This window comes from Ambystoma mexicanum, chromosome 11 (genome assembly GCF_040938575.1).
Source record: "Ambystoma mexicanum isolate Mex_15411 chromosome 11, UKY_AmexF1_1, whole genome shotgun sequence".
In the NCBI taxonomy this organism is placed as follows: Eukaryota; Metazoa; Chordata; class Amphibia; order Caudata; family Ambystomatidae; genus Ambystoma; species Ambystoma mexicanum.
The window spans coordinates 629,553,200-629,697,378 of NC_090934.1; positions in this window are offsets into that span (position 1 = coordinate 629,553,200).

Here is a 144,179-nt window from a genome sequence, read left to right on the forward strand (position 1 = left end):
TGCATAGCAGTTATAAGGTCAGCCAAGAGCCGTACATACAAATTAAAAAGGAGAGGAGAAAGAGTCGACCCTAGGGGGACTCCACAAAATAACACTGTCTGAGAAGGGCGACAAGACTGAAAAGGGATCCTTTGAGAATGGCCCGTCAAGAAAGCACGAAACCAAGCAAGAGTGGATCACGAAATGCTTGCCTGTTCGAGTCTGGTCAGTAAGCCCACATATTCTACAGTATCAAAGACCTCTAAGAGATCAAGGAGAATAATAACTCCAGTCTCTCCGCAGTCCTGAAGCAGCGCAAGGTCATCAAGCAGGGATATCGTCACGGATTCCGTCCCCTCTTTTTGCGTTGGAATCCAGATTGTGATGGATGTAGAAAATTATTTTTTCCAGAAACAGAGAGACCTGGGGGGTAATTATAGCCTCCATCAGCTTCATCATAACTGGAAGCAGGGATATAGGTCTGTAATTTACTGGTGCTTTAGGATCCAAATTGGCTTTCTTCTATAAGGGGAGGACCTTATTTTTCAATTCAGGAGGAACCACCCCCGTAGAAAAAGAATACTGAACCGCTTCAGTTAGCATGCCTATAACTCGATCAGGCAGAGCTTTTAAAACATGTAAAATAACAGCATCGAGTGGAGAGGCAGATTTCAGGCTCGAAAGAGCCTTCCTGATGTCCTCATCTGTCATGGGAAGCAGTTCAAAGTAATTTATTGGGTGAGGGGCCAAAAGGCCAATGGGGTCCTGAAATCGAAGCAGCTGTCTCCACCGATTGCGTGAAGCTGCATCATAGGTCAGGCGCCATTCCCTTTCCCGGGACCCGGACCTGGTACATCCCCATTCCCATTTGATCCCCCATAGGGCTCAATGGGAATGGGGAGGATGCTAACAATGGGCCGTTAATGATGGGCCGGTTGTTAGCATCCTGGTCTGCTAGCGGGTCCCGCTAAGGATGCCTGGTTTTACCAGACGTCCTTAGTGGGACCCGCAAGCAGAGCTTGTAATGAGGCAGTAGAGGGATAAAGGCGTCGGCAGCTCTACCGGCACCATTAATCCTCTACCGCCTGGGTCGTAATGAGGCCCATAGTCTCGAAATCCAGTTTGTGCCATTTTCTGCAAAACTGTGGGCCATGTGAGGGCTTAGAGAGGTGTGGAGTAACACGGATCAGAAAAGGGACCACAAAATGGTCAGACCCAATTACTGGCACCGGTGGAACAGCTAGAAACCCTCCAGTTTTGGTAAAAATAATATCAAGTAAGTTTCCGCTTTCATGAGTAGGTAGAAAATTACATAATTCTAACAAAAGATCTGACAGAGAGGTCACTAGGTCCTTAGCCCATGGGGTAATTGGGGTGAAAATTAAAATCCCCCAATACCACGAGATTGGAATAAATTAAACTAAAATTAGCCACCAGTTGTGCAAAAACAATTGCAAAATCTGTGCGTTTTGCAGATGGTGGACGGAAACACAGTAAAAGATGGATGACCATAGTAGCATGAATCTACGCTCTCAAACGCAACAATTAGTAGGGTAACATGTTTTACTGTAATAAGGCGACATTGAAATATGTCCTGAAAAAATTATTGCAAGGCTGCCACCTCTGTTAGGAGGGGGCCGATTAATACAGACAACAGAGTGTGAAGTAGGCAAAATCTGACATAGGTCTGGGCTACAACTAGCAGAGAACCACATCTCTGTAATGCACATGAAATCCGGCATGGTGTCCTGAAGAACTATATATAGATCATCCCTGTGGGCAAAAGCAGACCTGCGTTAATCCGAAACAGGTAAGCGAGTTTAAGGTATCATAAGATTTCCAGACATTTGTGATATCATTTTGAAAGCCTTGGGTGTTGGTCTTAGCAGTGCACATTGGTGGCGCAATTTATGGTTGCTTAGCTTACCATAACTGGCACATTTCTGGGGGTTTTCAGTTGTACTTGTAACCATAATATGGATAGGTTGTTATTAGTGCAAAGTTTCTATAATGTCCTTTGCAAATAGTTGTACTGAATTTGAGAGGTTTTTCTTACAGCAACCTAACCATATCATCCCTTTAACAACGTTTTTTGTCAGTGAATTTCATAGGTTTTTAGTAGGGCACTTTAACCGCAATGTTCCTTTAGCATGGTTTTTTCAGTAAAAGGGATAGGGTTATAGTAGCACAATAGCACAACTTAACCATAACGTCTCTGTAACAATGTTTTTTCAGAGAATTCCATAGGTTTTTAACAGGATGCTCTTAGTTTGTATAGATGTACTGTACAGCATACTGAAGCCGGTGGCTCTATACTAATAGCCACAGTAGTTGCAAACAGTGCGTCTGTTCGCAGACATCGGGTATAGTCCAAGCTGGCAACAAAGGGAGGGGTGGTCGTACAAAGTTATACCTTGCAGCAAAGACAAGAAACATATACAAACAGTATGGGAAGGAAAAATGCAGTAGCTGCACAAAGTCTGTACTGATGAAACAAACAGCGCAAAGGCATAGGTCATGCAGCATAATGGAATGCACCAACAAGAGAAGTAACGTTTGCCTTCAACAATCTTTCTGCACACCTGCTTCACAATGCAACAAAGGATGAAGAGGCAACGTTAGGGATGCGAAATACTGAGAGCAGAACACCACTGCAACGTGGTCAGTATTCTAAAGTTTATGTTATAATTGCACAGGTGCTTTAGTGTACAATAGTAGGAAAGCATGATGTTTTCTGTTTGTGCGCAGCAATGCCAAGCACCTTAGAGGGACTGGAAGAGAAATTTCCACATGAAGAAATGAGTGAGGACGATAGCCTTATTGCTAACCTCCACAGTGTGAAAAGGGAAATAGTTACTGCAAGGGCAAGCACCCTAGAATGGCTGGAGGAGAATTTCCCGCATGACAAAATGAGTGACCATAGTATCCCCATAGGTAGGGAACGCAGTGTGAAAAGTAACACAATTACAATATATTGCTTCATGTATACTAAACACATTTGTTTGTCTTTAACAGAACATGCAGGAATACAAAGGAGTACACCAGAACCGGCACCAGCAACATACGGCCACAGAAACTGATCAAAATGCTTTCAATGTAAAAAGTAGACTGCCTGGTCACCAAAATGGATGAATTACTGAACAATTTTGCCGCCTTGAAATTTTTTGTAGAAGAATATATTATGGAGAAAATAAGATACCACTGTCCCACCTGCACATGCCCCCCTTCTCCATTTCCCAGCCCCCATGCCTGCAAATTGCATGTCATGAGAATCGCTTCGATGAGACCTCAATCACTTCTTGCCCTCACTACTAACTTGGAGAAATGCAGAAATCCCCAGTATATGTATCTGTTTCTGGTCCCCCTTCCCTTTGTGAATAGTGGCAATGAATGAGTGCTAATAAAGGTTGATGTGTAAATTTCCATGTGCCTTTTCCTTTGTTTTAAGAAGTGCATTGTAACTGTGAAGGGCACAGTACTGGTGGGGCTGATCGCAAGTGAGGGAATTAGAGAGTGCAATCACAATTGAGGTTTTCGTAGGATGCCACTACAGGCTGCATGTTTGCATGCACAGAACCACCTGTAAGTAGTTGTAGGACCATAAATTTGTCGGTCATGTAACTTCTAACATGCGTATCTCTTGCTGTGACCCCTGGTAACACTGCCCCATGCCAAGATATGCAAAGAAGCGTGTGATGTAGGTTTAGTAGGTGGAAGCGTATTGACCAATCCCAACTCCTGCACAGTCCCATTTCCATTGCAGCCACTCTGAAAAGACCCGGATGTAGCATGTGCGTACCTCCAAATGCCGCGGCTTTCATGCACATATTGTCAAGGGTTGGGGGGTGTGCAAACACAATAGAAGCATGATAGAGAATGGGTGCTTTGTTAGTAGTTGTGAAATGTATTCTTTTTTTGTAAAGCTACATGTAAAGAAACACCTTTTTGTGGGTTAGTTGTTGGGGATTGCTGTCTGCTTTTCCTCCTTACATTATTACACGAGTCTGCAACGTAAATCATACATTGTAGAGTAGAAGAATAATTTTAATAAGTGGGAAAAAATATGAGCTCCTCTGACAAACATCACACTAGAAGCACTAAGGTTCTCATGGGCACAGAAGAACATCCTACCATGGAACTACCATGGAACTGAAAAGCAGACATACACCTGATCCGATAATCCCTAGTCCCATTTCCATGGTTAACATATGAGGAAGGACAACATGTAGCACGTGCGCTTCCCAAACTACCGCGAGAGCCACGCACAGTACAGCAGAGCCAGTTCTTCTTCCCTTTCCAGAAGTCTTTTCCCAGCACTCCCTCATTGGCTACTGTTAAACGGTCACATACCCATCCACCAATTACATCCACGAATTCTGCATCCAATGCTATCACCTCTGTTGAACAGTTCATACCAACCGATAAACATGCAGAGTTCAACTGTCCTGTAAATCAAAAGCACATGCACAGGAAAATACTGTAAAACGATCTACGAGTTCTGCATCCACATACATCGACATCCCTACCCGTCACCACGCCTTGTAGTATTACAACTTTTTGTACAGTACATTTGTAACTGTGTTATACGTTCGTAGCAACAGGGTAACTGGCACAGAATCTCCATAACGTACTCAACATTCATACAATTATTTCTCCCATCACCTACCATTAAATGGCTGCTACAGTGTTAGGTGGTTGCAAAGTTTCCATTTGCCCATAGCAGCCATTGTTATATGGAAACGGTTACTTTGTTCTTTTGTTCCGTCAATTTTATGATGATTTCCCCCATTAACGCACCTCCTATCAAATATGTAAAAATCGCACACAAAAGGATCAGTCAGCGTATCCCACCAAAGTAAGCCAAGTGCATACATTGCATACATAACAACAGTTTCCCGCCACTTACCTTTCACACTTCATAGATAACAACATTACTTAAAATAGAAAAAAAAGTATGTGTGCATTGACATGAGTAACATTCATAAATGTGCCTAAGAAAATTAAAGACTGGAAACAATTGCTCAACTCATGTAGCAAGCATATATGTGCAGACAAGTACATGCAAATGCACACACAAAAACATTCTGCTTTGCACTCTGTACATCTTTTCACACCTTTTTGTCATCCTTCCACAATGCAAAGTACTCCATTTTGAAAGTAAATAGTCCTACACTAATACATACATGTGTTCAATAAGATGTCATACAATACACTCTCAAATAACCCACCTAACGCCTTCACAAACATACTTATGGTCCCAAGTCCCCAGTCATATCATAAGCCATCCATTTATACACACGCACTTGCTCTTCCTGCCAAGCCATCCCCCTAGAGTTTTAAAGAATGTATTGTACACATGTAAGCACTATGCCATTAGCCAACATATGTTCTTACCATCTTCTTATACAGGTGCACACACCTCTCTCTGGAAAGCCACTGGTATGGGAACTTCAAAATACAACCTGCAATAATCCTATTCTCACCAACTAATAAAGTAAGTACAATGCCATCATAGTGTTGTATGTCTTAGTAGAAGAGTGCATTATTGTTGTGTTGTAGCATATACATCTGTGGCAATCCACCAGTATGTACTTCATTGTTACTCATGACACCTCTAGAGGTGCTCAGTGTTTGTTATGTCACCACCATTAGACTAATCCCCACATAGTAAGATACTGTCCCCAACCGAAAGTTAGAGGCCATTACACAGTGACACACTTCCATGCATATGCCTACCCTCCTATTGACCCACTCATGCACATTGCACTCATATACATTTGAACATGTGCCCACCCACACTTCCCTTTATTCGGCAACAGCTACTATACAATGCCTACCAAACTGCAACTCTACAGAAAGCAACACAGAAATAGAGCCACGCAACCTAAAAACATAGAAAGTAGCCATCCACTGCAACAGAACTTCTACAGAAAGTTTAAAGAGAAGAGCTAATCCAGTCATTAAGCAAAATAGATGCATACACCAGTAAAGACAGTGTAGTTCATCTGTCAAAATGTGAGAATGAAAAGAAAATCGGTAAAAGCTGTGCAACGCGCACTACTGCCAACAGAGCACATACAAATGGTAATGTAACCACAAGCAAGCATTCCATAAGTCCATTAGAACCTTATAAATAGAGGGCAGAAATCACACTCAACCCTCAAAACATACTGCAGAAAAGTCATCCTGGAAGCTCTTGTAGACAGTGCAATGATCATGAAATGGAAATTGTTAATAGTAATTTTGAACAGAATGAAACCACTAACAACATTAATTGGTAAATTGCAAGCACTACTTTGAAACAAATGCAATATCAGCATACATATCTTTGGCCACGTCTGTACAGGTGAGTGGAGTCACACCACCAACACAGAGTCATACTTCAATGAAGAATCATAAAAACAAGAACAAACAAATAAAATTGCCTTACATCTGAGTGGATGAGGGTATGAAAAGATACACAATACCATAATGGAAGAAGAAACACTGCTTTCAGAAATATCCCCATCAAACTTAGATGTCACTCTCCATTCCACCAAACCAACACACCTCGCCTACAAATGGACTTGCACATCAATGTGTAACGTTCGCCAATGCTTAATCAAATCTTTGCAGCAATTCCTCAATCAATATGTCAAAGGCAATGAGAAAAGAAAAAGAAAAATACTACAAACTATGGACTCCTGTCCAGAGCGCAACTATACAGGAATACAAGGACATTCCTTAGCCTGTATTTCTGGACCTGCGTGAAAAAGCACCTTCCACCGTATCAAAATGTTAGCAACCCACCATTCAACAGTCAGAAATCTAGTTTACAAACTGTACTATGCAAAATGTCCAGCTTTAGCACTGCTACATTTAAATGATATTCTCCTACACGGTACAGCCAAAGAAGTGCTCAAAGAAATAGACCACATCCAAAGGAAATATTGTGGAACTGAAGAGCACTTTCACACTCAAGCATTTTCAGACAACAGTACTGACAAAATTGGAGCTATCAACTTTTTATATCACACATACAGAAAAGAAATACAAAAGTTCAAAAGCACATCTGCTGAAATGCCAAACCAAGTATGTGTGTGTTGTCATAGAACTTTCTATAGAAAGAGCACCACAACTGTAGATATAATGTAGAAATTAGAAGGCAATGAGGAATCCCAATGCTTTCAATTAGCTCTGTACCTTATAGCTGAAAAGAAATACAAAATTACAAACACCTCCATACTGTACACATACTGCACTGCAAAACTTGACAATAACGAAAGGCCTTCACGGGCAATCAGCAATTATTTGGAAGTATTTCTACTGCCAAATGCACAGTGGCAGCTTAATTTGTATGAGAGCATTATAATCCAAACAGTGCACCCATTTCAAGCAATGATACGACTTCAACAGAAAACTGCTAAATTGCCTCCCACCGAATTATTGAGAGGGATTTGTGGGAAAGTAGTTTATTTACCATTAGATCTCAAAGAAAATGTAGACACTCTACGAGTGCAAAGGCCAATAGACGAATATTTGATTATCCTGGTAAATGGTGTACCTACATAAGACAAAAAAAATTGGCAGCAACTAGTGGACTTAAGCAAAGCTAAGGAAGCAATGCAATACCCTAAACAAAGCAATGAATACTACAAGTAAATACATGTTGAAGAAAACCTGAGAGAAACAACCAAAATAATTCTGGATTCCTCAACAACTGGCTAATTTGAACATCTAGTTCCTAGTGCTGCTTCCAATATTTGACACCACAAAAAAATTCACCCACTACACCCCGAAAATTACCGCTGGCGGTATTTGCCCTACCGCCAACCCCCCCGGCGCTATTAGCGCTGGATCACGGGTTTGGCGGCAATGGAATTCCCCACTGAGCCCATTCAGGAATGCCCCATTCCCCATTGGGCTCAATGGGGAATTTTCACGCTCTTACCGCCGGTGGTTTTCCCGCCGGCGGTAATAGCGCACATTTTCAGCTCAGAGCTGGGGAGAAATTCGCTGAAGCCCTGATTTGGCGGACCCTTAAATCAGGCGGTAGTAGCGCGACCGCCAGATTTAAAGGTTACCGCCAAACTCATGATGAGGCCCTTAGCCAGAACGTGAGTACATATTCCACCTAACTCTTTGAAAGTGAACTGGCAACATTATGCTATGGAGTTGCCCACACATTGAAAACAGGTTCCCATTTTCAAAACATGCCTGCTATACAGCTACTTCAAAAGGTGTAAGAGAAGGACAAAATTTCACAGTCAAGGATTACAAATCTCGACGGCATGCAGATGTACGGTGTATGATATGCAACCTTGGGCCACCCACATGGTTTGTCACTTTAAGTTGTGCAGCATATGCATGGGAAGACGTGTACCCTTTCCTACGCATAACAAACAAAAACAAAACAGGTGTAGACATGAAAACACCAGGAGAACTTTGCTCCCTTGAAGATATACATGTTTCACGGTACTTATATCATCGCTTCCTTGCCATGCTGCACTTCATTTGCAATAAAGCACTTCGTCCCCTCAGAAAAAAGTGGAACACTTCTTTTGTAGAAAAGAATATCAAGCCAGAGAGGCACCACATATCCAATTTGGTGAGGAGAGTGATGAAACTGTCTTGCAGTTCATTCACAAATATGTCACTTGCGAAATCCCTTTGGAAAGTACAAATAGTGACCTATGAGCACACATTTTGCAACTCCAAAGACACAAGTGTGGCAAGTATTGTCGACACAAATATAAGAACAGAGGCAAATACTACACCAAATGCCGCTTTGGTTTCCCTAGAACAGTTTCAACAACAGGGCAAGTAAACAGATTCATGTCTTTGGTTTGACATAGTGTGAACGGGAAATCTCCTAAGAACACATACTGCATAAAAAGGAGCAAAGCATCAAAGTACATCAATGATTACAATGCAATAATTGCCCTCCTATGGAATGCTAATGTTGATGTACTGTTCATTGCAGACATTTCCACTGCAGGTACACGATATGTCACATCCTACTTAACCAAAGCAGAGAAAACAGAGCTCAAAGACCGCTGAGATGACATATCATCTGACAAAACACTGGCACAAAAATTGTACAGCTTTGGCATTACAATGCTTTCCCACAGTGAGTGTGGCTGCTACGAAGTCGCATACCGTTTAACCGGCTCCGTCTTATATGGGAAATCTGAAAACATAGTGTGGCTAAGAGATCCGGTCATTTCATCGACAACCAAAGCATCGACAGCCATACCATCTAAAAAAGCATCTAATGCATTTTTTTAGATGTTAAAGGGTTTAGTTTAATAAAAATGGGTTTTAAAGGTTAGAAAAGGGGGTAAGGAGGACCCCCATAAAAGAAATGAAAGGAAATGTATTAGATGTTTTTTTGTAGATGCTTTTTTTTAGATGGTATGGCATTAGATGCTTTGGCTGTTGATGGAATGACTATAAACCTGTGGCTAAGCCTTGGTCGTGCTGCATCCAGAAAAAGAGTACTTAAATCGTAAGAAGACATACAAACAATAGCCAAAAAATCAATCCCAACAGCCAAGACATTTTGAAGAACAACTTATTGCACACATACTACCCAAACACGTGTATTACTTTAAAAGCCTTGTACCTGTACTCGATAGCGCAAAACTTTGCATACAAAAATAACATTAAGCCAGATGAGAAAAAGGGTAGACACAGAGCGGAAAGTTGTGAAGGCAGCCTGATGAAACTTCCCAAACACAGCCTAATTAATCATATGAAATTGTCATTAACAATTCATCAACACAAAGAACTGTACTACATGGCTCTACTGCAGCTTTTTAAACCATGGAGAAAAGAAGAAGATTTAATAGGCAGCCACGCCGCCACGCCTACTATGACGATGATTTCAATGCAAGTGAAAGTACAATTACAAAACCATATTGGACAATGAACGCCAACAAGAAGAAGAACTTCAGCACAACTAAATGTAGACACTTCTCAGAGCAGTGAACCTTCTGTGACAGGGAGATAAGGACTACTTCGACAGCCACGAATAGCAAATGAGGTAGAACTAGCCATGACAGAAGTAAACACTACCATGTTTCAGTATGAGCAATCTGCAGAAGAGTTGGCTGTACTGAAATCCCAACTAAACAATGAGCAGCACAGCATTTTTCTAGAAGTAAGTGAAAAAATGTAACATGGTATACAGCATGAAAGTAAAACTTGCACCTGTGCCAACTACACACCTGTACTGCTGTATGTGTGTGGTGAAGCTGGGTCAGGGTAAACATTCTTAATAAAAATGATCAGTAAATACCTTCAACAATTAACAAAGAGCAACCTTTATGCTGTTGTAACTACCCCTACAGGTTTGGCTGCCTACAACATAGGTGGATTCACTCTACAACGATTGCTACTCCTTCCAGTAGAAGACCAAAACAAATTAGAGTACTATAAACTTTCAGCAGAATCTGCTATGGAGCTACGCAGAGTTTTGAAACAAATGAAAATGCTCCTAATATATGAAGTGAGCATGGTCTCCAACCTAATGTGGCTTTGATTCACCTCAGATTGCAAGAGGTCCTCAAAACAGACTATGAAGAACTCTTTTGAGGAAAACAACTCATTGTTTTTCGGAGATCTCCTTCAATTAACATCAGTGAAAGGTGCACCTATCTTCAAAACCTTAGGGCACAAAGTGTGCCATAAAAGTCTTGGAAACATTGGGAATGTAAATATCTGGCAACATTTCCAATACAGAGAACTAACTCAAAACATGCATCAGTCTGCAGACCTCACCTACGCCAACATTTAAAAAAAACAAATGGATTGTTGTGCTATCAAAGGAGGTGCAGTCTACCCTCCATACTAGATGCATCCATGAGCTGTACGGGCGTAACACATGTGCTACTGATGTCATGGAACAATTAGCTCACTAAAATGTCACCTGTATGTCCTTAATGCCAACTCTAGCAAGCTGTGCACAATTCAATTCAACAATGCTGAAAAAAGAAAAACAACTAGTGGAAACTGGACATACACAATATGACAATACATATGTGTCAACAAGGCACAGCATGACTACATACTTCAGACAATTATATCTCCAACACAGCTGGTTTGGAGAAAACATTAACTTTATGTGTGAACTGTAGAGTAATGCTGAAGCATAACCTTAACGTTAGCTACTGGAGCACTTGGTACAGTTGTTGGCTTCCAGACATGCCCACGGGACAACAGCATTCAGTTTGTGACCATCCAGTTTGACAAACTTTCAGAAGTTAAAAAGATAAGATGCAAAATAGCACAATTCCTTTTTTTCAAATGCATGTATGTACGCAGAGAACAGTTTTCTCTGTCGGTAGCTTATGCAGTAACTATTCATAAATTGCAAGGTCTAACCTTAGATCAAGCATTGATTGATTTTGACAGCACAGTCTTCAAAGAAGACATGAGTTACGTATCACTGTCACGGCTACGTACACTGGAAGGATTGTATCTAATGAATTGTGATGCAACTGCTGTCAGCACAGACATTCCTTGCATCATATAGTACAATAGACTTCATGCTCTGTACATACCTCATCTGAACATGTACCCTGTTCCTCAGAAACCCAAAGGATTGAAAAGAAGGCTCATTCAATCAGAAGTTGTAAATGATCTGGCAACACTATCACCAAAGAAATTGAAATCAGCTCATACTACATCAACTACCAAAACAACATACAAAAGGAGTAAACAAGACAAGACATACAAAAAGTGCCTCTTCAAAGAAACCACGTACCCTTCCATCAAAGTACTGAGACACAGAAGTACCTGGTCCATTCAAATTTTCCAATACAACAGGTGTTAATTGCAATTCAATGAATGTTCTATTCCAAATGCCAGCAATTGTTGAACACATTTATTTAAATGGCACAGACCAGATGTGTTTGCAAATGCTCGTCCTTCACAGATATGCAGTAAATGATCCTGACAAGATTTACAGTGTCTCAAGAATAAGGCAAGACATGGACTACTGTGCTGGAATGGTGGAATTCACTTTAAACCGACATGAAGATCCACAGTCATTTCTAATGTACTCACTATAAATACTGGAAAGGAAAAACATACACATACATTAAATCTTTCACATTTCCTACATGCAGTCTCTGCAACCATGTCATTCAGGAACAAGTCCCTAATGAATGCTTTGTACTTTTCTAGCAATATCTAACTATGACTCCTTTCCATTTCATTTCAGCAACTGGTGCAAAATGCAAACCATAGCATATTGTGTGCATTGTGCAATTCTGATAATCGTTTCATGCTACATATACACTCACATAGTCAATATGTAATATTAATGCTCTTAAAATACAATGCCAATGGAATCAAAACAACTGCAAACTTACTGCCTTCACACATGGACAGATCTCATTTGGCAAGAAAACATTCACAACAGTAGCCACACAGGCGGCACAACCACGGGAGGCCACTTTGCTGCATTCATTAGAAAGCAATGGTCATGGTGGGAATGCAAGGACACTTCCATCATTCCAAAGCAGTGATTACCTGCAAATCTTGCAAATGCCTAACTAATATTCTTGAAGCCAAAATGTAGACAGTGATGTACAAACCTACCATACCTTACTCCTCAGCACCAACCAGTACCTTTGTAATTGCACTAAAAATAAATGTCCTTCCACACTGTTGACCTAAAGCAACTTAGTATACAACAAGCATTGAAGAAATGCATTACAGTGTGTGTTGGACAATTTTATCCCCAATTAACCCAATGAGTACACTCACACCAACTGCACATGTGCACAAATCACTGTCGCAGTATTTTTCACAGGATACATGAAAGGGAAAGTACTAAATATGAGGGTTCAAAACTATCCTCAGTAACCTCTGAAACCTCCAAGTACGCACATGAGTCACCTGATCTCTAATAATACTCATACAACTGCAAGACATAAGCAACTATCTCTATGTAAACCCATAATTGGAGACTACCACTTCAGATGTGAAAGCAGCAAAAGGAATGCACAAGCTTGTGAACGTACCCTTTACGAATGGGACACTGTAAACAGTTAGAATACGCCTCCTGGTATCTAACTGCAACCAGAATACAACAATATTATTTGCAGCATCAAAACAACCCAACGCAACCTTCAACAGCGACTGTGCTACAATGAAATCCTCAAACTCTGACAAATTATGAGCAGTTACAGTGTTCCAACAGGTACGTAAGTACCGTCACAATTCTGCAGTAGCACAGTACAATAGCACAATACGTGCAAAACACCAGCAGCAACCAAAAACATAAAGAAACAGTGCTACCAAAATGGACCAGGTAAACATTTACAAAACTCCAACTGCTCTACAATGCCACCCACCCTACCAATATGTATGGGTCACAAAGCGTAAACCATTACATGTCCTCCTATAACCTCTGCTATAACCACTCCAAATATTACTGTATTTCATTGTGCACAATAGCAGCAAAGACATTTGGAAGGGTTTATTTTAATCCAGCATGGAATTCTTTTCCCCACAGACCCAATGATTATGCAAAGAAACACAGGAACAGCACACAAAGCACAGTACTTATAAAGTACTATAACATGTCACATTCCATACAGAAAAAAACAGCACAGACCCTCCCCAATCCAAACAGTAAGTATGCAATTATTGGTTTTATACTTCTCTACAATGTCCACAGTGCAATGTGTGCACTTATTTCTGCAATGCACATAGCAATGCCACAATTTGCAATACATACCTATATTACACTACACATCTTGTGCCTACACCCTTCACTACACCCAGTACAGTTTAGGGGCTCCAGTCATGCATTTAATATTACAGACCCTGCCCACAACTGCCGCTGCACTGTACAACTATGCATACAGGGTTAAATAGAAGGTTACCTGTATATACCATCGGTCCTCAGGGTAGGTTACATATGAAAGACAACACAATGGACCTAGGTAAATGAAGCTAGAGAAACACTTTCATGACTAAACATTTATATTTATATCAAATAGATTGTGGTACATTGAAAAAACAATTTCAGTGTTGTCTGTTCATAACATCTCATATATCATGATTTTAGACATCAATATATTCTATCTCACCATTCATGCTCTCATTGTCACATACACTCAATATCTCCTCAATTAAAGCACACTGTGAAATACTGATTTTCACATCTAAAAACACAACAATCCCCCCAATCTATAATATTGTTCCACTGTGTACAATTGTACATATGTTCTTCACAGAATAGCTACAATTGTGTTTCTATAAGATCTACATATGTTTCAGTCGTGCTTAGGCCAGATTGGCCCGCTGTTCTCCGACCTCCCTCAGGATCAGGATACCCCTGCTGTCGGTTTAGCCCAATATAACAAGGTGAGTGATGTCCTCTGGGATATGTCTCAAAACAAAACGTGTCTGCAATGATTCCATACGCCGTACACTGCAATTTGTCACCCACCCAATACAAGCATGGAATTTGCCAAAGTTATGTAAGTACAACTGTACATCTCATGTTTGACTAAAATGTATTAAGCTGCAGTTCTATATACATAATTATACATTTACGGTACCGCACACTTTCTCTGTGTGCATTGTAAAGAGGTTTGTGACAGCAGTAATCACACGCCGTTAAAGTGGCATGTCTCCACCATCCTCATAAATTGCAACTGTGGTTGTACTTTGTTTTGTTGCCATTCCTCCCCAACCCCTGCTAATCCAGACATAAAGGACAACACGAAAAGGGAACACAACTTGTGCAGTGAAACAGCACACCTTATGCTGACTTGTGCAGTGCTAGAACCCCTGTTTTGCTATGGACTTTCAAACAATTACCAGTTCTACACACTTTTGTTGCATTAAAAGTAATAACGGCTATAGGTTCATGCAGCAGTCAACCAGCACACAAACATTGACAGCTCACATTTCAATGTTGCATTTTTAGGCAAACCAGCTCCTGCATTCTCCTGCAATCCGAGGGGACCTATTTTTTTTTTCTTTTGACACACACAGAGACATTATGCTGTGGGTCTAACAACACTTGCCAGCGCTGTCATATTTTGTAAAAAGGACACACATGAAAGGAGCATCTGGTGGTAACATTTCAAACACATTTTGTTTGTGTGGAGCCATACAACAACAGTATTACCTACAAAACAGAGAGCAAAGCAGTAGGTTAACATATGACGCTACTCAGTAACTCACACTACATGGTCCATGAGGTAGCCACCCATTATGACATCCTTCCCGCAAACTCTTGTCCTGTACGCACCCACTAATAACAACTACTTACATCTATTCTTTTTCCTCTTTCTTCGGAGATACCTGGCACCTTACTGTGCGTGCCAAACCTTCCCCATTTCAACAGATGGGTGGTGAACCAAGCATTGCAAGCTTACCATAAGCGATGTCTTTTCCGTTGCTGTTATCTGGACTGACCGATATAGGCATGTATGTCCATTTGCAGTTACGGCAATACAAACCAACCTGCAAACGTTTATTATGTAAAGCATCACAGAGGCAACAGCTGCTACCTTGTCTACCTTGCAAAGAAAATGTGTTGTTTCACACGGCCCACCAAGGACCACAAAGTTATCCTTTGTCCACTTTGCCAGAAGACAAAAGAAGTACAGAAGTGCACAGACGGCATTGCACACTAGATTTTGTTTGCACAATAAAAGAGTGGTGATGGCAGCCACCTTACACGTTTGTGTGAACATTCTGTAGCAAAATAAAGCACAGTGTTGTTTGTAAAGTATGGGAATTTTCTGGAACTGTATGCTGTGTGTGCGCATATCTGCTTTTGCTTTTGTTTATGTTGTTCTTTTCTGCAACTAGGTGCTCACATGTCAGAGTGTGCTGCGCTTGGCGCGCATGTAAAAAAAAATACCTGGAGTGCACGCCGTGAGCAACGACTCTCCACAACTAAAGTGAGCTATGCCAGTGACTGTTGCAATGGTGTATGCCACACACACGTACAGGTAATGGAAGCGATACACACATTAGAATTGTACACAATAGGAATGCTAACAGCGTTTGTTGGCCCTCTCAACAAGTACGCAAAACAAAGCTAATAGTCAGATGGGCTGCTGTCCTGTATATGGTGGGACTTAACGGCGTTGAGGATTTTCTCCGGTGCAAATGTATTTGGGTCGGTCTGTACATTATCCATACTTTAAATGTGTACTGCTTAGTAACTTGTGTCATGTCGCAATATCTTCCTTCGCTCTCAAAGCACAGGGTATTATCAGGGGCACACCATACCAAACACAAATGGTGGCATGCCAGTCAGTGAACGTCAACAAGTCCAATGATGTACGCCATATGCAAGTACAGGCACTTCACACCACCTATGGTGCTGTGCCAGCTGCAAAATGCCCTCCACAACCATTCTGTAATGCTGAGCACCCACAGGAGACATGCATGTTTCCAAGAGTGTACGCTGGAGTTGCATATCAGTCTAGGAACAGACCCAATGATGGCAACATTCTGAAACCTACTTCCAACCAGTGTCCAGATTGTTAGTGCAAAGGGCCCTAGCCATGCACACAAGGCAGTTGGGGCTTGCCACTCCTAATACAACATAGTACACTGATTGGAAATATCCCGATATCATCTGCAATCCTCTCCCCATCCCCAATCCGCTTGGAAGGTAGTCACCTGTACAGCTATCCGCCAATGAAGGATATTGAGTAGCTGCGCAAATGGTGGCATATCTCACCTATGCTGCTGCAGCAAGTCTAACATGTCCTCCACAATGATTCTACAAAGGCGCATACCTTAGGACGTTCACATATTGCAAAGTGGTTGGAATGGAACAAAACATGGTTATAATAACTTTCCAAAGTTAGCGAAGGCAAAAGAGATCCACTCTGTTTACATATGTGTGCACTTGCAATACCATTATGGCAGTGCTCCCATGCATGTTCCAATCTCTTCCTGCACTCCCTGAAGCAAGGCTCTGTTCACGGCCACAACATTACAAAGGCAAATGGTGGCATGTCTCAGCACTGCTGCTGTAAGACCTCTAACATGTCCTCCACAATTAATCTACAAACGTGAGTATGTTAGGACACTTACATATTTAAAAGTCTGTGGGATGTCAGAAGGTATGGTTATAATAACTTACTCAAATGAGCTAAGGCAAAGAGAATACACTTATACATATGTGTGCAATCCACGTACCAATATCACATAAATTGCAAACATAGCTGCATTGCATTGTGAGGATTGTGCTCGAGGCCTAGGCTCTTGCACCCAAGCCATGCATGGGAACATGTGGCCACGTAGCTTTCCTGACTACAGGTAGGGGCTTTGCAGGCACAAGACAACATAATACACCAACTGCAAATATCCTCATATTGTCTCCAATTTTCTCCCCATCCCCAATGGAGTCTGTCTGCACTCATCAGAAAAGTATAGTTGCCTGTGCAGCTACCCACCAAGAAGTATATGTGAGTAGCTGCGTAAAAGGTTCATATCGCAAAACAGTGATGGTAAAAAAATCCATCCATGTAGCAATGTCTTACTGCCCTCCCTGAAGCAAGGCTGCGGACAAGGCATAGCCTCTTGGTTACATGCGGAGGCCTACGGCTTCCACCCTCAGCCCATGCAAGGCAATGGAGGAATGCAGGGGAACATGGCACCACATACCATACTTGACAAACTTACCACTGCCTCCAACACCCCTACCCACCGTCCCAACACAATGGGAACCCAAACCATCCTATGGCCTCCACCCATGCACCCAAGAATGCATGGTAACATGTGGCCACATAGGTTTCCTGCCTACAGGTACGTATGGGTATAGTAACAGACCCAAACAAGGTACCATTCTCAAACCTACTTCCCATATTGTTTCCAATTCACTTCCCATCCCCAATGTAGACTGACTGCCCTCACCACACCAAAGAATGACAGTCACCTGTGCAATGAAGCATATGTAAGTTGCTGCGTGAATGGTCCATATTGCCTAACAGTGATTGTAGAAAACACTTCCATGTGGCAATGCCATGCATTCTCACTTTCTTAACATCATCTGCAATGCAGTCACCATTCCCTAAGGAGAGTCCAAGCACTCACCACAGAAGGTATTCCCCTGTTGAGCCACTCGCAAAATGCCTCACTGCTGTCCTATGCATGGATTCATTGCATTGCGGGGTGGTGGCCAGGCCCTAAGCTTTTGGGTACAAGAAGAGGCCTACCGCCTCTGCCCATGCATCCAATAGCCTAGGCCTTGCACACAACCACTACAAGGCAATGCAGGCATGCATTGCAACATTTGACCACGTACCATACTTCACAAACGTACGTGTGCCACTGACAGCCCAACCCACCGCCATACCGCAAAGGAAACGCACAAAGACGACATAAGCACCGGAACCCCTAGGCAGCAGCACAACCTATTGTCACTTTCTGCGCATCATCTGCAAGGCAGTCCGGGTTCCCAATGAGCATCCATGCAGTCACCACAGAAGGTTCTCCCCTGAGGAGCTACCCGCAAATTGTTGCATGGCTCGCGTACATCACCATCTTCTTCGACCTGAACAAATGTATCAGATCTTACCCTTTTCACTCCCCCAAACTTTTCAACCCCTCCTTCACCCACCCGATCCTGCAAAAAATGTTTTGCAACCCCTTCCTGTGAGGCCAAATTGGCACAGTGCTCACGTACACCGCTCGCGCACCACTGTCTTCTTCGACCTGTACAATTATATCATATGTTCTGCTTCTTTCTCTTCCACCATTTCCATCCCCTCTTGCCACCACCACATGCCGTACATTCTGTTTGTCAGTCCCTTTTGCTGCCGCACTGTCCTCCGATACACCATGGCAGCGTTTCTCAAAAACTTTGATGCACTGCACGCTTCCCTCCAGCCAATCACTGGCTGCTTCCAAAGTTTGCCAACAGCACGGCGTACTGCAAGCCAATGAGACTTCTGTCCGCAGAGCGAACAGGGAAATGGGTCCACAGAGCTGAGCCAGATATCACACATTTTTTGAGACATACATTTCAGTTCTTTGCAACAAAAGTACTGGTCAGATTTCCTCCAAACTCACAAAAGAACGCTTTCTGACCCAAGCCCCCGCTCCTGCCACAAATTTGGTTCAAATCTGTCCAGCCGTCCGGGCTCTAGTCGTGCGCAAAATTTGTGCCCATTCAGTCTATGGAAAAAAAATGTGGCCCCCCCCATAACTTTTTCCCCATGTACGAAACCTCACCAAACTTGCTGAAAAAATACAGAGCGGGCCATATACTTTTTTTCCAAAGTTTGGTGAGAAAAGCGGTCTTCCTATGGGTTTAGCAACTTAACCATAACTACACACCCGCTACTGCGGGCCGTGTCATATGTATACATATATATGTATATATTCAGTGAAAAAGGGACTTCATGGTTAAGTTGCACTAATAAAAACCTATAAAATTCAGGAAAAACATTGTTAAAGGGACGTTATGTTTACAAGTACAATAAAAAAATAATGTTGCCAGTTATGGTAAGCTATGCACACATAACTGACACCAGCGCCATGCACTGCTAACACTAACACCCAGGATGTCACAAATTATATCATCAATGACATCGCTGATAACATCACATATCTGGGGTGGTTGTTTTTGTTCTGTGACAGTTATTATTTTATGCTGAGTACTTCATATGGTTATATTACATTAAAACCATGATGCATATACTATACAGGTACTCTGCATGTAGAGCTAGACTGTGTGCTATATTCTGAAGTTCTTTTCCCTAGGGTTTGCCCTGAGGTCATAATGCACATACATAGAACAAGAAGCAGTTCCCATGCTGTGGGGTACATTTACCAGCCCTAAAGAAATCCCCTGCATCACAAAACAGCATTTTAGCCGTTATAAAAATAATGGTTGTGCTGTGTCTGCTGAACACATATGGGGCGAGATGGAACATAGACACACCGAGAATGGCTGCAATTATTTTCTTCATGTGAATCCAAAGAGAAGAATTCAAAGGCAGAATGGCTCAGCGCTGCTGTGCTGTCATCTCAAAAACTTAACACTGCTCAAGAAAATATCCTTTGTTTAAAACGACCTTGCAGTGGTGCTACTTTCATCTTTAAACATCACAAAGTTTGGTTCTAGTAAAACACATCCATATCCATCTATTTCAGGTAGAACATCATGACATGAGGGCCACCCCTCCCTGAACAATATTGTTTTTTCAAATAAAGTCTGTGAAAAGCAGGAATTTCATTTCAGTCTGCACGGCTACCATTCACTTTGGAAACAAATTAACACATGCAAAGCACTTCAAAAGAAGCTTGCCCTCGCCTTTGCCTGGTGTCAGTTTCAAAGAACCCAATTGCCAAGCATATCCCTGTGTATAGAAATTGACCAGAACTATGAAATCCTTCAGAGCATAAAATGTGAGGAAAACCACATTTTGTAAAATGTACATGAGTTAAGAAGCACACTTATAAATCCACTTTTGCAAAGCAGTGAAATGACACGTTGAAAGCTAAATGTGAAATCATCCCACATACCCGCACCGAAACAGTATATATGTGTGGGACTGGGGTGGTTTAAATGTATATTATATTTATTTACAAAAAGACTTGGGTTCTGGGGAAGAGAGAAAAAGAAAGAAAAATGTGTTTGAAGACTCCAGAACGAGTTTGGCAAGGCAGGCACTTTGAAGGTACCAAGCCCCTTTGGGAACGGAAGCCCCTTTACAAATGTGAAAGGACCAAGATGTGGAAATTCGCAACCTCATCAGACTGACCAGCATTTCTGCTGCAAGGAACAATGGACCAGGTGGAAACTAGCCCTGTCACAGAAGTGTGAATTCCATTGACATCTCTCCTCAGCATCAACTGCCCAGGATCAAAGGGTGCTCTGGTAGCCCTGTTGTTTGGAACTGACACAGAGGGGTCAGGCTGGCTGTGGAGATTTGAAGGACCACCTTTGGGGACAAATCCAGCCCATTTGATTAAAAAAAAAAACTTTTTACATTAAGACATTTATTTCAATACTCTGAATAAGCAGTAATTTGAAATTATAACAGATTTTATGGGATTTTTAGATACACAGAATGAGCCTGGCTGTGTCTTTGTAGCCCGTGGAGAACTGGAATGGCAGAAAAACAGATGTCACTTCCTTCAGTCCAATCAGCTCGGAGAGAGGTGGTGACAGGAATAGCCTGACCTATCCCATCGAAGAGGTATATCCAGCTTGCTTCTGCCCACATAGTAAAAATTCTCTGATGCCATCCTGCTTATATAAGAGGTAGGCATATGGAGCTCCAGACATTCAATATTAAACATTCACCCTGCAAGACTCCAGAAACCAGATGCAGGCAGAACCACCTATCCAGAACTAAACCCTACAAAATATCCCAATAATTTAGGGAGAAAGGAGGAAAGGCTGCTGATCACTTTGGGAGAACCCAGTGACCAGACCTGTCTTTGGCCATCTGATGCATCCTGCTGTGCATAGTGACCAGACCCCAGTTGCCCCACTGTTCCCTTAAAGGAGAGCCCAGCCACTGCCCAGGTGACCAGATCCTTGTCCCGCTGTCCAGAGATCTGGTTAGCCATCCCAATTACCCAACTCAAGTGCATTTTGTAAGTATCACCCTCCCCAGTGACAAAGAAACTGCATACCCCACTCTGTTGCCTTGAATTCTGTCTGAACCCTATAAAAATCCTATAAGTACCCTAGTTGCTTCCCAAATTGATAGCATCCTTTGTATATCCTGTTCTTAGAAGAATATGTGTTAGTCTCCTTGTGTTAGGGTAATTCTTGAAAAATATTTTCACTCCTTTGTGGAAATCAGTAGTACCATTTTTGAATAAATTAATACATTTCCCATAAGGATGAACGGAGCACAAATAGGTTAACATTGCAAATTAACCTCCTTCCATGCAGTGCCTTTTTTTAATAATCTAGCCACTAAAATATAGTCTCAGTAAAACAAGTAATTTTGGTAAGAAAAACGAGTTTGCCTGTGAAATTGTTTCCATTCTAAAACCCGATTTTCCTATCCTATAAAGAAACTCATACTGTCATCCCATGAGAGTAACCCATACACTTCAGTATCATACCTGTTATGTGCCTGTGTACCTCATCAGAAAAAAAGATTTTCGATTTGGACTGTTTAGCTCATTTCCTTGGCTGTGTGCTTGTTTTAATCCTGTGAAAAAAAAGTAATTGCAATTCAGCCATGTGTGATTTTTGCTGCACTGCTTTCCTTCCCAAAGTCGATTTCCTCACTTGTATTTGTGTTCTTTAGTACCTTGCCTTGTAGCTTGTACGTTTTCTTGCCTCTTTAGCCAAGCCACACAAATTCTTGTCTGATTCATTCTACCACACATGTAAACTGATCTCTAACTATCCAGTGTATTCTGAGTGCCATTTTGATCATGTTTCAAGGGTTTCTCATTTTGTTTTGGCCTCCCTTTCTGGGGTGGTGGGTCGGAATTCAAATCTGATTGTTGCTTCTTATTTCGGACTCCTTGCTACTCCTTTCCTCCCACACAAAACTTGGTCAGCAGGTGTTTGGGGAGTGTTGCAGGGGGAGTGCAAAACCTCAGTGCAATCTAAAACTATAACAAAGAGTGATCTTGCTTCCACCTCCACTTCTTTAATTGGTGTTAGAAAGTGAAAGTAATTGTATTATAATATTTCACACTGGTGATTGCTGCCCTAAAATTGATTTGTTGGATTTTTCATTCGAATTTTAAAAATACATAAATATTTCATTATTACACACCGGCCTGGTTCATGGTCCATTGCGACACAGGGTGTTTGTCAAGGGGGGTGTGAGACCGGATGGCTGCCTTCTCAAAGCAGAATCCGAAATTAATGAATTTAAAATTGTTTTTATTGTGCACCACATCCCCTACCAGCGGAAAGACTCCTGATCTGGAATATGCTGTGTCTTTAACTCCGTTACACAGTGGGGGCTCGTTGCCATGATTGAGATAAGTGTTTCCACCTGGACAGCTTAACACAACAGGCTAACCCAGAAAGGTCAGTGATACTTTTTGCGGCTAGAAAACTGTGTTACACTGTAAAACCTCCATCCCAAAACTTAGACCCTAAGTATCAGGCCTGTGTGTAAAAATTAAGGAAAATTAACCCAGAACTAGCCAAAAGCAGAGTACAGATTAGTCCTTATAAAAATAATGGAATAATGGAAAAACACTCTTCATAATGAGCACCGTTGAGATTAATATGGCTAGGCAGCACCTTCTGCACAAACTATTCATTAAAGGGGAATGGGCAGAGCAAGATCAGGAAGTCTGGCTAGCCAACATGATGCAACAGGTCACTTCCATGAGCATGGATGTGTGGCAGGACAGCAGCCTCTTACATCAAACCTTGCCTGAGTTGTATATAGATACAAATATTATAGAGGAGCAAATTAAAATGGTCCGAATCACAGCCTACATATATCTCCACATGGGGGTTATGGAGGAAAAATATGAAGAAAATAGAACCCTTGCGCAAACCCAGTCGGAGCTCTTAATCCAAATCCAGACTGAATTAAAACTAGCAGAAGAAAAACTGCAAAAGAGCCAAAATTCTGAGGTAGAATTTGAAAAACACATCAAGCAGCTTAAAGAAGAGTTGGCTGTACAACAGAAAAGTAGATGCATTAAAGTGTCAGGAAAAGGTTGATTCCCTGAAAGAGAGTCAACTAAAATGAAAACAAGAAGTGACATATAACAGCGCCTGCTCAGAGCAAATAACCACTTTATTAAATCAGATCAAGAGACTGGAAGAGGAAAGTAATGCATTAATTAATAAATAACTCCACTCTCAAAAAGAATTTGATCAAGAACGCCCAAAATGAAGTGCTATTAAGCAACAAAGGAATGACCTGACTGAACAGGTTGGCACCCTGTATCAGGAAAAGGAAGCCCTATACCAGGAACGGTGCTAATTAAAAACAGACCTACAGAAAAGAGAGTTAGACATCCAGGAACTGAACAAACTAAAAGTAGAATATGAAAAATTATTGGGGCACACAAGACAAGTAGAAGGTGCTCTAGAAGAGACCACGCAAGCCAAAAATGTGCAGAGTCAGGAGATGTATCTCCTGCTACAAAAATGGTCTCAGGGTTTCCAGGCAATACAGGTAGCACTGTACCTCTGTGATGAGAACAGGGGACTCCAGAGCCATGTGGCAGCTCAAGAAAAGGTAATAGAGGTAAGTGAAGCCATGATAGCAGAGCAAAAGGCTCAGGCCCCTGCCTACCGTCAGCAGATCAGGGCTGAGAGGGAGAAACTTAAGCTGTTAGAAAAAGAGTATGCTACACTGAAACAAAACTTGAGGGACTCCGAACAAGTAGAGAGGGACAGGGCCACCCCTGATTACACTGCGATACCCTCTGTACCAAGGGCCTCAAGCCCATCTACCACTTTGTGTGCTCAAGGCACTGCTGACTTCATGTCCACCGGTTCATAAGAACTGGGAATCATGAGGCAGCCAGACTCTAGTAGGTTCAGCATGATTGAACAGGCAGGCCACCACCAATCAGAGATTGATGGAAGGGTGTCCCTTTACAGATTCCAAAATATTATGGCTGATATATCTGATCTTGAAGACTTCTATGATGAGAAGGGACCATTTGGTTCGCTTTGCAGAAAAAAAGAGCAGGAATTGAGACCTCAAAAGGGTATTCTGAAAACCTCCACCCAATCAGGGCAGTCGGGGGGGGGGATTCTCCACCAACCCTGGAAGCAGGGAGGAGTCAGAAGACCACTCACCTGTGCGAAAGAGGGAGTCCAATGGGAGAGACCCAGATAGCCCAAAGTACAACAGGGGAGAAGGAACTTGGCCCCACCATTCTGAGAGAAACTCACAAGCTCAAAGAATCAGGGAGTGCCTAGAAGATAAAGAGGGGACCTCCAGTAGCAGCAGCTGTGAGTCTGATGGCGAATGGACTTATATAAAGCAGCCAAAGAAGGCTAATAAACAGAAGAGAACTCTGGAGAAAGACCTCATCAAAAAGATTAAAGCTATTAGAAATGTCATGACCCTATATTACAACAATGTCAAATATTCTGTCTGAGAGCATCTGGAGCTATATGAACAAATTAACTCTTTTCACATTAAAATAGCCAGAATTGCATAGACTATGCCAAATGGATGTTCTCTCCAGAGTCCTCCAGCTTCTTTGCTGGACTGGAAGACCAGAATCATTCAATGTGGTCCACCTATAAGGTGGCCATCCTGAAGCACTTTTCCACACACAGAAACCCCCAGGAGGCCCACAAGGCAGCCTACAATCTGCAGTGTGGAGAGGATCAGGCCCCAAGAGAATTTGTGCAGGAGCTAAAACAGGCATTTGTGCAAACCATTAGCAGGTGCACACGAATAGCAGGGAATTCATAAACACCTACTTTCATGCTCTCCCAAAATATATTATGACACAGCTGGTAAGATATTTTCATGATAACAGGACCCTGGACTGGGAAATAGAGCAGGCTACTAGGATATACGAGGTCCAAAAACCTGTAGAAAGCAAAACCCATACCAAAAACCAGAAACCAACCAACACCCCCGCTGCTGCTAAGGTGGCAGAGGTGAAGGTTGCCCCCATATTGGACCTAGAAATGGGGGGTCAAAAAACACACCTTCCCAAAACCAGCCAAATCAGCAGCAGGTGGTAGTCAGGTAGGAAACCCCACCAATGTGACCTCTAACTCTGCTAATTATATCAGTCCCAGGTATAAGGACAATATGCTTATCTTGGGGTACCTGTGGACTCCCACGGTCCAAGGCGGGCATCCAATCAGATGAGTACTGCCCCAGGAAACTTCCCTCCTAACTTCCCTAAGGAGGGCAGTAATCCTCCAAATCCTGGGTTAAGTTTCTTCCCCGGGTACCTTCCAAATCCAACATGCAGGACAACCTTCCTTTCTCTCTCTGCGTTCAGGTGTCCAGACCACCCAATTCGGCAGAGGGGAGGCCAAGGGTGGAGGATTAAAAGGGGAATCCCCAGTACCCAGGGTACTAAGGGAGAAGTGAGAGTTACCCTTCCCGAGAACAACCTAGATTGATCAAAGACCCCTGTACCAGCCAGAGTGGGTGTCCCAACTGGAATGCCAGGTCCATAACCCTCAGATGAACATTGCGGCTCAGAACACCTCAAACCAAGGGTCTGGCACCCTGGAACAATGATGGACAGAGAACCCCAAGAACCCACTGGTTCCATAGAAGGAGGCCCAGGAGGAAAGGGGGTGCAAAGCCCTAGAGGAAGATTCCTTCCTTACCTGTGAAAATCCCCTGGACAACCCGGAACTGGAACTAAAATCTCTTGCCCCCGAAAATCTGCAAGCCAGGGAACAGAGGGTGAGTAGGAGAAACAAAGAAACCAAAAAGGCCCATTTTGTGGAGGAAGTCAGTGTCCTTCAGTTTGAAGGGGAAAAATCCTTGCAGGCTTCTGGGAAGAAAGTGTTCTCCTTCAGGGACAGGAGAATTCCTCCCAAAGAAAAAAGGTCACAAGAGACAGGAACTCAGACTAGGTTGGTGTTGGGACTGATTCAGAATCGCCCATCCCTGAACCCCAGAATTGTTATCCAGAGAATGTAATGATCACAGAGGTATCCTCCCCACAAACTGGTTCTAGTGACTGCCACCAGGTAAAGGGGAGCAGCAGACAGGTAAGGGAAAAAGGGGACTTCGAAATCCCACATATATCAGGATGCCACATTTTTGTTACAGATTCCCAGACTCCTACACAGAAAACAGTACAACAACCCACTGTGTCGGAGTCCAAAATAAAGAAATTGCCCATTACCTTTGGCCTCTGAAGAAGAAAGAAGGTAGGTTCTATGCACCCGTCGGGGTGCAAGGGCAATGTGCATTTTTAGCACTGGTAGACACTGGCTCCCAAGCCACAATTCTGTCCAAAAGGGCCTTTGAGCAGCTAAATTCAGGAAGGGGTAGAGACACCAGATCCTCCTCACCCCTCTTCCTGGACAAATCCAGAAGTTCGACAGGAACAAAATTCCCATCGAGGGGACTGCAGATCTAGATATCAAAATTGGGCGACACAAGGTGAAGCACCCGGTTATAGTCGTGACTCCAGAGGGGGCCCCATGTCTCTTAGGTAATGACCTCCCACGGAGGTTGTCTCTCCTGATAGACCGTGTAAATAAGGTCCTCTGGACTCAGACTTACAGGCCAATAAAATTAAAACAAAGTGTCAACCATGTTAGTTTAAATGGAACATACCACATGTTTGAACAAACATCTGATCAAATTGAGTTTCATTTCCAAAATAATCAAATACCTGACATTATAGTAATTGCTATAGGACAACAATCTGATGATGGGAACTCCTCTCCATTCCTGAAAATCAACCTGCCAGTTTCAAGTGGCATTCCACACTGGAAGGACATATTTTGAAAGTGTATACCAATCCCCAATCTGAAAATCCAAGTCATGCAGTCAAAAGTGATGAAAAACCAGCTCAAAGACTGGCTGATATTTGAAAAATTTGTGAACAGCTGTTCTTCCCTATTCAGTTCAATGAGGGGATGAAGCCTGGTCTCGCCAGAGTGTGCCTGAACAATGTAAAAAGCTTCATCAGTGAAGCACTGTTCAGGAAACTGCCAAAGGATCCAACCATTCCTATTATAAATTGATTGATAAATGGGAAGTGGGCTTGGAAACTCCCAAATTGTAAACATCTCCTGCCTAGCAGGTGTATGCTCAAAATTTCTATAGGTAAGAAAACATAGAGAACAATTGTTGGGTTGTGTGAGATGCCCCTGTTGCATTCTATTTAGGCAGTGACATTCTCAATCTGTTTGCAATTAATTTGGACGTTATAAATTACAAGGCCTGGTCCCAACTGGGGGGCAAAACGATGGGCTTTGATGATTCTGAAAAAGCATTTTGGTCAGCTCAATTGCTGCCGTATGTGGTTGAAGTTCAAATTGAAGAGGAGGTCACCATCCCAGGACGGACCCGACAATTCCCACTTGACTTGAAAATTAAAAGAGGACAGAAACCTCAAAATCCAGACGCATATATACATTTCAAAGCCCATCAACAACAACAGGGGTTGGGGTTAAACCCAACACCATTAGTTAATGTAGAATACAACACCATTCCAATAGTAGTGGATAACATCAATCTTAGAAGTATCACTCTGGGTGCAGGCACCATTATTGGAATGGCGGTGGATAACCAGAATTTTTCCATGGATTTAGGAAATGAACTTATAGGACCAATCCCCAATGACTACTATGACAATGACATACCGCCAGAAAGGATCTTCACCCGGCAATGGGCGAATTTCCTGGTGTACTCTTCCTGCCATTACAGGGGGAAGACGTGACCTGTGACATCAAGAAGGGTGAGGTGATATTCCAGGTCCACAATGACTGCCTCTCCTACCTGAAACCCTCTGTGCAGCTCAACACCCTCAACAGAGACCTCTCCACAGTGCTGGAGGAGGTTGCTGAGATCACGAAACCTGAGGTCTTCCTATGTTTCAGACAGATGGTTGTAGGATGGGTCAACTTCGTTGATGACTATGAGACTGCAGAATAAAAGCAAAAGTTGAAATAGGTGTTTTTAGATTTCCAAGATATCTTTGCTGTGGACTTGTACGACTGTGGTCGCACGAGATACATACTACCACAATTCCCACGGACCCTGGGATGACTCCTGTATTCGTGAAACTATATTGCTTTCCTCTCGTCTCCATGGAGACCCTGACAGAAATGATCAAAAACCTAGAGTGGCGTGGGATAATTTGTCCAGTCCACAGTACCGTTAATAATCACTGCAGGGGATTTCAAAACCAAATGGCCAATGAAGACTTTGCGCAGACCTTAGGGAGCTGAACATTGACCAGGGGCTGGTCTAGATCCAGGGGTCAAAGGTGTACACTGCCATTGACCTGACTAATAGATACTGGACCGTGCCCATCAGTAGGGAAGACCAGTACAAGCTGGCCTTTACCTTCAGGAGGCAGCAGTACACATGGACCCGGACTTCCTTTGGATACTTAAACTCTGATTAAAAGCTCAACTGTGGAGGAACACATAGCAGAAATCCGCTATTTTCTGACGCACTTGAGGTTTCCCGGAACAAAACTGTCCTTCCAGATGGCACAGTGGTGTAGGACCTGTGTCAACTTCTTGGGACATGAAATAATCCCTGAGTGTCTCTGTCCCCAGGTGAAGAAAGTGGAAGCACTACTAAAACTGAAAGACCCCACAACTCTGCGTGAGCTAAGAAACCATCTTGTACTAACTAATTACAGTAGGAAGTTCATTGAGGATTACACAGAGGTCAAAAGACCCCTGGTCCATCTGTTGAAGGCGTGGGTCAAGTGGGAGTGGGGTCCAGAACAAGCCAAGGCAGTAAAACAACTCAAAAGAAGTCTCTCACAAATGCCTTGTCAAGCTTACCCTGTCAAAAACAAGGAGTTCTTGGAGACAGGGTTCTCGAATACATGCCTGACAGCAGTATTATACCAAAAGCATAACAAGGCCAATAATGTAATCTCCTAGGAAAGCAAGACTTTATCCTTTGTGGAGGAAAAATTCAACAATTGTGAGAAGGCACTCCTGGCAATGGTGTGGGCATTGAAAAATTACCGCCGGTTCATCCAGGTGGAGCACATCATAGTGGAGACTCCACACCAGACTTTGCAATACCTCCATAGTGACTGAATCTGGCCAGCAAATGTAAGTAATTTGAAATTGCCTCCTGGATTCTGTCTATGCAAAGCTTTCCGATGGAGGTCCGATATGGCCAAAACAAGAAAAGCCAAGTTCTGGCTGATTTATATGATTGTGCCAGAGAAAACTGTCTCTAGGACAAAAGCCTCAAAACCCAAGACAACATGGAGGCGTACCTGAATTCCCCGCACAAAGTATATGAAGAAGACAAGTCCGAGGGGATGCCCACAGTTTATGTGGACAGGTGCTCCTACCATGTTGACAATAACAGTGAAATGAAACTGGTGGCCGACGTGGGGAATGCCTGGGTGAATGATGCTCTGGAGCCCTCCGGTGGGTACAAAATCGGTCCCTGAAGTAGTCAGGTGGCAGAGTTGATGGCAGTTTACCAGGCCATCCTCACTGCCGTTCAACACCGGCCCCATGAATGGGTCATAATCACTGATTCAGATTATGTCCAGAACGGGTTTGTGGAGCACCTGATCGATTGGAGAACCAGAGGCATACTGTGTGCAAATAACAAATCACTTAAACACGGCAAGCTCATACAAAATATTGATGATCTGGTCACCTCTAATGGGATGACCATCTATTGGAAAAAGATCAAGGGTCATTCCAGAGTAGAGGCACCAGACAAAACTGAAAACAACCTGGCTGATCAGTTAGCCAAAACTGGAGCCATCAAGAGGGATCTCCTTGAGATCGAGTCGTTTTTGGGGGAAATCCAGGTCACTGCTGTCACCAGGTCCCAGGCAAATGCTCACAATGAACTCTCAACTGTCCAGTGGAGTAAGGAGACCCCAGATGCTGATTTAATCACGGTACAAAAAGGGGATCCGATTATTGGGAAATGTTACCAACACATTGAATACCCTGTGAACTTTCCTCTGACGGAAACCGATTACACTGGGAAAGAAGACTTCAGGGTGTTGATGTAGTATCCCAAAATGTTCCGAATCAAAGACAGTTTGTTGGTAAGCAGATCCATATCTGCATGTGACCAGTTATTGGTACCTAACCCAATTCGAAGCCTGATGCTAAGTCACACCCATGTCGTGGCCACATCCGGTCATCAGGGGTTTCATGCGACTCTAGAAATATTACGGGAGGTTGCATACTGGCCACACATTGGGCAGGACCTCGACCAATATTTGAAGGGGTGTATTGTGTGTGCACAATTTCAGCCAAGGTCACTCATACACTGAGCTCCCCTCCAGAAGAGAGGGATGACACTGCCTTGGTCAGATTTACAAGTAGATTTCATCAGGTCCGTGATTTGCTCCTCTAGGGGGAACAAGTACATGATAACAGTAACATGCTTGTTTTCCAAATGGATGGAATGTCTCCCGGCCCAAAATTGCAAGGCAGAAACAGCAGCTGCCCTGATGATCAACCACATCTTCTCGCGTTCTGGCCTTACCCAAAGGATTGAGTCTGACCGAGGAAGTCACTTCACCAGTGAAGTGATGACAAAGATGTGGGAGATACTCGGGGTAAAAAGAAAACTTCAAATTGCATACCACTGTCCTCTAGTGGGGGAGTTGAGAAGTACAATGAAACCATTGTGAGCATCCTAAAGAAGTTTATGGCAGATCCTGGGCCAGGTTCGGACATCTGATTACCGCTTGTCCTGTTGGCCATCAGATCTACACCATCTTCTGCAACCAAAATGTCTCTATTTGAGCTAATGTCTGGACAAAAATTCTACCTCACCATCTGCTCAATAGAACACATGAGCAGAAACTGATAAACGCCTCCACACCACATAAATATGTTGAGAATCCAAGACAACACCTTCAGCATGCTTTTGCGTATGCTCAGTGGAATCTGGAGAAATCGGCAGAGGGGATGAAAACTCACTATGAATTAAAAACAACCAAAAAGGAATAGCAAGTATGAGACAGGGTCTACTTGTACGATTTTCAGAGGGACCAGACTAAGGAGAGAACATTCCTCCCTTCCTGGCGCGGGCCCTTTGAAATTGTAGACAAAATTACACCTGTCACCTACAGAATCCGCATCCCCAAAAGAGAGCTGTCAGAAGAGAAGTGGGTCCACATCAATCAGTAAAAAAAGTGTCACCCCTGACACACTTTGAAGCTGATTGATGAGCCAAGAAAAATCAAATAGAGGAGACATCTGGCGAATGAGAAGAAAGAAAAAGAAAAAGCAGAAGGGAATAGGTAGGTCCATAGGTATATCACACATTGTTATTGCAAGAAAAATGTATAATCAAACCATGGTGTATAAGTCCAAGCAAGTCTTTGCCTTGTTAAGTAATGTGTTTGATGATATTGTTGAATGACATTTGTGATGTCATCTTTGATGTCATGGGTATTAGTCTTAGCAGTGCACGGTGGTGGTTCGAGTTATGTCTGCTTAGCTTACCATAACTGGGGAATTTCAGTGGGTTTTCGGTTTTACTTGTAACCATAACATCCCTTTTTTTCGCTGAATTTGATAGGTTTTTAGTAGCACCACATGACCATAATGTCCCTTTAACAATGTTTTTTCACTGAATTTCATAGGTTTTTTACCAGCATACCCTTATTTTATGTAGATATACCATACAACATACTGAACCCCATAGCCCATGCTAATAGCCATAGGGCCCGCGGACTATGTGACTGTCCGTGGACCTGGGCAAGCTCAGGGGGTACCTTATATTCTTGTAGCATACAACAAACATACTGAACATGTTCAAAGAGCAACACATAAATGAATTACAAACAAAAATAAACTAGAAGTACAAAGTGTATACTTAAGAAACTAACAATGTAGTTCTATAGGATGTACATAATAATGGATCATACCAAAAACAAAAATAACCTATGCCTCCAGAAGAATTAACTCACTGCTGCTTTATACAGAAACTGCACAGCAAATATCAACAGCATACCTACAAATCACTAACATCAAAACTGAAATACAAGCTGATAAGTACACTACATTAATTCCTATGGTTATACACTTTCTTTAGTAGGATACACTAAAACATAATTTATCTTTTTTTACACAGAAATGTCTAGCACTCTGGAGTGGCTTGAAGAAAATGTTTCCCATGATGAAATGAGTGAAGACAGTGATACTACTGATACACACTGCAGTTTCCAAAGTAAGCCAATTAATACACATTATTTCACATGTACCTAACACATTTTTTTTTCTTTAACAGTACATACAGAAAATAACAACAATGCTCCAAAAACAGTACATCATGTAGTACTTCAAAAACATGTGGAACACCAAACAAGCACTGTGGAAAATCATCTAGTGCACTTAGAAGAAAATGTGGATCACTTTTTGACTAATTTCCTTGATTTGAAAGACTTTGTACAAAGACATATCATGGAGAAAATTAAATATCACTGCCCCACGTGCACCAGTACCCCTTCTCCCTGTCCCAGTCAACCATCCCCGAAAATTCCCAATTACCAAAAACATTATTATGAGACCTCAATCCCTTCCTCCCCTAACACCCTACTTCTAGAAAACCCTAATTCCCCTGTATATGTCTCCATTTCCGCTTCCGACTCTCTTTCAAAATTTCTATATTTTTGAATATAAATAAGGTGATATGTATACTGTTGCTGTATGTGGCTGCCTGTTTTTTTTTTGCGAGTCCGAATGTCCGGAATGTCAGCAATTAACCAAAATGGGGTGTTCTATGGACACTTAACCTGTTTGTACTGTCTGCAATAAAAATGAAGGTGTCCGTAGAACACATAACCTGTCTGCAAAGCTGTGATGCACCTTTAATTAGTTCAGGGACCCTAGCGCTGTCCGGCAGACACCTGTCTGCATGCCCATTCCACTTCCACGGTCCTACAAACAAGGAGCCTGTCTGGAATGTCTGGAATTAATCAAAATGGGGGTGACCTATGAACACTTAACCTGTCTGATCTGCCCACAATCAAAATGGAGGTGTCCGTAGAACGCCTGCCCTGTCTGCATGTCCGCAAAGTTGTGACACACCTTTTTTATTATTTCGGGGACCTTAGCCCTGTCTAGCGGACACTTGTACGCAGGCGCATCCCACCCTCGAAGTCCTACGACCATCGCCCCTATCTGAAACTGTCTGCTGCATATGTGTCGCATTTTTAATTAGTTCTGGACCCAAACCCTGTCCGTAGAACACCCGTACGCATGCGTACAACTGATCCCACGCAATAGGTGTTCTACGGACAGCCGTCCCATTCGCGAACATGTATGCGACGTCATCATGTGACCAAAACCACGCTAGCGTAGACACTTGACCGCAGACAGTGTCTGGGTCCCTGGACACAGAACAACACTTTTTTGAGCAATCCAATATGTTTTTCAATGAAACTTCACCCTTGTAGAGGTCCCAGACTATGCACCTACCGATCTAGATACTTTCTGGAACTTTTTGGGCCCTTTTTGGTGTTTGAAGTGTCCGCTCCCCAGCACCTCTACAAAAAGCCAGACCCCAGAGCTGCTCCTCATCCTGTCTTTCTACCTAAGACAGAGCACTACTGCAGATTGGTGGTTTTTGCAATCCTTGCTGGACCTGCTTTTGCTCCTGCCTTAATTCTTTTTGGAAAATACCAGGAATTATTTTGGATCCTTCCTGCTAACCAAGACTATTCAGCATTTGCTATTCCTCATTCCTGACAGCTGTCCTGATGGAATCCATGGCTGCAGCTGCTGCTGGTGCTACTTCTGTCTCAGCACCATCCCCACCCCCTCCACTACCACCACCTTCCCAAGGGCCTGGAGAGGGGAAGAGGTGTGGAGATGTAGAGAGTGATGAAGAGGAAGACGAGGATGAGGTTGTGGAAGTCCTTAGTACTGCCAGCCAGCATGAGTCTTGGGAGTGGAGGCTGTTTACCACCATTGGAGGGGTACCCAAGGCACGTGCACACAAGGTGCCACATGGAGCTCAGTCATGACTAACCAGGTTTGTACAGCTACAGGACCACTTCCAAGTGGCAACACCTGAGGTCGTACCACAAGGCGGAAGTTCATACGGTTGTCCCCTTTGATCAAGGTAGTAGGTTGAGTTCCTCAACATCCTCCAAATATGCTCCTGTCACCACAAGAGACACTCCTGTGGGACAGCGCATCCCTGAACCAGCCTCGCAGGCCTTACGCAACGCAGTAGACCCTTACCTTTCGAGGGTCACTGTATTGTGTATGGACTGCGACATGGTACTCTGCAGGGGGGGACAATTTCGGAAAGCTTTCAAGGCTTCAGTTCGGGAGCATGAGAAAGAGTGCCACCTACCCAAGTGAAGCCCACCCAACATCTTCCTCTTTCCATTTGCCCTTTCTTATCCCTGTGGTTGGTGCACCTCCCCTACCTTCCCTTCCTTTCCTTATGTGTCATGTCTGAAAAACAAACAAAATACAAAACAACAAAAACAAAAAGAAAGGCTCTTTTCAGAGCCACTTTTCATAGTTTAAAAATAGAAGTGCCAATGAAATGATGCAGGACCCTGGGTATTTTTAAAAGTCCATGGACATTCCGCAGACTTTTAACATTTTTGGGGTATTGCGCTCTCAAAACCATTGCACTCTTCTTTGAGAAGAAACAGTGGCTCTGAAAAGAGCCTTTTTGTAGTGTTTTATTGTGTTTCGAAAAGTTCAAGTGTTCAACACCTACTGGAAAAAGGATTGCTATACTTCCAAAATGGGTCACAATGCATTTTGTATATTTGGCAGAAAAATCGGATTCCCAGCATCAGTAGAATGGACTCCATCTCTGCGAAAAATGTTTGTCCTAAGAAACATAATATTTTCATTGTGAAAAGAGGACATGCCATCTTCTCGCAAAAAAAGCTAACAGCCTTGTTGACATTGCGCCTCACTTTCTCCATTTGTGGACCAAATGAAGAAGAAAGCAGCCACATTTGTCTCGGCGCAATACGAGAAAATATTACTCTGGAGTTTGGAAACATGTCCATGACTTTCCTAAGTCCTTCTTTCATTGCAAACGGCGAGGAGATTCCAGTAATATGTCCTAAACTGTTCCCTCCACAATGAATTATAATAATGTCTGGATGATTGTGTGTCATCAAAGTTGCACAAAGAGGTACCAAATCCAGCCACTTCATTCCACGCATTCCATGCCAGTGCACATCCACATGAGGGAATCCAAGATGTGCAGCCACTCCACAGCGCTCTGCATGCACCTCCAACCAATTTATACAGGAGTTGGCCAAAATCCAGACACTCTGCCTCCTGAAAGACACAGCCATCTGCTCTCCACTCAGCAAACAGACTTTCTGCCAAAGTCTCTCCTTACACATCACACCCAGTAAACCATATTGACCAATCCCCTGACCTACATGGTCTCATTTCCATGCCTGCCAGCCTCGAAATCCCCGGAAGTGACACGTGCGCTCCGTGGGCCAGCACAGTGTCCGTGGACATATCATGCAATCTGTGAGGGTGGGGAAAGAAAATGTAAGCAGGCTACCCCGATTCCTCTTTGATGGTGGCTCTGAAAAGAGCCTTTTTTTTAAAGGTGCTTCTAAAGAAACACCTTTAATTTTGTTTCCACTTATATTCCTCCAGATTTCTTTACATTATCCTCTGTAAAGCATTCCTTATATTTTGAAATAGCATGGCATTTCCAAGTATGAATAAATAAATGCCATCTGATTTGAAATAATGAACATTCATAGAAACAATATTCTCATGATTTCAAGAAAACATCCCAGCTCTAAACAAGAAAACAGACATGCCTTTTGTTAACCAAACACCTCGCACCATTTTGCTGGGGACAGAAAATATTACAATTACCCCATACTACCCTAGGTAGCATTTCATAAAAAATAACCTTGGCATTTGGAAGAACCACCATCACTGCCTGAACCAACTCAACAAAGTAGGAGCACTGATGTATCCCAAATGGACAGCACCCCAATGCAGTACTACTACATCTGGGCTGTTCCACTTGAACATACTATTTGTCCACTCCTTCAAAATCAAAATTGGCAGCCATATCTTTAGACTTAGCATACCTCTCTAAACAATTTACAAACTGATCTCCAACTACCAACACCCTCACTTTCTTCGCCTCTGCCATCTTCACTACACACAGCCTCTCTTCCTACAAAGAACAAATTCAACACCTGATTGGCTAATCCCCACAGTCCCCTTTCAAGGCTGGACATGCTGAGAAGCCCCGGATGTGGCACGCCCTGTCCACGGTATACTGTGGTGTCCGCGGACCCTGTAAAACAGGAGCAGCCATTTTTCCCTTTCCACATCACTCTTTGCACCACTCCCTCATTGCCTACACATAAGCAGTCACACAATCATCCACCAATCACATCCAAGAACTGTACATCGAATTCTGTCATCACAATTCAGCACTTTAGATGAACTGTTCATCACTCAGAGTACAAGTCTCCTGTGATTGCAAAGCACCTACAGCAAAAACTACAGTAAAACTATCCAAGATTTCTCCTTCCAGATTCATCCACATCTACATACTTCAATGCAAACTACATGCATGACTATTGTGTGTACAGTAAATTTGCAACTCTTTTATGAATGCATTTGAACAGGGTATCTGCCACTGACTGTGCACAATCTGCAAAGAAGCATACTGTCATTTCTCCCATCTCCTATAATCAAGTTCACTTGCAAATCTGTCTGCTTTCCAAGTTTTCATTTACCCATATCACTCATTTTACTTTGCAAACTGTTATTCTCATATTTCCTTCTATCATTTTCACAACCACTTTCCCCTTAACACACTATTATGAAATCCTAGAATGCACACATAACAGGAAACCAGCTTGCATCTTACCAAAGCTTTGCAAGTACATACATTGCATGCATTTCAACAGAGTGCCTGCCACTGGCCATTCTTGCAAAACCAAACAAATACATGTGTACATTCAGAACAGTGTTTATAGAAATGTGGATAAATAAGTCAAATAACTGAAATCTTTCCTGCACTCATGTAGCAATGATCTATGCGCAGAAAAATGTATGGAGTTCCACACACAAAAACATTCTACTTTTCAATCTGTACATCTTTCCAAGGTTTTGCCTCACCCTACTACAACTTCCACTAAACCATTATGACACAAAATAGTGCAACAGCAACACATACAGTTTCAAAAGTGCACCTCATAGGACACATGTATAAATACTCCACTAACCCCCTTAGCAATGATGCTGATGCTCCAAAATCCCCATTCATATACAAAGCTATCCAATTTAACACTTACAGTACCTCTTCCTGGAAAGAAATAATTCTCTAAATGTAAGTAATCAATTCTTCAAGTGAAATTACTGTGCCATTAACACACATTTGTACTAACTTCCTTCTTTTGCAATTGCAGTGAAGACCACACTTCTGAAAGTCAGTAGCGTCTCAAGTACAAGACAGAAACCAGAAGAAACCTACTCTTTGCATCCATCAAAGTAAGTGCAATAATGTTGTAGTGTTCTGACTGTTACTCAAACAGTGTAGTGTTCTTGAATTGTAGAACAAACCCTACAGCATTCGATTCTGTATTACATCAGCATGTGCACACTTTCTATTGTCATCTGAACACAAGTATATTAACACACAGATACCAGAACAGCATTCCCAAACTGAATTAACAGCCTATTCCCCAATTATACACCTCTACATACATGCCTATCCTCATACTCAGACATGCATGCACAGTGCACACATACATTGCACAACCTCCCAACCCACACTTTCTTTTTTCTCCAACAGACACCAAAGAATGCCTACCAAAAAGCAACTCTGTCAATTGCAACACAGAAATAGAGCAAATGGAAATAAAGTGTACAAACAAGGCTTCCGCCTCTAGCAGAATGCATATAAAAAGTTCAAACAATACTACTAATACAGTCGCTAAGCGAAACTAAAGCAGCTTGCAGGAAAGAAATGTTGACTCCTCTTTCAAAATGTAAAACTAAACAAAAAGGTATGAAGAAGACTGCAGCTACCACTGTTAGAGGAAATCACAGGCAGTACATGCAACAGCCCGATTCTTCCGGTTTATAAAAAAGGATGTAATGAGGTACCATACCATTTCATAATTGATCTACGCGCATTGAATAAGGTATTAGATCCGCAATTTCCTCTAGTGCCAGACGTCACTACAATATTGACAATGATACCTGTTTCAGCAGAATATTTTAGTGTAGTAGATTTGAAAAATGCATTCTTTAGTATTCCAGTGCACAAGCACAGTAGATATTTGTTTGCGTGAACATTAGGAGGACGATCATTTACATTTACGCGGATTCCGCAAGGTTATACGGAAAGTCCAAGTATTTACAGTAGAGCATTAAAAGAACAGCTAGACATGCTGGAATTACCCGTGGGTTGTGTACATTTGCAATACATAGACGATTTATTGGTAGCTACAGACACAGAGGAGATTTGTAAAGAAAGCACTATATTACTACTGTCACACCTAGCGGCACATGGCCATAAAGCTAGTTTGAAGAAATTTCAGTATAATCGAAAGGAGGTGGCTTATTTGGGCTACTTACTTTCGAAAGGAGGGAGAAGACTAACGCCAGAACGCATAGAAAGTATGTCTTTTATGCCTATTCCAAAGACACAAAAAGGAGTCAGAGCCATAATAGGCATGGCTTCATATTGCCGACAATGGATAGGTAATTTTGCGTTAATTGTGAAACCATTAGTGAATTTAACTAGAAAAGATGCGGTTATGCCTTTGCAGTGGGATGAGGAATGTCAGAGAGCATTTGATGGATTGAAAACTGCATTATGCTCGGCTCCAGTTTTAGGTACGCCGAACTATGAGAAAATGTTTAGACTATTTGTGTGTGAAAGTGAAGGATGTGCATTGGCGGTTTTGACACAGGAACAAGGTGGAAGAAATAGGCCATGTGGCTATTTTTCTTCTGCGCTGGACCCTGTAGCGTGCGCACTACCACGATGTTTGCGATCTGTCGCGGCGGCTGCTGCATCAGTGAAACAAACGGAAGGAATGGTATTGGGACACACTTTAATTCTGATGGTGCCACATGCCATACACGTTCTATTAAATAGGACACAGACGCAACACCTCACCTCTGCTAGATTGACAAGATATGAGATTATCTTGTTCACACCCCATATCCAAATTATGAGGTGTAGCACTTTGAATCCTGCAGAATTAATGCCACTAACCATAAAAGAAATTGGGAAGAATGAATCACCCCCCCACAATTGCTTAATGGTCACTGAGGAAGAAACCAAGGGAAGAGTTGATTTAAGTGATATTCCACAGAAAGAGCCAGATGGAGAGTTATTTTGTGACGGCTCATGTTTTAAATTACCAGATGGCACGACAACTGCCGCATACACTATCACTACGCTAGAGAGTGTTGTAGAAAGTAAAAAAATCCCCTATAATTCAGCACAAGCCGCGGAAATAATAGCAGTAACCAGAGCCTGCGAGATTTCTGAAAATTTGAATTTCAATATATATACTGATAGTATACTTTTGGAGTGGTTCATCACTTTGGTCGACTCTGGGCTGAGAGAGGGTTTCTGACATCACATGACTTCAAGCCTGAATCTGAAAGTGCACCGGCACTGTTCACGGATCATACGATACCAGGAGCAAGGCGATACAACCTGCGGCCTCGAAAGACGTGATCCGCATTCTTTTTTTTTTAGTGTTTATGTCAACCTCTGGTTCAGCTCATGGACGGAGAAGGAACCAGGGGTGTAGAGGAGAGAAGCGTGAGAATTGTGCAAATCGGACAATTCAAGACTCGCGGCTCCTCGGTGCGATCAGAAAAAGTACATGTGTCCGGAACCAGAGCGGACAAGCTGGGCGCACATGGTACTATGGCAAGTGAGATAATTGATTAACAGTACATGTGTCCGGAACCAGAGCGGACAAGCTGGGCGCACATGATACTGAGGCGATAACTGATCAAAGGTCCTCTGAGCAGTATAAGAAGGGACAAGTGATCTCGCCTAAAAACAAATAATCAAATCCAGGCTAAAAAGGACAGGCAAAACTGAACTGTGAGAATTCCACTGAACTTATAGACATCAGAGCAAGCGCAACGAAGAGAGATATCCACAACAAACTGTGATACGGAAGAAGAAGGACAACGAGAAACATGCCGGGACCTGTTCCAGCCTCCTCCTGCGCCACAACCGCTGCGAATGAGACAGTTATAAAGACTATAAGTTTAAGGAAAAGGCATGGTAAAACAAATTGTATGCTGGCACTAACGATAATAATGTGCTTTATGAGCGTGGTAGCACCAATATCGACAGCCCTAATATTATGGTGGGTAGAAACAATAAACACATTAGAAATGTTTTTACCAATAATTAATATATCCACTACTGAAAGCCCGGTTCAGGTGATCACTTATACCCTACCCCCAATGGAAGAAAAACACAGGGAAGGTTTTGGAAATAACACCTTACTACTGATAATGAACATAACACATGCAATCCTGAAGAAAACAAACTGCTGGGTATGTGCCCATTTACCACAGCATGCCGGAAAAGGAATAGGGTGGTATGTGCAACCATTACCATTAAGTTCTGCATGTAGTGCATCTTTAGGTGCAACGTTCTATGGGAAGTGGAATGAGAGTAATACGAGTCAATTAGACAGAACCCACATGAATGAGTTTGAGGAGATAATAATGAAGCCTGTGGGTTGTTCCATTTTCCATAAAGCACAAGTAATAGCCCCACAGCCCACGAGGAAAAGTACACAGAAGATAACACGACAAAATAGACGAGATAGATTGTCCCTGCCAGAAAAAACATGACGTTTTGTGTAAGAACAGAAGGGGACAAAGATGCAATTCCCCCATTTTACACAGTGAATTATAGCCCAAGAACTGTCCCTTTTTGTCTAAAAAAGAAAGGCTCTTTTTCAGTCGGAACATATACTGGTTGTATGAATACAGTGGTACTAAAATGGGAAATAGAACCAGTATAAGTAGGTGATCCAGTTTATTTTATATTTGGAGAGAAAGCATACCCTTGGTTGCCCAAAAACTGGGGAGGTACATGTTACCTAGGGCTACTGTTCCCAGCAGCCATGGCCAGATTACCCAGAACTAGAGTCAAGAGGACTGACAAAGGCGTTTTAATAGCAACTGATGTAGCGAAATCATTCATTCCATTCTTAGGACAGATAGTGAACTCCTATAATATAAGGCAACTGTCCAGAATCCTAAAGAATACAATAAAACCAGCAACAGATATATTATTTAACATGACGTTGGAAGAAAGAGGAATAAGGTTAATGACGCAGCAAAATGGAATGGCTCTCGATGTAATCCTAGTTGTTCATGGGGGAATTTGCAAAATAGTGAGATCAGCATGTTGAGTTTATGTCGATGACTATTCCCCCACGATCTTTGAAGCAATAAAGAAAATGCACGTTCTAAGTTCTGAACTCCCCAGGGGAAAAGGGAGCTGGGGAATAGGATCTTGGTTTTGGGGAATACTACGATCTTGGGGATGGAAGTTGATCTCAATATTAGTAGTGGTGTTCGGAATATTCCTAACGTGCTGTTGTTGTATACATTGTTTACCCATAGTTTGCGCAGAGGTAACTGAGGGATGTACGGAAGGATGCATGCATATGATAACAAAGAAAAAACGACCTAATGATCGAACTAGCCCAGACCCAAATGAGATGAGAGCAGGGAAAGAGTTGATGGCAATAGATATTGATGAAGACAATGATGTCCACGATAGCATGCAAGACTCAGATATAAGTACTTCAGATTCATCATCACTAAAGGAGGTTTCAATGAATAGATGAGACGTTTGGCATACGGCCAAAGGAGGGTTTGTCAGTCTAGAAATACGGATACCTCTACTTTGAGACCGCAAACGCATTTTGGTGGCCGTGGACCAACCGTCTCATGCACGATATGACAGAATATAGGTTTTCGAGTTTGCCAATGAACGGCCATTTTGATGTAACAAGAATAGCCATTTTGTTCTCTAACCATTGCTCATTGCTTTCTGTTCCTATTGCTTTGCAGTATATTTTCCGCTTATATTGCTCGATTGTGGAAGATTGTTGTCTGTATGTGAAAAGGACAAGGCCGCAGGGCCATGAGGATAACAAGAATTCGCTGAAACACAAACGTAGGCAGCGCCAGGAAGAATGCCCGGCTCCCTCCCGAATGTAGCCTTGAAGCAGAGCTGCAGGGCATTTAATCATTTCACAGCTGCCAGCCAGTCTTGTTATATGGTAGAATATGTTAGAATAATACTGCTAAAGGCATGAATTATGCTGTTCTAACGGCCCCCCTTTGCTGAGCCCGCTAGAGCATGTCGGCTCCCAGGACGCGAATAGCACCTAATAGATAGCAAGGTCCGGAATGCAACTCCCCACCGTATGTAGTTTGCTTCCAAGAACAGAAGCGCCGTGTTCTATTCAATAACCAAAAGATGCCTTTGCACTCACAAATTACAAATTGTTACTAGAATAGATGTTTGAAGGTGTCATAGTGTTCGGAGATGTCCATCATCACACCAAGTTCAAAGAAACCCAATAAAGGGAGGGGTGTTAAACATGTCATAGCTGATTGTTTGATATGCATTTTGTATATATGTAACTGATGTACGTTATTCGCTCTCTTGCGTCCCTCGAGGTCTAGAGATACACGTCACGGGGCGTGAGACCGAGTTGGCCAACTCAGACTTTTGCTTTGCAATAAAACCCTAGCTTTGGGAATACAACCTCGTGTCTGGCATCTCTATCGTGTGTGGTGACCCGCCTTGTTTCCATCGACGTCAGCGTCCCCTAGGGGACCCTTTCACCACTATTGCTAACACTGCACCTATACATCTTGATGTAGCCACAAGTAAGCATACCAACATTTTTTTTACATTTCTTTTACAAATAATGTTCCACCACAGAGTCTTCAGAACCTTATACAAACAGGGGACAAATCATGCTCAACCCTTAAAACCTACCACAGAAAACTAATCCTGGAAGCTCCTGGAAGCTCTCATAGACAGTGCAATCCTTCTCAAAAGGAAATTACTTATATTAGTTAATCAAAATGTTAGCAACACGCCTTTCAACTGTAAGAAATCTGCCAAAAGTACACCAACATCTTTACTTGTATGGGAGCCTTATAATTCAAACAGTGCTCCCATTTCAAGCAATAAAATGCCTTCAACCAAAAACTACCTCTATCTGAATAACTGAAAGGCATTTGTGGCAAAGTTGTTTATTTGCCATTAGATCTCAAAGAAAATGTAGACACTCTGAAAGTGCAACGGCCAACCGATCAATCTTTGATTATCCTTGTGAATGGCGTACCTAAAAAAGACAAAAATGCAATATCTTAAAGGCAACAATGAACACTACAAAGAAAAACACATTGAAGAAAACCTGAGGGAAATAACCGAAATAATAAAAGACTTGTCAGGAACTGGCCAATTTCAACTTCTAGATCCTACTACAGCATCCAATATTTTAGACCATTATACAATTCACCCATTACACTTTAAAGACACCATAGATGATGCACTGGAAACTTAGCAAATGCAGCAAGCCAAAGGATCCCCAATCAGCGTATGGGAAAATGTGTAGAAGCACAAACCTTTCTTCTACTCTTTCCTACTGGAAAAGGAGGAAGGTACGATGAAAGACCCACACAAATAACAGCATCAGGATACTGCTCTTTACAAATGTATTCTGAAGACCCCAGATTCAGACAAAACATTGAATACATATTCCACCTTCTCTTTGAAAGTGAATTAGCAACTCTATGCTACGGATTGCATACACATTGAAAACAGGTACCAATTTTCAAAATATGTCTGCTACGCAATTACAACAAAAGGTGCAAGAAAAAGATGAAGTTTTACAGTCAAGTATTACAAATCTTTAAGCAAACATGCGTGGTACCTAAGAATACTTGTTCCCACGGCACACAGAAATATGCTGTATGTTAAGAAACCTTGGCCCACCCACATGGTTAGTGACATTAAGTTTTGCAGAGTATGCATGGGAAGATTTGCACAATTTCCTACGCATAGCAGACAAAAACAAAACAAATATAGACATAAAAACATCAGGAGAACTCTGCTCTCTTGATCCTGTAAATGTATCAAGGTACGTCCATCATTGCTTTATTGCCATGCTACACTTCATTTGAAATAAAACAGTTCCTCACCTCGGAGAAGTGCAAACTTCTTTTGGAGAAAATAATACCAAGCCAGACGAGCACCACATATCCTCATGCTTTTTTGTAAATTAAAGATACTCCTAAATTTGGTCAGGACAGTGATGCCACTATTTTGCAGTTCATTTGGAAATATGTCATTTGTGAAATCCCTTCAAAAACTACACATAGCGAGCTACATGCACACATTTTACAATGTCGAAGACACAAGTGTGGCAAGTATTGCTGGCTCAAATATAAAAACAAAGGGAAATACTACACCAAATGCAGCTTTGGTTTAACTAGACCAGTTTCAACAACATACAACATAAAGAACTGTATTAGATGGCCCTACTACAACTTTTTACACCATGGAGAAAAGAAGAAGATTTATTAGATACCATGGGCCTCATTACGAGTTTGGAGGTAGCCATGCCGCTTTTACCAGCATGGCTACCCCCAAACCCGGGTCTGGGTACCCAAAAATGGGAATTACTGGGCCATTCTGAAATTTGCGGGCCCGGTTGTTAACAAACCTTGGTCTGCTCGCGGGTGCCGCTGTGGACGTCTGGTCTGACCAGGCATCCAGAGCGGTACCCGCAAGCAAACTTGTAATGTTGCGCCAGCGCCATTGTTGCCTTTCTGCAACACTTGTAATGAGGCCCATACATTTTACGCAATACAACACCATGTTAGACAATGAACACCAAGAAGAAGAAGAACTCCAGGCACAACTAAATATAGACACTCCTGACAGCAGTCCACCTTCTCTAACAGGAAGACAAAAAAACACTTGGGCAGCCAGTCATAGCAAATGAGGCACAATAAGCCATGACTGAAGTAGAAAACACCATATGCCAGTATGAAGGGTCTACAGAAGACTTTGCTATACTCAAATCACAATTAAACCATGAACAGTGTAGCATTTTCCTAGAAGAACCAATTGAACATGATAAGCAACATGAAACTAAAACTTGTACCTGTCAAGAGTACACAGCTTTACTGCTATATGTAAGTGGTCAAGCTGCTTCAGGAAAAACATTCTTAATAAAAATCTTCAGCATGTTCCTCCAGCAATTGACAAACAACAACCTGTGTTATGTCATCTTTGATGTCCTGGGTGTTAGTCTTAGCAGCACACAGTGGTGGCGTTAGTTATGGTTGCTATGCTTACCATGACTGGTGAATTTGTGAGGTGTTTCGGTTTTACTTGTAACCATAATGTCCCTTTAACAAAGTGTTTTCATTGAATTTCATAGTTTTTTATAAGTGCAACCGAACAATAACGTCCCTTTAACAAAGTGTTCCATTGAATTTCATAGGTTTTTATTAGTGCTACTTAACCATAATGTCCATTAAACAAAGTTTTTTCACTGAATTGCATAGTTTTTAAAAGGTGCATGCTCTTTCCCTACAACTTACTAATATCATACTTACCCCAATATCTCTGTCCAAATTACAATGTTTCAGCTTAAAGTTCTGCCATTTCCCACCTTCTAGCATCATTTTTAACACTTCCATACACCTTTCGAAGCTTTTACCACTGTTTTTGCATCGTTCAACATGTGATGTCATCACAGACCTTCTGGACAGTGCCACATGAACATGCGCTCGCATGCAGCATGATGACGTGTCTGCGAAGGTGTCCACACTTCGCGATCGGGTCTGTGCTTCGAGGATTGTTTGGAACTGCATTTTTCGACTGATTTAGGAACTTTCAAGCTCAAAAATGTACCTTTGCATAGCTCCTAGACCTATACTTACTCATTATCCATTAGCAGTCTAGTACAAAGCACATGAATATTACCAAAACTGGTGTTTCTCTTAAAAATGGCATCAGCTATTGCCATTGTGCCTCCCCAAGAGCCACCACCACCAGCTGGAGGACCTATACAACAAAAAAATGCAGTACTTCCAAAGACAATGAAGAGGACCAAGAACATGAGATAGAAGAAGTGCCTACCTCTAGCACCCAGAGAGAACCATGGGCGTGGAAGTTCTTTACCACTGTTGGGAACGTACCAAAGGATAAAGCTATCAAAGTGAAATGCAATGAGTGCAACTTTGTACTCAGTCATGGACTACCTGGTCAGTACTCCTACGGGACCACCTCCACGCGCCACTACACCAAATCCAACCCCTGCAATGCTCTCAGAAAGGTTGTTCCTTTCTTAGCAAGTAGTGGGCTGTCTTCCTCCACCTCATCTTCATCAATCGATACTATAACCACACAGCCTACTTCTGTGGTACACACAATTCCACCAGCTACCTTGCAAGCAATAAAAGAGGCTGGTAATCCATATCTTTTGAATACAACACTCCTCTGTATATATTGAAATACACCACTCTGCAGGGGGAAGCAATTTCAAAGTGTTTTTGAAGCAGTAATCAAGGAGCATGAGAAATACTGGCCCCTACCATAGAAGTAACACACGCATAACATCTTCCCCTGTCCACCTGCCCCTCCATATTAGTGGGTGGTGCCTCTTCCCACCTTTCCCTCCCCATCTTTTGTTCTAACCTCTGCTGCAAAAATAATAATAATAATAATGAAAAACAACAAAAGAATGGTTCCTTTAGGAACCAGCATTCACATTTAAAAAAATAGAACTAAAAAACTAAAAAAAAAATCTTATAGACTCCATCTACTTTACATTTCTCAGTAAAGTACATAGACTCAATACGATTTTCCAACATTTCCATCAGCATTTTGTGTTATGCTAATGGCAATAATGTGCCGTTCATCCCGGGGTTAACAGCCCGGCAGCCCAGGTTATTGGCCCAAGCGAAGCAAGGCAGATAATGAGGGCTCTGGACCATTATTCCCTCATTCCACCCCTTGCAATGGGGGATGAAGGTCATTAGCACCCCAGTTTCCCAAAGCAGGAACCCAGGGTGCTATAAAAAGAAAAATGTTTCTTCCTACACCAGGACGCCTATGGCGTCCCTCTGTAGGAAGGAAAATCCTTTTGCAAGATGACCACCATTGAAAGGGAAGTGAACTGTTCATAGAGACTCATATTCACCAAGTGCTTATTCCAAAACAATCTCTCACCAAACAGTAAGTACACTGTATGTATTTATTTATTATTACCGTTCATTGTGTAAACATTCCTTATAAGAAAATATTACAATTTGTTTTATTTTAACAGAAATGGCAAACACACTTCAGTGGTTAGAAAAAAACTTTCCAACAGAAGATATTAGTGATGATAAAATCTCTAATGGTAAACAATACATCTTTTAATATAGACAAATAATGCAATTAATACAGACGACAGTGAAATAATAATTTCTTCTTTTCTTATAGTACATAGTTTGCATGAAGAAAAAACACCACAATTAAATTATGGAGAATCCAAAAACATAAATGAAATACACTTTGATAAAACTTCACTCCCTATGTCCCCTCGTCATTATTGTACAGAAATTCCATATTCTCCCATTTATGTTTCCCATTACGATACTGCATACCTTTCATAAATACATTTATTTTTTACTCTAAAAATATCTTCTGTATTGTTCTTTTATATTTCTTTTTTTTAAAACCCAATTAAAGGTGCTAGGACTATATGACTGTCCGTTTACAAAATGAGGATGTCCGTGGACAGCGCACTGTTTCCGCACATGTCCGCTTTTGCATGATGCACTTTTAATAAGTCCACGGATAGTGCGCCAGTTCTATGGACAGTCACACACATGCGCCCTGTGTCTCCCAGACGATGGGTGTGCCATGACGTCAGCATGTGACCGCAACCATACACAGTCATGGCCTGTCAGCGGACGGTGTCCATGACAACGGGAAGTTTAAAGTGCATTTTTGGCAAATCTAGTGTGTTTTAAGTTGGATGTTTACTCTTCCTGAGCTCCTAAACCCAATCATAGTTGTCTGGCAACTTTTTACAACTTTCCAAGGACTATTTTCAGCTCGGTAGTCCGCTGACAGTCGAGCGATCGGCTGACAGCTCCTCTGAAGGGACCCACCCATTACTTTCAGTCATTCTCAATCTGGCAGTGCTGGGGAGACCACCTGCTTTAGAGAGCTATTTAGGAGGCCTTCTTGGAGGCCTTATCTGGCATCAATGGCATATGTTAAGGCCACCCTTTCCCGCAGCCACCAACATCACCACCACCACAACAACCTGGAGGGCCTGGAGATGGGAACAGATGCAGAGATACAGATGAGGGTCAAGCGGAAGATGAAGATGAGTTAGAGGGAGTCCCTATCTCTAGCGCCTGGATTAAGTCATGTGTGTCGCAGTTTTTGACCACCAAAGTGGGATGCACTGAGTGCAACGTCATACTCAGTCATGGAAAACCTGTGCTGTACTCCTATGGGACCACCTCCATGTAATGCCACACCAAATACAACCTCATGTGTGATCTGAGAAAGGCAATACCTTTCACAGGGAAAAGTAGGTTGATGGCCTCTGACCCATCTTGCTTGAACACTCCTATCAGCACAAAGAATACTTCTTTGGTGAAGAAGATCCTTGGGGTTGCCTCGCAGGCCATACAGAACACTATTGACTCTTACCTTTTGAGGTTCACAGTGCTATGTTTGTACTGCAAAGCACCGATCTGTAGGAGGGGGCAGTTTCATAGTGCTTTTGAGGCCATGTCAAGGAGCATGAGAAACACTGCACCCCATCTTACATTTAAGGCCCGCCCAACATCTTTCCCTGTCTACCTGCCTCCAATCCTTTGGTTGGTGCCCCTTCACTCCCTTCCCTCCCGCTTCTTACCTTACCTCTCCTGAAAAAAAAACATCCCAAAAATACTAAATGAAAAAACAAAAACAAAAAGGTCCCTTTAGAAGCCACCTTTCACAGTTAAAAATAAGAATTGAAAGATAATTCACAGGCCCCTTTGCAGCCTGCACAGTCCACAGACAGTGCGGTAGTCCACGGAAAACTAAACATTTCAGGTGTGGGGTGGGAGAATTAAAATTATTTTAATTGTTTTTTGTTCAAAAATGGTGCCTCTTAATAGAACCTTATTTGCTCCTTTTGGCTTTTTGGATTGTTTAAATTATTCTAGTGAACTTAATTGTTTTCTAACTTTCAGAAAAAGTGCTTCTAATTATTTCTGTTTTACATTTTTCTTTATTTCAACTACTAATGAATATTTCAATCCATATTCTGTACGTTCACAAAAACTGATCAATGCATTTTTTATGTTTTCAAGAAACATCTGATAGCCCCCATCATTGAGATGCACTCCATCTCATCAAAAAATGTTGACAATATCAAATTTTATATTTTTATTATGGAAAGATGTCATCCCAACATCCCACAAAAAAAGCACATGTAGCTTTATTCACAGTGCACCTTGCTTTCTCAATGTGTGAACAAAATACATTCAAACACATCCACATTTGTGTCTAAGCAATCCTGAATATTTTTTTTCTTAAGTGGAAATAGTTCCATCAACTTTCCAAATGTTTCCTTCATTGCAAATTGTAATGAAATGACAGTAACATAGCCCAAACTGTTGCCTCCACACTGCACTTCAATGACATCCGGATGCTTTAAGTTAACCGTATTCTCACACAATGGGTGGAATTTCACCCACTTCATTGCTTGAACTCTGTACCATGAAACTTGATATTCATCAAATCCAATATTGTCAGACAATCTGCACTGCTCAGAATACACCTTTAGCCAATGGATCCACGAGTCTCCAACAATCCAGACAGTCTGCTTCCTAAAAGCCATTGCCATCTTGTCTGCACAAAACAAAGATTACTCTTGCTACTCAGTCTTCCTGCACACCACACCCAGGAAAGCTGAATGGCTAATCCCCGGATGTCCACAGTCTCTACAGACCTCTTTCATGCCAGCAACATTAAAAGACACAGGTGTGGCATGTGGCATCTGCAGACTACTGTGCTGTCCATGGATGTCACAGCACAAGACCGTTATTTCTACCCTTGTTTTATGTTTGTAACACTTCCTCAGAAGATGCTTTCAAACTGTCAAACATCCATACACCAATCACATCCAAAAACTCTACATGTAACCCTGTCAACTCAGTTCAACACTTCCGATGTATTCCTGAACTCTCAGAGTACGTCTCCTGTTACTCACAGCCACCTGCATCACAAATTAATTACTTTGAAACTGTTTAAAAATGTTTTAGGAGCATTTTCATAAAAGTTATACAAAATGCATATGTGCATTTATAGCAGCACTGTATGCAACTTATTTCAAAAACGAAAGAAAAAGCATGTAACAAACATGTGCACAACATTTTTAAGGGGCACTTGGTGTGTGCAAGATTAACATGTTGGCAGTACATGCATACTTGCCAACATGACCCATTCCAAACTATGGTTGCTTATCATGTCTTGGTTTCTTTCTTTGGATTCTCTGACTTCTAATACCACTTCTCCAATTACACAACTCATACTACAAGTACCAGAATGCAAGAAAAACTGACCATGGCTACACTGGAACATTAAAAATTGTCAATTAATTGAATAATGGAAAAACTGAGCATTCATATAAATATATTTTAGGAGCATTATCACAATAGATACGAAAAGCATGTATACATTTACAGCAGAACTGTGTGTAACTTCTTTCTAAAAAAACAAAAAGCAGTTGCAAATCATTTCTCCAACTTTTGTAAGTGCCCTTAGTGTGTGGAAGTTCAATGTCTTCATAGTACAAATAAACTTGCTTCCATCACCCATTCCAATCTGTATGTGCTTATGCAGTCAGGATTTCTTCTCTGAATTCTGGGGCTTCCACCCCAAGTTTTCTAATTTGAAAGGTGCAAGTACAACTCCCAAAATGTAAAGAAAAACACCAAGACTTCATAAGCACCTACATATTGCAATGGGTAATGTTGGAAAGTATGCATGCACTGACAACATTTAAACTTCCACACACCAACTGCCAATGTGCCACAAATCTTCTCCACCTGCTTTTATTTTATTTTTCAAAAACATCCTCAATGCAATCTACAAAAACATAAATATATTGGGTATATTGGTTATACCCTAGGGTGCTTTATTAACTCAGGGCGCCTTCGTTTTGTAATGTTGATTGAAATCTATGGAAGAATGGTGTGTACACACAGTTTGTAATATATTTATATGTTTTTATAGATTGCATTGAGGATCATTTCAAGATCTATGCCCACCAGGACTGGAAGGGACGATTGTTTGTAAATACTATGAAGAACTACCCCTGATGAATGTCAGACACATAGGAGTCAACAGACAGAAACAAGTTGGGTCATATCTAAATGCAATAAATTAATTTTGCATGTGTTATTGTGTATGTTAAATGTTGTTTTGATGTAAATTGGTTGTTTTTTCATTTCACATTTGTGTATTGTATGTAATCGTCCTGTTTTAAAAAGAAACCTGTGTTTTTGGGTTTTTCTGATGCTTGTGCATTTTGTATTACAGTTTTTTAAGAGTATGAAATCTTTTTATACAATAAAAATAATGTGCTAATTGAATCTATATAGTTGTGTTACACCATTCTTCTTTGTTAAATATCAAGGGTTTCTGTTTTCCTTTATATCCTAAAAAATGTTGTTATGGTGTCCCCAGACAGTGGAGACAGCAGGGTTGTGCAACAGGCCCTCAAGTGGGGACGATTTGCTCTGTTTCGAACTCATATGTGCTACTACTACCATTTTTCCAACAACAAAGTAAATTCACTTTAGCAACACCACCAATAACACAACTTCATTAACCTTCTTTCCCAACAACTCCTCCTACCGTAATAAATAACATTCTACCTTACTAAAAGTACTTCACCATTCTCACATATACCCACTAATTTTCTTTTACATTTACAGGAAAGAAGATGATTGACAAAAGACAGCTACCAATAAAGAACACTCTTCACATCCTACAAAGTAAGTACATTAATATACAATGTATTCCTTTTTAAATGAAACTATGTACTTACACTATATATTAGTCTAGAGCATTTTATTCAAATCAACGTTTATTTCCCTCTTACTCATTATATTGCAACATTCACACTCTTTCTATTACCAAGTAAACATCACCATTACAACACCCATTGTTTTCCTCAAAACATCATAATGTCCCTACAAATTCTATCAAACCATCACTACCTTACTCACTAACCCACACCCATCACATCTGCGCAGACTCTAACAAACTCAAATGTTCATTTTTCCCCAACAGACAGAACAAAATGCCTACTAAAAAGCAACTCCATAGAAAACAATGATACAATAGAGCAGATAAGAATAAGAGCAAGCCATATGGTCAGCCACCTCTCAAATAATTGATCGAAAACATTAAAACAAAACAGCTAGTTATGTCAATCAACACAACTAAACCAGAGACCACTAAACAAAGTCAGGCCTCTCTTACAAAAACTAAAAGTAAAAAAAGATGTATAAACAAAAGCAAACCTACTAATGAACCTAACACTGTATTTACCAATGTAAACGTAGGCACAGTAAGCATTCAAAAACATTTTTTTTTATACAAAAAATGATCCACTGTAGAATTCATCATATTCTTATAAAAACAGTTGAAAAAGTCATGATCTATCCTTAAAAACTACAACAGAAGACTAATCCTCAAAGCTGTAATTGACAGTGCAGTTCTACTAAAGACAACATTGTACATATTGATTTTGAACAGAATGAGACCACTAACCAAATTAATAAATAGATCACAATAAAATACTTCTAAACATGTGCAATGTTAATATAGATACCTTTTCAAACTTCTATGAAGTTGAATGGATTCACACAAGCAGCACAGAACCATATTTCAACGAAGAGGCTTATAAACAAGAACACAAAAGTATGAAATGGTAAGGGACACCATTATAGCAAAAGAAAACCTTATAGAAAAACGTCTCCAACAAACTTTCAACGAAATGTTCCTTTTGCCCAAACAAACACTCCAACAATCCTTCAAATCTTTACGACAATTCTTCAATCACTAGATGAAACTAAAAGTCAAAAGTAGAATAAAAACATTACAAACCATGGACAATCATCAGTCTGCATTTCAGGAACTGCTTGCAAAAGCACCTTCCACCAAATCAAAGTGTGAGCAACACTACATTCTGCTACACAGAATCTTGTGCATAGACTATACTATGCAAAAATTCATCCACTAGAACTGTAACATTTAACTAACATTCTCCTACATGGAACAGCCAAAGAACACCTTTGAAAAATTAAGCACATCCAAAGTAATTATTTTGGAACTTCAGTAACTTCAGATAACATGAGCGAAAGCCTACCAAACACCAGCCTCCTAACACGCACATACAAAATATAAATAGCTAAGTTTGAAAACACATCTGATGAAATATCAGACCAAGTATGTGTCTGTTGTCGCAGAACTTAAATAGTAGATATGGCCTATAAAATAGAGGACAATGAGGAATCCCAATGGTTCCAATTAGCTTTATATCTAACAGCAGAAAATAAATACAAAATAACTGACCCCTCAATAGTTTTTATGTACTGCAATACAAAGCTTGACAATTACCAAATGCCAAAAAGTGCTGTCACTAATAACTTGGAAATATTTCCCACTTCAAAATGCTCTCCAACAACTTAACTTGTATGAGTGTAAGGAACTCTTGATGACAACAGTAAAGACAGACAAAAGTGATCACAGTTCAAGGGTGTTAATTAAACTGTAAATGCAAGGTGGAAAAACGCCTAACCTAAACCATGTGTCAACCATCAAATGAAAAATAAGGCAGTCCTTGTGGCATCTTGTCAAAGTAAAAAGCTAATTCCTTACAACTAATTACAGAAAGAGTGTGGGATAGGATATTCAAAATAAAGAAAAAATGTGTTCACAAATAATATGTCAGGATGTGATTGCCTCAAGGTCTCTCATCCCCATGTTTTTAGCAGGGGACAAGGTCGGACTTTGGAGCGTAGCACACGATTGAGGCTTCCCAGCACAAGCTAACAGTTCGGTATCAGCTATCGGGTTCTTTGATGGTTAAGTCTCTTTGTAATGAAAATTAATTCCCTTGCCTTCATGGCCTGATACTCTCACAAACGACAGAAAGTTCTGTTCTATAATCACTTTGGGTGATGGCTTCACCCCTGTGTCTCCCTGTTATATTCAACAAATTAACAAGCCAATTTTCTTCTCAGCAAACTTTGAGTGATACTTTCCACCCCTGGATCTCCCTCAGTTGGGCTCTGACGCCAGATGACAAGGGGTACACTTTCCTTCCCCTTGACTTGCCATGCTTCTTGCTTTCACAAATCTCAATCCACATACAAACACAAAGTTCTTGTTCTACAAACATATTGGGTGATGACTTCAACCCTGTGTCCCCCTCTTCTGGGTGCTGACCCCACACAAGTCGTCCTCCAAAACTTAACAAAACAGTTCCTTTCTTAGTGAACTTTGGGTGCTAGCTTTTCACCCCTGGATCTCCCTCAGCCGGGCTCGGACCCAAAATGACAAGGGGGACACTTACCTCCCATTTTCTTGAAATACTCCTCGATTTCACAAATCTTAAAGAGTTCTTCGGGCTTTTGCCCTTGTTGTTGGCTACCCTCTGCCGGGTTCAGTCTCAACAATGCTTACCAACAGTTCCTTACAGGACTTTGGACTTCAACCCTTCTCGTTAGCATCCCTTGTTCGGGTTAACTCTCGCTAATTTCGACAAAACACAGTTCACTTGCTATTTTTCAACATGCAGTATTCGCTTCCCTTACGTTTCACCCTTCTCTGTCGGTCAAAGACCTTCAAAGGTACAGAGGATTTTGCAAGACCCCTGTATGACCACTTTGACCATTTTTCACCTCTTCCCAAGTTAACCGTTGTGTTATCGCACAGAATTTCCTGCTTGAGCACCCACGTGGTGCTGATCTCCTCTGTATTTGGTTTTCCCCTTCTTTTGTTAATAATATTCTTTTGCTTTTCAAAGTTTAACTTAGCCTTTGGCTACTTTTCATTGAACACACTTCGGTTTCATATTGACACTCCCCTCGACTCACCAGCTGTGATGAACTGCTTTGCTTTCTTTCATCTCAGAGTCACGGTTGATGTTAGGCAGAATCATATGCAGTAACCTTTGGGAACACCACACACAATTAAGACTACAAGTGCAAGTACAAATCCACCTTTGGTACAAGCCTGTAATACACAATAAAGTGGTAGCGATGGCTGAGCAGCCAGACTTATCTCAAGAGTAAAGTGAGCAGTATCTGAAGTTACACAAAGGACAGCAATTACTATGGTTCAAACAAACACTAATTCAAGGTTTATCAGTAAAAGAATATACATTTATTTACACCATTAGTTATAAAACAGTTCACTAATATAAAGCACCAGAAAATCACAATCGTAATACACTACACCACACCCAATCAATTCTGGACAAGTTAAGCTCAAAATGAAGTGTGAGGAAAATGGCACTCCAGCAATTTAAAAAGGGAGGGAAAGACATAGTTATTCAAAATCAAGCAGCACCAACAAGTAATAGGCAGGGCAATCTAGGAAAGGCTTACTACAACTAGGATTCAAATCAATAGGCATGGGCCAATGTTAATGGTTCAGAGTCTTTGCAGAGGATCAGACAGTTCAGAGTAGTTCGCGATTAAGTCTTTGCCAAGAGTTTGAAACGAAGTTGGTCGGAAGAAATGTTATTTTAAAGAGCAGAGAAGGACGAGCCCTCGGATAAGCAAAAGATTTAAAACACTTTGACCGTGGTCGGAGGGAACGAACAACCAGATTTGAACAGTACCTAAGTAGAAGAAGAATGCTGCAGCTGCGGCAGAAGTTCCTGGCAGGTCCTGCAGGCTCACGGTTCCTGAAGCAACTGTCGGACTGACAAGAAAGAGGAAGACTAGAGGGTCCTGCACTGCCCAGGGAAGAAACCAGCAGCAGAGCAAAGCGACAAATAAAAAGTGTGCTCCCCTTAAATCGAAACAGGGTCTGGTCCTCCTGGCGATCCGGTTCACTGCAGCGATGCACAGCAAATTCGACCAGGAGAGGGAGGCCTTGCTTCTCTTCGGGTCTCTCGATCCAGTGGTGACTCTGCCTTCCAAGTGCCAGAGACCTGATTTAAACAGTTTTCCCCCATTCACACAGCCTGGCTGTCAATCACACAGCAGGGTGAATCAAACTAGAGGGCGAGCGGATCCTGTGCAGGGGGCCTCTAACCCCTCGCTCACATCCTGTCCACCCAGGCGCCTAAGGAGGGCTTCAGTGCAGAAGCCCGCCAAAGGACGGCGAACAAAGGAACCAAACCTGGTTTGGCACGCATAGTAAAACACGAGAAAGACTTTTACAAAAATAAATGGCGGAAAATCCCAACCAGAACCAAATAAAATTAAAAGGGGTCAACCGGATTCAAGTTTGAGGCTACCACCATAGCCTCTATCAGTACCAAGGCTATTTTCATAAACCGCGGTAGGAAAAAAATGATAGATACCACTGCCACCAGCCAAATCTTAGAGAAAGGGGAATGAAATAATGTTCCATGAGAAACAGACAAAAAGGGATAACTATTAACCCTTCCAGTACTCTATGGAAGATAGTTTGTACTGGGTTTGTAGATTTAAAATGAGTAGTAAAGTCAATGGCAATTTTACATGTTCTGGGAGACAGTAGTCAGTCCCAGAAAATTGAGTTTAAATTGGGAAGTCTAAAAGACAACCCTGTGTCACTGCACTAAAGGAGTAGGTGAGACTCCACAGTCTATGAACACAAACATGTAGAACACACAGCAAAACACATGTAAGAGTGGGAAAAAGAAGGCTCCCACTCTTACCAGGTGAAAAAAATAAACCCGAGAAATCCAGCAAAGCTGCTGAGGGACTCAGTATGTAAGGGAAATTAGCCATTCTGTCGAATTATCCCTAACACTTGGTACCACAGAGACAAGCATCCCTCCCTGGCTTGGCAATCAGTGGAGGATGGTCTTGTGTACCGTTGACATCTGATGCCATACACGCTGCCTATTGTTCACAGACTTAGCATTCCCTCTGCCTTGGTCGGAAAGGGCAAGGTAAACTCTCTCCTTGTCACCCTCCTGGTCTGTGCCATCTTTTTCCTCCTCTTGAAGTTAGTTCTTACGTTGTGCTGTCTGCCTTGCTTGTCCTGTGCTCTTGTGCTCTAATTTTTATCCCTGTGGAGAAGGGAAAGGGAAGTCAGGTGTGTGTGATTCTGGTCAATTGCCTGACTTTGCCTGACCCTAGTATCGGGAGATGTCAGGTAAACAGCTCGGTTGTTCGTCCGTTGTCTTTCGTGTTGTGCAAAAGTGTTTGTGTAAAAAAAGGGTGGTGCAGTGTTTTGGAATATCCTACGTTGTAGGATGGGGAAAAGATGTTTTAAGAAGGGAGATACCATGTCTCACCCATCAATGTCCCACGCCCACTCCCCAAGGTTCCCCATTCAGGTGATCCTCCCTCACTGTTCCACCCCCAGGAACTGGATCCAATAGTGATGGTCGGGTCCTGGCCACCTCGATAACAGATCACTGGGCATTAGCCAGGGAGACACCATCAGATTTCGCACAGAGAGCATTATAATACAAACAGTACACCCATTTCATGCGTTATACCCCTTCAATCAAACACGGCCAAATTGCCTCCATCTGAGTTATTAAAAGGCATCTGTAGCAAAGTAGTATATTTGCCATTAGATCTTGAAAAAAATGAAGAAACTCTCGGAGTGCAAGGGCCAATAGACCAATCTTTGATTGTACTAGTTAATGGTGTACCAACAAAAGACAACAACATTTGGCAACAACTAGTCAACCTAAACAAAGTTAGGCAAACCCGTACATGAGGCCGATTCATGGAATTAATGTGCGCTGAAAATATCTGTGCAAGCGTGCGAAAGCATGCAAAACGCAGCGCAAGTGTGAAAATCGCAGCGAAACCCATGCACAACGATTCATGGAAGTCTGTGCGCGTGTAAATCCATGGATGTGCGCTAAAATACTGCGTGCTGCACGCTGGCGCACACGTCTTCAAACAGCGTGCGGTACACGCACAGCGAAAGTGCTCATAGCGAAGCGCACAAAACAAAAGTAGCCGTAACACGGGGCGTAACACGCGGAATGGGAAACAATGCGTGAAAATGCGGACGTCACGGGGGAAGTACAGGAGGCAAATGCGCGGAATGCCCACATGCGCGCCTACAACATGTATTCATGGAATCGAACGGGGCTAACGCATGCGCCAAAAAAGAAGTGCTAATCCGGAAACACGTACGCCAGCAGGAAGCAGGCGTATGTGGACCCGCGCAGCATAAAAGTACGCGCAAACAACAAACAAGCTCAACACCAAGATGAATATACCGTTCCTTACAGCAGTGGTCATGGGATACCGCAGGAGGAGGAGGATAGTCAGGGCCAGAATTTTTACACCCAGAATCAGCCTTTTTGGGATGCCTGATGACCAGGTGTATGGGAGGTACAGGTTTCCACCTCACATAATACTTGCCCTGGTGAGTGAGTGGGAGGATGACCTCACATCACCCACCCTGTGCTCCCAAGCACTGAGCCCCTTGGAAAAGGTGCACAATGTACTGCACTTCTTGGCCACTGGTTCATTTCAGTGGACAACTGCCATAGTGGGGGGGGTCTCACAGGCCACGCAGTCACGCTGCCTGCACCAGGTGTTAGCCATCATGACTGCACGCCCATCAGTCCGCAGGCACATATACCTGCCCAGAACACCTGCAGAAAGGCTGTCGTCCAGGATTTTTATGGGGTGGCACACTTAACCAAAGTGCTAGGTGCCATTGACTGCACCCATGTGGCTCTACGTCCGCCCAGGGCAACTGAACACATCTACAGAAACCGCAAGCACTGGCATTCCATCAACGTGCAGGTAGTATGTGATGCCAAGGGAATCATAACCTCAGTATATGCCAACTATCCAGGGTCCACCCATGACAGTTTCATTTACAGAATGTCAACCCTAAACCGGGACCTATAAGCTGGGTGGCATGATGATACATGGCTGCTTGTTGAGTATAAATGCCTCTGCACATGCATGCATGTCAGATAGTGAGTAATGTCACAACCCCACTAATGATACCCATCATCACCTCCCCAGGGGACAGTGCCTACCCACTGAGCACCCACATGATGACGCCCATTCGGAACCCCACCACACCCCCCAAGGTAAGATACAACACAGCCCATATTGCAACCCGGGGCATAGAGGAGCGCACATTCGGAGTGCTCAAGTCACGCTTTTGCTCCCTTGACCGCTCTGGTGGGCTGCTGCTATACACGACCCCAGTAGTGTGCAGGATCATAGTGGCAGCATGTGTCCTGCACAACGTTGCAACACGCCGGGGCCTGACGGTGGACATGGTGGTGCCCCCACATCCCCAAACACAAGCACGCCCGCTGCGCATGGGAGGGGAAAGGGCACGTGGTGAGGCAGCCCGTACCCAGCTGGTGGCTAATTACTTCACTTCAAATCGCACCCCTGTGGAGTGCACACAGCCCTGGCACATACCAGCTGACAATCAATGATGATGACATAAGGGACAGTCAACTGTCACAACCATACCAGCCTGAGATTGGTCACCTGGAATTGTTATATTGTGTGCCTCCCTACCTGCCGAAAGACAACCAATGCTGTGTCACAAAAAACACACACATTTATGCTGCATGAATGACTACCCCCTTGCAAAATACAACATGAAAATAGCACCATGTCACCCAACCTCTCCCCTGCTCCGCCACCCAACACACCATGGCATGTCATGCAATGTGAAAGCAAACAAAGCAATGCCCAAGACCTGACACAAGTGTCACAAAGTGCACTGTCCCAAATGGAAACTGCCCACAGACATTATGCTCCCAGTAATCAATAACAAACAGCACACATGAACAAATACTTACCACCAACACAATACAGCAACACACCATGAAACATTGCAAAAACATGACACTACTAAGTCAAAGTAGTGGTAGTCTTACAACCTGAATAAGCCAGCACATTGACCCCTTCCAACTGTAGATTGTTGCTGCCACGCACATGTGTCAGTGTACTGCATACAACATGAACTCCGTCTGCAAAGGAGATGGCCTTGTGAAGACATGAGGAAGGAACCTGCAAATTAGGAGGAAGACTTGGATGCACAAGCACATATCAATACACCATGCAGTGTACAATACAACAACAATACCCACTAGGGATGTATACACAGTATTGACTAGAGACTACCCACACAGCTCATGGGAGCCCAATGTCACTGTGTAAGTCACTGTCACTTGGTCACACCCTTTACAAGCCCATGGAAACGGGAAGCAGGAGGGGAGTGTGTGTCACGAACCCAAGCATCTAACCCAAACTCAGGACAAGCCTGCATGTGCCCAGCCGGAATACAGTGGATGCCCACGGGAGCCACACAAGGCAACACACTGTAAAAAAAAAATCAAAAATGGCCATGTGGGGGTAAGGGGGGGACACCAACCAGGAGGTTCAAGGACAGGGTGCACACCAACACCCACCTGCGTGGATGTTGGAAAAATAAAATACCTCCATGGGCTCATGGCCTGCACGGCTATGCCATTGTGGGAGAACTGCTGTCGCTCTCTTCACCCTCTGCTGCTGCATCAGGAGGTGGTGGCACTATGGCAGGCAGCCCATGCAAAGCCCTGGTATGGTCCTCCATGGCAGCAAGCAGGCGGGTCTGGAAGGTCTGATTCTGGAGGATTAAAGTGCGGAGATCCCCATGCAGCACGTAACGGGTTGCCTGCACTTCTGCACGCATGGCCTCGCGGGATGCCGGGATCTCCTCACGTGTTGCCTGCCGCTCAGCTGAGAGCGAACGTGTGAGCTGCTCCAGCTGCTGTTCTGCCCTAACATTTCGGGAAGCCTCAAGTTCAAGCAGACTCTGCCTGAGGTTATGGAGTTCCTCCCTGTGGCCCTGCGACTATATTGATATCGATTCGCGTAGAGTCTCCAGTGCCGCCTGTCGGTCCCTGTTGGACGCAAATATGTCTTCCCTGTGTGATTGGCAAATGGAGTCTGTTGCCTGCTGTTGTTGCTTCATCTGCCTTTCAGGGGGGATAATGGAAGTGGCCACCCTCTCCATTGCCTGAGCCATCATTTCTACTGATGCTGCCTGTTGGGTTGCCATACCGTACATGGAGTTTTCCAATACAGTATTGCCTGGTGGCACAGAGCCACCGCATCGGCGGGCACCACACCTGTTTGGGGCAAGGCGATCTGCACCTTGCTGTGCTGGCACTGCCTGAGGCTGCAGGACTGCATTCCTCCTCTGATCTGCTGGCCCAGGAACAGGATCAGATACTGTGGAGTCTGACCCTGCATCCGTAACCGCCAAAGGCGGACCTACCAACACTGACATCCCCATAGAGGGTTCTACCCCTGGTGCAGGTGGGTTGGACAGAACAGAATCCCTGCCAGAAGCACTGACCTGCGACAGCACATAATTCTCATCATCCGACTCAGCACCTGAATAGAAGTCTGGGGAGTTACACCTAGAGGCACCCCTCGACAGTATGGTCTGCAGTACCAAAGTGTTTTCACCCACCACCACACCACGTCCCCCACTGGTGCCTGGTCGTGGCTGAGAATCCTCCTGGGTCTGCACCATCTCCTGAACCTCACCAGCATCAAGTGCGTCGTCACCTGCAAAAACATGAAATACAAGAAATGGAAACAGGCATGAGCGCCATAGCACACACATAGGCCTGACAAGACAGAGATCCTGTACATTGTTTACACATGTCCCACATGACTATTACCCTCGCATGCATGCACTGTCAATGATTTTGAAGGGGAGTCAAAAAGGCAGACAATGAGGACACCAAGATGGAAAAGCAACACATTTGCAGCATGTCGTGTAGCACTGGCATCACACATCAGCCTGTGAGTGGCATGTCTAATACATATACATGACACATGCCAGCACACAGATGTCATGTAGCATAGCCATGGTAAATTAGACAACTACAGCGATATGTCAGTGAATGAGTACTGTCACACATCCATGTCACATGGACATGATGAGAAGATTAATGCAGAATAGTGTTGCAAAATATGCATGTGCCGCACAATGCAACACATCCAGTGTACAATTAGACAGTGATTGTAGGCAGATGTACATCAATGGTTGGTCACTTCAACATGACAGGAAACAACTATCATGTTCCACATGAAAATTGGCCCTAAAAATTAATTTCAGCAGGCCCTCGCCCTGAATGGTTTAATCATTCACATAACCAGGTAACTAAAGTGGCACAATGTGGGGTGTAAACAATGAGCGAAGAATGTCACATATGTGGCATTAGGGATGAAAAAAGCATATGAAAAGTGGGATAATCTAAACAATCAGCCTGAATGAACACAGAAAAAAGCAGAACAATGTTGTTGCAAGATGATAGTTCAAGTGCAACAGCAGTAATGTGGGGCTAATTGGCTACTGTGGGCAGAAGGGATACTGTCATACCCAAATCAAAGGCACGTGAATGTATTGGAGGAAGCACATGGGTGACCCATAACACTCAGGAGTATACACCCTCACCTGGCACTCAATCAGAACCCGTCACCCAAACAACATACAAATGGATTACACACACATGCATGGGCACTCACTGGACAATGCGTTGTAATCAGGTAGCTCTCCCAAGCCTTGGATCTGTTCCTCTGAGACGAAAGTCCCAGCAACAGACTCATGTTCAGTGAGTTTGTTGTCCTCTGGTGGAGACCCATCGCCAGTCACCAGAGTAGCGGCATGATTTGAGGCCAGCTTGTTCTTTGCTCTGTGTTTCAGGTCATTCCACCGCTTGTAGCAATCATCAGCTGTGCGCCTCACTAATCCAAGGGCACTTATGCGGTCCGCGATGGTCTGCCAGTGTGCCCTACATTGACCAGGTGTGGTCTTGCACCCTGCAGTCACCACCATTTTGCGGCTATGTGCTGACACATAGGTCACAAGTGCATCAAATTCGGGGTCATTAAAGCTAGGCTTCCTTGACGTGCCAGACTGTGTAGCCTTGTCTGGGGTCTCAGCCTGTAGTGCCAGAGCACCCTTCTTCCTCTTTTTCAAAGTTGGAGCAGAGCCTGAGTGGCTTGCGCCGCTCTGGTCAGTAGGGGCAGAAGCGCAGGTGGACTTGCGACTGGGAGTATGTGAAGGCACAATGACCATAGGTCTTGGTGCAGGCATTGGCTGAAGTGTGATGTTGGCAGGGGCAAAGTCAGTTTGATGGACCAGGACTGACACTGTCCTGACTGGGAGACTAAGAGCTGGGGTGGATGGAGATGCAGCTGCCCCTGCAGCCTCCCCACCCTGCCTACTTGGGGCAGCAGATGACATCGCTGCCCCAGATCCATGTGGCCTGGTGACACCAACTTGCACCTGCACACGTGGCTTAGACTTGCTGACCTGGAAGTCAGCCTGGGAGTCATCCTGTGCCGGGTCAGGTGCCACAATGGGCTGGTCCAACAAGGGCTGAGCTGGGATGGTGTCAGCCACGTTTTCCTCAACCATGGGGGGAGGAGCATGGGTGTCCCTGATTGGTCCTCCACACATGGGGGTCTAGGGGCACCCTGCTAATCCTGGCCACGTCCCCTACCACGCCCACCACGCCCACCTTTTGGAGGTCGGCCACCTTTGCCTCCCTTACCGTTCGGTCGCCTCCCAACCATGGCACTGATGTTGTTGTGCATATGGGAGTTGCAGTAAACAATTGTCCTGGGCAATTGGGGGTGAAAGGGGTAGGGTACTAGATGGAATCCATACCCTAGTGCTCTAGCAAGGCTGTCTGTGACCCCTGGGGGAAGATGACGGGTCACGCAACGCACAGGCACCCCAAAAACAAAAAGTAACGTGCACGCAACCCCTCGTAGACCACTTGCGTGGAAAAATGAACCCACACTACGCTGTGGCACCCAGAAACACAAAAATAAGCGTATGCGTGTTACATGCAGCCTACAATGACTTCTGAAGGGGTACACGACACACGGGGCAAGCACAGTTGGTAAATACGTGCGTGACTCACCGCCTGCCTGGAAAAAGAACGTGAAAAAAACACACGTGTGGGCGTTGGCAACACCCCCGCCAAAAGAAGAATTGTACGCTGTCTGAGGCGACAGGACAAAAGAAGAAGTGAATGCTGTTTGAGGAAACAGGCCAAAAAAAAAAAAAAGAACGCTGTCAGAGGTAACAGGGAGTACGAACTTGAAAGGCTGTGAAGTAATCGCGTGTGAACCGACAAGAAGTACAGAATTCACCCACTCGCTCTCCACAAAAAGCACGTACAAGGAAATGGGGTCCTACACGTACCTTTTAAACCAGCCCACAAGTACAGCGTCACTTACGCGTGTACGCGCTAAGGCCCTTTCCTCTAATTACACGAGCTGACACTCGGACGTTCAGTTTTTGGACGTGTACAATGAACATGCACCCGTGTTGATGGAAACGCCAGCACGTGTAACGTCACAGAAGTGCTTACGCGCTAAGGGCCTTTGGTCCAATGAAATCGCGTACGTGTGCTGACACTTTTATGCGTTAAGGGCCTTTCCTCCAATTACACGCTGATGTGCAATTTTTTCACGTGCCAAATCACTCCGTATCAAGCTGGCCACGCAACAACACACGGAAGACCACGCTCCTGCCCAGAAAGCCGAATTACTGCCCCCAGAGCCCTGAGCATGCTCCCACCTGCCATCTGCTGCTGCCTGACTGCCTGCTGCCCACGTGCCCTGCTATTTGCTGCCTGCACGTCAGCCAGTGGTGCAGTTGCTGTGACCACCCCTGCTGGAACCGAAGACTCGCGACTGGGATACCATTGCTCCACAGCCGAGCCCCAGGACCCAGTTCCCCACCCACTCCTGCCTCTGGGGTTGCCATGTCGGGCACAACACCATCTGGCACCACTGGCAACCCCCAGCCAGAGAGGCAGAGGGCCACCAGCTTCACTGCCAGGGAAGTTGGTGTCCTGGTGGAGCAAGTCCTGGGGCAGTGTGATTTCCTCTATGAAGGACGGACCAGGATCTGGATGGACATTGTGACTGCCATCAACGCGGAGGGGTGGCAGTCCGTGACTTACAACATGTCAAGAAGCGCTGGGAGGACTTCAGTTCCAGGACCCTCAACAGGACCCACCTGTCCGACCACCAAATGAGGGTCCTGGAACGCATACGCCCAGTGCTCCACGCCCAGTTCCTTGAGAGGCAGACCCGTCTGGAGTTGAGCGGTAAGTGTACATGCATACTGATTGGACGCTGTGCGTGTTGTGGTGTGCCAGTAGTGTGCAGGTTGCACATGTGTTTTTGTAGGGCCATGTAGGGATGTGTATGTACAGGGGCATGAGGCTGACACATGTGAGTCCTCTCAGGTGTGAGACACATCAATGGTGTATTTATTGGTAAGCATGCAGGCCAAATGCGGATGTGGGAGCACACATGTTTGAATTTCTGTGTATGTACGTTGGCATGGTTGTGGTGTCACATGGATGGTGGTTCCAGCTGCATGCATCTGCACTGTGTACATGTGCATGTGTGTGTATTTGACAAGTGTGCAACTGTGATACAACATGAATGCATGTGACACTGATATGTAGAAGGCTGAATGCCAGGTGTGACATGGATGGCGATCTCGTCACTGCGACAGTTGGTGGAGATGTACACATGTATGTAAGTGTGGTGGCGTGTGTGCATGTCTTGTGCACTCCCTGTGTGTCATGTGATGTAAGGCTCACCTTCGGCTGCTCATGCTGTTGTATGTGTATGGATGGTGCTGCCTGGTGCAATATTGCTGTGGAATTGCTCATGTGTGTGTCATGATCTCTGCTTCCAAAAGGTCAGGGTTTTCCCAACTCCCTTGGAAGCAGATCCATAACCCAGGTTCCGAGGGCCAACCAGTCCCAATTGGGACCTTTTGGACCCAGTCCTGGCGCCAGTGGCACCAGGCTCATAAATATGCCCAGTCCCAGCGCTGGAAGCGCCGGGCTCATAATGCTTGGGTGGACTTACCTGCAGCAGACCATGCTGCTTACTTGCCTGCCAGCTGAGCCTCTGATCCTCTTCTGTTTGGAACTACTTTTCCTGTTGGGTGGGGCAGGAGCCACTGGAACTCTTCTGGAAAGCAGGAACTCTTTTCTTACCAAGGCTTGGCTGTGGAAGGAGACACCTAAGCACTACAGGAGGCTATTTAAACCACACCCGGTGGATGAATCTTGCTTTGCGTTATTCTGCATCCTCTGAAGCAGAACGCTCATCGTGTCTTCTGCATCGGATCCTGGGCCTAAGGAAAAAGGCTTACCATCCTGAATCCAGTCTTCAGCAACACCTATAAAGACAAGAAAGAACAGGTTAGCATTCCGGCATCTGAAAGACAAAGGCTTACCTGCTCTTCGTGCGCTCCGGAGGTCTTCACACTGCATTCCGGCATCTGAAAGACAAAAGCTTACCAACTCTTTGCACGCTCCGGAGGCCTTTGGCGCCTAATCCTGCATCTGAAAGACAAAACAAGGTGCGTTTAAAGACATTGGGGAACTTTAATTCTCACGTGCCATTACTCTAACCCAGTGGGTATCCCGGCACCCTGCAGCCGCTCCGAACTCGTACCTGCAAAATAAAAGACAGTTAGAGCGCATCGTGAAGCAGGCAACAAGCGCTTACTTACGTGCTTCCAGGCGCTTCTATTCATCACACAGACTCCATCTTCAACTCAATTCAGCCCGTCATCCGCCATCGCCGGAACCTGCAAAACAAGAGACATCATTACTAAAGACTTTAAAGACAATAGAATTACTCGAAACTTACCGTTCGTGCAGTAAACGACGGACAGCAGTCCTCGGAAGTCAAGAGGCCTGCCCCACCGATCCAGTGAAGAAACTGGTTACAGCACCCTGCCCCGAGGCAGATGGAGAGCTCGGCATTCACTTACCTAAGGTGAGAGCGTTAACCTTTGGGGGTCTACAGGAGAGCAAAAAAGGAAAGAGATAGGGACACCCCAATAACCCCAGTTCATTAATCCCATATTTTCTATCTGCAGACATCTTACTCTTGAAGTCAGGCATACAGTGCACAGAGGTCCAGCCCAAAGAGCCAACCGGGTGCTACACATCACCTTCGAAGATACGGTAGTCGCCCAGTCAAGACCGGCGCCTCTGCGAGAATCAGGTGAGCGTTACAGAACGCAAAGCCTACCGCAAAACTCTCGCCCAGGCGCTATGGATACCTCGGATACTGACCACCTAGCCCGGTTACTTGGGGAACTAAGGGCGGAAGTGCATGCAGCTCGTCAGGAAACGAATGCTCTAAGAAGGGAACTAATTATTTCCAAGGAGAGAACAGACGGTCTTGCTAGACAATTGCTACAGTCACAAGCCGGACAAACCCCGTTACCCGCATCAGGGGCAAATCTTCCTTCAACATCCTCTATGAATCCAGTGCAGATCAACCTACCTGGGAATGTACCTCTGGCTCCGCCCGAACGATTTTCTGGTGACCCAAAGAGGTTTGCAGTATTTATCAATCAGTGCCGGTTGCACTTCTTATGCCGGCCAGCAGCCTTTCCAACTGATCAAGCTAAAGTAGCTTTTGTACTTTCGTACCTTAGTGGCAATGCGGCAGACTGGTCGATCCCTCTAGTTAATCAAGATGATCCGGTTCTCCATGATTTTCAAGCCTTTCAGCTTAGTATGGAAAAACTGTTCGCAAGACGTTCACAGGGGCAGGCCTTGGACAATGAGCTTCTTTCGTTGCGACAGGGTAATCAAGACCTTTTGGCTTATATTGCATCTTTCAATAGACTAATAGTGGAAACTCAATGGCCTGAGGACAAAAGGATTACGCTGTTTTATAGAGGTCTACGTGGAGAGCTCAAAGACGTTTTAGCCCAAGTAGTGAATCCCCCACAAGACTGTTCGGATTATATAGACTTGGTCGTTCAAATAGATCATAGACTGCAGAACAGGAAGGCCGACCGTTCCAAGTTTGATGCTCGAGTATTTTCCAAACCGCCAACTCCTTCCAAAGGAGTAGACTCCGGGGAACCCATGCAAATAGGGGGTCTGAAAGGTCCTCTAACACAAAAGGAGCGGGAAAGGAGAAAACAGTTGCAATTATGCCTATATTGCGGAAACTCAGGGCACTTTCTTCGAGACTGTCCAGTGAAACCTGCCAAGAAGGCAGTAGGAGCTGCAGTTACCAAAGTTACAAACTCTGAGCAGGGAAACGACCTCGCCCGACAAGAATAGAGGTCCTCTTGCCGAGCGTGAAAACCAGTTCCGTGACCTCGCATTTCGTGATACCTATGGTCCTCATTAGCCCTGATAATCCGGATCGATTACATGCAATTGAAGCTTACGTCGACAGCGGTGCCATCGGCAATTATGTGGATCATGAAATGGTTTTGAGGATGAATCTAACTCTTTGTCCCAAGGCTGTAAAGGACGTCATTACTACGGTGGATGGTACGGAGATAGCCTCCGGGCCAGTAACGCATACCACTCAAGAGGTGACGCTAGTAAGTCAAGATGGACACCATGAGAAGATCCTGTTCGATGTGATCAAGGCCCCTCAGTTTCAGATTATTCTAGGAATACCTTGGTTAGAGAAACACAATCCTCTGATCGATTGGCGAGCAAGAACGGTCCAGTTTCCAGAATGTGTCTCTACTTGTCGCCCTCCACCTGGTGTTGCACTGGCAGCAATTTCTTCAGAGACTCCCCAGTTACCTCCCGAATACCTTGAATACCAAGATGTTTTCCGGAAGGATCAGGCTAACACTCTACCTCCTCATAGGTCTTATGACTGCCAGATAGACCTGATACCTGGATCTACTCCTCCTTGTAGTAGAATTTATGCCCTCACCGAGCCTGAGAACCTTCACCTTCGACAATACCTGGATCAATACCTGGCAAATGGGTTTATTCGTCCTTCCAAGTCCCCTGCTTCTTCAGCTTTGTTCTTCGTTCCAAAAAAGGAAGGAGACCTTAGAACTTGTATCGATTATCGCTCCCTGAACCAGATCACCGTTAAGAATAGATATCTGTTACCTTTGATCCCTGAACTCCTGGACCAAGTCAGAAAAGCAGGCATATATACAAAGCTGGATCTTAGAGGAGCTTACCACTTGGTACGAGTAAAAGAGGGCGATGAATGGAAGACTGCCTTCCGCACCAAGTATGGGCTATTTGAATATCAGGTCATGCCCTTTGGACTTTGCAATGCCCCGGCCGCCTTTCAATATTTTATGAACGATGTCCTCAGAGAGCTCATAGATGTGTGTGTTGTTGTTTACATTGACGACATCCTCGTTTATTCTACATCGGAATCTGAACATCGAAAACACGTGAAAATGGTCCTCGAAAGATTGCGTCAACACAAACTTTTCGCTAAGTTGGAAAAATGTGTTTTCAACGTGACTGAAGTTGAATTCTTGGGATTCATATTATCACCTGGCGGAGTACGTATGGATTCAAAGAAGGTCGATGCAGTTCTCAAATGGCCATCACCATCCTCCGTAAAAGGTGTGCAAAGCATGTTAGGCTTCGCTAACTTTTACCGCAGGTTTATCCCCGAATTCTCTCGAATAGTCCAGCCCATCACTGCCTTGTTAAAGAAAAACAAACGTTTTGAATGGTCTACCGAGGCGGAACAAGCTTTCCAGGATTTGAAGACTAAATTTATCTCCGCACCAATCTTAAAACACCCTCGCCCCGAACTCCCCTACATCGTGGAAACTGATGCTTCAAGCCTTGCCATGGGGGCAGTTCTATCACAAAAGGACCCGGTAACAAATCAGTTGCATCCCGTGGCATTTTGGTCCCGCAAATTCTCGCCTCCTGAAATCAATTACACGATTACTGACAAGGAACTTCTGGCTATCAAGTCTGCCTTTAAGGCTTGGCGGCATTATCTGCTGGGGGCCCGACACACCGTTACTGTGATTACGGATCACCGAAACCTGCAATATTTGAGAACCGCAAAAGCCCAATCCTCTAGACAACTCCGTTGGGCATTATTCTTTGCCGAGTTTGACTTCATAATTATCTACCGACCTGGTACAAAGAACGGTAAAGCTGATGCCCTTTCTCGGATGGGAGTGGAAGAACACTTGATCAACCCTAAACCTGTACCAATCATTCCCGAACAAAGAATTCTGGGTGTAATCGCCACAGAATCCATAGAGGAAGTTAAGGATAAAGCCAGGCAACTTGTTACTCCAGCAGACATACAGAATTGGCATCTGCAGGGAAAGGACTTTGCAGTAAAGGACAACTTATTGTATTTCCAAGAACGATTATACCTACCCAGCACAGATTTACAGAAAAAAGTAATCTCCTGTTATCACGATTCTTTAATGGAAGGTCATCCCGGTATGGCCAAGACCTCAGAAAAGATCAAGCGCTACTTCTGGTGGCCGTCTTGGAAAAAAGATATCAGAGACTTTATAATGTCCTGTGGAGTATGCGCCCAAAACAAGAGTCAAAAGGAAAGACCAGCAGGCCTCTTACGCCCTATTGACATCCCACCTCGCCCTTGGCATACGCATTCTATGGACTTCATCACCGATCTACCTCCATGCTCCGGATACAATACGATTCTAGTAATCGTGGACTTATTCTCCAAGATGGCGCATTTCATTCCGCTCAAAGGCTTGCCAACAGCAGCAACTCTGGCCCGAGAATTTCTTGAAAACATCGTCCGACTACACGGTTTTCCTTCGGTTCTAATTTCGGATCGAGGTAGTCAATTTATTTCTCATTTTTGTCGAAGTTGCTGTCGGTCGGCTCAAATTGATGTGAGACTATCGACCAGTCACCACACTCAGACCGACGGACAAACCGAGAGGACCAATCAAACTCTGGAACAGTATTTACGCTGCATGCTGCAACAAACTGAAAAAACTTGGAAAGACATCCTTTGGATAGCCGAATATGCCTACAATAACTCTGTCCATTCGGGAACTGGGAAAACACCGTTTTTTCTTTTGTACGGCAGTCACCCTCGAACCTCGGAGTTGGATCCCCTCCAAGATCTTGAAACACCAGCAGTAGACTACCTGCATTCTACAATCACCCAAGCCTTTAAGGAAGCTGTTTCTCACCTTCAAAGGGCTAAAGAACAATACAAGAAAGGAGCAGATCAACATCGGAAGGAAGCCCCTCAATATCAAGTATGGGACCAAGTCTGGTTATTCACCAAATATCTACCTCTAAAAGGGCCACGCACATTCAACCCAAGATACCTTGGTCCCTATTCCATCACTACCATAGTAAACCCAGTAGCGGTCAAGTTGGACTTGCCCCCGCACATGAAGATACATCCGGTCTTCCACGTCTCTCTATTAAAACCCGTGCAACCTCAAACCCGACTAACGAAATCTCCAAAACCCATCCTAGTTGATGGAGGACTCGAGTTTGAAGTCAAAAGCATTCTGGACTCCAAGATCTCCAAATCTAAACTATTTTACCTAATTGACTGGAAAGGCTACGGCCCCCAAGAGAGATCCTGGGAACCTGCTGTATATGTCCACGCTCCTCGCCTAATCAAAAGATTTCACCGAACATTTCCTGACAAGCCAAAACCCCCGGAGAAGCCCGGTTTGGGAGGGGCCTTGAGGGGGGGTACTGTCATGATCTCTGCTTCCAAAAGGTCAGGGTTTTCCCAACTCCCTTGGAAGCAGATCCATAACCCAGGTTCCGAGGGCCAACCAGTCCCAATTGGGACCTTTTGGACCCAGTCCTGGCGCCAGTGGCACCAGGCTCATAAATATGCCCAGTCCCAGCGCTGGAAGCGCCGGGCTCATAATGCTTGGGTGGACTTACCTGCAGCAGACCATGCTGCTTACTTGCCTGCCAGCTGAGCCTCTGATCCTCTTCTGTTTGGAACTACTTTTCCTGTTGGGTGGGGCAGGAGCCACTCCCTAGATTCAGAACACTGGAACTCTTCTAGAAAGCAGGAACTCTTTTCTTACCAAGGCGTGGCTGTGGAAGGAGACACCTAAGCACTACAGGAGGCTATTTAAACCACACCCGGTGGATGAATCTTGCTTTGCGTTATTCTGCATCCTCTGCAGCAGAACGCTCATCGTGTCTTCTGCATCGGATCCTGGGCCTAAGGAAAAAGGCTTACCATCCGGAACCCAGTCTTCAGCAACACCTATAAAGACAAGAAAGAACAGGTTAGCATTCCGGCATCTGAAAGACAAAGGCTTACCTGCTCTTCGTGCGCTCCGGAGGTCTTCACACTGCATTCCGTCATCTGAAAGACAAAAGCTTACCAACTCTTTGCACGCTCCGGAGGCCTTCGGCGCTACATCCTGCATCTGAAAGACAAAACAAGGTGCGTTTAAAGACATTGGGGAACTTTAATACTCACGTGCCATTACTCTAACCCAGTGGGTATTCCGGCACCCTGCAGCCGCTCCGAACTCGTACCTGCAAAATAAAAGACAGTTAGAGCGCATCGTGAAGCAGGCAACAAGCGCTTACTTACGTGCTTCCAGGCGCTTCTATTCATCACACGGACTCCATCTTCAACTCACTTCAGCCCGTCATCCGCCATCGCCGGAACCTGCAAAACAAGAGACATCATTACTAAAGACTTTAAAGACAATAGAATTACTCGAAACTTACCGTTCGTGCAGTAAACGACGTACAGCAGTCCTCTGAAGTCAAGAGGCCTGCGCCACCGATCCAGTGAAGAAACTGGTTACAGCACCCTGCCCCGAGGCAGATGGAGAGCTTGGCATTCACTTACCTAAGGTGAGAGCGTTAACCTTTGGGGGTCTACAGGAGAGCAAAAAAGGAAAGAGATAGGGACACCCCAATAACCCCAGTTCATTAATCCCATATTTTCTATCTGCAGACATCTTACTCTTGAAGTCAGGCATACAGTGCACAGAGGTCCAGCCCAAAGAGCCAACCGGGTGCTACACATCACCTTCGAAGATACGGTATTTGTCCAGTCAAGACCGGCGCCTCTGCGAGAATCAGGTGAGCGTTACAGTGTGTGAGTTGAAATGACATGTGTGTTGGGGATTGTGATGCCATATCTGAAGTGTGACACTGCCACTCATGTGCAACTGTCATGTGTGAATCAGTCCATTGTACAGTGCCCTGATGCATGTGTCCTATCTTTCCCTGTCTGCAGCGTCAACTGATGAAGAGGGCGGAGAGGGTGCTGTGGAGCAAGGCGGCAGGGATCGCACCGCAAGCCGGAGACGCAAGGCCCGGCTCCCCTCCCAGGTTGTCATCTCGTCAGGGAGTGAGGAGTCCGGTGCCGCGTCCAAGGCCGCAGCTGCCGAGGGTAGGACCAAGAGGCGGAGGTTGGAGTTGGACTCCTCGGCAGCACAAGGGGCAGCTGAGACCCCACAGGGTCTGACGGAGGAAGATGGCACAGAGTCATCGAGGTTGGTGGGGGGTTTGGTGGAGGAGGAGGCCGTGGAAGGGACAGACACGGGGTCTGTAGGTGGGGATTCCACTGGCGCTAGGGGTGCAGTGCAGGGGCAGGGACAAGAGGCAGCACAGGCCGCCGCAGAGGTGCCTGTGTGTAATCCTGTCCCCGATCCTGTGACTGCATCATCCTGCACCAGCAGGGATGCCTACGTCCAGACCCGTTTTCAGGGAGGGGATCTGCTTACAACAACTGGCCTTCCTCTCCCTGCGGGCGTGGCTATCGGGACCGGGTTGAGCCTGTCCCGAGTGGGATGGCGTTGCGTCAACGGGGCATGCGAGGTGACCTGCAGTGTTTTCGTGAGGACACTGCACGTCATCTCGAATGCCTTGTTGACTGCATTGACCTACTGGGACGGGTCACCAGGGCCGGATTCCTCCATTTGCTGGACCTTGTTCTGACCCCATCCTCACCTGAACCCCCTATGCGCCAGTCGTCCTCCATGCCATCTTCCCACTCATTTATCACCTGGGTACCCTGTGGAGCTGCCTCTGACCCTGCGGCCAGGCTGCTGGAGGACACAGGGCCAATCGCGTGTGAAAGTTCCTGCGCACCCCAGTAATACACGTACCCCGCTCGCACAGGGCCAATCGCATGTGAAAGTTCCAGCGCACCCCAGTAACACACGTACCCCGCTCGCACAGGCCCAATCGCATGTGAAAATTCCTGTGAACCCAGTAATATACGTACCCTGCTTGCACAGGGCCAATCGCATGTGAAAGTACCCACGCACCCCAGTAGCACACGTACTCCGCTCGCACAGGACCAATCGCGTGTGAAAGTTCCCGTGCACCCCAGTAACACACATACCCCGCTCGCACAGGGCCAATCACGTGTGAAAGTTCCCGCGCACCCCAGTAATACACGTACCCCGCTCGCACAGGGCCAATCGCGTGTGAAAGTTCCCGCGCACCCCACTAATACACGTACCCTGCTCGCACAGGGCCAATCGCGTGTGAAAGTTCCTGCGCACCCCAGTAACACACGTACCCCGCTCGCACAGGGCCAATCACGTGGGAAACTCCCCGCGCCGGGGTGTACATGTATTCGGAGGATTGCGCAGGGAGTTTTACTGGCGTTTTTGTGTTTGGGGGCCTGTGTGCCATGTACAGGATTTGTGCGCTGTGCATGGCGCACAGGGAGGGGCTGGGGGCGTAACTGGCGCTGCTGCAGGGTCGCTGCGCCACTCTGCGCCACGGCTGGTTTTGGAGGCTAAAATCCATGAATACGCTGTGCGCGGAAATGGATTTTAGCGCACGCGGCTGGTGCAGAAAGTCACACGTGCACACTGTGTGCCAGCCGCGTGCGCCACATGTGCACTGAATTCTATGAATTACCCTGAATCTCTGAAAGAAAACAATGAATACAACAAAGAGATATATATATATATATATAGAGGAAAACGTAAGTGAAACCACGCAAATAATTCAAGATTTACAAGCAACTGGCCAATTTGAATGTGTAGAACCTGTTACTACAGCCAGCATTTTAGACCAGTATACAATTCAGCCATAATACTCCATTAAAGATGCATTAGAAACATATCAAATGTGTCAAGCCAAAGGATTCCCAATTAGCATATGGGAAAAAAAGTGTAGAAACATGATCTTTTTCACTACTCTTTCCTACTGGAAAAAATGGAAGATATGATGAAAGATCCACACAAATTAGTTAATCAGAATATTGCTCTTTACGGATGTATTCTGAAGGCCCAAGATTCAGACAAAATATAGAAAACATTTTCCACCTCCTGTTTAAAAGTAAACTAGCAACTCTATGTTATGGAGTTGCACACACATTAAAAACAGGCTCTAATTTCTTAAACATGTCAGCTACCCAACAGCTTCAAAAGATAAACATGTGTAGTACAAAAGAATACTGGCGCTGGCGTCGTGCTGATGTACATTGTATGCTAAGGAGCCTAGGCTCACCCACATGGTTTATTATTTTAAGTTGAGCATAATATACATGGGATGACTGCATGACTACTTACGTACTGCAAACTAAAATAAAGAGGGAATCGTTTTAAAAACACCAGGAGAACTCTATTCTCTTGACCCTATTAATGTTTGAAGATACTTCCACCATTGCATCATTGCTGTGCTTCACTTCCACTGTAATAAAACTATCCCTCCACTCAGAGATGTAGAACACTTCTTTTGGACAATAGAATATCAATCCAGAGAAGCACCACACATCCACATGCTTTTGTGGATAAATGATGCTCCCAGATTTGGCCATGACAGTGAGGCCACTGTTTTAAATGTATTACAAAATACTTAACCTGTGACATCCTTGATAACCCACACATAGTGAGCTACGTACACAAATCTTAAGGTTCCAAAAACATAAGTGTGGCAAAAACTCCTGGTGTTGATATAAAAACAAAGATAAATACTATACCAAATGTCGCTTTGGCTTCCCTAGACCAGTTTCCAACCAAGGACAATTAAAAAGCTTGATGTCCTCTAATACACACAGTGTAAAATGTAAAACCCCTAAAAACGCATAGAACCTTAAAAGAGATGAGGCATCCACGTACATCAATGACAATGCAATAATTGCCCTCTTGTGAAATGCAAATATAGACATGCAGTACATGCAGACATTGCAGACAAAGTTATGCAATGGCCTATCTCAGCAAAGCCAAAATGACAGAGCTAAACGACCTTCAGGATGACATATCATCTGACAAAACCCTGTCACTAAAATTGTACAGCTTTGGTATAAAAATGCTGTCACATAGAGAATGTGGATGCTACGAAGCTGTAGACCATTTAACAGGTACACCCTTATATGGTAAATCTGAAAACATTGTGAGGCTAACCCTTGATCCAGCTTCATCACAAAAAAGGGTAATAAAATCCAACGAAGAGATATAAACAATAGCCACAAATGATCCTAGCAGCCAGGCCATTAAAAAAACAATGAATTGATGCATAATATCCAATCTGCAGTGCTTCTGTGGATAAAGGTTGTATGACGTAGCCCAGAACTGCTCCTATAAAAACAATGTTATGCCAGATGAGACAACTGGCAAAGATTCAGTCTCAACTTGTGAAGGAATCCTAGTAAAATTTACCAAGTCCAGCCTAATTAATCAGATGAAATTATCATTTATAGCTGCACAACATAGAGAAATGTATTACATGGCCCTTCTACGACTTTTCAGATATTGAGGAATAGAAGAAGAATTAGTAGATGACCATGAGTCATTTGAAGCTGCATTCAAGGCAAACGAAAGCAGTATAATAAGGTTGCCAGACATTTAGTCGCAAACAAATTTTTTTTGGGGGGTCCCCCCAACCACATTTATTTTCTAAAAAACCCTTTTTTTCCCTAAACTACAACCTAAAAAATATATATACAAATAAAAAAAAATGTGACCATTTGGTTTTCGACCAAATTACGTCGACCAAATGTCTTTCGACGAAATGACTTCCGACGAAATGTCCGGACACCGTATAACAAATGTCAATTTTAAACAATACAAACAAATGTTGGACAATGAACAGCAACAAGAGGAAGAAATTGAAGCTGCACTAGATAAAAACACTCCTGAAGGCAGTCAACCTTCTCTTACAGGAAGCCAAGAACCACTTGAAGACCCACTCATTCTAAATGAATCAGAAATAGCCATGACTGAGGTAGAAAACGATATGGGCCTCATTCTGACCCTGCCGGTATCCTCTCAGTAGAGTGGTGAGTATACCAGCATTTGGTACTTACCTTTACCAGCAATCAGTCCTGTGGCATTGCTGCTGGGTTATGAGTGCTAGTGGGACAGTGTTCATCCCCATTCATGGAGTCCCAGAAAACTCAATGAGGGGATTTTCCATCATTACCGCCACCGGCAATGACGGTGGCAGTAATGATAGCTTTTATTGCCTATAAGGTACCTGGCTAGAGGTAACCCAGGTGCCCCACTGGCAACCCTGTAGTCGGGTGGTCCAGTAAAGTGCTGGTATCCACAAATACGGGCACTTTTTTACCAGACTGCCCAACTTGGAATGAGGCCATACATATCAATCTAAATATTCTGAAGAAGACTTGTCAGTGCTCAAATCACAGTTAAATGATAAACAACTTACCATTCATATAGAAGTCAATAAAGAAATTGAACATGGACTTAAACATGAAACTAAAAGTTGTACTTGTAAAAATGATAAGGCTCTGCTCCTGTATGTAAGTGGTGAAACTGGTTCTGGCAAATCGTTCTTAATTAAAATAATCAGCACATTGATACAAGACTTAACAACCAACAATCTTTCTGCTGTTGTAACAGCCCCCACATGTCTAGCTGCCTACAGCATAGGAGGTATAACCTTCCACTGAACACCTTCTCAACCCAGTAGAACACCAAAACAAATTAGAATACTATAGATTATCAGCAGAAGCTGCTACTGAAGTACGCAGAATTATTAAACAAATGAAAGTCATCCTGATTGATGATAGAAGCATGGTTTCCAATCTCATGCTAGCTTTAATTAATCTCAGAATACAATAAGTCCTAAAAACCCGACTATGCAGAACAGTTTGAAGGAAAACACGTTACTTTTTTCAGAGATCTCATACGGTAACTAAAGATGCAAAAACATTCTTAAAAACTAGAATAATCCATGATTTGTTTGGACAAAAGACATCTGCCCCTGATGTCATGGAACAATTACCTCAAAAAATTATAAAATGCATGTGCTTAATGAAACCACTTGCAAGCTGTAGCAAATTTTAAATTACAACGTTGAAAAATGAAATGCAACCCATAGTGCATATCAGCTCCAAAGTCAAACTAGAAGTGCATGGCTTGACACTGTCTATGTGTCAAAAAGCAACAACACAACTAAAAAGCTTAAATAAATGTATATCCAACACAGCTGGATTAGAAAAACGATTAACTCTACGTCTGAACTGCAGAGCAATTTTAAAACATAATCTTGACGTAAAACAAGGTTTAGTGAATGGAGAAATTGGTACATTTGTTGGATTCCAAACATATCGACATGACAATAACATTCACCTTGTCAACATCCATTTTGACAAACTTACAGAAGTTAAAAGAATAGGCTGCAAAATTGCACCTTTCCTTCTTTTCAAAGGCAAGTAGATATGCAGAGAACAATTCTCTCTATCTCTTGCATAGGTTGTCACTATTCACAAATCACAAGGTTTAACTGTATATCATGCACTAATCGACTTTGGCAGCACAGCCTTCAAAGAAGTTATGAGTTATGTAGCACATTCAAATGTTTGCACACTCAATGGTCCATTCCTAGTTAACTTTGATGCAAACAAGTTCAACGTTGATATTCCTTGCATCCTACAATACAACTGGCTACGTGCACTGTCCACCCTCATCTAGATATGTACCCTGTAACGCAAAAACAAAACCTTTAAAACAAATACTAATAAAAATAGAACATATGCCAGATCTACATGCAATACCACCAAAAAAACAAAGAACAACTGCTTTTCCTTCAAATAATACAAGCACAAAACTCTCTAGTCCCAATACAACTGCATGTCCATCAAAAGGCAAAGAGAAAACTATGGGCCTCATTACAAGTCCAGCGGTAACCCTGCCGGTGGTACTGGCAGGTTGCTCTGGACTTGCAATATTTACTGGTGCCTGGCTTGCCAGAAACTCTGGGGTATTATGTCCCTGGAGTTCCAGGAAGTCAGGCACCGGTAAATGTTAATAGGGCTCAATGGGAATAGTGACCACGGAAGCACCGGCACCATTAACAATGGTGCCGGTGCTTCCTTGATACTCAGCTGGTGGGTGCTGTTTGTACTATGACTGTCCGGTAACAACAATGCTGGTAGGCTTACCGCCATCATGGTGACCGGACCAACATGATCGTAATGAGGCCCTTTGTCTTGTTGAATAAGAACTGCAGTCCTATCAAAGAATACAGAGGCACAGCTCTCTGGTCCATTTAAATTCAGCAACAAAACTGGAGTAAATTGCTATGCAAATGTAGCAATCAATCGTCTCTTCCAATTCCCACCAATTTTTCACAACATTTACTTAAATGGTTGTTCTCGCAAATGCTCTTCCTTCATACACATGCCAAAAATAATCCTGATAGAACCTACTGCGTCTCAGGTATAATGCAAGAAGTGGATTACTTTGTAGTAAAAGTCAAATTCACCATAAACACACAGGAATGTCCACACACAAATCCTAATTTACATATTACTACAAGTACTAGAAACCAAAAACATACCTATAAATGAAATCTTCCACAGATTTCATACACATGGAAACATACATGCACTCTCTGCAACCTTGTTTCAGAAGAAAACATCCCTAATAAACGACTTGTGTATGTATCAATACCAAATTCACTAGCTTCTGCAGAATGCAAATCATAGAATAATATGTTGTTTTTATTCTTTTTGCAGTTCAGACAATCGCTTCAGCATACACATAAACTCACATGGCCAATATGCATACTAATGCTTCTAAGGGTCAATGCAGATGGTAACAAAAAGAATGGTAATCTCACTAGCTGTACACACAGCCAAGTATCTCTTGGCAAGAAAACCTTTGCTAACAACAGTAGGCATAAACTTCCACAATGGTGCCACTACCACTTTGGGCCACTATACTGCATATGTAAAAAAAAAAAAAAGAAATGTTTGGTTTGAATATAACAATACTTCTGTTACTCCAAAACATAGGTTACCAGCAAATCTAACAAATGCCTTCCTAATATTCTTGCAACTCAAATGTACTCACTAAAATATGCCTGTGGGTATCTAACTGCTTTAAACATACCCTTCACAATAATATACTTCAAACAAGCCATCACACGTATACTTGCAAAATAAAGCAGTAGTGCTTCAACAGTACATTTAAAATCCAAAAGAGTTTGAATATGCCAATGGGTATTTTACTTCTTAACCATACCCTGCATTACAATACACTTCAAATGTTCAATGGCTCTTACATATTCATAATATGTACATACTACCACACACATACATTAAGTAACATGTATGTGTTTTGAAATCATGTGTATGCCAGAAACTGTATGTAAAGTGGCCCAATGATTACGTTATGTTAATACAGCAAGGGTGTACCATGCATTCATGTTGTACCAAACATAATACATAATATGTACCATTTATGAGGGTCAAAAAAGTTAATCTATGTGTTCAATGAATGAAATTAAAGGTTTCAAAGTATCGTGTATAACAAATTATGCATTTTATTCCCACAGAAAAACAACCACAGATACCAGCCTTTTCACCATATGCATCTAGCTATTCATACCCAGTAATATGCTTTTTTTTTTCTTCACAAAGATACAACCACAGATTCCATAAGCATTATCCACAATTGTGGTTGAATTATAATTTGGAGTTATTTATTTGTTTTCATATTTTATTGGGTATTTGTAAAGCACCTACACAACAAATGGTGTTTCAAGGTGCCACAAGACAAAAAGGGGGAGGGGGCAGGGATGAACACAACAATAACAGTCCTAGTAGGCCTTGTTTCATTCAGATTGTACAAGTGAAGTAACAAAAAGTGCAGGGGAGAAGGGAGTGAGTGCAGGTTGGGGCAGAAGGGATAATGCTAGGGTGGGAGGGAAGTATGGGAAGAGTGTAGGTTTAAGTGCAGGGAGGGAGGAGGAGGGGAAGAAGAGGGCCCATGGAGCTAGGCAATTGCTAAATACCATATACAATTCGATATTGTTCAGTTATATTACAAGTACTGTATACTCCCCCTAGAGTACCTATAATTACTATACACATATTAATATGCCCGTTGCCACTGGCCACAACCACAACAATACAATTGAACCATATCATAAATGTGAACACTACAACTTCAAATAACGTGACGCACCCAGAACCCCTCCCAATCCCAATAGTGTCAGCGGACACATATCTGTGACTGCAGAGACATGTTTGCCCATGTTCGCAGCACCGATTATGGCTGCGAACAGTTACATTGATTGTAGACTTGTTGGCACCTTCACAGCCTTTTTTGCCTATAAACAAGGGTCCATATTAACTCATTTCTACTCCCCCACCCTTCCCAGACATTCTTTCAGCCACAAAAATAACCGCAAATATGTTTTACAGAGTTTTTTTCTCATTGCGCTGTCTGTTGGCCTTGACCACAGATCCAACAAGGCAACCATTTAAAAAAGTATTACGCAGCTCACATTTTCCAACAACCAATCAGCATGTATTTTTGATGTCCATGAACACCACACAGCCCCCTGATTAGCCCAGAGGTGTCCGCGGACACTGAACAAGGAAATGTGTCCACAGACCAGATGCAGATATCACTAATTTCTATTTACCTCTTTTTTTGGTAATTTTCTTTTTAAAACTACTGGACGGATTTACACCAAATTTGTTAAAGCACACTTTTGGGACCAAGCTGCATTACTAGCAAGTTTTGTGCAGCTTTCCGTTTAGGCTGTAGGTGTGAGGAACTCATTTTTTCCATTATGTCTATGAGGATTTCAAAATGGTTGGGTTACCCCCTACAGCTTTGCTCCCCTTGACAAAACCACACCAAACTCTTTCTGAGGTGGCCATATACTTTTTTTGCAAAGTTTGGTAAGAATTTCATAAATGGCTCCAAAGTAATAAACACCCACAAACTGTTCTTTCTCTGAGTTGAGCAACTTAACCATACCTACAAGGCCGCTATGCAAGCTGTGACATACATCTCTATAACAATATAGTTTTTCTTAACCACTGCTATCAATGCTTTTCATTACCACCATGTTCAATCTGTTCACATAAAGTGCAAGTTAATTGTACACGTGTTCAGAAAGTGCACTCTGCTTAACTTTACAGAATTAGAAACATGTTTCTGCTGCTCCTAAACTGATGCATTGTCAGTGTTTCACATTTTGACTTTTATAAACATAGGTATGTGAAAACGGGACTCTGGTACAGAAGCATGATAAGATTTTGTTGCAGTAGAGAGGGTGGGCAGTGGTCAAGAAGATGGGGGTAGGCTGGGAAAGGGTAGAGAAGGTGTGGGTAGATTGTATGGGTGGGGAAAGACATGGTTGGTGTACGGTACTGGTACAAAAACATATATGTAGGGTGAGTACATGGGAAGAATCAGGGTTAGTTAACATGAGAGATAATAACGTGGGAAGGAGAATGGTGGGTGGTTAGGGCAGAGAGGGTGGGGAAGATTGGGTAGATGTAGAGAAGGTAGAAAACAATAAGTGAGCAGACATAGATACACTAGCCATGGCCATAGTAATATATGCACAACGATTACATCATAATTTTCATTTTTCAGACAGTAAAGAAATTTATATTCAATTAGTTAGACAACAAAATCTAACTAATCCCAATACAAGACACGTGGTTATGATATTATGGGTAAGCATCTGCACAGCGAACATGACAACCTGAGTGAGATCCTGGTGGGCAAATAATTGAGCAAGCTTGCCAACCCAACAAAAAACAAGGGGTAGCTTCTGCCCTCTGAAAAAAGTGAGGCTGTCCACCCACATGTGTCCTTTACTTGTGCCCTGAAAAGCAGCCACATCAGAGGAAAACTACTGCGCCAGTGTTCAGAATTGCAAACTCTCTTGTGACATCCTGGGCAAATGGTCATGACTAACTTGCCCTCTCATCATTTCCCCTCCTCACCCCTATGTGAGGCTTTCAACAATACTTGAAAAGTACATATACCATAGAGTCACTCAAATATATAAATCCTATGTTAGGCAAATAAGTGTACAATTGTGGCATTATTCCCCCCATCTTCACCAGGAGACTTCAAATACCATAATACAATTCAGCAAAAGACACAAAAAAAACATAATACAATTAAGCAAAAGACACAAAAAAACGAAAAAGCCCTGCTCTGGTGTCTTGTAGCGTGTGTTCTTTTATTATGCAACATGGCCTGAGGGGGCCAGCACTTCCTCACTGTAAAGCTAGGCTGGGTCAGTCCAGGTTACCGCATGGATAGGAGTCCCAGATGCCTACCGTGTCACTGGCCGCTAGCTGTTTCACCGCTGATGTCACTATACCTGTAAACATAACTTTTAAATAAAAACAAAAAAAAGTATAGCCGTGGGCACAGAACTACAGATACACTTGGCTATCTGTAGTCCTTTTATAGCTGTGGCTGTCAGAAAATAGGATACAAGAAAATGGTACCCGGCCCCTCAAAGCCATTGCCAAGAGACTCCCTACTATGTGCCTGCTCTCCAACACACCGTTGATGGCCTCCACTCCTCCCCTGCCCTCTCCCATTAGCCCAACAACACATGCTGTTACTGTGACATAGTTTCCAATGATATGTCTGATTTTTGCAGCTAGAGTAGAGGCTACAGAAAAGCTTTGTGTTGCAAACTCAGTCCCTAGACCCCCTCCAAATCCCAAATTTCACTTGGTGTCATCTAGAATCATCGCTACCTCCAGACTGATGGCATTTGTTTCATTTTCCGATATCCTCGGGTATAGCCGCCGCTATCTCTCGCATAAAGAGTTTGGCTGTTGAAGAAATTATCTGGAATGTGCTGAGAAAATCCTGTAGTTTGATGTAGTAACAATCCCAATACTTTGAATGCATATTTATAGTTTGGCATTACTGTGGCATATATGTTTCTAAATTCAGATAGAATGGAATTTTAGGTATTCATGACAATTAAATTGAAATAAGGATATCAAATAGAACTATTCAGAATTTATGGGGATGGACGGGACAGAGACCTCTCTATGAAAAGTATGGCAGGGAGATTCATGTGGGTTGGAATGAACAAACCAAGTGGTTATATGTTCCGTTGTTGTGTGTGTTTATTGGTTGTCTATTTGTTTGTATGTCTTTGTGTTTCTTCACAGTGTGGGTATCGAGCAGTTCAAACATGGCACATTCTTGTAAAAATGGCTTGAAATAGTCTCATGGAATGTTAATGGTGCAAATTGTGCAAACATAAGAAAAAGGATTGCAACCAGGTTAAACGAGTTGGGGGCAGAGATAGCGGTATCACAGGAAACATATCTACTGGAAACAGAGGGGGAGAAACTGAAACGGAGATGGGTGGGAACGTTCTTTTGATCTGCTTTTACCTCAAGCCCTAGAGGAGTATGTACACCTATAAGGAAAAACCTGCCAATATTTGAAATTAATTGTAAAAAGGACAATGAAGGGAGAATTGTATGTGTCATTATGAAAGTACAAAATATTTCATATTGTATTTGCAATGTTTATGCACCAAATGCGGGGGATGTCAAATGTATGACTCTCTTACACAGTTCATACAGAATGAAAAACAACCTAAACTCGTAGTGGGAGGAGATTTTAATATCACACTTGACCCAATGCTAGATAAAAATGTAAGCACTGTGAGTATTGAAAGTACAATGAAACTACAATAATACGGATGTCATGAGTGTAAGTACTTGCAGTGCACAGTGGTGGTGCGAGTTATGGTTGCTTAGCTTATCATAACTGGTGAATTTCTGTTTTTTTTGGTTTTACTTGTAAGCATAATATGGATAAACAGTTATTAGTGCAAAGTAACTGAAATGTCCCTTTGAAAAAGTGTTTTCACTGAATTTGATAGGTTATTCGTATGGCAACTGAACCATAATGTCTGTTTAACAACGTTTTTTCAGTGAATTCCATAGGTTGTTACCATGATACCCTTAGTTTGTGTAGATGTGCCATACAACATACCAAATTGATGGCTCCATGCCGATGGGCACAGTAACCGAGGATTGTACATCTGTTTGTGGATATCGGGTGGCATCCAACCTGCTGAAAAAGACAAGGGTTTTCTTAGATAGTGGTACCATTCAGCAAAGGCAAGGGACATATAGAAACAGCACCATGTAAGTGAATTGCAAGGAAAAATAGATTAGGTCTGCAGACTCTGTACTTATGAAACAAACAGAGCAAAGGCATAGGGTATACACCATAATGGAATGCACCAACAAGAGAAATGACGTCTGCCTCCAACAATATTACCGCACTGCTGCTTTATATATGAACTAAGAAGGAACTGGCAGAGTAAGGACTTCAAAGTACTGACAGCAGAACGTCACTACAACGTGGTAAGTGTACTAAAGTTTCTCCTATAATTGCACAGTTTGTGCAGTGTACAATACTAGAAAACCATGATGTTTCTTTTTTTACGCAGCAATGGCAAGCACCCTAGAATGGCTGGAAGATAATTTCCCTCATGACGAAATGAGTAACGATAGTAACCCCATTGGTACGCACTACAGTATGAAAAGTAAGACAGTTAATATATATTGCTTCAGATACAACTAACAGATATTTCTTTCTTTAATAGACATACTGGAAATGAAGGAAATGCACCACAAAAAGCACCTCTTCCACAACAGCATATGGCCCCAGGAAGTGATGGAAACTCTGTAAATAAAAAAACTAGACAGCCTGGATGCCAAAATGAAGCAATTGCTAAACGATTTTGCTGCCGTAAAAGATTTTGTACAAGGACATATGGAAAAAATTAAATACCACTGCCCCACCTGCACGTGCAATCCTTCCCCAGTTCCCAGTCCACCATACCCACAAATTCCCTGTGATCAGAGCTGTTACAATGAGACCTCAATCTCGTCCTCCCCTCACAAGCAACTTGTACAGATCCCCAATTCCCCTGTGTATGCATCCATTTATGCTACCCCCTTCCCTTTTCCTAACAGTATCTATGTATGTATGAAAATAAAGGTTTATATGGAAATTGTTGCTGAGTGTGTGTGTGTGGTTTTTAAATCCCGTTATGACTCTGCGGCACACAGAACCTTTTGGGATAACCGCAATTAAGCAAGATGGAGATGTCCTATGGACTCCGTACCTGCTGGGCCTATCCACAATCAGAATGGAGATATCCGTAGGACGCCACTACTGACTGCATGTCTGCATCTTGTGATGTACCTTTAATTAGCTGTGGGAGCGCACGTTTGTCTGTTACACAACTACGTGCATGCCTATATCTTCCTCTGTGTCCTGGTAACGCTGCCCCTGTCCAGCATGTTCGAAAGAACTTGTAATGTACTTTTAGTAGTTTGAGGCGCCCACCCACGTCCTACGGACAGCTGCGCACATAAACATCACACCTGCTGTACCCTACAAACACCCAGCTTGTTAGAAAATGTTTGACGCACGTGTATCACACTTTAAATTAGACCGGGGATCCCAACCCTGTCCGTAGGACACCTATGCACATGCGTAAATGTATTCCGCCCAATACGCATCCTGCGAACAGCTGTCCCATTCAAGAACATTCATGACGTCACCATGTGACCGCACCCAGGCTGCGCGCGGGCCCTTTTTTCCCAGACACGTACGGGCCCCCGGACATTGGAAAAGTACTATGTTCTGAAATGTATGGAGTGTTACTGTGAAAGTACACCCTTACAGAGGTCCCACACTGTGCCCCTGTACATCTAACTATTTTTGGGAATGATTTAGGCCTGCGTTCCGGTTCCAAGTGCTCCACAGCAGCTCTATAAAAGTCCACACCCCAGAGCTGTTCCACATTCTGTTTTTGACTTTCCAGAACAGAGCAGCGGTCCACATTGCTTCGTGGTGGAAGTGCTTTGTGATTAATTCAGCTGTGCTAAATTACCTTTGCAACTAATGGCAGCATTGGTTGCTGCTACTGCCTCTAACTCAGCAGCACCCACACTCTCACCCTCACCACCACCACCTCCTTCTGAAGGGCCCAGACAAGGGAACAGGCGTGGTAATGTATATAGAGATCAGGAGGAGAAAGAGGATGAAGTAGAGCAATTCCCCATTGCCTGCAGCCAGCCTGAGTCCTGGGTCTGGAAACTATTTACCACTGTAGGAGATATGCCCAAATCTTGTGCTATCCAGGTGAGATGCACTAGGTGCAACATAGTACTCAGTCGCAGAAAACCTGGCTTGTACAGGTACAGCACCACCTCCATACGGCGATACCTCAAATTGAACCACAAGGCAGCTGTACGAAGGATGTCCTCTTCGAACAAGGCAGCAGGTTAATTTCCTCTACAGCATACTCTGCATCTGCTCCTGCCACCACCAGGGACACTCCATTGGGCCAGTGGATCCCTAAACCAGCCTTGCAGGCCATACGCACCGCAGCAGACCCTTACCTTTCAAAGGTCACTGTATTGTGCATGTACTGTGACACCGTACTCTGCAGGGGGAGCAACTCTGAAGTGCTTTCGAGGCTTTGGTCGGGGAGCATGAGAAGGACTGTCCCCTACCTAAGTAAGGGCCACCCAACATCTTCCTCTCTCCACTTGCCCTTTCTAATTCCTGTGGTTGGTACCCTTTCCCTAACCTCCCTTCCCTTCCTTTCCTTCTGTTTCGTGTGTTGCAAGAACAAGAAAAATACAAACAACCGAAAAATAAAACTAAAACATTAAAAAAGGCTCTTTTCAGAGCCACCTTTCACAGTTCAAAAATAGAAATTGCCAATGAAAAGATGCAGGCCACCGCACAGCCTGTAAGCTCTGCAGACAGCGTGATAAATAATGTGAGGGGTGGCTCATACAAAAACATTGCACTCATTCCCAAAAGGAAGTGGTGGCTCTGAAAAGAGTCTTTTTGTGATGTTTCTTTTTGGAAGGTTTGAAGTGGTCAATACCTACTGGGGAAATGCGTGCTATACTTGCAAAAAGTGATTCACTGCATTTTGGGTATTACGCAGAAACAGCTGATTTCCAGCATCAGTCAGATGGACTCCAGCTGTACGAAAAATATTGGTACTACAAAACGTAATGTTTTCATTGTGGAAGGAGAACATGCCAATGTCTCGCAAAAAGGTGCACACAGCCTTGTTCACATTGTGCCTTGCTTTCTCAATTTGCGGAACAAATGAGGAAGAAAGCAGTCACATCTGTCTCTGGGCAATGTGAGACTAGAGACTTTGGAAAATATGTCCATGACTTGCCGAGGTGTCTCCTTGATTGCAAACTGTAGTGAGATTCCGGTAACATGTCCTAAACTGTTCCCTCCATAATGAATAATAATAATGTTTTGATGATCAAGCGGGACCAAAGTGGCACAAAGAGGAACCACATGCAACCACTTCACCCCACATACTCCATACCAGTGGACATCCACATGATGGAACCCAAGGTGTGCAGCCACTCCACAGCGTTCTGCATTCACTTCCAACCAATGTATCCAGGAGTCCCCCAAAAGCCATACACTCTGCCTCCTGAATGACACAGCCATAACCATAGCCATCTGCACTCCTATTTGCAAACACACCTTCTGCCACAATCTGTCCATAGACACCACACCCAGCAAACTTTATTGACCAATCCCCACGCCTCCACAGTCCTATTTCCATACCTGCCACCCTCAAAAGACCTTCATGTAGCACGTGTGCCCCTCCCAATGCTACGGTGTCTGTGGCCATATTGTCTTTTGTTGCATGGGTGCGGGAACACATTTCAACCAGGGTAGGGGATCCCCTCTTTATTGGTAGCTCTGAAAAGTGTTTTTTTTTAAAGCTGCTTGTAAACAAACACCTTTTTTTGTATTTTTTGGGGATTGTTCTCTTCTCCTCCTTACATTATTACACAAGATTCTCCAAAATAGCTTTTAAATTCTGGAACACAAGAGCATTTTCAATCGGGGACAAAAACCTCACATTAAAAGCACTAAGGTTCTCACGGGCACAGAAGAACATCCCTGCATTGAACAAAAAGCAGACATGGCTCTGTTTACAAGACACTTTTCCTTCTCTACCTCAGAAGAAAGTACATTGGGATTGCTCCAGATTGGTCTAGGTGGTATGCATGAGAAAATGACTGTTATAGTGGGGAAAAGGAGCATCAGTGCTTTCATCACTCCTAAAGTTCACAGAGAAAACTTGCACCAGTGCTAAAAGCCACATGCAGTGCTCCACAATGCAGCACTAGTATGTCAACAGTACTCCAAATGGCCACATCTCTGCATTCTGCAATCACAGCTTGCCAACTCAGCAGAGCCACACTGCACCACAAAGTGTGCACACCTTCCAGACCAAAATTGGGATCAATGCCACTACCCTCGGCATATCTCTGCAGTTCGCCCACAAACAAATCACCCACGATGAATCCTCTCACTCTCTGCATCTCTGTATCATCACGGTACACAGCAATAAAAAAAAGTATTACCACCCCTTCCTATTAAGCACAACCTCAACACCTGATTGGATAATCTACAGTCCCATTTCCATGCCAATCTTACTACGAAGGACAGCTTGTGGCAAGTGCGCTTCCCCAACTACCGCGAGGGTCACGCCCCAGTAAAGTAGGGGCAGTCCTTCTTCCCTTTGCACTACTCTTTTTCAAGCACTCTCTCATTGGTTACTGTTAAACAGTCGCACACGCATCCACCAATCACATCCAAGACCTCTGCATCTAACACTATCATCTCTGTTCAACATTCCATACTTACCGTTAAACACTCAGAATACAAGTCTCCTGTGATTCAAAAGCACCTCCACTGCACAGTACTGTAAAATTATCCAGATTCATCCACATCACCACCGATCACCACAAACTACAGGTATCAACATTTTTTATACAGTACATTTGCAACTCTGTTATAAGTACCTCTCAATGGGGTACCTGCCACTGAACCTCCATAATGTACTCAAAAATCATACTATCATTTTTCCCATCACCTACCATCAAATGCCACCTACAGTGGTATGTGCTTTCAAAGTTTGCATTTACCGATATCAGCCATTGTAATATCCAAACGTTTACTCTCTTCTTTTCTTCTGTCAATTTTATTACCTTTTCCACCACTAACACACCTACTATGAAATTCGTAAAATTCTCACAGAAAAGGATCACTGAATGTATCCTACCAAACTAAACCAAGTACATGCATAACAACAGGGTGCCTGACGCTTACCTTGCACACTTCACAGAATGCAACATTACTTAACAACCAAAACAATGTATGTATCCATTGACAACAGTACCATTCAGAAATGTGGATAAATAAATCAAGCAACTAAAATAATTGCTCCACTCAAGTAGCAAGCATATATCTGCAGAAAAGTGAATGGAACTGCACACACAAAAACATTCTCATTTCCAATCTGTACATCTTTCCGAACCTTTTTCTCACCCTTCTACAATTAGGACTAATCCATTTTAAAACTAAATAGTCCTATACCAATACACACACATGCTAACCGAACATGCTGACGCTCCCAAGTCGACATTCATATACAAAGCCATCCAATTACACACACATACTAACTCTTCCTGCCAAGACATCCCCCTACACTTTTAAATAATGTGTTCTCCAAATGCAATCACTATGCCATTAACAAACATATTGGCCCTCATTACAAGTCAGGCGATGGACCATGGTGCTATTATCACCATGGTCCATGCCGGATTCCGCCATGGTGGATGGTGGAATTACCACCCCATTCCAAGGTGAGTGGGGCGGTAATTCCCCATTCACCATTTGCCCTCCCCCATTCCCATTTTTGCCCCATAGGGCATAATGGGGATGGGGAAGGCGCTAATAACGGCACCGTAAATTACGGTGCCGTAATTAGCACCAAGGTCGCTTAGCGCCTTGGACTTTAACGCCTGCAAAAAGCAGGCGTTAAAGTGTGAATCAGGCGTTAAGGGTTCAACAGCGCCGAATCTCTTTACGGCGCCGTTAACCCCTTAACGCCTGACTTGTAATGAGGGCCACTGTCTTACGATCTTCTTGTACAGTTGCAGAACCCACCTCTGTCCTGAAAGACACTGGCATGTCAACTTGAAAATACAACCTATAATACACCTACTCTCAACAACCAACAAAGTAAGTACAATACCATTATAGTGTTTTACGTCTTACTGAGAGAGTGCAGTGTTCTTCTATTGTAAGATACACAATTCCATCAACCCAGCGGTATTTGTTTCATTCATACTCAAGACACCTCTACAGTTCCTCACTTTATAGTATCCTCTTGCCACTATTATACTAACCCCCAGATAGCAATATAGCGTTCCCAACCTAAATTTACAGGCCATTATACATTCACACACCTCTATTTATGTGCCTACCCACATATTCAACAGCTCATGCACAGTGCACACATATCCATTTCAAAATATGCACACCCACACTTTCCTTTTTTCTCCAACAGCTACCACGGAATGCCTACCAAACAGCAACTCCGTAGAAAACAATGCAGACACAGATCAGCTCAACCTAAAAGCATAGAAAGTAGCCATCCACCCCCAGCAGAATTTGTACAGAAAGTTTGAAGAGAAGAGCTAATACAGTCACTAATGAAAACAAAAGCACGTACCAGTAACAAAACTGCAATTCCTGTGTCAAAATGCAGAAATGAAAATAAATGTACTAAAAAGAGTGCACCTCTCGCTACTGCTAACAGAGCACGTACAAATGGTAATGTCACCACAAGGAAGCATTCCAAAAAATAAATGTTACAAAATATGTTCCACCACAGAGTCATTCAGAACCTTATAAATAGACGGGAGAAATCACGCTCAACCCTTAAAACTTACCGCAGAAAAGTAATCCGGGAAGCTCTTGCAGACCGTGCAATGCTCCTCAAACGGAAATGCTTTATATTAATATTAAACAGAATGAAACCACTAACAAAATGAATTTGTAAACTACAATCACTACTTTGAAACAAATGCAATATCAGCATAGATACCTTTGGCAATATCTGTACAGGTGAGTGGGATCACACAACCAGCACAGAGACATACGTCAAAGATGAATCATACAAACAAAAGCAAACACACCAAATTGCCATACATAGCTGTGGACGAGGATATGAAAAGGTAGAGAATCCCAAAATGGAAGAAGAAACACTTCTTTAAAAAATGTCTGCATCAAACTTAGATTACACTCTCCATTCCACCGAACCAATACGCTTGATCTACAAATGGCCTTGCACATCAATTGATTGATTGATTGATATTTTATTTCTATCGCGCTCGTACACAAGTGTTTCAGAGCGCGACAAGGCAAGGGAGGGGAACAGGGGAGAACAAAACAGCTATCTTAGTAGGCCCAGTGACATTGAGAACGCGCAAGTGCATGGGAGAGTAACGTTTGCCAAAACAATATAAAATCTTTGCAGCAGTTCCTCAATCACTATGTGAAAGTCAATGACAAAGGAAACATGAAAATACTACAAACTATGGACTCCTGTCCAGTGCACAAATACATAGGAGGACATTCCTTAGCCTGCATTTCTGGACCTGCTTGAAAAAGCACCTTCCACCATATCAAAATGTTAGGAACACACCATTCTACTGTAAGAAATATTGTTTACAAACTGAACTATGCAAAAGTTAAGCTGAAGGGACAATGCCCAAAAAGTACTCTGAAGGCTTCGCAATTGCGGTTAAAGCTGATCGGCTGTTTAGACAGACTGAAGAAATCAATGATTACTTTTAGGGCATTGTCCCTTCAGCTTAAATTTCAGGCTCTATCTCTATTAAGCCTCAGATGAAGAGCCGTGGAAGGCTTGAAACACGTTAGGCAGTTGCTTGTACTAAACCTTGGACTTTAAAGGCTGTTCTTACATACAAATCACTTGAACTCCCGATTTTTATTTTGCAATACTCGGCACAGTGAAACTGGGACTTGTTTGTGTTGCAATTGTACTTACCTCAGTGGAATTTTACTGGCAGTATATCCACACTACCCAGATACCTGCAGCCTTGACCCTCTTTGTCTAATTTATACTTACAAGCGCTGTGGATCGTGACTTTTTCTGCCAATTTGTTCTTTCCTTACCTACAAAAGACCAAAACATTTGGCAGCATCTAGTGGACGTAAACAAATTTAGGAAAGCCTTGCAATATCTTAAAGAGAACAATGAATACTACAAAGAAATGAACTTGGAAGAAAACCTGAGAGAAACCACCAAAATAATTCAGGACTCCTCAGCAATAGGCCAATTTGAACTTCTAGATCCTACTGCAGCCTCCAATATTTTAGATCACCATACAAGTCACCCACTGCACTCCAAAGACACCATAGATGATGCACTAGAAACATATCAAATGCGGCAAGCCAAAGGATTGCCAATCAGTATATGGGAAAAAAGTATAGAAGCACAAGCCTTTCCTCTACTCTTACTGACTGGAAAAGGGGGAAGATACGATGAAAGATGCACACAAATAACAGCATCAGAATACTGCTCTTTACAAATGTATTCTGAAGACCCTAGATTTAGACAAAACGTGCAATACATATTCCACCTCCTCTTTGAAAGTGAACTAGCAACTCTATGTTATGGAGTTGCACACACATTAAAAACAGGTTCTCATTTTCAAAACATGTCTGCTATTCAGCTTCTTCAAAAGGTGTAAGACAAAGGTAAAGTTTTACAGTCAAGTATTACAAATCACTTGCCAAACATGCATTGTATGAAAGAGTACTGGTTCCGACGGCATGCAGATGTATGGTGTATGCTATGCGACCTTGGCCCATCCACATGGTTTGTCACTTTAAGTTGTGCAGAGTATGCATGGGAAGACTTGCAAACTTTCCTGCGCATAGCAAACAAATACAAACAGGTATAGACATGAAAACACCAGGAGTACTCTGCTCTCCAGATTAGGTAAATGTATCAAGGTACTTCCATCATTGTTTCATTGCCATGTTGCACTTCCTTTGCAATAAAGTACTTCCTCCCCTCGGCAAAGTGGAACACTTCTTTTGGAGAAAAGAATATCAAGCCAGAGGAGCACCACACATACAAACGTCGACAGCTAATATTTTACTGTTGGATGTTTTGGCAAAACAGCACCTGCATTGTGCTGCAATAGGAGCGGTGCCCCAGGAGGATTTCTTTTTGTATGTTTGTTTGGGCACACACAGAAAGAATGTGCCGTAGGTCTGATGACACTCGCTAGCACTGATATTTTTTGTAAAAAGCAAACACATGAAAGGAGGGTGTGTTGGCAACATTTCAAAGACGAATCGCATGTGTGTAGCCGTGGAAGGCGAGTGGCACCTACAAAACAGACCGCAAGCCTGTGGGTGAACATCCAACGCTACTCAATAACACACAGTAGCTAACTGTAAGGGCCATGACCCGGCCACCTAGGGCCCTTGGTGACATCCTTCCCTCACAGCCCTTGTCCTTTACGCTGCCACTGATAACGGCTACTAAAATGTATTCTTATTCCTCTTTGTTCGCATATACCATCTACCTTACTGCCCGTGTCACCCCTTCCAAAAGCCAACAGACGGATTGTGGAACAATAATTACAAGATTACCATAAGCAGTGCATTTTCACTCATCGTTATCTGGGAAGACCGCTATGGCCCTGTATGTCCATTTGCGGTCCCGGCAATAAGAAGCAACATGCAAACATTTATGATTTAAGACATCACAGAGACAACAACTGTCACCTTTCCTAACTTAAAAAAGAAAGTGTGTTCTCCCACCCAAAACACCAAAACCATAAATTAATCCTTTTGCTACTTTTCCAGATAACAAAAGAAGTATAGAAAAGCACAGACAACATTCTACGGAGAAGTTACCCGAAAATAAAGAAGCGGTCGTTTCAGGCAGCTTACACATTCTTGTGAACATTCTATGAAAAATAAAACCACTTGCAGCAGTACACAGTGTTGTTCATAAATTATTCAAATATTCTCTGACCAACTGCTATGTACAAGACAGGGACCATACGGTCTGTGTGAGCATGTCTGTTTTAGCTTCTGTTTATGTTCCTATTTTCTGGACCTAGGTCCTCACATGGCAAGTTGGGCTACGCTGGTCACAAATGTGATGAAAATAGCAGGAGTACACGGCTTGATCAACTATTGTCAACAACTAATGTCAGCTATGGAGTTGAGTGTTGTGATGTAGTGCAGCGCCCTCACTTAAAGTTACTACAAGAGATGCACACATAACATTACTACAAAATGGCAATGCCAACCACATTCTTTGTGCATCTCAAAAAGTATACAAAACAAAGGTTACAGTAAAATGGCCAACCATCCCATATTTTCGGGGACTTACCCACATTGATGGTTTTGTTCGGTGATTTGCTGACACTCTCTGCGGACCTCTAACATGCCGAATTTGCCTTCACCCCTGCCTGATTAAAACCTTTTGTGCCCTGAGCTCACACTTCTGTGTGATAATTGAACGCCAAGGCAGAAAGGCAGTATTGGAGCTCTCCCAAGATGTGCGGCATGCAGCTCTCCCAGGATGTATGGCATTTGAAGATGTTGCTCTGTGTAAACAGAGGATTGCAATGGCAGCAGGTAAACATCAATAGGGGTTATGGGGGATATTAGCGAGGACTATTCTCCCTTAAGAAATGTGAACTCAGAGTCATTACAAGCTGCAGTGCAGCATGTTGTCTTTGAAGTAAGACTGTAATTTTCAGAGTGAAGTGTACATTTTTTCTCACACAGTAGAGTGTCTCGTACTACTATACCTTCCATGCTGGATGGGGAGAAAAGAATAGCATCATACTCATTTTGCTGAACATATTTCTATGACAAATTATATAGTGCATGGGTATGTCATTGTGAAATGCTCCTTTTGTTGTAATGGGATATGGGTATTTTCCAAAGAATTTCTATAAAGAAAACATTTCATACAAAGGTATGTCAAGTAGACCTGCAACTATATGTGGGTAGCATCATACATGTACCATATTTTACTTGTGTGATGCTAAGGAAATCCTTTAATTTCACAATATCTTACTTAACTGCCTAAGCAAAGGGTCTGATCAGGGGCAAATCATTGCAAACGCAAATGATGTCATGTCACTCCCTAATGTGCAACTATTGCAATGAAGTACACCACATGGAAGTGCACGCATTTCAGCTCACTTCTGGTGCTCTATCAAGTCTAAAATGAGCACCATACACCGTGGGTAATAATAAGCAGCGCTCAGATACCTGAGGGTTCGTAGCGCTATATCAATGCAAAATTATCATTATTATTATTATTATTATTATTATTATTATTATTATTATTATTATTTATTATTAAAATGTCCTCCACAACCATTCTGTAAAGGTGACCACCCTACAAGAGATGCATATTTAAAAGCGTGTACGATGGAGCAACGTATGGTTGTAAGAACTTAGCCAAATGATCGAAGGAAAAAAATGCACTCCATAAACTTATTTGTCAAATCCATATACCAGTATCACAGTGTTCGCATGCATGGCTGAATTGCATTGCAGTGGTTCTGGCCAAGGCCTAGCCTCTTGGGGGCATGGTCGGAGCATGTATGTTTGCCATGCATGCGAACATGTGGCCAGTTACCACAACCTACAAACATAACACAGCCATTGGCACCTCTACCCAACCTCCGCAACATAATTCAGGCATGCATGCAAACATCAAGCCAGTTACCTGAACCCACAAACATAACACAGCTTCCGGCACCCCTAACACCTTCTGCTTAACACTGGACGTTTGGAGATAAGGTGAAGATGAGGTGTACAAGCAGAGCAAGCTAGGTGTTAAAGAGTCATAATTTAGCATTTATTTATATCGCTACGAACCCTTGGGTATCTGAGCGCTGCTTAATATTACCCACGGTGTGTGGTGCTCATTTATTGAGCTCGGAGTTTTGCCCTGCCGGAATTCGAAACTGCTTCAGCAGGTTCTGCACAGTTTTCAAAGTGAGCGCTCTACTCGCTGTGCTATCGGACCGGCTCTGAAGTCAGGGAGAAAGATTGGGGCCCTGAGGAACACCACAGGTGGAGATAGAGGTGGGGGAGGAGAAAGAGCCCAGAATAAACTGGGACAGGTGGTCACTAAGGAAGGAGGTCAGCCAGTCCAGTGCCTGCTCCGAGATACCTAGTGTATCATGGAACCATTTTATGAGGATGGAATAATTGACCGCATAAAATGCTGAGGAGAGATCAAGTTGAATGAGAACAGCTGGAGATTTGGAATCAAGAGATGCAAGCAGTTCTTGACAGGTGTTCAGAAGAATACTTTCCATGCCTCTGGATGCTCGGAATCCAGATTGGTGGTCATGGCGGCACCCAACAAGTTCAGTGTGCTGGGTCAGTTGGGGAAAGAGCAACTTCTCCAAGAGTTTCCTAAGGAAGGGGGTGATAGATATAGGGTGGTAGTTAGCCAGACAGGATGGGGCTGCAGAAGGTTTTGTCCAGAGGGGGTGTTCAAGGGAGTGCTTGAGGGAGGAGGGGAAAGATCCAGTAGCAAAAGAGTGGTTGCAGAAAACAGTGAGTGCAGGGGCAAGAGAGCCAATGTTGTCCTTTATGTTTCTGGAGGATCGGGGAAACCTATTTGGACCTTCATGGAGCGGACAACTCTGGTGACTTCATCAGGTGTGATAGGAAAGAAGAAGAGAAAGGATGAGGGATGATGGGACGCCATAGGAGGTAGGGGCTAAGGGAAGGAGTGGGACACAAGAGTGCTCAGGATTTCCTTAGTTTTTGCAGGGAAGAGTGTGGCTAGTGTGTTGCATGGTGCCTGGGAGGGAAGAGGTGACTGCGGAAGGGTTGGCTATCTCCCTGCAGATATTTCAGAGTTCATCCATGTTGTTGGATGCACCAGAGATGGGAGCCTGGATGCAGGCTTTTTTCTTGGCATGGATGGATAGTCTGTATTGCCTTCGGAGCAGGTGACAGGCCAGTTTGTCAGAGGGTGATCCTGAGGTCTGCCACTTCTGTTATGCAGCTCTGCACTTGCATTTCTGTTCTGCAGGTTCGCAGTGGTACCAGGTGTTATGTTTGGAGGCTTGTTTCAGGTGGATCCTCATGACTGGGGCAAGAATGTCAAGGGTATTTGGAATGGCAAGATGACGTTTGTTGATAGCAGAATCAGAGGTACAGACTGTATTGGAGAGAGGGGGGTGAAGGTAGATGCAAAGGCAGCAGCTGACACTCATTTCATCAGATGGATGTTCGTGAACAAGGTTGGCAGGGCTGGGGGAGGTGTGGTCAGAGGGCTCAGGGGGCCCAGGTGAGAGGAATGGAGATAGTGGTCAGACCAGGAGAATGGGGTGATCGGTGGGGCAGGGAGATAAAGATCAGTGTGGATGAATGCATCAAGAGTGTGTCCAGCAGAGTGGGTAGGATCAGAATGGAGAATGCAGAGGGAGTGCAAGGTTCAACGGTCTCAGAAGAGAGTGGATGCTGTGGCTCAGGCATCAAGGTGGATGCTGAAATTGTCCAAATGGAGGAGTTTAGGGGTGTTTGTGAGGAGAGAGGAGGAGAAGTCAGCCAATTCTGAGAGGCACGGGGTGGTAGAGCCAGGTGGCTTGTAGATGGTGTCAATAGTCAGAGTGGAGGTGGGAGAGATGACCATTTTGCAAACCAGCTCTCGAAGGAAGAGTAAGGTTTAGTGGGTATGGCAGAAGAAGGGACACACTCAGGGAACATACGAGCAACCCCACTGCCAGAGCGGTTAAGGGGAGGCTCTGAGATGCCATCAGGGAGAAGGGAATCAAAGGCTTTGACTGAGCTGGCATTGAACCATGTCTCGGTAAGGGCAAGGATATCAAGGTCAAGGTCTTCAAGAAGGAGGCAGATGTCGGCAAAGTTTGATAGTGGAGCAAGCGTTAAGCGTGGCTAGTTGCAAGAGGTCTCCGCCTTTGAAGGTTTTGCGAGTCGGAGAGGCAGGACAGAGCGAGTGGAATAAGGAGTAGCAGGAGTACGAAGGAAGTTAATGAGGGATGGCAGGTGCTCATCAAAGAGTAGGAGGTTGGGTTGAGGACCCTGAACCAAAATAATACCACTGTGATAGACATTAATGATACACCTGGATGACAGGAAGCCCGCCAAGAGCACTTCCCATTTAGTGCCCCCATTAATGGTGAGGATGTGTGAGGAGAGAAAGTAGAGATGAGATGAGGAGTCCATAAATCTGGAGGGGATCAGTAATGATCTGTCTGGAGGAAGCACTGACATAGGTGTCTACGCGAGGTAGGCCAGGGTTAGTGGTCAAGATATCTTTTTTTAGTTGTTATACGCAAGATACTTTAGCTTTTTAAATTAAAATGTATAAATATGCTAACGCCATGTAAATTATTGTGAAATTGTCTGATTCTAGGGACTCATACACTTCTATTCCTGCATGTCTACTAACAGTTAGCAATGGGTAAATAAAAGCCTCTCAAATGTGATCCACCCACTTCAGAGATGCTTGTTGTTGTTCATTGCCCTGTTTTCTCTGAGGCTTCCCACTGGCCAGCTGAGTTTGGTGAATTCCCTCTTCAAGGTAGTCAGCCCAGCAAGCTGAGGGGCATTATTGGCTGCAATGTATCAATGACACCCTTGCTAAATGAAGTGGTAATATCTCTCTATATAATACATTCAGTGAAAACAATTTAGTTAAGAGACAGTTAATTTAAACCTTGTCAATGCAACACATTTCTTGCAGTTTGCTGGAAAAATGTTCAGTTGAAGTGACATTAAGTTGATTGTTTAACACAATACAAATCTTGAAATTAGGCAGGTATTGGAAAGTACTGCACCTTGACTTTGAGCTCCCCATTGCTTACTGAGCCCATGAGCACGCTTAGGAGTGAACAAGATACCTGCAACAAAACAAGACAGAGGCAGAGATTTGCTTGTCATGGTTATTTTACTTCTGCAGCCACTGTTGCTGTGTGCACTAGAGATGCCAGCATTACAAGTGCTGATTCGAAGGTATCATCCAACTCATACTCAAATCCCCCATCACACCTTTTTCTGAAGTACAGGTATAATTATAAATGAATGAACATGTGTTAAACCACGTTGATGATAACCGCGAAGACAACAGAGGATGTTGCACTTTACACACTGTCCACTATCTCAGGGGCTGAGCAGCAAGGTGTGCAAATCGGATCTACTGAACATCAAAGAACAACACACAGTGAAGTTGAACACTGACAGGAGACTGTAAATACCAGGTGTATTTCTCTGATGTCTCTTGTAGTATGATAACGAGATGGACAATGATCAAAACAAACATACTTGCATGCAGAAATGTGTGCTGCTGCTGGAAAACTGTGTGCTGAGCAAAAGCTTGGACCGACAAGGGTACCAAATCAATTATGTCCCATATTTGGAGGCATTATGCAGCGATGGGAAGAAGTAAACAAATCTGAGGTGCATGATTCTCAGAACCGTCAGAGAAGCAGTATACTTCCACCCATCCATAAGATTACCTCCAAATCAATTCAGGGGTGTCAGTACTTGGAAGGAGGATTCCAAGATATACCAAGGGATACCAAGGTATCTCCACAGTGCATAGAAGTGATCTCCCATTGTGTCAATGTGATGGAAGTCTTTGAGTGTGGCCAACAATATCCATATCACATGATAGGCAGTGATTGTTTAAAACTTACTTGGTAATTATGTTGGCAATAGACCTCTTTCCCTAATGATTTCTGAAGAAAATGTGGATTCATTGAATTTTGGGAAATGTTGATCACTGTTGGGAAGGTAGCATGCACCATTTATTCTTTCACAAGGCGAACCCAGAATTGGCTACAGATTAACAGATCCTACACTACTCTATCGGAAATACTCCACTTCACCATGGACATGTTCACCCGTGGTCAAAGAAATTACTATGTGGCTGTCATTGCACACTGGTTTGACTTTCCTTCCTATCCCAGTAAAAAGGTTTCCTGGAGTAAAGGGTGTAATGGGCTAAGGTAATTGAGTACCAGGCGATGCTGTGTGTGGATGGCATCAGGGCAGAAGCCTCAGGTGGGCTAATAATCAGTAGAAGGTGGAGGAGCTGGAGGCTTTGTGATGAAGGACTCATATTTGGTTTTTGTGCTTTGATGTGCAAGACCTTGGATCAAGTTTCCATGCTGACTAGCATGTCCACAAAGCAATGCATTCCCCTCCCGTGGTGCATCAACATTTGGGCCTCCTTCTGATAAACCTTCCCTCATCCTCATCATCACCCTCACTCTGGTGGCTGGAGACCATCTCCACCTCTGTGCCCCAAACCTAAACAGCAGCTGTCCCTTATTCTTCCTCTGAGCTGTTTGTTGCAGCTACCACTTCTTCCACATTAGGATCATAACCTCTTTCTCTTCCATTGCCCCAGCCTCCATGGGAGCATCCACTAGAGGCCCTGACTCACCTGCTTCTGTGGTATGATCCAAATGTGACTTGTCTACCCACTGCTGTGGGATTGTTCACAAGAGCCCATGCCTTCCTTTCCTCTCTGTTACTACTTGGAGTCTCCTTAATGACCCTGCTACCTCTGCTACTCCTTTGAGGCCTCCCAAATGCACCAGGCTCCTCTGACAAATCAGATAATTAGGGATGCTTAGGGAGCGTCATCCACAATCAATGTCAGAAAAACTGCACAAGATATTCAGAAATATGCTCCATTAAGCCCACCCCAAGGATCAAACCATTGATTTGAACCAATAAGCACAACCCCAAGATTAGAGCAGGTGAACACATATTTCTTCTGCAATTACTACTATACTGTGCTACTGGCAAAATACTACACAACAAATCAACACAGGCAAAAGAACAGTGGGCAGGGAGATGAGACAAAAACAACAAACAATCAGGCATTGACTGGGAAAGGATAATCTTTTTTGATCTATATATTTCAAAAGGGGACACTAAAGGAAACTAACTTAACAAATTCTAAACCAAAGAGGTACAAACATGTGCTAAAACTACTCATCAAAAATAAACAAACTAGACAAATAACTGCAGCATATAGAACTCTACAACAATTCTAAAAGCATTCATACAATGCTCCATACACTTTGCTAACACCCCCCCAAGTGTGAACCACCTCTTATACTCCTTTCCTCAGAAAACCCCACACAGTTCCAGGATGCAAACCCGTCCTTGTATAAGGGTGGAACTTCCTTTGGGAGATTCAAGGGCTATAACTGACTGAACTATTTTTTTTATGTATTTGTTTATTTATTTGGTTTGATACAAACCTTTAAAAAGAAGGACACATCATCACATTACACAATAACCATCATAGAGAAAGAAAGAAAAGCAAAAGAGTTACAAGAAACCAATGCGTTTCCAACTGCAGTGATCCGATTTTGGTCCTATTCATAGAGTATTAACTCTAACTCAAAACGTTCGGTGCCATGATCACTTCATAAAAAAAATGTCTATGCTATTCTCAGCCTTCTGTCGCTTTCGTCAAAAAGAACTTGCCACCAGTCTTCTAAGCTTAGTGACGGTCGTGCTCCGCTAAATTTCCCTAGATGGTTACATGTTTCACGAGATAAGCCCGGGCACAGCATTATTAGATGTTTAAGCATTGTGTCTGCTCCATTACACAGTCTGCATAATTTAAGTGTTGAGGCATCATTCACCCATAGGTTTGTGCGTTCTCTCATATGAAAGGCATTTAAACAAAATTGCATATGGCGTTTTCTTCGATGTTGATTGAGAAATTTTGCTAAGTAATTTAGAATCTCGTGTACGCCTCTTTTTTGAGTTGGCACATTTTTCATTATACAATGTTTTTGACATTGCTCACCCGTTAAAATCCAATCTTGCCTCCACAGCTTTTTCTTGACAGTTTGGATTTGCTTGCAATGTAGGAAGGTTGGTGTCCAATTCCACTAACATTTCTTTAGAACGCTCTACCCACATAGATAGAACTGACGAGGTCTTTGTTTGGCTTACTTGGTTCAATATCTCAAATTGGGGGCATGACGAAGACAATGTAATTTTTCAGTACAGATTAAGCGTAAGCCAACAGACTCTACTGCATTGAGTGAGATCAGGCTGAGCTCATATCTAATGCCGGCTTTTGGCGTGCTCCATGGAAGAGATAAGACGCGTGACCAGAACGTGTTTTCCAAGTTGTTCGATAACTCAGAGGAGCACCCCATGGCGCACTCGGTTCCATAGAGAAGAACAGGTACAGCTTTTTGTTTGTAGAATGATAACACTGGTAAAAGTGAAAATATGCCATATTTTCTATTAAGCCGAGCAGCCCGAATTGCCAGTTTCTTGCATTTTGTTTTGATGCCGTCGACCCAAGGTGCATCGTTTATATTTGGATTAAATACAGTGCCCAAGTATTTAATTTGCAATGTGGTTGCTAGCATTTTGTTGCCCCAAGTACCAACAGAATTTTTGTCGGGTTCGGGCATTGGAACCTTGTAGCTGTTGCAACACTTTGATCTCAGATTTGGTGGTGTTTACAACCAAATCATTGTCATTGACATATTTTTCAAGAGCGTTCAGGCTGTGTTGCAGACCAATTGGTGTTGAATCAACCAGAATGAGGACATCTGCGTAGATCATGTGACCAATATGACAACCATTAATTTTCGGAGGAAATGTTGCAGCTTCCTTTGAAGTTTGGTCAACATCTGAGAAAAAAAGGTTAAAAATTATGGTGGCTGAAGCGCAACCTTGTTTGACCCTGAAGAAGGTTTTTTATGGAAGCTGAGAGCCTACCCAAAGTGTCAAGCCTAATTCATATATCTGTGTTGGTATGGAGATCCGTTATAGCTAGGAATAAGCTGGCTGGACAATTCCATTTAATCATCTTGTTCCATAGAAACTGGCGGTTAATGCTATCAAAAGTGTGAGATAAGACTATAGAAGCGATTTAGATCTTGCTACCAGCTTGCAGGTTGTTCATTTTTAACAAGTTGATTATCAGGCGGTTTAGGCTACAGCCCACGCCATATATAAACCCAGTTTGTTGGATGTCTGAATGTTTGCTAGACCACGTACACCTTTGCAGGTTTTGCTGTGTAAAGGTTGCATAAATCTTCCCCAAAACATTGAGTAAAGCAATTGGACAATATTGACTTGGATCCGAGCGGTTGCCTCTTTTGAACATGGGCATAATGATTGCGCTTTTGCACGAAGATGGTGTTGTGGCACTAGAAGCAATCTTTTTAAAAAGTTGATGGTGATGGCAAAAGTTGGACCACTACACAGTACTTTGCTTCAAAGTAAAGTTGGTCAAACCGTCAGGTCCATGGGCCCTAGATGAGCTTAGTTTTGTAATAATCTCTAGGATGTCAGATTTCTCGAATTTTAGGTCCGAATGATTCACATCTGGAAAAGATGATTCACTAATTTCACCCTTCTTATTGTAAAGTTGTGTGTAGTGATTTATCCAATTGTCCTCGGATACCATGTTCTCTTGTAGGGCATCCCGAGGTGCACTAAGATTGTCTATGTGGCTCCAGAAATCACAAGTGTTTTTATTTGCCAGTTTTAACATCATAGTCTCTGCGTCATTTTTGAAGAATAGACGCTTTATGCAGTTTCAGCCAGTTTTTGTATGACTGTTTTATTTTTTATTTTGCAAGATATATACACTGGTCGAATCTCTTGCACATCGTTGAATGTCCATTCTCATGATTCGTTTGCGCTTCACAATATTCAGGTCAAGTCATGAGTTTGTTGAAATGTTTGACGTCGAGGACCTTTGTTAGTCTCTTTGTACTGTTTTAGTAAATGCTGGTATTCGATTTGATTCGGTTCCATCGAAAAGGCTTGAATTAGAATCTTGACTTCATTGTTTTTTTAGCTACAGACGAATCCTATTGGATTCTACAGAAATGTTGTGTTCCCAATATGCGCACGTTTTGCCCATTGCACTAATTACCAGTTTTAGTAGGTTATGATCACTTTCTTTTTTGTCGATCACCTGAAGTGATTGCACATGTACATGCAGTTCGTCTGAGACATAGAAGCAGTCGAAATTGGATTTCTGGGTCAACCTTTTCCAAGTGGCTTTTGCTGGGATGTCTCCAATTGTGCATCCATTTAGCATGGACATTCCTCGTGCGGACATCTCAGCTAATCCACAAAAATGCATTGATTTGAGTGGTCATTTTGATGTTCGATGTTTTCGATTGGACCTTTAGGCAATCAATGTTTAGATCGCCACATAGTACAATCTTGGGCGACAATTCCTTTTCATCGATGGTGTCAATAAGGATTGAAATGTGACCGATGAAGACATTTGCATTGATCGCTTGATGTTGCTGATAAACATTGATGATTGAAAATATGTCCTGAGTGCATTTTGCTATGTTCTCTAGTTTGACAGTTACTAATTGGATATAAGATGTAATGTTTCTGCACTCTATAATTTTATACCCAGAACTTTTCCTTATCATGGTCAGAAGGCCAGCCGTAGGTCTACCTGTTTTATTTTGAATTGCCGGGTTTAGAGCAACTTCAAATTCACCGCACAGCGGGTGCTGTGATAACCACGTCTCCCGGAGGCACACAAAGTCCAATCCAATAAGCCAGGAGTAGTGGAACAAATGGCAGAAACCAGGGGAATTCCTTAATGCTATGGCCAAAGAGGTTTGGATTACAGAGTTTGAACGTTTTGATAAGAATGAGCCAGAGATTTATCCACCCAATCCTATTGGTTGGACTTTATTGTTTCCACTCCAGTGTTGTTCATAATGTTATTGGTGTTTGAAGCGGGTCCATCCCAGGAAAAAGTAATCTGGATATGCTCACTCATCAAGGAAGCATTTGATTCTTTCAAGGGCAACTTGTCATCAACTTTAACCCCCTTCAGTAAGCCAAATGATATCACTATAGGTTGAATTTTTTTCAACCTATGGCCGAACAGCGTGACTGCGTTGCAAGGGAGAGAAGGATGCATTTGTCCTTGGTGCTATACAATCTTTTGGTGAAACCTGCTTTGTTTCCTGTGGGATTAGATCTTCTCAATGAGAAAGCCCATTGATAGTAGAACAGATGCAGAGTCCAAAAGGATGTTGTGTACGATCCCTGAATCAATCTGCAAATGCACACCATCATTTTGGGGTTCCTTGTAGAATTCTACAGTTCGTAGGTCCCGTTTCGATTGTGCGAAGAGTTCGGACATAGTGGAATAATCGTAGAACATTGTTTCGATTCAGTGTAAGGTTGTTGTTGGTAGACAAAATACATTCCAGAATCAGCCGATATTTTGACACCAGATTTTTAAAGGTTGGCAATTTCGTTTTGGTCCACACGGAAGGAACAGGCTTCATACCACGCTCGTTAGTTAGTGACCTTGTGGCGTGGTCTGTCCTGTTTCTACTTTCATGGGTGCCGGTAGCTGTGTTGTTAGTGGTTGCATTTAGAGATTCGCCAATCGATTTTTTCACATTCTTAAATATTGTCTCAGTCGATTTACCAGGTACACACACCGATAAATTCTTTGATCTTTCTCCCAGAGTGTGAACTTTCAGGTTTTTTGTGGCATCAGGGATTCTTTTGAGCACACAATGACACAATGTCTTTAACTCTGTATAGGTTCAGTATGTACAGCATTAGGAAGAGAAGGTTCCTCTGGAGGATCGAGGTCACCTGGCCTAAGCCCCACCCACCTGGTGCCTTCCTGCCTGCTGCTCTTTTTCACCACTTAGCAAGCCCCGCCCACATGGTGCCTTCCTGTTTTCCACTCTTGTTCCATACTTAAGGAGCCCTCCAGCCTCTTTTCCTTTGCAGATGGGGAGCAGGTGCAAGTGGATCTAGGTCACCTGGCCTAAGCCCCGCCCACCTGGTGCTTTCCTGCCTGCTGCTCTTTTTCACCACTTAGCAAGCCCCGCCCACCTGGTGCCTTCCTGTTTGCCGCTCTTTTTCACCACTTAGCAAGCCCCGCCCACCTGGTGCCTTCCTGTTTGCCGCTCTTTTTCACCACTTAGCAAGCCCTGCCCACCTGGTGCCTTCCTGTTTGCCGCTCCTTTTCCCTACTTAAGGAGCCCTCCATCCTCTTTTCCTTTGCAGATGGGGAGCAGGTGAAAGTGGATCTAGATCACCTGGCCTAAGCCCTGCCCACCTGGTGCCTTCCTGCCTGCCGCTCTTTTTCACCACTTAGCAAGCCCCACCCACCTGGTGCCTTCCTGTTTGCTGCTCTTGTTCCCTACTTAAGGAGCCCTCCAGCCTCTTTTCCTTTGCAGATGGGGAGCAGGTGCAAGTGGATCTAGGTCACCTGGCTTAAGCCCCGCCCACCTGGTGCCTTCCTGCCTGCTGCTCTTTTTCACCACTTAGCAAGCCCCGCCCACCTGGTGCCTTCCTGTTTGCCGCTCTTTTTCACCACTTAGCAAGCCCCGCCCACCTGGTGCCTTCCTGTTTGCCGCTCTTTTTCACCACTTAGCAATCCTGCCCACCTGGTGCCTTCCTGTTTGCCGCTCCTTTTCCCTAATTAAGGAGCCCCCCAGCCTCTTTTCCTTTGCAAATGGGGAGTAGGTGCAAGTGGATCTAGTTCACCTGGCCTAAGCCCCGCACACCTCGTGCCTTCCTGTTTGCCGCTCTTTTTCACCACTGAGCAAGCCCGCCCACCGGGTGCCTTCCTGTTTGCCGCTCTTTTTCACCACTTCGCAAGTCCCGTCCACCTGGTGCCTTCCCGTTTGCCGCTCGTTTTTCCTACTTAAGGAGCCCTCCAGCCTCTTTTCCTTTGCAGATGGGGAGCTGGTGCAAGTGGATCTAGGTCACCTGGCCTAAGCCCCGCCCACCAGGTGCCTTCCTGCATGCCGCTTTTTCACCACTTAGCAAGCCCCACCCACGTGGTGCCTTCCTGTATGCCACTCTTTTTCCCTACTTAAGGAGCCCTCCAGCCTCTTTTCCTTTGCAGATGGGGAGCAGGTGCAAGTGGATCTAGGTCTCCTGGCCTAAGCCCCGCCCACCTGGTGCCTTCCTGTTTGCCGCTCTTTTTCACCACTTAGCAAGCCCCGCTCACCTGGTGCCTTCCTGTTTGCCGCTCCTTTTCCCTACTTAAGGAGCCCTCCATCCTCTTTTCCTTTGCAGATGGGGAGCAGGTGCAAGTGGATCTAGGTCACCTGGCCTAATCCCTGCCCACCTGGTGCCTTCCTGTTTGCCGCTCTTTTTCACCACTTAGCAAGCCCCGCTCACCTGGTGCCTTCCTGTTTGCCACTCGTTTTCCCTACTTAGTGAGCCCTCCAGCATCTTTTCCTTTGCAGATGGGGAGCAGGTGCAAGTGGATCTAGGTCACCTGGCCTTAGCCCCGCCCACCTGGTGCCTTTCTGTTTGTTGCTCTTTTTCACCACTTAGCAAGCACCACCCACCTTCTTAGCCCTGCCTCTTCCTTCCTGCTCCTAACTATTAGATCAATGGCGTGTCTCGCCTGGGCGTCCTAAGCGAAGGGCAGACGAAGAAAAGGGAAATTCCTGTTTGGACCTGTTCGGACCAAGAGGACCCAGGGCCCGACCCCCTGCTCAGACAGAAGGTAGGCATGCACCAACATGTGTTACTCCCTCTGGTCCCCCCGTGATGTTCCCTTGTGCCCCGCATTCTCGCACACAGGTGTTGCCTGTTTTGCTTGATTCTTCTACCCTGCTCCCCCCTCACCCCACTCAAGCCTATTTCTGCAGGAGTCTGTCCTGATACATTCTGGTTTCACCATCACCGTCTTGTGGACAATGCTGGATTTGACTTTTATGGATTTAATTCATTCATGGTGCGTCACCATTTCTCAACCCTCATGCTGAACTTCTTTTGCATCTTGTACTCATGGTGGCCCTGCATCATGCTGTTCCCATCATCATCTTGTATCCTGGCTTGCAACATTATGTGTTACTACTGACTTCTGCAATTGTATTCACTCTCCCCTCTTGCTTCTCCCTCTTTTGACTGCTAACTCTCTGTTCTCTCCTCCTTTACATTCTTCCTTTTCCTATCTCCTCCCCTTTCTTTCTTCTATGCACTTTCTCTATCAGAATTGTCACTGGGCCTAGTATGATAGCAACCTCGTCTGTCTCCTCCTCCCTCCCCTTACTGGTTTTTTCCTCCCCGACACCCCTCCAGCACTATTTGAAATGTCGTCAGGCCTAATATGATAGTCGCTTGTTTTGTTCCTCCCCTACCTTTCTGCACCCCTCTCCCTCACCTCTTGTTTTTGTTTTCCAGCTCTACCAGAAATGTCATCAGGCCTAGTATGGTAGTCGCCTGTCTGTTTCCCTTTCCTTCCCACTCTCCCCCTCCCTTCCTTATCTATGTTTTAGCTCTAGAAATGTCGTCAGGCCGAGTATGATAGTTAATTTCACATCCTTACTGTTCATGGCCTGCCAGAATGTCATTGTTTTTTGCCTTGTTCCCTCCTTTGCTTTGAAGCGCTTTGAAACACACTGTGTATAGGCGCTATATAAATAAACTACATATCATATCACATCATATCATATCAGTGTTATATCTTCAGAGGGTTTGTCCAGAGTTCCTGTTGCTGTTTCAGATTCGTCATCATGATCGTATGTTGATAGATGTAGGAGGCCTGCAGCAGATTCAGGAGATCCGATAATGATCATATCAGAAGCAGAGCAAGAAACAGTCTTGTCTAATGCAATCAGTTCATCGTTTTTCTCTTTGTTTATTATGGCAGGGTCAACGGTGATACTTATGACCTTTAAGTTTCGCAAAGATCTATGTGAACCGTTCGTTGAACGAGGCTTCCTTTTAATTACATTTTGTTTTTTTCTGCTGACTCGCTTTCGCATCAGGTTTGGTCTTGGGGTTAAATATGGCAATCATTGCCTCCCGAGCACCTGCAGCATCAACAACCCCAAGTGTTACTTTGGAAGTAGTTGGCTCCTGCACATCTTGATTTGCACCATTATCTTTTTCGCTTGAGGCTTTGAAGGGCAGTTGAAAAGGAACAGATGTCACTTGCTGGTACAAGACTTTCCACAGCACAGGTCTTGCCAGCAGTGGACAGGACATTAGAACACATTTCGGTTGCTGGCACCAGAACTTCCACAACGCAGGTCTTGCCAGCAATGGACAGTACATTAGATTCTGTACTTAGGGGATTACTGAGCACTGGTAGATGCGTGTTGATTTCCTTAGTGGAGTTTGGAAGGACCAGAGGAGAGATAAATTTGCCTGAAGATGGCATTTCAACAGAAGGGTTTGAGGCAGGTTTCAAGCTTTGTCGCAGAATTCCTAATGCCTGTTTGGCAACTTCGGCAAGTAGTTTTTTATCATATGCGTCTTTTAATCGTTGATCATTGGAAATAGTGGTACAACAATCAATTTTTTCCACCAATTTACCCAGCAGTTGTTAAGTCGTAGCGCTTGCGTGTTCAAGAGCACAGGTTTTTGTGTTCAAAAGCGCGACTAACATTGTCAGATCTTTCCCACCGTCTTGAACTTGTTCATTTAGTTTTAAGAATGGTGAAAGTGTTATAGACATGGAGGACATCAAAATGGGTAAGAGTTCTTGAGACGTTTTTTTCATTATTTGTTCATGATCCAGCTCACAAGGAAATCTAGTTGCTGTTTTGAAATAAGTTCTTCGAATATTGGGGAAAGCATGTTTCATGATTGAAGATTCCGATGATTCGTCGTCAGAAGAGCAGTCAGTGACATGATTCCGTACATTCTGGGCTTTCGTTGGTATGGGTGATACATCACCATTCTTGTTAGCTCCATTGGCATTACGGCGCTGGTCTTTGAGAAAGGATGGTTGAGTAGTGTTGGCAGACTTACTGTTAAGAAGTCTCGATCTCGATTGAGAACAGTGTACTTCCGGGGAGCCACTGTCGTCTATCTTTCTTCGTTTGAAAGTGCCAGAAAAAAAGTTACTTTCAGACACAAAGATGGATCTGCTTTGTCCGTTTCCAATGTTTGTGGCCGATGTTTAAGTCCGGTGTTTTGGTTTCATTTTGTTTGAGGTTTGCACGAGCACTGTTCATTTTTTGTAAATCAAACAAAAGTTTGTTGACAAATTCAATGGAGTTTCGCCTGTCTGAAGGCAGCTGGATGTCATCAGAGGCGCCTGCTTCAATGCTTCAATGTTTATGGGAATTAAGGTCCTGAAACCGTCAGTAATCAGAGAGTGAATCTTTGGCAATGTGGATGCAGTTTGAGCAGCAGGGGTTAAGCGGTCGGCAACGCACACCTCTGAGGCGACACCCGACTCTCCTTTTGACAGTGACAGCCCAGATGGAACAGTCAGAGGAGAGACGGGGTCGACCTCATGGCCACACTCACTTAAGTGGCGAGGAAGACGCTCTGGGGCGCAGCTAAGACAAGCACAGATGCCGAGTGCAGCTGACAATGTTGTAATAATGGAAGTTTTTCTGTCGCTAAACGAGCCAAAGTATCCAACCTCTGTACAGTAAATGGTACTGTAGACGGTACAGACGCAGTAGGCACAGTATTTTGCACTGAATCTGCAGGAGAGTTCAAACCTTTCATGTGCGATTTTATCTGTTTTGCCAGTTCACTGTCATGTGACAAACAGTTCAGTTCTGCGGCAAGCACATTTGGGAGAGGTATGTTCAATTTGTTAACACCCCCCCTTCCAGACCAAGCGAAGATGGAACACCAACAGTGTCACAGTGTGCATCAATGACTTTGTCACATACAGAGCCGGTCGAACTTACATTGATGAAGTCCAGCTCGGAGTGGGGAGTGCCGTGCTGGTCGTTTTTCTCAATCTCCCAATGTAGTTGCAGACGTGTTGAGGGATATGACAGTCTTCACTTTACTTCGAGCGCCTGCAGAAACAACGGGCGCATGAGGCAGATCACAGACAGAGGTCACAGGAGTCATGGTTTTATAGTTCAGAGCAGACAGTGGACAGCTCCAAGACACTCCACAGACCTCCAAAGACTCCAAGACTCTACTGGACTCTGTATCCGCTCTGCGGAGAGTCAGGAGTCTTATACCAGGAGTAAAGAAAGCTCCACCCACAGTAAATGAAAATGGAAAAAACACAGAGCAGGGTCCTCTCAGTAACTCTCCAAGACTCTACTGGAATCTGCTATTACTAGCACACTGCCATACCTGTGACTGAACTAACTCAACTCAATGAATATGCCTCAAAGGGCTCTGGTTAGATGGATGACTCAGACAAACAAACCTGAGACACAATCAGAGATTTGATTTGCCTGATTGTGGGACAAATCATTGGTGTGACCCAAAGGTTTGCAGCAAGTTCTTCATGTTATTCACTAGGTACAAAAACCTGTCCTTGACTAATGGCAAAAGAGAATTCTCACTTAAAAGATGTAAGGGTCCCTTCCTGAAGATATAGCCTGCCCTAGGTGTCTGCTACCAAAATAGGTGAAGGGGTAATAACTGTCTGGCTGTGCCTCTTTCTCCTTCATAATTGTAATTACTGGTGGTTTTGTAGTAGAGTGGTGCTGATTAGGAGATTTGGCCACTACTCACCCCTTTACTCCTGCTGACCAGTGGTCCTTTCGTCACACTGGTGGGAAGCAATGGGATTTCGTACAGACTGTGCCTATAGCTTATTAGTAACCCGGCGAGAGACAATCAGAAGGCAAGAGCCATTCTGATTGGCTCTCGCCAGGTCCCTGCCCGGCCAGGAATCCCTTCATCAGGATTCCACGGCGTGTTTTCCCGGCGGGGGGCGTGGCAGCCCCTCAGCCAATCAGCCAATGAGGAGGCTCGAAGCAGGGCCATCCCCGCTCCGAGCCTCCCCACTTACCTTCTTGTTCCTGCGTCCCCGGCGGGGGACGAGGAAAGTCCACAGCCGTGTGGAGCCATCCCCGCTCCGCGCCTCCACACGGCTGGAGGCTTCCCTCGTCCCCTGCCGGGGACGCAGGTACGTTTTTTGTTTTTTTTTCTCCCCCTTCCCACTCCCGCCCTCCCAACCCCACTTACCTTATTTTTGATCCTTTTTCGGGAGCGGACGCGCTGGGAACACTTGTGTTCCCAGCTTGTCCGCTCCCGATGCCCGCCATGGAAAGGGAAAACGGACTCCGTTTTCCTTTTCCATGGTGGCGGCCATTTTCTTGGTCGTTTTTTTTTCTCCTGAAACGCTGCAGCGCCGAAACGCCGCAGCGTTTCAGGACAAAAAAAAAGCTTTTAGTGCCCCGGTCACGCAATTTTTGCGGGCCGGGGTACTAATAGCAATAGAACCCTCGCGTCGGGGGCATTACCGTCTCAGGTAATGCCCCGGGGTCTTCGGTAAGGCCTTCGCTTCGCTCGGGTCCTTACCTATGGGCCCCGGGGCACTACCTGAGACGGTAATGCCCCTGATGCTCGGGTTCTATTGCTTAAGTAATCCAAAACAAAAGAGTAAGTGGCATGAAGTCCTGTACCCACCATGAGCTATTTCTGGAAAGAGGATGGCCCGGTGGGATTAAGCTCCGTAAATCTGAAATGTTTAAGAACCTCCAAGCTTTTGAGAATGCTAGGGTGACAGAAAAGGCCTAAGGGGCTGGTAATACTATGCTATCCCCAACTCTAGCACCCTTTACACAGATGTCAGGGAATGTGGTTTCAAATAATTGCCAGATTCTCAGTGAGGTCGAAGATTCGGTAAGGTCGCTAAATTCAATCAAAATTCAATGTAGTCTTTTTGGGGCAGAGCAGATTCTAGAAGGAATTTGTGGAGGTAGCTGTTGCATAGCAGAAACAGGGGGAATTTGTGGCACTAGCAGAAAACAAACAGAACAATTTGATAATGCTGGCACTGCACAAGCTAGAGCTCAAAGAGAAAAATGAGAAAAATGAGTCCCAGCAGCAAACATCTGAGTGGGACAGAGGTGTGTCCCATGGTGGCAAACCAGGAAAGCCTGGAAGCCACATCCCCAAGGACTTAGACAAGCCTTACAAAATGGGGAAGGAAATATATGATTGTTTTAAAGCATTGGAGTTAGCCTTGGAGCTTCAGGCCGTGGAAGCCAGAAAGAGCCCTCTACCGACAGCTGGAACGTATGTAATTATTTAGTTGGATGCTGGGAAAAGGCTCATTATAGCAACATGAAGGCCACAATACTAAAGAGGCTCTTCAAAAACTCAGATCAGAACCTCAGGATCTTTAGGTAGCTTACAGAAAGGGAACATCAAAATATTGAGTCATTTGTACACCAGTCCTTGACGTGTTGAAGTGGGTGGTTCAATGGTAACAAAGTTGACTCATTTGAAGCAATGTTTAATTTGCATGCAAGCATCCCTTTACAAATCGTGAGGTCAAAATACATCAGCAGAACTGGACAAGAATATCACAGACCATAAGGAGCTTGCAAAGGCTGTCAACAGGTATGTAAATATCATTTTCAGAAAAAGGCTCAGGCGAACACATCCAAGCCAGAATAATAAACTTAAAACCAAAGGAGAGAAAGGATATTTCTTACGCTTCTGACAAGAAAACCCACCAAATACATTATGAGAAATAACCTCCACATGGCACATCAGTGCCCACAAAAAAGAAAGGTGAGGGTGCCCCTTTCACTGGGGGATCACATCCTCCGTGCTCAAATAATATTGTCTGTGTGGGGACATGACACATTGTAAGGGAGACCAAGACTATAAAGGTAAACCCAATATGGCCAGTGTCAGTGCTGGCATCATGGATGGGGTATAGACAGTGTGGGCATTTTAGTAGGTGAAGAGTCCTGTTGGGTCAAGGAGTGGCCAAATGTTTCCTCATGACTCTTAATTGGAAAATACATCTTCATTAATGTGAGCAAATATCGGCACTGTGCGAGGCAGCTACGTGTGTCACCACTGTCAGGTGACGGTGGATGCAAGAATGACAGATAATTCCAGGTACAGGTTAGTCAGGGGGTTTGCTGGCCTCAGTCAATGCCCACTAACACTTGTGGAGTTAAGCTGGGGTGGGGAGGGGGTGGATCTCGGTACTGTGTTACTGTAAAAAACACAAATCAATTTAACTGTTAGGAAATCACTTTCCTGATCCCTCAATAATCATTGTGGTAATACACATTTCATGAGATCCAGAGCCCCAAAGCTCTATCTGCTGGAGAAAGCAAAAGCCCAGATACCCCAGTAGCATCAAGTGCAGAACCAAAGTCTTCTATGCTGCCTACCTCCTGTAGGAAAGTGCCTAGTGGTCACTGATGTGCGTACATCGATGAAGCTGGATGAAATGATCTCAAGGTTGCCTACTGACATAGAACCAGGACCTGAGATGGAGAACACAACCACCTCAGACCTCAGGGGAATGCCAGAACTGAGTGTGTTTTCCTCAGCTAGATGCCCATATAAGGTTGACTTTTGGATGCGGCAGAGTGACTGGCCCACTCTGAGAGGTCTGCCAAATCATGGAGAGGTACAGGCATAGATCAACACCTGAGTGTTGTTCAAGGTGTACTGGAGAATGGTCTCAAGCACAATGAGCCCAAGAATTCTGATGTACATACAAATCAAACAATTTGCTTGGTTCTGTCATACTTCTCAAGCTTCATAAAAATGGCCCCTTAATTCCACCACCTGTGGTTGGACACACTTTCAAGCAGATAGGCATGGACATTGTATGTCCTTTGGATGCCCAAACCACCTGAGGGAACCTGTACATCTTGGTAGCCGTAGACCCTACCACCCGGTGCACTGAAGCTATACTTTTGTGTAGTATCAAAATCGCTATGGTCGCAAAGGCACTGATATGGACATTCTCTCTCGTGGGATTTCCTAAAGAAGTAATTTCTGACAGGCCTCCAACTTCATAGCTGAGTTCATGAATACAACGAGGGAGGAATGTAGAGTAACTAACAGGTTGTCTACAGTTTACCATCCTGAAACCATTGGTCCTGTTGAGAAATATAACAAAACTCTGGAAGGCATATCAGGCAGTTGGGGAGAACACCTGAGGAGAAAGTGGAAAATTCTCTTGCCATTCGGGCTGTTCACCTACCGAGAGGTGCCACAGAATGGTTCAATCCCTTTGAGTGTCTGTTTAGTAGCCTGTTAGGGGTTGTCTATGTCTGGTGGGTGAAGGATGAGTGAGTAACCCCCAAGGCCCTTCCAGAATGTAGTGGATTATGTGCTTGGGCTCAGGTCCAGAGTATCCAATTACATGAAACCATAAACCAAGAATCTCAAGACTAGACAAAGGGGCGTAGGAGACACATGAAATCTGGGGGGGACAGGCAACACCTTGGGACTTTGCTTTTTTAATTTATTTATTGTGTTTTATTCAAAGAACTTGACTTTTCACAAAATTTAAATAGCAGTAAGTAGTAAATGACATATATCATCACTGTACAAAACAAGAGAAAAGAAAAGAAAACAGAAGAAAATTAAGAAAAAGATAAGAAAAAGATAAGCAGTTCAGAATATAAAATCCTTGAATTTGGCATCTCACTTCAGAAGGCTCAGTTCACGTAAAAATGTTACCACTTCCCAGGTCAAAAGGCTTTCATAGACCGAGCATAGCTCACCCCAAAAAGATTGGGTGTCCACTCCACCCACAATTCCTGGCTTGTCTACAAATCTCACAAACTATACAACCCGCTTAACGGGGGCTTTGCTGCAGACACAAACCACAGAATAAAATGATCTGTCAATTATTTTGCAGTGAGTGATGATCACAAGCATTTATTAAAAAAAACAAATATTTTTTTCCGGCGTTCTGTATGCATGATAAATTGTTTTGCTATTGTTTGTATGTCGACCAGATGCATTATATCTTTGTGTATATTGCACACAAGATGTTCAACAGTTGTTACGTTGCTAGAATCTACATTTTCTGGATATTACACAATTAAAACGAAATTGACTGGGTTGAATAAAACACTTTTTGTTGAAAGAACTCATGTAATTACCACCTAAAATGTTTACACTGAAATTCTGTTAATGAATGCACTGATATCAAAACTTCACTAAATAACACATCAAGGGAGTGAGCCTAGGAAGTCTATAGCAATGCTCAGCGCATGAAGGGGGCGGTGGTGTACAAGTTGGCGAGGGTGAGGTTCAATCAGCTTGGGAGAGAGAACACATGGAGCAGGGGCATCAAATCTGCATTGGCCAGGCAGCACGAAGGGATAGATTAACCAATAAGTGGATATATATCGAGACCAGATGAGTGCTATCACGCGCTTCTAGACTGTCCATTATCAGAGACACCCGACTCCAGCTCTGTCTTTGCTCTTAACTCTACGTTTACTTTCAATGTTATAGTCGTATTCGCCATTTTTTTTAATGACACAATAGTTTCAGTGTTTAAACAGCATAGGTTATTATAACATAATGCAATGGCATTTATTTGGGCAACCTCAGAAGAATAAAGCACCGATTGTATTCCCACTCGCAATCAAACCTGGGCTGTGGACCACATGATCGATAGATCTTTTATGTCTGTCTGTCTCAAAAAACAACTGCTCTCCTCTCAGCCTCCCTTCACTGGGGCGAAACGAGCCAAATGTGCCATGAGGGTGGCAGGCTCTGTCTGCTGCGCTCCTCAGAGCAGTCTCTGCAGCCACAGGACTGGAGTGGCTGTCTCAGCTATGACATCTCATCTGCCACAGTGGACCCAGACAAATGTGACACGGATCCCCTTACGTTACCAAGAACAATAAGTTACGACTGTAATTGGTAAAACAACTTTAAATCTTGTATGCACTTTAAAAAGCGCGGGTGAACGTTGCACAAAAACTGTAGGAGCAATTTGAAAAGGACAGAGGTGGGAAAACCCAACAGTTTTGGCTCATGTATAGGTGTTGGAAAGGCATTTGCCACCAGGCACTGCTATCATATGCCAAGGTGCTCACATCACTTTTGCAGCTCCTACCATAAATGGCCATGTAGCACCATTATGGTGCAGACTCGGCATTGCCTGTCAAACGCCCATCTCCGGCCTACACAAAATCCAAACCGTTGGCACGATGAGTGCTGGTTTGATTCCAGTTATGGTAGCACATAAGTCATGCAGAAGGGTGCAGGGGGTGAAAGGTGGGTGGTGCCTTGAAGTAGGCTTCTGGCTCCACTTTTGCCAGAAAGTATTTACCGGTTAGAAGCACTGCCTTGAATCGAGTTTAAACCTGCAGTTTCCTGTGCAAACTAAAACCCCTTTAGGATCTTACTTAACAGCACCCCTCTCTCCATAGAAGTCCTGTGCACAAAACCCACCACGTGTCTCCAAACACTATTGTAGGAACACCTCTCTCGCTAGTCAATTCTACACACACCTCACACTCCAGGATCCGACCATTCCACACACACTTCGCTCCAGACTAATTCCACACACCTCGCTCCAGACTCCATTCCCCACACGCCTTTCTGCTGGCAGGGTGTGGACAGTGCTGTTTGTGCACTGTGTGTGGGCAGCCCCCGGTACCAAGTTACGCACTGAACAGCTGCGACCTTCACTATCAAATTTCTCTCTGGGAACACTATGACTAGAACGCTCCTCTCCGAGCGCCCACAGGTGGCACCATTAATCGCTGGTGGTGGACGGGGCTGGAAAGAGCCACCACACCTACACCCAAACCCAATACCAGCCTCTCACCCTAACTGACAGCACGTCGCTCTACACCACCAATCCATTGGAGCACTCCATGTCAAACACAGGACTACAGCATCAAAGCACACAACATGAGCCATCTGGGTCACCACGCTAACTCACAATTGAAGCTAAACAGATCCCAGGTCTGCCCAGGCAGGGTCTCAAATACAGCTAGTCTCAATACAGCTGTATTTGATACAGCATTGGGTATCAATTACAGCATTGGGTCTCAAATACAGCTAGATATAAGTTTACTGGCACAAAGAGCTCAGTTATTACAAATCTGCACACAGCAACAGCAGACGAGAAGTGCCTAGCATTTCCAGGCTCGACTGTCCTTGTGGGCTGGGGCCAGACACACATGGAAATAGATATTGGTCACCTGGCAAGGCATTGTGGGCTATGTGTGGTTTTTGTGTTCATAACAAGTGGAGGATTTGGAGATAGTGAAACTGCACAGGGATGTCACCCATTAAATACCCACATTACAGGTAATCAGGCTACTATGAAGGACCTGCTCTGAACGGTCCCGCGATTTACAGACGGATGCTACTCTTGTGATGTGAATACTAGACACAACTGGTCAGAACTGGGAAAGATCAGGTCCAAGGTGGACTCTCCATTCAGCATTACAAACCGCTCCACGACTGGATAGGTCACTTCTGGCAGCACAGCTGTACAGATAATGCACATTATCACACCACCTGAAATACTGAGGATACGACTGCTGGAAACTGGAACTCTCAACTAATTTACAGGCAAATTTACCATGTGTGTAACTTCAATGCAGGCATTCCCCCCCACCCCACCAAAAATAAGCTATGCTCAGAAGGGGGCACCGCCCTTGAAGTCAGACAAATCCCACCGTATGCAGGTACCGGACAGAGGCACACCCGATGTTTCACAGTACCCCAGTTTGAAGACAGTCTTGTGCAGGGGTGTGTAATAAAATGTAAAATATGAAAAAAAAAAAAAAAAAAAAAAAACAAGTGGAGGATTTGCTGCATTTACATGTGGAGGGCAGGAGTCCATGGCACGCACCTGCACGGCTCTCTAAGGGGGGCGGAGGGTGCTACCATACTGCCCCACAGCCCCACCCTTCTCGGGCGGCTCTTCTAGCCGGATGCCCATTTGAATCGCTAGCAACACAGCTGTCAGCCACACAGGGAAAACACGTTGCACTAGCACGTCCACCAAAAAACGAGCCGAGCGAAAAGATCTGCGCCGCCACCAGGAGACTATCGACCCCAAAGAAAGTTTTCATAACTGGGTGTCTGCCAACCCAGTGAGCACTTTTCCAAGTCTGGTGCTGATACACAGGTCCAGACCATGCAGTAACGCAGGTGACTTCCTTACCTGTCCTTCTGGGGTCTGGGTTGTGTCGCAGCCTCGCAGGAACTCATCTGATGATTGGGCCTAAACTGTATGACGTTCCCTCTAATAAAATCTCCACAACCCATGCCGGCCTGCACTGCACCCGGGAGGGGGGGCACTGACTTTGACTTACCTTAAGTGGTACGGCTAAACTGAGGTGAGGTCTCTCAAGGGGTCGAGTTGCAGCAGTCGAAGTCTCTGCCTTGATAAACAATCTGTCAGTCAGGACGGAGAATGCGTCGCATGGCTTCTCCTTCATGCTGAGGCTGCACATCGGTGCACTGCACACTCACAGGAGCATGTGCAGTATGTTCACTGGCCTGGGCACGCTCCAAATGCACAGGTGCGGGAGGGAGGTGGGGCATGAGCAAGCAACAGAGTATTTCCTTCAACCCACTGCTGCCTGCAGACAGTCTGAAATCTGCAGACCGTATTATACATGCTGCAGACTCTGCAGTGCAGAGAGCCACACACATTCTGGGGGGATACATGCCATTGTATCCCCCGACTTAAAATCGCAGGGGGGATTTTTCTCCCCTGTGCCCCCCAGGTCCTACGCCAATGACTAGACAGGAGCGAATAAAGCAATGGATAAACCGAAAATTGCTATGAAAGAGTAGACTACTGATCAGATGGTCTGGATTATGGAATTGTCAGACCAGGATAATTGCACTGGTCCCTATATTGTTCAGGATAAGATCAGTGCATTTAACTACCTCATTGATGTATGATGCAAAGACTCCAGACAGACACCTAGGGCCTCATTCCGACCTGGGCGCAAAGGGATACCGGGCACCGGGAAGGACACCGGTGCCTGTAATCCCTTTGCGCCCTATTCCAAGGTCCCCCAACGGGACGCTTAAGGTACGTTTGGTTGGACCAAACGTACCTTACGGTTCCCGTTAGGGGACCAGGGCACACATAACGGCCTTGGCATGAGCCGGGCCATTATGTGCGCCCTCCCCATTCCCATTGAGCACTATGAGGGCTCAAATGGGAATGGGGATTGCCATTTTCAATGGGGATTTACCGGTCCTGCAAAGGTCGGAATAGACCGGTAAGTCCCCATTGAATTACGGCGGACTCAGTACCATTATTGGAATGAGGCCCATAGGGTCTTCCATGTCAACTGGCTGGAACATTGTTACAGTAGGGATGACTGATGGTGAGTCTGAAGAGGAGACAGATTCCCTCTCAGACCTGCTTCACACAGAAGACAGAAAAGGGTCTATAGAGTGGGTAAAAAATATCCTCTAACTTGACAGAACAGCAAGTGCAGTACTGCCAGTGGCTGCAGTGCCAGGTTAGTAATCTGTTTCTCTGACTCTGGATTGCACAGACTGGTGTGTCAATGACATAGACACAGAAATCCTTAAGCAATCAATTTACTGGATGTCTGACAAAGAAAACGATTCCATCAAGGAAGACGTTTCCTAGCTGGTGGACCTCTAGATTAATGAGACATCCAATAGTCCATGGGCTAGTCCTGCGGTGCTGGTACATAACAGGTTTAGCAATGGGAAAATTGAAGATTTGTTGGCGTGTTCTACAGGGGCCTCCATTTTTTTCTGACCGAGAGAGAGCAGACAAAATTATTGGTAATTTAGGTACTGTGAAGTACGTAAGCACCTTTGAGCTCATTGCTTGGTACTGGCTGGTTGGCCTGACTGACAGGGCAAAAGAGAGGTTGGCATTGTCCAGGCCAGAAGCCCAATATCAGTTTTCTGTTATGCCCTTCAGATTCAAAAATGCCTCTGACACTTTTTATATAATGGTAATCTGGATCCTCAGTGGCATAGAGAAAATTGATTTTGCCTATCTTTATGATGATTCCGTTTTTAGCCACACCTGGGAAAGTCATTTTTCCTATGTGAAGCATACGTTTCAAGCCATGTGGAATGCTGGCTTAACTATCGATACTTCAAAGTGCCAAGGTACAGTTACATATAGAGGAAAGACATTTGGTGGTGGTAAGAAACAGCCTCTTCAAGGAAAACTGCAAGTGGTTTGGTACAATCCTACCACACAAACTCACCAGGGCCTTATTGGATACTGCAGATCTTTTGTGAGAGGCATGGGACCATTGCCCTTCCCTTAAATGACTTTAAATCTAAGAAGATGCCAATGAAAGACACTTGGCCTCCTTCCTGCCAAACCACATTTCAGAATTTAAAAGATGGATTGTATGGGCCTCTATTCCAAACAGCCTTAACTATAGGCACTAATACCTCACTGCTCTGATAGCAAGTGTCACCATCACTCCAGTCTATGGGCCTCATTACGACCCTGGCGTTAAGGGTTTAATGGCGCCGTAAAAGGTGTCGGCGCCGTTAAACCCTTAACGCCTCATTACGAGTTCCCTTTGCGGGACCCGACCTTAACGCCTGCTTTTAGCAATTTGCGGCACCGTATTTAGCGCCTTCCCCATTGAACCCTATGGGGCAAAAATGGGAATGGGGAAGGGCCCATGGTGGATGGGGAATTACCGCCCCGCCAACCTTGGAATGGGGCGGTAATTCCGCCATTCACCATGGTGGACCCCGGCATGGACCATGGTGCTAATAGCACCATGGTTTAGCACCGGGGTCGTAATGAGGCCCTATGTCTCCTGTTTTATGAGCAGGAGAAGGGTGTGGGGGCAGACCTAGTCAGGATTAGAAATGGCAACATAGCGATTGTAAACAAATCTCTTCAACAGGTGTATTAAATGGTATACAGTTCTTTTACCGCAGGATTTTTCGTCACGGGACTTTTCATCGCCGTTTTTTTATTGAAAAAAAATCATTGTTTTTATTTTATTTCGGGGGGTTAAAAATTAAATACATATTTGTGGGTGAAAGGGAATAATTTTTTTTAAAAAAAGGGGGGTTACCCCCCAAAAAAACCAAAAACAAAACAATGAGGTTTTTTTGATAAAAAAACGGCGATGAAAAGTCCCGTGACGAAAAATCCCGCAGCAAAATAACATAGAACCGTATTTGACAGCTGATCTATATTAAAGCTTGTTATACCTAAAGGTACGCTCTAACCAAGAAGCTTGAACTAGGGAACTTAAACAGTTTTGCGAATGCACCATCATCCTGACCTTTGATCCTATAACTATAGGACTTAACCTCTCTGAGAACCTCAAACAGCTATGTTGATTAACACCAATGTGGGTTTCAAAACACCATGACGAGCGCAAAGACAACAGTGGATCTCTGTTATATCCTCTCTCCCATATCATGCAGTCTTCCTTAAGCATTCACTGCTTTACTGTGCCATGAGTAAGGTACAGCTTTAGTGATATGCCCCAATCCTAAACTGAAATACACTGACATTTCATCACTATCAAACACGCACACAAGCCTCTTCCAGTGACACACTCTCTTAACCTAGAATAAATACCAGCTCCGGTTCCAGCCTTGTGCTTCAAATTTATTCTAGCTCTGGCCTGCCGAGATTACACCTGGTCTGCCAAATTGAGGTTTAGCATTTGACAGAGCATTTCAATGCCCTATAAAAGACAACATTGATTCTAGCTAGGATGTGGAACCTGCATACAAATACTCAAGCTCTGTTATGCAGGCAAGTAGGTTAGCTTGCAGTTCAAGAAAGTGGTGCCTGCAACACATAGTCATGTCTAAGCTTTTCTCAAAGGCAGCATTCTACACCAGCCTCTTCCAATGGCACAAGCAATCAGAGTAACAACATTGTGCCTGTGGATAGACACAAGAGGGTTCCCCAGCAGTGCTCGAACGTGCTGCCATGCAGGGCCTGGGAGTAGCACAGGTGTGCATGATGACTGCTATTTGAAAGGTATAAGAATAAAGGCAGTGTGCCAGAAGTGCTTGATGCAGTTCTCCACAAAGGGTAAAAGTAATCAAGAATGCCCAATTATAGCAATGACTAAGGATTAGGAGAAGCTATGTTGCAGATGATATAAATCCAAACATAAATCCCCCTGTAACACATTCTGGATATCAGTTCACAGCACACCCTGCTGATTATGTAATGAATCAACCAAATCTGCAGCTATTGGCTGGGAATAGATAACCTTGTGTTGGTTAGGTATGGTATGCCAGAGGTATGGGGGTTACTACAAGCTTACCCGTTCAGCTCCCAGGGCCCAACAACCCAAGCCCAGTAACAAACAGATGACTCAACCAAGGGCAAATTATAACTGTTGTTTATTACAAAACCCGACAGGGATCATACAGGACATTCAAAAATCTCCAGAGTCACAACTCCCAAATCTGTGTCAGGACAATTTGTTGCAAAGTAACTTCACAACATGGGTCCTTCCCCGAAAAAAAACCTTTCCCATATTCTGGTTTGGTGATCGTAGTTGTTTGCCTCATAGATTGCCCCTATGGATCTTGGTTGATTGGCCTTTGCATATCAGGTGGCTCTCCTGCCTCTTCCCCAAGAAATTATCTATTGCATTTACAGGGACGCAGGATTACCATTGAACCTTGCCCTCTGCAAGCCACCTCTGGATTTCTGTCCCCTGATTGGCTGGAACTGATTTCCCCAAGCCTGGGACCCAGCTCTGTTCTCTGCGCTCTGTGCACCCTACAAGGTGATGAGAATGAATATGTGTTCCCAATGTATCCGTTAGCAGTACCACGTTTGCCCGTGAGAGTGCTCTCCATGTTGCAACGTTGTTAACAAGTTCATGTGTCACTTCATGTCCGTGTTGCTGAGAACTGTTCATCTTCCCACTGCGGGTGAATGACCATTGTCTAGCTCGGCCACATCACGTGGTTGAGGACCACGAGATCAAGCTCTTCTGGGCTATAATTTATGAAGATATATTAAATTTTTCTGCAGATGGACCCTTGTCGTTTTAGGTCTGGAATGTGTTGCTTGGCTCTGACTTTGGCTGTGAGCCCTGGCCTGCTGTTCTGTGCAGCCTAGTTCTGCTTTCCCTCATCTCTCATCCTGCGGCTTGTTGTCTTATGTGATCCTCGTTATACTTTTACTATGATTTCTACATATATACAACATGCTATCTTTTCCATAGGTTAGTCGTATTTGGTCCTACCAGGCTCCTTATGTGATCCTGTAGTTCCATGAGGTTGGTTGCCATTAGCATCTGCAAGTTTGCTCTACATCTCTTCATTGCCTTGCGTTGAGCGTTTCTGCAACTGGGTAACGAGAAAAATAATAAACGTTTTTGACAGTATCTATGTGTATCTGTCCTCTAACTACAGAACTGTGTAAGCACGTTCTTCATGTATTCACGTGTGAATTTGTGTGACTTAGTGAATGGCTGTGAGTGTACTTCTTCACTAACGTGGCTATGTCATGGTGTCACTGATGATTTCAGCACATTGGTTTCTCGGCATTAGTCAACGTCATCCATCGAGGCATTTGGGTCCATGACCAATGTTGAAGCACCTGCTTAAGAGAATATGTTTCTGCCTACGTGTCAGTCACTAGTCCTCCTGGGGGCTGTTCGAATAGTGAGTGACTGTGCGTTTTTGACTCCTGTAGCCGTTTTATTCATGGGGTTGAGGAGGGCATTCCAGGGACCCTCTCTTCACATGAGTGGTAGATCCTATCTCCACTCAAAGCAATAGAATAAATACACTCATGCTCAGACTTGCCTATCGGACAATAGGGCTATGCACGAAGCGCAATTCCAACATGCTAATCAATTCATCAAAGTGGGCCATTTTTTAGCCAAAGTGGACCAGTTCGATGGGTTACTTCGCTGTGCAGTTAGTAGTTTATCCCCAATGCTACTAAATGATAAATGAATATTCTTTAAAATGCACAATTTGCAACACCGTTTAGTATCTACTATAACAGTCTGTGTCAAAAAGAATGAATTGCCATGTGCCATTCTGAGTCACTTTTTCATTGGTGCATGAGCCATTTCCATTTTTTTGTCGCCGTTCGAGAATGAATACCCTTTTCGGAATGTTAAACATTGTCAACCATCTTACTTCGTTGGAAACTGCAATTGGCAGACATTTTTGTTCTGCGCAGCTGTGGATTACTCTATTCATGCTCAGCCTCACGAGAGAAGAAGGCAGCTTGCTATCATTCCCTCACCAGTATTTTCTCCCAGACCTCTCAAATTGGATGATCCACAAACGCGCATTTATGGATGTTAACAGTATGGCTCAGAAACACCCTGTGAGGTACTGATGCCAGACAGGGTGTATTGCAAATCAAGCTAAGATATGACCTGGCTTACAGTGAAGTTCGAATACATGTGAACGACTTCGACCTTCTTTCCAGAAGTCTTCGTACCATGGATTTCTGCAAACTGCCATGGACGCTGAGTGCTTGCAGAAGCCAAGATAGCTCAGCAAGTAAGCCTCAGCCATTCAGCGAATTCTAAAAGGCAGGAGCGGAGTGAAACCTGATGTCAAGAAAGCCTATGGGCGGGTCAGTGCTTACCTCACCAGTCCCCTATCTCGACCGCTGACTGAAAAGCTGCCTGTTCCAGTTTATACTGTGTCATTTTACACTACAACCTTCCTGAATGCTAGGGGGTGCAGTAAAAGATGTTCCTAGCTAACCCTTACGCATCTTTAAAGTTTCCACTTTGCACGTAGTCATATTGTTCCATCATATAGTGTTCAACGTGTTTGGTCCTAAACTTGTCAGGTTTTGAAAACATCGAACTAACTGATTGGAGATTATTTCAAGACAAAAGTACCAGTAATCAGAGTATTTTCAAAATGCGAAAACAAACTGGGACTGTGGAGACAAAAATATATGTCGTCAAAAATGGGTGGTTGCACATTCCGCTTGGGTACCATTCAAACAGTCTCACAAAAGGAATGCCTTGCTATTTGCAACTGTGGGCCACTTTTTCGTTGGTCCCTGATACAATTGTATGCCCCAGTCCAACCCTGACTACACATCAATAAATGTAATGCACTCATCCTAAAGCAAATAATGTACCTATCAGAAGAGAGAAGACTTGTTTTGAGAGAAGAGCAAGAGCAAAAGCATAAACAAGGGTGGGGGAGAATGTCGAGAGAAGGGAAGCATTCTAAATAGTGGGTCAAGGAAAGAGGAAGAATGGACTGAGACTGGGAGCAGGTAGGACAGCAAATAGAAATAGAGAAGAAGAGTGTAGGGGCAAAGGATAGTAAGCACCTATATGGGAGGAGAGTTTAGGGAGGCCAAAGCCATGAATGCATCTGAAGGAAATGAAAATAAATTGAAATTGAAGCTGAGAATAGAAAGGGAGCCATCCAAGAGACCTAAAAAATTGAAACAGAACATCAGAGCATCACCAGAAAACCAAGACAAATAGAGTTGAAAATATAATTAAGATTGGAACAGGCCATATGCTGGGAGGCTAATAGAAAAAGCTGATACAAGAAAAGATTAGGGTGAGAGTCAAAGCATTAGTGGCTGAATAACTGAGAATGGGATTTGTTTTGCTGATATTATGAAGTTGATAATGGCAGGAACAAACAATACAGGAAATGTAACAATGCAAGAAGAGAGTAGTACAACACATAACAATTAGCTTCCGATCAGAACATGGGAACAGAGCCGGAATGAATATAAATAAGAGTAGAAGAGGGACAGCCGTGGATGGAAGGAGGCAGGAATGATGAGGAACTCCCTCCTGGAATAATTATGATGAAGAGAGCGAACACACATCTTAGACTTGATAGTAACAAAGGTGCAGTGTTGGCACCAATGGTATTGTGCTGTGCAGGAGTCATTTAATGTTGCTCTTCCCCTTCCTGTTGTCATGCCCCCTGCTGATTAAACAGGCTGCTCGAACCTGGAGCGGTAAAGCCTGCAAGCCGCAAAGGGAACAATGTTGGCGCTGCTGGTGTTGTGCTGGGCAGGATCCCGTTAACGTTGCTCTCGCCCTTTGTTTGGCAATGCCCCATCTGCTGATTAAACAGGGTGCAGGAACCCAGAGCGGTGAAAAACGCAAGCCGCAAAGGGTGTGGTGTTGGCGCCACTGGTGTTAGTGCAGTGGGAGTCGCTGCAACCAACTTCTTCACTTCTAAAGTAAACTCTCCAGCTTTTATACAACATTCATATCCTTCACCCTTGCACCCTAATTCTTGAACCCAGTACTACACTCACCCAGAATCAATTAACACACACACTGTCACATACCTCCCCACTTACATACAAGAGGAGCTCTCAGGCACTCCGGAATACTTCCCATTCACCCACACCCTTGACCCTCATTCTTGAACCCACCCTACATGCTGCTAGACCTTACCACCCCATCCCTTCCCCTCAAAGCCTAAACACACACCCATCCACCTCCACCACGACACACCATACAGTCTCCAACTCTCAGACCAGAAGAGCTCTCGGGCCACCAAAACCTGCCCACTCCCTGCCCCGCTCCCATCTACCGCTGCAGACCCTGCACTCATCTACAATCCTTCCTTTCCACCCAACTTTCTAGATAACTCACAACCTCCCACAACCTCTCAGTGCCCACCCTCAAACTCTCAGACCAGAGGGGCACTCTGGCACACCCAGAATCAACTGAACCTTGCACTGCTCTCAGCAATCCCTGCCCTTGCACCCTCCCACCTCCCTACCCCACCTTCACAGGTGGGAGCCTTTCTCTGACCCACAGCCTCTCACTGCCTTGATTCCAACTCTCAGACCAGAGGAGCTCTCTAGCACTTAAAAAAATACTGCCTCAACGCCAACACAACCCTTGTGCCTACCTTCTGGAATAAACTGTCGACCTCTCTCGCCCCATTACTGTCCCTTGCCCCCATAGCCTTAAACCTAGGGACCACCATGCACCACTCTCCATCTATCTCTAATACAGGGGGAGCCCCCCTTCAGCCCATATGCCCCATCTTGTCTCTCGCACACTCCAACCTCTCACCATCCCTCACACACATTGATGACTAATCCCACACCCTCTTCAACTGAACATCTGAGAAATCCTGATGGTGCTGAGACAACCAATGCCAATGCCAAACCAGACCTGCCACCTCTGGCACTGCACCCATCTTTTTTGCACCAAACACCCCCCTCAACAAACATGCCCGCAACCCCCCATCCTCCCCATCACACCGGCCACCACATGTAGACCACCCCCAGCCATTACCTTCCTTTCTCTTAGCATGGCACATCTTGCCCTTTCCCAAACCATTGCCTCAACCCCCTATCCCGCAGAGACCCCACCCTCTTGCGCACTCCTTCTGGACCCAAATGTACAACACTCAGAGGTAGAGGCTGCCCCTCGCTTTCTACTCTACATGTCTTGCCAGCACTGCATCGTACAACCCACCTCTTCTTTCCTAGCTCTGCTACCACGTTGCTTCTGTCAACCCTACCTTCCACTTCCCTCCTTCAACACAGCTCTCCCCTCTTTCCCATGTATCCCACATCATCTCCCCTTATCCGTTCCTTCAGGTGCCATTCAGTAACAACACGAAGCCCGACACACCCAAATGGTCTAGCTCCTCTCACCACCCCCCTCAAACCAATGAGTCATCCATCCTGCCACACTACTCGGCCAAATACCTTTGACGGCCCTTTAGGGACCAGGTGAATGCTTTCTCACTAGTTCCTGCCCCTCACCACTGACATATTGCAACAGCAGACAAAGGGCTATGGATGGGACTCCTAGTTTAATCCCACTATCACATTGAGTGTATGAGAGATGTTTTGCACTCAGTCATATAGAATGTGCGCTTGCACTGAAAGTGTGGGAGGATGTCAGCCTGCACCTATGGACATCATGGATTGTTAAGTGAAATCTGATGAGGACAGAGTAATGTCATAAAGAAGATATATGAACCTATGCTGAAACGATATGAACATAATTAAGAGTGACAATGTAACTGAAGCACCAAGAGAAATATGTATCTAAAGTTAATGTAATCATGTATATAAAGAAGACTGAAGTAACTTACTGGTTAATAAATGTAAATATGCAGTGACACAGGATAGATAAGACATATATAAGTTTGCTATAGAGGAATATATAATATGGCAAGGACGGCTATGGTAGGACAATGGACGCTGACTCACGCAAAATCAACCAAGCTACATCAGAGACAGACCGAGGCTGAAGAGTCAGGAGACGCTGTAAACACAGCTTGTGTGCAAAATAGCAATGAGTCAAGGTTGGCCTAGGATCAAGTATACTATTTTAAGGAATAATGGCAAGTCACAAAGAGAGTTACATGGATAAGCCCTGAATCTGAGACATTCCTCTATTCCTCTTAGATTAAGAAAGAAGAAAACATCTGCAACAGCGAAAGTATTGGATCATTAAAAGTGTATGTAGTCTATCCAAGATAAATCTTGAGCAAATCTCTAAAGGTGAAGAGGAGTAACAGCACTCTACAAAATTGAATCAAATAGCAGGAAATAAGAGGCTGAAATTGACAAATTTGTGGTCCCTTCACATGTGACTCAGAAGTTGAAGACAAGGGCTATTCTTTACATCCTTAGATAAAGATAATGGTGTGCTCACACTCCCTCAAATGTTCCAGGACAATGAGCAGGCTACAAGGTCCACTACAGATGGAAGACTTTGGCTTATGGCTAACCGATTAGGGATGATGGATTAGTTGGGAGAACGGGGAGTAATCTGACAAAGTTCAAAGCACCTAGGTTTCGTTTCACATATGTTCTGCTTGAGAGGCAAAAGTCAGAGGTTTGGATAGTATGCCAACCAATCAGTGGATCTAAGGGGCAACCTGCTAAACAATGTTACATGGACCAATCCTCTGCTATTGTGTCTGGTGTAATCGGTGCTATACGTATTTAGAGGTATTTCAGGGCATATCCTAAAGATAAGGGGCAGACAATTATGTATTAATTCATGCACAGTCTATATGTATATATGTTCCCTTAATCAATCCCTTCGATAGATAGGTTTTATGATTTGCCACGTAGGATGAAGTCATAGATGGCACATATTGGGGTATAAGACCTCTATGTAATCAAGCTTCTGTGTGAGTGTGCATACATTAGTCCGATGCCTGTCAGTTCACCCTGCTTTATTAAATGAGAATAAAGTAGTACCATATTCCTTAAGTCTGTCCCGTTATTTGGCCTGAGATCTTTATTTTTAATTCCATCCAGCACAAGAGATGCTCCAAGGTGCTAGAGTACAGCCCGCCCTCTCTTACCAGTTCCAAACCACCCACCGCCCTCTACGCACCCACCAACTGTATCCTGTCCCTGACTAACTCTGTCCACCCAAGTAAAATGCATGACCCAATCTACCCTCTCCCCGCCACCACCATCACCCTATCAGCCACACTGACCATCCCATCCCTGCCAATCCCAGACACCCAGAAAAAGACTGCCCCCACAACCCCCAACAAAGTCACATGCCAACTTTTCAATTCCTGCTCTGTGGCCAAAATCACACAATGCATATACAAACTCCTAACCTTCGAGAATCCAAATCTCATCTTCATCACGGAAAACTGGTTCTCAGGCAATCTCAAACCAATCACTCACAAAGCATTCCCATTCAGGTATGATTGTGACTGATTTCCTTTTAATAAACCCTTACCTTGTGGGTGAGTGACTGGGCACCTTGTTGGAATGCAGTTTTGTTTTCCTTCTAGTGCCGCTTGACGCTGCAGGAAGGTGCCTGGCTTCCTGATTTTTCCTACTCGCTGACACGCTTTGCGGTCTGTTCTCTATGTTCTTCCCTTAGTGGGCGGGGCCTAGATTGTGTTGCTTTTATCACAGTTATCATTCTGCATGCGGCGCACCGGCAGGTATGACCTGTCTTTTTTAATTGTGACTAAGTTCCTTTTCATACACGTTTACTGTGTGGGTGAGTGACTGGGCATAGCTTCCTGATTTTTCCTACTTGCAGACACACTTTGCGATCTGTTCTCTAGGTTCTTCCCTTAATTGGCAGGGCTTAGCAATTACCTCATGTGCATTGGTATAAATGACCGGCCACGCAAGCGCAGCGTACGAGTGCAGCAGGCAAGGGCTCAGCACTCCAAAGTCACCCCAAAGTGCAGCCGACTGTGCTCGTCCATGCGCAGGCTGTGCAAGACCTGCACACTGCAGACCGTATTTTACTTTCCTTACCAACCAGCTATTTGGACCATAAGATCTTGGTCTCTCTGGCTCCTTCTAATTCTTAATGGCTGGCTTGCTTTTGTAAATGTACTACAAAAACCACTCCTAAGTCTGATGCTCTCCATTGCTGCCTCCTGAATACTGGTTCACTAGTAGCTCATGCCTTGGACTGCTATAATCTGGCCAGTACCTCTCAACCAGATCTTCTGTTCCTAACAGAGTCCTAGCTCTGCGACACTTCAGGTCCCGTCATTATTCTGGCATTCCCCCTAAATATGAGTTTCTTCATGTCGACAGCCCCTATAGTCATACAGGGGGAGCTGTAGCCATTATGTATATCGCAATTTTTAAAGCTTCTTGCACCATCACAGATCACTCCTTCAAGATGGAGTGTCGTTTGGCTCGCATCTCTGTGTCCCCTACTTCAACAGTATCTATCCTGTGGTTTATTTATCGGCAGGTATAGATCATTTTTTCTGTGCTGATTTCCCTGACTTTGTGCTTAATCTCCAGCTCAAACATACACATTGCCTGATTGTTGGAGACTTTAACCTTCTATAAAATACAACAAATGTTTGGCAGGTGTCAAACTTTTTAGCTCTTATGTCTGATCTTGGTCTTCCTCAGTTAATTATCGATCCTACTCATTGACTGGGCAATGTTTTAGATTTTGTTTTTGCTTCTAGGGCTTCTAATATTTCTCTTCCTCATAGTCCAGTCTTATGGTCTGACAATGTTCTGGTACCTTTTTCCATCTTATGTACGTACCCTACTTGTCCCGTGGCAAAGCCTGCTGGCCCTAAGCGTAGTTGGCACTGGGTCTCAAGTTCTGGCTTAGTAGCCTCTCTCTTGTCTCAGTGCGCACAAGATGTGCTATGCGCCTTGCTCAATTTGGATGGCACCTTTCATTTAGCAGCTGATAATTTGGCCCCTATTAGGCTCCAAAAGTAGAAAGATTGTCCTTCCAAACCCTGGTTCTCTGATGAACCTAGGGCATGTAAGCTTCTCTGCAGGCTGGCTGAAAGGAAGTGGCAAACTGGTTATTCTCCAGCTGACAAAACATCCTATCATCATGCTACAGTGGCCTATCATAAGGCCATTATTGCTGCTAAACAATCGATTTTTAGCCCTAAGTTGAGGCAGCTGTTCACCAACCTAAGGCTTTGTTTGATTTGGTTAACTCTCTTTCCTCTCCTGCTAAATTGGGTGCTCAGGCTGTGCCTTCTCAAGCTCTCTGTGTGCTCTCTCTCCTGCTTTTTCTATAACAAGATTGAGACTATTTGTCACAATATTAGCAGTCTTGCTGGTCAGCCTGTTACTAAACAATCTCCTCATCATTCTACTTTGTTTAATTCTTCCTGGTCCACCTTCCCTATTTTCTCTGATCAAGACGTTCTTACAGCCATTCATCAGCTTAAATCTGCATCTGACCATATTCTTCTTGTGCTTCATAAAGAGATGCCTGGTTATATCAACTCACTGATTACATTGTCAGTGAATACATCTTTTCATGATGGATACATTCCTAATGCTTTAAAACATGATCCCTTTGCTTAAGAAGCCATCTCTGTACCCTGCTGTGCTTGCTGATTTTCGCCGGATCTCATTCCTACTTTTTCTTATGAAATTGCTGGAGTCTCTGGTCTCTCCTTTGCTTTCTTCTTTTCTGGAATTTTCTGGGTTTTTTGACTCTTTTCAGTAAGGGTTTAACCCCGGAAGAGGCACTGAGTCAGTCCTCACTTCTGTGATTGATGATCTTGCCCACCTGGTGGATCAGGGTGGTGTCAGAGCACTGATTTTGTTTGATCTCTCTGCTGCTTTCGACAGTCCTGGCATGGTTCTGTGCCTTTCTGGCAGACCATTCCCATTCTGTTTCTCTCCCTCCTTTCTGTTCCAAGCCGGTACTTTTGTACTGTGGCATTCCGCACTGCTCAGCACTTTCGACCAACACTATTTAACATCTATATTCAGCCACTGTCTGATTCAGTCCCATGGATTCTGGTACTACACCTAAGATGATGACACACAGATTTTGGTCCGCCTTGATCTTACTCAGTCAGAGACTGCTGCACGTTTTAGGGGTTGCCTTGAGTACCTGGGATCCTTGATGGCGGCAAACTGGCTAAAACTTATGGTGAAAAAACTGAGATTCTGATTGTTGGCACCTCCAGCCCTTTGTCTTTTTGAATTGTTGATTTATGGCCAAGTCCTTAGGGCCCCTTCCCTGTGCCTGTTCTTTCTGTAAAAACTCTGGGTGTAAAATCCGCTTCATCTACATTTATGGGTGATCAGGTTGCGTCAGTCTTCAAATCTGGTCACTTCAAATTGAAAATCCTGCGGCGGAAAGTTCTTTTTATACCGGCCCGATTTCAGGCTCTTGTTGTGGTTGCTCTTGTACTTAGTACTATTGACTATTGTTACTCGCGTATCCTTGGTCAGCCCTGTTATATTTTGTGCCGTCTCCAGCTCCTCCAGAATGCTGCAGCCAGATCCATAGTTCACCCCCCGTTGGGCACGCATATGCCTCCCCTGCTTCGTAAGCTCCATTGGCTTCCCGTTGAGAAGCGTATTCTTTTTAAAACACTCTGCATGGTGCTTCAAGCCTTCTAGAAACTAGGTGAAGAATATCTTCAGACTAATCATGTTCAATATGTTCCGCTCCGTTCGCTCCACACTCAGTCTGCCCTTGTGATTCAAGTTCTGCGGTTTAGACTTTCTCGTATGGGTTGCCGCGCTTTTTCAGTCGCTGCTGCCAAGGTCTGGAATTCTCTTCCTTGTTCCCTTCGTTCCATCCCTGCGCATCTGTCCTTTTGTTATTCTCTAAAAACATTCCTGTTTTGAGCTTTTCTCTCTTTCCTCTTTTTCTTTCTGCCGGTTTAGTGCCATGATGCCCTAGGGCAAACGTGTGCTTTATAAATATCCCTAACATAACATAACATAACATAACATTCAACTGCACACTTATCACCCACAACAGACCCTCTAGAGGAGGGACATTAGCCATCCTCAACAAACCTCACATCTCTATCACCTCCACAGAAACACAACCCAGCACAGCTAACTGTGAATCCCTTCTAGTCAAACTCTCCCTCCTTCCTACTCTCTCACACAGCTTCCTACTCATCTACATGCCCATTGATATGACAGACATTTTGCCAACAGACTATGCAGCTCACTATCAGCAACATTAATTACCCACCCTGCACTCACCATACTGGGGGACTTCAATATATGGTTCGACATGCCCAACACCTCCATGACCCTGCTCCTGGTCGACAGCCTAGAGACACTCCAACTCACCAAGCATATCAGAGGACCGACGCACACGGATGGCCACACCCTTGATGCCATATTCAGCTCCACCAACCTCATCTCCACATCCACCCCCAAACCGCTCATCTGGGCTGACCACTATGCCATACTTTTCAGTCCCCTCACACCGTTGCCAGCCCCCAAGGCCACTGCTACTCCTAGATTTCAGTTCCAGTGCTGAAACATGGTCCAGGTAGTACCAGACCTGGCTGAGGCATTGCTACACCCCCTCCCCTCTCTCCCGGCCACAGATAGACCATTACCCATAGAGCTCTTCGTCCACTGGCTAAGTGATGCACTCCCTCCCCTAACCCCTTCCAATCTCGTTCCCACCCTCGTAGGACCGATCCCCAAATGGTGCACCTCTCACCTGAAGACTCTCAAAACCCGTAACTGCTCCGTCAAGTGCAAATGGCGAGCCTCCAGAACCCTGCAAAGCAAATCAGTACTCACCCACAATCATCAGAACTACAAATCAGAGATCCGAAAGGGCGAAAAAGCCTATTTTAATAAAAGGAACTTGTGTAGCCATAGCATCAGCAAAGAGCTCCACTGAATCATCACAGAATTCTTAAGCCCTTCCTGCACTGTAACCCTGACTGCCACATCACAAATTCTCTGCAATTCCCTCTCTAAACATTTCCACAAAACAGCCCGAGAGAGGACTGAGACCCTCAACCTCAAGCTCTCCATCCTGTCTGCCTGCCCAACACCCGCTCTTCAAGAACTAACCCTCTTCCCCCGAGAACCCTTTGTACTGCTCTTTAAACCCTATCTCGAGTGAGGAGTCCCTCAAACTACAATCCGACCGCCGACCTTCCGGCTCCTGTCTCAACCTTTGCCCATCTCCAATATATTCCTGTCAAAACTCATTAAAAGCACTGCATACTCACCACCCAATGATTCAGTGGAATCGAACAATCTCTTAGACCCCAAGCAATCAGGTTTTCAGACACGCCACAGAACAGAAACCATGCTGATGAATATTTGGGATGGCCTCAAAGTCACAGCTGACTCAGAAGGATGTGCTGCATGTGTTCATCTTGACCTCTTTGCAGCGTTTGACACTATTAACCACATAATCCGCCTTGACAGACTGCACTCCTTAGGAAAACGAGATTCAGCGCTCACCTGCATCGTCTCCTTCCTCACTAATAGAAAGAAAATCAGCCATCTCCCCGCTTTCCTCTCCTCCGCACACCGAGTGAACACTGGAGTACCACAAACCAACTGCCTCTTTCCCCTTCACTTCAAACTTTACATGATCCCCCTACCCAGGTTCATTTGCTCACACAACTTCAACTACTATAACTATGCAGATGACAGAATTCCTAAATCGGCTGCCTAACCTCGCCCTGACCTAGCAGCATGTCTCACTGACATTGACCGCTGGATGATGAATGACCAACTCCTTCTGAGCCCAGGGGAAACAGAGATCATGATATGCGGCAAAACTGCTCTATTCCTCGAACCAACTCACTGGCCACTCTCACTCAGCCCCTCCCCTGACCCCCACCACTGTCAAAATCCTTGGTCTGCACAGTGGGCTCGGATCTAACTCTGTCTCACCGCATCAACAATACAACCAAATCCTTTAATTTCCAACTTTGGCTCCTGAAGTGCACCTTCCCCTATCTCACCTATCCTAACAGACTGGCTGAAATGATGTCCACTGTCATGTCCAGACTTGATTATGCAAACTCTGTCTACCTGGGTGCACCAGCCTACCAGCTACACAAACTCCAAAGAGTACAAAACGTGGCTGCCAGATTGCTTCTCGCATTGGGAAAAAGGGACCACATCTCACACCCTCTCCATAGCCTACACTGCCTCCCAATTGGATGCTGGGACTCCTTCAAATTCATATGTATTACCCACAGAGCGGTGAATAAGGCAGGCCCCAAATTTCTAAAAGAAAAGATTATGCTTAACCAGCCAACTCGCACTCTAATGCCAAGCACTGCCCTCCACCTAGTGGCCCCCAACTGCAATTTGGCCAGGGTCAAAGGGTCTGCCTACTGAACCCTGGTGCCAAATTTGCGGAACTCGCTGCCTCCCCACTTTAGACACAGTGAAGACTACATGACTTTCCGGAAGGCACTCAAAACCTGGTTCTTCCAGTAAAACACATAAGGGAACGCCCTGACTACTCGATTTACCATCACAAGCAAGTAAGGGCATGGTAATCTGCTCAATAGGGGGCCTTTAATAGACTTTCAGGCCAGATGATATCTACCCCCATTTTTTGGAGCTTTGCCCCAGACCTGAAACCCGAATCATAGTAGCACCTATGTACATGACGGAATTGAATCATTGCCTTCTTCCGCCAGCAAAACTTTACGCTCAGAGGCATAAATATATCTGTCTACAATAATGTGGACCAATTTTGCTAGCCTGGTAATCCAAGCGCTAATAGCACTTATGAGCTTGATCAACATCATGCAATTAGGCACTATGCTATTTTTTCCAAGAAATGTCCATGCTTGCTAATCCTACTCATCTGGAAATCCATGAGCATAACTAGATACCGGGGGTCGTCTAGCACTTCATTTTGCTAATCCCACCTATCTGGGAATATATTTAGCAGAACTACCTACCCAAACACTAATAGCACTTATGAACGTGATCATTGCCCTGCAAATTTGCACTACGCTATCAGTGCAGGAAATGCCCCTGCTTGCTAATCCTAATCATCTGGAAATCCCTGAGCAGAACTATATACCGAGGACCATCCATCACTTATTCTTTGCTAAATCCCAACTGTCTGGGCATGTATTTAGCAGAACTTCCTATCAGTGAATTTATTTAGAAGAACTACCAACCAAGGACATCTTTAGGACCTATACAGTAACAGCATGAGTTGGGACAGATCTGCCTGTCACCACCCATCAGCCTTCACCAAAGCAATTTGACCCACCGAGACACAGAGGGCCCATGCCCAACAGCCTAACCCAAAGGAAGATACCACCCCCTTGACAGGCACTGGAAGCTCATCAGAGTATCGGGTCCCACTGGAAAGCACACATACACTTAAAAACATTTCTTTCCTCTGCAGCAACAAACAATAGAATGCAGCTATAGCGCTCAATTAATTTGGCCTAGCTGCATACACACTTATAAACCTCCATGATCACCTCAACAGTCTTTAGAATACAGCTATACCGATCAAAATCGGTCAAGCTGCACATATAATCTCATTCACAAACTCAGGCGCCGCCAAAATGTAGATACCCAAGTCCAGTTGGCCTTGCTGCACACATTCTACTGATCTCACACAACTACAGCACCACACCTAGCACTAGTATGTAGCTATACATCACTTAATACACACTGGCTTCACACAGACCGAGTTCACCCATGCACGTTTCACTACATTATACTCTCCAGTGACCTAGACTGCGATCCCCGAGAGCATTCAACCCACATTGCTTTGGAATCATACCAATGGTAAAAGGTGCTTTTCAAATGCACAGTAACAAAACAAATAACACTTAAAAATCTAAGGAAACTTTGGCCATAGAAGTCCTACATGAAGTTTCATTAACTTACTTCTGATCCTTGAGGAAAGCCTCTAGGAATAATTACATTTACTTTTCTAAAGTAGTGGCAGCGATCCACAAGGGTTGGAGTGGCAAGCCGGGCAAGCCAGGGGGAAGGAGGTGTGTAAAGGGGCTCTCCTAGCTCATACAAATTGAGCTGGGAGCTGTTGTGTTAACTGTATTGTCCCGCTTGGCTACACTTTGGAACTGGATGGCATGAGAAATTATGCCTACGCTGGCTTGAGGCTGTAGCACACGTGTTCTGGACTTAATTTGGATGTTAATATCTAGGAAGCACTTTTTTGGGATGGTCCTACTGCTCTAGTTTGCTCATCTTGGCTGGGCTTTGATTGTTACCAGTACTTTTAGCATGACTGCCTTCATATCACAGGGTTTGAACGTTGGGTTTACCTGTGCTTTGTGATTGATTTGTGATTTATTTTTTAGATCTTACTGTCTTTTTTTGGTGTACTGGATTGTAGTCGCTTTCATTGAGGCTCCTATGGGATGGGCCACACATTTTGGGATTTGATAATTCTATTGTCAAAGTTTTAACTGGTTTTATATCATCAAAGATTAGTTCAGGTTTTATATTATCTGGTTGCATTCACAGATCCCTATTGCTTGTTTATCATCCTGGGCACTACAGAATACATATTGTACATCTATATTTATATTTATCTGCTTGCACCACACTTTACTGTTTTATTATTATTATTGACACTCATGGCAACAGCCAACGGACCGCCCTGCAGCAACCATCATACAATAATTAATCTACCCAACTCTGTGTGGGACCATTCTGACTATTGCACCAGAACACTATTCCTGGTGCCTCTAAACGCCAATCTCACCTCTCCTTCTTTAGGGGACCATAGCAATGAAAGACTCAGTACCTGCACCAGATCACCCTCCCTTCCATCCACGAGAGAGGCTCAACATGACCCCAGCCCCACCGGCCAAGTACTACAGCTAAGCAGTCTGACGCACTGATTTGTGCTGTAATTAACTTACGCTCCCTAGGAGCACATGCCATTGATATCCACAACATCATTCTAGACCACCACCTTGTTGTCCTACCCACTGCAGAATCCTGGCTCCACAACTCTATGGGCCTACCACTCTCCCTAGCCATCTTGTGCCTACTCTGTATTGTATTCTAGCCAAGCCGAACCAACCCTTCGGCAATTGTCCAGCTAAAATTACACTTCTGTCCCAGCGCCCCTGGCGCTAATCATCACTCTCTCTGATAGCATTACAGGAAAATGGTAACCTTAGTATTACTGTTGTGCACCCTGATGCCTATCAGTTACCTACTAGCACCAATCTCACATCTTAGCCCACCTATACCAACAAACATGCTAACAAACCTTGCCACTATGAGCCAACCTCCACATAACAGGGTTTGCACTACAGCACCCTATGCCTTTTTACCATGTGACACTACTAGAGAAATGTGAGTCTCCGTGCTAGACTACCTAAATTATACGAACCACTAAGAAGATCGCTTCCAAATACTAACCTTAAAACTAACCTTAAAATTAAATTGTCTCTTCCACTATCTACATGGGACACAAATATCCCGCAGAACAACAACCACAAGTGTAAGTCGTGTGCTAATAACGCTGACAAATCTACCCCTGTCAAGGCATCTACCGAGACCCCCCTCAAAGGGGCCCTTCTCAATGCAAGATCGCTTGTCGCACATGCCACCGACATTGCCGACCTAATTACAGAGGGTAAGCTTGACTTTCTAGCCATTACGGAAACATGGCTCAATAGTGCAGTAGGACCTGCTCTCATGCTAGCGATCCCCGATGGCTATACTATAGCCAGACAAGACTGTGACAGTACCCGAGGAGGTGGCATCACCATCATCTCTAGAACATCTCTATGCCTGCCCATTTGTCACAATCGTGTGAAGCCCTCTCTGTCAAATTCCAGATAAATAACTCTCACACTTTGACCATTCACCTAATATATAGACCGCCTGGTCCACTTGGAACCTTTGAGGAGGACCTGCACAACTTACTCACCAACAACCTCAAACCATCCTCGCAAATACTCTTATTAGGGGACCTCAACCTTGGCTTTATGGACCGAACAGATAAACACGCCACAGATATAGCCATAGCAATTAAGGTACTAGGTCTTTCCCAAAAAGTTAATAAACCTACCCATCAAGAAGTTAGAATACTGGACTGGATAGCGGATTGCAATTGCACAGCAACCATTTCTTCCATCCTACCGCACTCCTGGACAGACCATTCACTGGTGTCCTTCGACCTATCAACTACAAGACTTAACCCACAGGTGCTCCCAGTAGCGCCACCCTGTCTAACGAGAAATAAAAAAAAGCATAACAGTAGAGAAAATTGACGAGCTGAGGGACAAAGGGAAGTCAGTACTTCTGCTCCTTCTTGATCTTTCAGCTGCGTTTGATCTGGTCAACCACAATGTCCTCTGCCGACACCTTGACTCTGCTGCCCACTTCTCCCCGGAAGCTATCAAATGGATTAGGTCCTTCCTTAGAGAGAACAATGAGAGTCTTCTCTCCCTCAGCAGTGGCTGACCCTACCCCCATTCTTTGCGGGGTCCCTCAAGGATCCTGCGTCTCACCAACGCTCTACAACATCTTCACCAAACCCTTGTTTGATGATCTGGACAATATGGGTGTCACCTACACTAACTACGCAGATGACACCCAGATTCTCCCCCCGCTTTTTGGGGATCACAGTAAAGACACGGGGTTGGTGAACAATGTATATCTTATCATCCAAGCATGGATGGCCACCCACGGCCTTTGCTTGAACGATGATAAGAATGAGTTGATCATTCTGGGTTCACAAGCCAATATCAAAAAACTAGGGGAGGAATTCTCCTCTTTCAACATTGATGGGAATACCATTAAAGTCTCCAAGGAGGTAAAAACCCTTGGCTTTTTCTTAGACTCTACACTGTCTTTTGATAAACAGATCAAATCACTGACCTCCTCCACGGCCTACACGTGTAAGCTTCTTAGAGCGGGAAAGCCATTCCTCTCTGACGAGAGCTGCTTGATCCTGGCTAGAGCCTTAATACTCTCCAGAATCGACTACTGCAATGCTCTCTACAGTGGCGCTAATAAAATAACTATCCACATGCTCCAAACCCTACAAAATAATGCCTTAAGAGCAGCCCTAGGCATAAATGAAAGAACCCACATTTCCCCCCTTAGACGCCACCATAAATGGTTATCCACAGATAACAAAATACAGCTGAAGTTGTTATCTTTGACTCACAAAGCTCTCAACAACGTGGCACCCACGTATCTGATTGCCAAACTCCAAAGAATAATCACTCATAGACCTACTAGAATGGGCAATGCTAACTGTCTGACCATACCCAAATACAAGCTTACAACCATTGGTGGTAATAGCTTCCCTGTAAAGGCCGCCCAATGTTGGAATTCACTGCCTCACGACTTGAGAGCTAGCCAACCCTACTTTCATTTCAGATTTTCTTTTATAAAACATATCATCACTACAGAGCTGTGACCTGCTACTAGGGCCCAACCTAGAGCCTTTAGTGTTGCACGGAGGTGATGTATGTATGTGTGCACCCTGGCATACTGCTTGGCTCCTTTCTTTCATCAGTAAAGGGTTTCTCTTCTGTATATATTGATACCTCTGTATATATTTGTACATTTTGACCTTTCTGTATCTATGCAACTTCTGTATTTATGCACATTTTGCAACCTGTGTTTGTAACTATTTAAGCCTTGCATCTTCATTCTGCTGCACCCTCTTACCTACGGGTTTGGTGCGCCTAACAAACCTGGGTAGGAAATGTTGCTACTTAAGCTTACCACTAATCACCAAACTGCGCACAACCTGCTATTGCTCTACCAACAGCCTAATAGCATTAGCCGCTCTGAGATTGACACCCCTCTCCTGATCACCTCATTCCTGAAACCCACAACCAAATGTATTGTCCTGGGTGATTTCAACCTAGACTTTAATGACACATCTGACGCCAAAGTTACTGCACCAGCACTAGCACTTGAAGACATGAACTTTAACCAATCAATCAACTCACCTACCCATATCAAAGGGTGCACACTGGACTGGTTCCTCTCAGCCAATGCCACCATTGATATCTCATACATCAGTTCAGTACTGTGGCCAGACCACTCTCTTATGCAGTTTAGCCTTCACCTTGCCAAACCTCTCACTCCTCACCCTCCACACTAAACCCAGTACTTGTTCATAATACCCACAAACTGACACATGAATCTCTCAAGCCCACACTCCAGGCATCGCTTAACACGTGCTCATTAACCGACAATATGAATCCCCATGACCTGGTCAACCTGTACCATGCCTGTCTCCTTCACACCATTTATCAGCACACTCCTATCAAAGCCAAAACCCCCAAACCCTACAAACCAAATAACATCTGGTTTACATAGGATCTTGTTACCTTACGAAGAAACAAATGAGCTCTCGAAAACCTGTTTAATAAGCATCCCACCCAAAAAAAAAGAAATCTCTCACCACTGCCTCTAAAACCTACAAGAAAGTGATAGTCACTCTCAAAGTTAACTCATACTATATTAGAATTTCTAGTGCATGTTCTAATACTAAAGAA